At 42.1% G+C, this 115824-nt stretch overlaps 2 protein-coding genes and 1 non-coding gene across 11 annotated transcripts; all 3 read right to left on the bottom strand.

The window, feature by feature from the left end:
- Nucleotides 1-20219: 20219 nt before the first annotated feature.
- Nucleotides 20220-87165, bottom strand: LUC7L2 (LUC7 like 2, pre-mRNA splicing factor). Of its 9 annotated transcripts, XM_073009391.1 has the most exons (14): nt 83937-84190; nt 81697-81814; nt 80710-80803; nt 75154-75230; nt 72118-72188; nt 70437-70531; nt 45884-45982; nt 42097-42207; nt 38597-38740; nt 36818-36994; nt 34178-34269; nt 31285-31314; nt 25941-26132; nt 20220-21507 (listed from the first exon to the last, which is right to left on the bottom strand). In XM_073009391.1, the coding sequence occupies exons 5-14, from the start codon at nt 72173-72175 to the stop codon at nt 21330-21332; spliced, it is 1176 nt and encodes a 391-aa protein (XP_072865492.1). In that variant the 5' UTR covers nt 72176-72188; nt 75154-75230; nt 80710-80803; nt 81697-81814; nt 83937-84190; the 3' UTR covers nt 20220-21329. The 9 variants fall into 9 exon arrangements, with proteins under 9 accessions (XP_072865492.1, XP_072865493.1, XP_072865495.1 ...); XM_073009392.1 differs by lacking the exons at nt 75154-75230; nt 80710-80803; nt 81697-81814; nt 83937-84190 and adding an exon at nt 87063-87164; XM_073009394.1 differs by lacking the exons at nt 72118-72188; nt 80710-80803; nt 81697-81814 and having other exon boundaries at nt 83937-84113.
- Nucleotides 87166-100917: 13752 nt separating this feature from the next.
- FMC1 (formation of mitochondrial complex V assembly factor 1 homolog) lies at nt 100918-105420 on the bottom strand. The gene is made up of 2 exons (XM_007983111.3): nt 105180-105420; nt 100918-101212 (listed from the first exon to the last, which is right to left on the bottom strand). Exons 1-2 carry the CDS (start codon nt 105315-105317, stop codon nt 101009-101011), a joined length of 342 nt encoding a protein of 113 aa, XP_007981302.1. The 5' UTR covers nt 105318-105420; the 3' UTR covers nt 100918-101008.
- A 513-nt stretch (nt 105421-105933) lies between these two features.
- TRNAR-CCU (transfer RNA arginine (anticodon CCU)) lies at nt 105934-106006 on the bottom strand. The gene has a single exon. It is a non-coding gene; the product is annotated as a tRNA-Arg (tRNA).
- Nucleotides 106007-115824: the final 9818 nt, after the last annotated feature.

The following is a 115824-nucleotide window of genomic DNA, read 5'->3' as shown; positions in this document are numbered from 1 at the left end:
CACAGGGTCCGTTCCTGGTGAGGGCTCTCCTCTTGCCTTGCAGATGGCCACCCTCTCACTGTGTCCTCATGTGGCACAGAGAGAAAGAGCAAGCTCTTTAGTGTCTCTTATAAGGTCACTAATTCCATCATAAGGGCTCCTCTTCTTGACCTCATCTAAACCTAATTACCGGCTGGGCATGGTGGCTCACGCCTGTAATACCAGCACTTTGGGAGACTGAGATGGGTGGATCACCTGAGTTCAAAAGTTCAAAACCAGCCTGGCCAACATGGTGAAACCCCGTCTCTACTAAAAATACAAAAATTAGCCAGGCCTGGTGGTGGGCGCCTGTAATCCCAGTTACAGTTAATATTGAATGTCAACTTGATTGGATTGAAGGATGCAAAGTACTGTTCCTGGGTGTGTCTGTGAGGGTGTTGCTAAAGGAGATTAATGTTTGAGTCAGTGGACTGGGAGAGGCAGACCCACCCTCAGTATGGGTAGATACCCTCTAATCAGCCTTCCAGCATGGCTAGGATAAAAGCAGGCAGAAGAAGTTGGAAATAGCAGACTTGCTGAGGCTTCTGGCCTTCATCTTTCTCCCGTGCTGGGTGCTTCCTGCACTTGAACATCAGACTCCAAGTTCTTCAGCTTTTGGACTCTTGGACCAGTGGTTTGGTTTGCCAGAGGCTCCCAGGCTTTTGGCCACAGACTGAAGGCTGTACTGTCGGCTTCCCTACTTTTGAGGTTTTGGGACTTGGACTGAGCCACTACTGGCTTCCTTGCTCCTCTGTTTGCAGACAGCAAACAGACTTAACCTAGTGATAGTACAAGTCAATTCTCAGTAAACTCCCTCTCAGGCCGTGGCGGGCGGATCACAAGGTCAGGAGTTTGAGACCAGCCTGGCCGACATGGTGAAACCCCGCCTCTACTAAAAATACAAACATTAGCCAGGTGTGGTGGCACACACCTGTAATCCCAGCTACTTGAGAGGCTGAGGCAGGAGAATCGTTTGAACCCGGGAGGTGGAGGTTGCAGTGAGCTGAGATTATGCCACTGCACTCCAGCCTGGGTGGCAGGGCAAAACTCTGTCTCAAAAAATAAACTCCCTCTCATCTATACATACATCCTCTAAACATCTAGTTCTGTCCCTCTAGAGAACCCTGACTAATACACTGGTCATACTGTTTCATTTTTTCCTAGGGCTTGGTATATACGTTATCAGCATGTTGATCCAAGTCATTTTATTTTTAGAAAGCCCTCTTGGCGTATTTTATTTCTTTAAATATCTTCCCTGGCCGGGTGCCAGTGGCTCACTCCTGTAATCCCAACACTTTGGGAGGCCAAGGCAGGTGGATCACTTGAGATCAGGAGTTTGAGACCAGCCTGGCCGACATGGTGAAACCCTGTCTCTGCTAAAAATACAAAAATTAGCCCGGCATGGTGACATGCCTGTAATCCCAGCTACTCAGGAAGCTAAGGCAGGAGAATCCCTTGAACCTGGGAGGTGGAGGTTGCAGTGAGCCAAGATCACACCACTGCACTCCAGCCTGGCAACAGAGCAAGACTTCACCTCAAAAAAAAAAAAAAAAGGTTTTTTTCCTGTTCCATTATTTTTGTTTTTGCCTCCAGAAATATTAACTAAATGTATATAGTACTTCTTGGATCTTCATGTCTATCATTTTCTGTGTATTCATTTTAAACTTTTGTCTGTTCTTTGTTCTTTACTATTTTTCTCAATCCCAATGTATTGGTTTTTTTCTTGCTCTTTTTATGATTTCAGGATTACTTCTTTTCAGTTGTGCTGCATCCACTGTGCCTGGCTGTCTGTGATGGCTTTTGTTTTGTTTTGAGGTGGGGTCTCACTCTTGTCACCCAGACTGGAGTATAGTAGCATGATATTGACTCACTATGACTTTCGCCTCCTGGGCTCCCTCGATCCTCCCACCTCAGCCTCCTGAGTATGTAACTACAGGTGTGTGTGCCACAATGCCTGGCTAATTTTTGTATTTTTTATAGAGACAAAGTTTTGCCATGTTGCCCAGGCTGGTCTTGAACTTTGGAGCTCAACTGATCCGCCCACCATGGCCTCCCAAAGTGCTGGGATTACAGGCATGAGCCATCACGCCCAGCTAAGTTTTGTATTTTTTGTAGACATGAGGTCTCACTATGCAGCCCAGACTGGTCTTGAACTCCTGGACTCAAGCCATCCTCCCACCTCAGCCTCCCAAAGTGCTGGGATTACAGGCGTGAGCCACCGTGCCTGAGCCACCGTGCCTGGCCTATCAGTCATCTTTGAATGAGGCAGCTCTAGACCACCAGATGTCAGGAGTTGAAGGGCCTGGGCTATGCTCTAGGAGAGCCGCATCCGCATGAGTGGATAACCTTCACTCCTGTCCGCTGAGCTCATCGGATGCAGGCTCATGGTGGACAGTTGCTCCTCTCTGCCCAACCTCACCTGCAGATTTCTTCCTCCAAACAAGGCTTGTCTGTGTGACTCCACATTCAGCCTCACCTCCTGTGTTCATTCCAGCTCCCTGCCTGGGTCGGGGCAAGTCCCCACCTGAGCATCCTGTCATGCTTCGCTCCCTGGCGTGTCACTGACTTTGGAGAATTATGCTCAGCTGGCTGCCTCCAGGATGCACCCCTCTCCTTGCACCCGTTTAACATTCAGGGCAGTTGGCATCCCTTCCTCAGACTTTCGTGGCTGAGGGTTTCAGATGTCTCCCAGTTTCCTTAGTGCCAAGGTCTGGATTTCTGCTGCTTGTTCTCCTTGCTGCTTTGGGGTAGATTTGGAGAGAAGCAGCATTATTCTGACATTTTTAAACAGGAAGTCTTTTGCTGCGTGCTGCAGCCTGTCTAAACAGCCAGCCTCGGTTCAGAGTGTGGCAGCCAGAGGAGAGCCCTATTCAATAGATGAATCAAGAGATTCAATACACTCATTTTTGCTCTGTTGCCCAGGCTGGAGTGCAATGGCATGATCTTGACTCACTCCAACCTCCACCTCCCTTGGCTCAAGGGATCCTCCTGCCCCAGCCTCCCAAGTAGCTGGGACCACAGGTGTGTGCCACCATGACCAGCTTTTTTTTTTTTTTATTTTTTTTGAGATGGAGTCTCACTCTGTTGCCCAGGCTAGAGTACAGTGGCGTGGTCTTGGCTCACTGTAATCTCCGCCTCCCGGGTTTACACCATTCTCCTGCCTCAGCCTCCCAAGTAACTGGGACTACAGGCGCCCGCCACCACGCCCAGCTAATTTTTTGTATTAGTAGAGAGGTGTTTCACCATGTTTGCCAGGATGGTCTCGACCTCCTGACCTTGTGATCTGCCCGCCTCGGACTCCCAAAGTGCTGGGATTATAGGCCACTGCGCCCGGCCTTTTTTTTTTTTTAATACTTTAAGTTCTGGGGTACATGTGTACAACGTGCAGTTTTGTTACGTAGGTTTATATGTGTCATGTTGGTTTGTTGCACCCACCAACTCATTTACATTAGGTATTTCTCTTAATGCTATCCCTCCCCCAGTTCCCCACCCCCCAACAGGCCCCAGTGTGTGATGTTCCCCTCCCTGTGCCCGTGTGTTCTCATTGTTCAACTTCCACTTATGAGAACATGCGGTGTTTGGTTTTCTGTCTGTGTTTGTTTGCTGAGAATGGTGGTTTCCAACTTCATCCATGTCCCTGCAAAGGACATTAACTCATCCTTTTTTATGACTGCATAGTATTCCATGGTGTATATGTGCCACATTTTCTTTATCCAGTCTGTTACTGATGGACATTTGGGTTGGTTCCAAGTCTGCTATTGTGAATAGTCCCACAATAAACATGAGTGTGCATGTGTCTTTATAGTAGCATGATTTATAATCCTTTGTGTATATACCCAGTAATGGGATTGACGCCTAGCTATTTTTTGTATTTTTTTGGTACAGACAGTGTTTTGCCATGATGACCTTGCTGGTCTTCAACTCCTGACCTCGGGTGATCTGCCCACCTCGGCCTCCCAAAGTGCGGGGATATTACAGGCATGGGCCACCATGGCCGGCCTCAAGACACTTACAAAAGAAATATAATCTGCACAGCTAATGGTTGTCAGTTGAAGCTGGCAGACTGCTAGATGAAGGTCATATAAATAAATAATATTAAAATAGAGCCTGCTGTTATAGATTGAATTGTGTCCCCCAATACTTATGAATGTGACCTTATTTGGAAACGTGGTCTTTTAAGATGAGGTCGTGCCAGGCACTGTGGTGCATGCCTATAGTCCCAGCTACTAGGGAGGCTGGAGGGGAAGGATCACTTGAGCCCTCGGGTCTGAGACCAGCCTGGACAACATAGTGAGATCATATCTCTATTAAAAAAAATAGATGAGATCATTAGGTTGGGCCCTAATCCAATTTGACTAGTGTTTTTATAAAACACACAAATTAAGTCAGCTATAGTGGCTTACGCCTGTAATCCCAACACTTTTGGGAGGCTGAGGTGGGAGGCTCACAGGAGTTCGAGATCAACCTGGGCAACATAGGGAGATCCAGTCTCAACTAAAAATACAAAAATAGCCAGGCGTGGTGGCACATGCCTGTAATTTCAGTTACTCAGGAGGCTGAGGCACAGAATTGTTTGAACCCGGGAGACAGAGGCTGCCGTGAGCTGAGATCATGCCACTGCACTCCAGTCTGGGCGACAGAGTAAGACTCTGTCTTTAAAAAAAAAAAAAAAAAAAAAAGGCAGGAATTTGAACACAGAGGCAGACATGCCCATAGAGAGCACATCATGTAAAAAGACACAGGGAGAAGACAGCCAAGGGACGCCTGAGGCTACCAGTAGCCAGGAGACAGGCCTAGAAACAGATCCTTCATCGGCACCATCAGAGGAAGCACGGGCCCTGCTCGTGCCTTGGTTTTGGACTCTGACCTCCGGAACTGTGAGAGAATAAATTTCTGGGTTTTTGTTTTTTAAAATTATTTTTAATTATTATTTTTTAAACAAAAGCATCAGGTTGGTAAAAAGATTTCTGTTGTTTAAGCCACCCAGTCTGTGATACTTTGTTACGATAGCCCTGGGAAACCAACCCACCACCTTTATGTCCGCTATTCCCAACCAACATCCGCATCCCCTCCTGTGCCGAGGCGGGGGTCCAGGAGGTTTATGTTACCCCGCAGGCTTTAATGTTTCCAGAGTATCACGTGCCGGAAATTGGGGAGGAAGCGGGGAACTACTAAGTGTCTTGAGGGATGGCAGCTTGGGCAAAAAGAGGAAGACTGAGTCTCTGGCCCAGCCTGGAACCCCCATGAGTTCTCGGGATAACAGCCAAATCAGATCATGCGCGCAAGGCCCTTGTCGCTTGGCCTCGCCCACCTTTCAAACCTGGTATCTAACTGCACGGCCTGGTCTCTCCTTGCTCCAACTATCTGAACTGTTTCCCCTTAACAGCACCCCAGAAAGCTCCCTCAAGGCCCTTCCCCGTGCCCCCCACACCCACTCCAGAGACAAATACTGTCCTGATGTGTTCCACCGCATCCATCTTCCCTGTCGTAGAGTTCGTAGAAGTGGAGCCACAGAGCATGTGTGTTGCATGCGGCACAATGCTTCTGGAAATTCACGTTGCACTTACCAGCAGCTCATTCTGTTGCATGGATACGCAGTACCACAATGTGTTTATCCATTCACCAGTTGATAGACATTAGTCTTGTCTCCAGTCTGGGGTGGTTATGAATTAAGCCGTTATGAACATGTCAGTACAAGTACTTATATGGAAGTGTTTTCATATCTCCAGGATTCCTGGGGATTGGATCACTGGGTCATATGCTAAGTACATAGTTCGCCTTTTAAGAAATTGCCAAGCCGGGTGTGGTGGCTCACATCTGTAATCCCAGCACTTTGGGAGGCTGAGGCGGGGGGGATGGAGGGGATCATCTGAGGTCTGGAGTTTGAGACCAGCCTGACCAACGTGGAGAAACCCCGTCTCTATTAAAAATACAAAATTAGCCCGGTGTGGTGGCACATGCCTGTAATCCCAGCTATTCAGGAGGTTGAGGCAAGAGAATCACTTGAACCTGGGAGGCGGAGGGTGCAGTGGGCCGAGATCGTGCCATTGCACTCCAGCCTGGACAACAAGAGCGAGACTCCTTGTGGGGGGAAAAAAAATGGCCAAAATGTTTCCCAAAGAAGGTGTATCATGTTCTGTTTCCACCAACAATGCATGAAAGTCCAGGTGCTACATACAAGTCCTCACCAACACTTGGTGTTGTCTTTTTACTTTCAGCCCTACTGATCGGTGTATAGTGGTATCTCATTTAAAATTGCATTTCTGGTCCAGTGTAGTGGCTCACGCCTCTAATTCCAATACTTTAGGAGGCCAAGGCAGGAGGATCTCTTGGACCCAGGAGTTCTAGACCAGCCTGGGCAACAAAGCAAGACCCTGTATATACCAAAGGAAATAGGGCATGGTGGCACATGTCTGTGGCCCCAGCTACTCAGGTGGGAGGATCACTTGAGCCCAGGAGTTCAAGGCTGTAGTGAGCTACAATGACACCACTGCACTCCAGCCTGGGTGACAAAGTGAGACCCCTCCATCTCAAATAAAAATAAATAAAATTGCACTTCTGAATAATACACATTTATTTGGCTGCCTCCACCAATCTCAGCTGGGCTCCCCTACATCTTCAGGCTGGCTTGGGTGGGGCAGCCCTGTTCTGTGTATCCTTCATTGTCCTCCAGTTACTGGGATAGGGATAGTCTTGTGACAATGGCAAGAGAGCCAAAAGAAACACGCAAGGCCTTTTGAGGCCTAGGTCAGAACTGACACACCATCCTTTACCCAACAGGCCACTGGCTAGAGCCATGGAAATAGCCAAACTCAGCAGGCAGGGGTGGGGGTGGGGGGTCCAGCTGGTCCTGGAGTAGATGGAGCTGCAGGCTCAGGTGGAAAGGGCATGGATGTGGGAATAGGCAAAGAACTGGACCAGAGATGATCTCAAACACACAATCCTTCCTGCTAATGTTTCACAATTTATGCCTAATAACTTGTAGAAAAATGACTAATGATGGCCGGGTGCGGTGGCTCATGCCTGTAATCCCAGCAATTTGGGAGGCTGAAGCAGGCGGATCACCTGAGGTCAGGAGTTGGAGACCAGCATGGCCAATGTGGCAAAACCCCATCTGTACTGAAAATACAAAAAATTAGCCAGGTGTGGTGGTACATGCCTGTAATTCCAGCTACTCAGGAGGCTGAGGCCTGAGAATTGCTTGAACCTGGAAGACGGTGGTTGCAGTAAGCTGAGATCATGCCACTGCACTCCAGCCTGGGCAACAGAGCGCGACTCTGTCTCAAAAGACTAATGATGAATTTTTTTTTTTTTTTTGGGACGGAGTCTCCCTTAGCTGTCCAGGCTGGAGTGCAGTAGTGTAATCTTGGTTCACTGCAACCACCGTCTCCCAGGTTCAAGCGATTCTCCCATCTCAGCCTCCCGAGTAGCTGGGATTACAGGCACCAGCCATCATGCCTGGCTAATTTTTGTATTTTAGTAGGGATGGGTTTCACCATGTTGACCAGACTGGTCTTGAACTCCTGACCTCAGGTGATCCACCCACCTCAGCCTCCCAAAGGGCTAGGATTACAGGCGTGAGCCACTGTGTCCAACTGAATCATTCATTTCTTGAATGTAGGAAGAGTCTAGAGGCTGCGTCGGTCAGTTCTGCACAATGGTGTCTTTCTCACAGATGGCATTTCCCACTCACAGGGTCTTAAGTTGTTCCCCTGTCAAGTCAAGCTCCGGCCTTGCCTCAAACCCCTAAGGTCTTTGCACACACGGTCCTGGTGAGGCTGTGGCTATCCAAGGACACCGAGTGAAGTAAGGGCAGCAGGACCCAGTGCCTGGTCATTCTAGCTGGGATCGTCCGCCTGGCAGTGTCGTAGCCACCATCTGTGGCGACTCTGCCATGCCGCAGGTAGTGTGCGTGAGCAGTTTATGTACAGAGTGCGTGGAATTCCCACAATGACCCAGTACATTAGTGGTTAGTTTGGATTCGTTGGGCTTTTAGTGACAAAAACCCAATTCCAAGCTGCCTAAGCAAGAAAGAGAAATGATTAGAAGACTCGGGAGGGCCTCAGAGAGGCCAAGAGTAGGGATACAACTGGGCCTGGGACTGGCTGGAGCCGGGCTCCTTGCGTCTTGCCTCGACCTGTCTTCCTGTGTCTGGGTCACTCTCTTCTGTGGTGGCCAGCTTTATCTGCTCCTGGAGAACATGGCGGCACATGGCCACTAACAGCTTTCAACTTCCGCGATGTCCTCAGTTCAAGAGAACAGCCAGTCCAAGTTAGAAACTAATCCCAAGGAAGGACTGGGATTGTTTTAAACAGGCTCAGGCAGCTGCCTCTGGACCACTAAGCTGTCACTGTTACCAGTGTGGAAACGTCGACATTGACTAAAACATTCGTGTGACTGCAGAGGTGTGTGTGTGGCGGGGGGGGGGTTCCCCAGACAGTGGGGGAAGGGCAGATGGAACAACAGCAGTCTTCTTTCATGCTTGCGTTTTTATTTCCACTTAATAGATGAGACTCAAGGAAAACACGCAGATAGAGCGTGCTGGTTAAGAGTACAGACCTGGTCAGGCACAATGGCGCACGCTTGTAATCCCACCACTTTGGAAGCCTGAGGTGTGCGGATCACCTGAGGTCAGGAGTTTGAGACCAGCCTGGCCAATATGGTGAAACGCCATCTCTACTAAAAAATACAAAAATTAGTGGAGTGTGGTGGTGCGCACCTGTAATCCCAGCTACTCGGGAGGCTGAGACAGAAGAATCACTTGTACATGGGAGGTGGAGGTTGCAATGCAATAAGCCAAGATTGCGCCATTGCACTCCAGCCTGGGTGACAGAGCAAGACCCTCTCTCTCAAAAAAAAAAAAAAAAAAAAAAAGATTACAGACCTTATATAAGATCTGAATAGACACTTCACCAAAAAGATATACAAAAAGCAAATAAACACGTAATGGTAAGTGGATAAGCGGCGAGACACCCTTACAATGGATTCTACTCAACGTGAAAAGGTGGGACGTGCTGATGCACACAGCCCGGGTGAGTCTCAGCAGCATCATGTTAAGGGAAGGAAGCCGGCACGAAAGTCTGTATGTCAATAACTCCATTTATATAAAGTTCTAGAGAAGATAAAGCTCATGCTAGAGAGATCAGTGGCTGCCGGGGCCAGAGGTTTGCGGAGAGGATTGGGAGAGGCCAGGAGAGAATTTGTGGGGAGATGGAACTATTCTATATCATGATTGCACTGGTAGGATACACTTGTCAACTTACCATATGCTTAAAATTGGTGATTTTTTTTTTTGAGATGGAGTCTCGCTCTGTCACCCAGGCTGGAGTGCAGTGGTGCGATCTTGGCTCACTGCAACCTCCACCTCCAGGGTTCAAGCGATTCTCCTGCCTCAGCCTCCTGAGTAGCTAGGATTACAGGCGCCTGCTACCATGCCGGCTAATTTTTTGTATTTTTAGTAGAGATGAGGTTTCACCATGTTGTTAAGGCTGGTCTCGAACTCCTGACCTCAAGTGATCCACTCCCCTCGGCCTCCCAAAGTGCTGGGATTACAGGTGTGAGCAATTATAATTGTGCCCAGCTGAAATTGGTGAATTTTATTGTGGGAAAATTACATCTCAAAGCAGTTTTTTAAAAGGTAGCCATTATCATTTTTAGGCATCTCTTATAGGTTTTTGCCTTTGAATAAACGCAATAAAAATAAAGTAGTAGGTCTTGGGGTTAATCCAAACTGCATTCAACTCCCCCAGACCCTATCATGACACCCTAAGTACCTTTTTGACTTTTTAAGCCTCAGCAATCTCATCTGTACGTCTGGAGATGACAACTTCTAGCTCATAGATTTACTGTTGTGAAGGATGAAGAGATGATGTGGATAACTCCTCAGCGCTGGGGTTATCTAGTCTGACTTTGGTAAATGTATTACTGCTGCCCAAGGGCACACAGCTTCTAAGCGGCAGATTCAGGGCTCAAACCGAAGTCTGTTTCCAAACCCTAGCTCCTGGCCACCCGCGCTGCCTCACTAGCGCCCTCTTGTGCTAGTTCTATGCTTCCAAGCACACTTTGGATTCTTCGACTTCCCCTGTAAGAACACAGCGTGCTGATCAACAAACAAGAGCATCTGCTTCTATTTATAACTCTAACTAGAAAATTGACATTCAGCTTTTATAAATACTTTTGAACAACAGGAACAGGCTGCAAGTCTTTTGATTTGGAAACTCTGAGCAGCAAGGAGAGGGCTCAGAAGGCCACAAGGAATCCATACGGCTTAGGGAGGGAGGGAGGGCAGACTTTGGCCCCAGCGACTCATCAGGATGACCGCCGTGTAAAGACTATTGATGCCCTCAGCCAAGGAAGGAAGGTAGGTGGCCAGTGCCTCCAGCTGTAAGCAGAAGCCCGGGTGTCACTGGTTGGGAATAAGAGAAGGAGAATGAGAACAAACCATGATGATAAATTGGTTCTGAATTATGACCAGGCAAAGGGTGGGAGAACTGTGGCCACATTTGAGCTCTGATAAGAGCAAAGCTGGAATCTTAAATACTTAGATACGGAGCCTTAAAGGATATACTTGACAAGTAATAAAAATCTTAGAAACACTTTAGTGATTCTCAAGGCTTGCCGCTGATTTCAACTGCAAATCAACCTGGCAGTCTGACAACATAGTCGATTTTAACTTCCAAGCTCCTCAGCAAACATCCTGTGTCTGGGACATCAGGAGCCTTTTAGCTCCTCTCAGCCTCAGGGCCAAGTACCCAGGGCTCCCCAGGGCCAGGTGCCGGCTGGAATCGCCTGAGGTTAAAAAACGCAGGTGATGCTGGGCACAGTGGCTCACACCAAAGTGCTACCAGCACTTTGGGAGGCCGGTGGGGGGGGGCGCGGATCACCTGAGGTCAGGAGTTCGAGACCAGCCTTGCCAACATGGTTGAAACCCTGTCTCTACTAAAAATGCAAAAATTAGCCGGGTGTAGTGGCAGACACCTGTAATCCCGCTACTCAGGAGGCTGAGGCAGGAGAATCACTTGAACCCGGGAGGTGGAGGTTGCAGTGAGCCAAGATCATGCCACTCACTCCAGCCTGGGCAACAGAGCAAGACTCTGTCTCCAAAAAAAAAAAAAAAAAAAAAAAAGGGCACAGCAGCTAATGCCTGTACGCCCAGCACTTTGTGAGGCCAAGACAGGCTGATCACCTGAGGTCGGGAGTTCGAGACTAGCCTGACCAACATGGAGAAACCCCGTCTCTACTAAAAATATAAAATTAGCCAGGTGTGGTGGCGTATGCCTGTAATCCCAGCTACTTGGGAGACTGAGGCAGGAGAATTGGTTGAACTCTGGCGGTGAAGGTTGTGGTGAGCGGAGATTGCGCCATTGTATCCAGCCTGTGCAACAAGAGCAAAACCACATCTCTTAAAAAAAAAAAAAAACCCGCAGGTACCCAGACTCCTCCCAGGTGCAGGATTCAATCTGAGTAAGCCGAGGTAGTGGTAGGAGTGACCTCGGGGCCTGTAAATCTGGAACGTTTTTGCTTTAGTTGGTGAGGATGGAGACTGAGTGAAAGTCTGGTCTGCCGTTTGAGAAAGTTACTATTGTTCCAAGTTGGCAAGCCAAGAAACAGCAGTATAAACATTATTTAGAACTATGAAAACAAATACAAGAAGGAACCGCAGAAAGCACCCAAAGTTGTTCTAACCAGTGGTGTCCGAAGTTAGAATAATGATTATCTTGAGAAGCGGGGACTATTAGCTTGGAAGGAGCATCAGGGAACTTTCTAGGTGCTGGAAATGGTCTGTATCTTGATCTGGGTGGGAGTTGGGTGTTGGCCCTCCCTATCCATGGATTCTACATCGGTGAATTCAACCAACCTTGGGTTTAAAGTATTTGGGAAAAAAGCATTTAAAAAAATACAAATAATATACAATGTAACAACTGTTTACGTAGCAGTTACATAATATCAGGTGTTATAAGTAATGTAGAGGTGACTTAAAGTATACAGAGGATATGCATAGGTTATGTGCAAATACCACACCATTTTATATGAGAGACTTGTGCACCCTCAGATTTGGTGCTTGAACCCCGGCAGCAGAAGCGGAGGCTGCAGTGAACCAAGATCGCGCCGTTGCACTCAGACCTGAGGAACAGTTAGATTCCGTCTCAAAAAAATTGGGGGATCCTTCAATCAATCCCCCATAGATACCGAGGAATGACTGTACATATATAAAAACCCATCAAGCTGTACTCTCAAGATTGTGTATTTCACCTACATATAATTTAAACATGTTAAATGTCTCCCTCCAAAGAGGAATCGGTTCACAGACAGACCAGGCTGCAGGCAGACTTTTTTTTTCTCTGTTTTCAAAGACAGAGTCCCTCTCTGTTGACTGGGCTGGAGTGCAGCGGTGTGATCACAGCTCAATGCAGTCTCAACTCCTGGGTGCCAGTGATCCTCCTGCCTCAGCCTCCCAAGTAGCTGGGAGTACGGGCACAGGCCACTGTGCCTGGCTAGATTTTAAATATTTTGTAGAGACAGGATTTCCCTTTGTTGCCTGTATTGGGCTCGAATTCCTGGGCTCAAGCAATCCTCCTGCCTTAGCCTCTCAAAGTTCTGGGATTACAAGCGTGAGGCACCGTGCCTGGTCAGGATTGAATTTTTTTTTTTTTTTTTAAACATACATTTACAAACTTAAAACCATATCCACCTTTTTAAAAAAAACACCATATTCATGTCTCCTTTGATAAAAATAGAAATTAGATGTTTTAAAAGGTCCACAAGAGTCTGGTGTACAGCCTGGGTTGAGAAGTTCTGACTTCAGAACCGCTTCCTGCGATTGCTTTTTAAAAATAGCTTCTAACCCTTTCTTTCACCAAGGTAAATTCTCACGAGTTTCAACCTTACTTTAGAGCGTATCTTTTGCTTTCTACAAGCAGAAGTTTAAAGAGAAGAGCTTACACAGCAGGTTGGTCTGCATGGAATTCCTCTACTAGTCTCTTTCCACCACGCACTGCCAGCTAGTGTTTGAAACTGACACTCAACATTACCACCAGCCCCAGCTTGGGCAGTGGAGCTTCTGAGGTCGGGCTCTGACTCAGGATGGCCTAGCGGATCTCTGGCCACAGAAGAGCAGCTCTGGATATTTGGTTTTTCAGTAGCTCAGGTGTGGGATGGGGGTCCCCAAACAAGGTCTTTCCCGGTTTTCCTGGCAATTCTGATGCTGGTTGGTGGTCCAGAAGCCGTATTTTGAGCTACCCTGCCTAAAAGAGTCCATACTGCCAACAGGAAAAAAAAAAAAAAGTGTATATATTTTCAATCAGATTTACTGAGGCACAATGAAGAAAGTGTACCCATTTCAAGACTGCCTTTTGACAAATGTAGACACCCACGTAACCACTGCCAGTCAAAATATGGAAGATTTCCAGCAAGAAAGTGCCCTTGTATCCCTCTGCCGTCAATCCTTGCTCCTCCCTGAGCTCTGGCCCCAGGCAAACCTGCTTTCTGTCCCTAGAAACCAGTTTTGCCTGTTCTAGGATTTCACATAAAGAGAATTGATTGTACAGTATGTGTACTCTTTTGTGTCTCATTCCTTTAGCTCAGCTTTTGATTTATTAGCTCAGCTTGTTGTAAAGGTATTCATGTTGCTGCTTGTGTCAGTAATCCCTTCCTTTGTAGGAATATATCACAATTTATCTTTTTTTTTTTTTTTTTCGTGAGGCAGGGTCTCACTCTATCACCCAGGCTGGAGTATAATGGCGCAATCTCGGCTCACTGCTGCAACCTCCACCCCCCAGGTTCAAGCGATTCTTCTGCCTTGGTCTCCCAAGTAGCTGGGATTATAGGCACCTGCCACCATGCCTAACTAATTTTGTATTTTTAGTAGAGACGGGGTTTCACCACGTTGACCAGGCTGGTTTTGAACTCCTGACCTCAAGTTATCCACCCGCTTCAGCCTCCCAAAGTGCTGGGATTAGAGGGGTGAGCCATCACGCCTGGCCTGTTTTATCTGCTTTCTAATTGATGGATATTTCCGCTCTTACGAATGCAGCTGCTATGAATGTTCAAATACAAGTGTTTGGATGTAAGTCTTCATTTCTCTTGGGCACCAATGAGGACTGTTGGGCCATATGGTAAGGATATGCTTATTTGCAAGAAGCTGCCTGTTTTCCAAAATAGCTATACCATGTAACACGACCACTAGCAAATGTGAGTTCCAGTTGCTCCACATCTTCATTCACACTTAGTGCTGTCAGTCTTTTTACTTTTGGACATTCTAGTGGATGTATAATGGGATCTCATAGTTTTAACTTTTTTTTTTTTTTTTGAGATGGAGTTTCACTTTTGTTGTCCAGGCTGGAGTGCAACAGCGTGATCTCGGCTCACCACAACCTCCGCCTCCCGCGTTCAAGTGATTCTCCTGCCTCAGCCTCCCAAGTACCTGGGATTACAGGCATGCACCGCCACACCTGGCTAATTTTGTATTTTTAGTAAAGACAGGGTTTTTCCATGTTGATCAGGCTGGTCTCGAACTCCTGATCTCAAGTCATCTGCTCACCTCAGCCTCCCAAAGTGCTGGGATTACAGGAATTAGCCATCACACCCGGCAGTTTTAACTTTCATTTCATAATGACTGATGTTGATTCTTCTTTGATGTGCTCATTGGCCATTTGAATGTATTTTTTTTTGTGATTCTGATTCAGAATGTTTAGAGATTGTATTTTGAGGAACCCTGCCTTAAAAACACCCATATATATGGCCTCCAGAAAATAACAATGTAAAGTGATGATTTATTTACTTATTTTTTGAGACAGGGTCTTACTCTGTCACCTAGGCTGAAGTGCAGTGGCAAAATCTCAGCCCACTGCAACCTCCACTTCCAGGATTAAAGCAATTCTTGTGCCTCAGCCTCCTGAGTAGCTGCAACTACAGGTGCGCACCACCACACCTGGCTAATTTTTGTATTTTTAGTAGCAATGGGGTTTCACCATGTTGGCCCGGCTGGTCTTGAACTCCTGAGCTCAGGTGATCCACCCACCTCAGCCTGGGATTACAGGCGTGAGCCACCACGCCTGGCCTAAAGTGATTATTTAAATGGAAAATCTAAGAGTTCCTCCCCTCAACTTTGTGAAAATTTTCAAAAATACACAAAAGTTGAAAAACCAATGATCTACTTAGATCTAACAGTGAACAATTTGTTATACTTGCTCTTCATATGTGTTTAGCAAATTGTTGAACCATTTGAAAGCCATAGATATCCAGATGCTTCATCCTTAAATACTTTAGCACTTATCTCCTAAGAGTATTTTTCTGTGTAATTGCAATTCCACCATTATACCTAATAAAATTAGCAATAAATTCATATTCAATCCATATCCTAATTTCTCCAGTTATTCCAGCCTTTTAAACAAACATCCAATCAGAGTTCAAGCCCTTTTACTGATTATCATCTCTTCAGTCTCCTTTGTATTTCATTACCCAGTAGATTTTTGTATTGATTTCAAGCAATTTGTATCAAACTTTCTGAACAAAAATTTCAGGAAATCAAAGAATGTAACTGGCCAGGCAGGCCTATACCCCAGCACTTTGGGAGGCCAAGGTGGGAGGATCACTTGAGCTCAGGGGTTTGAGACCAGCCTGGGAAACATGGCGTGATCCCATCTCTGCAAAAAAAATTTAAAAATTAAAAAAAAAATTAGCTGAGTGGGAGGGTGGTGGGTGGGGCTGGGGCTATTCAGGAGGCTGAGGCAGGAGGATTACTTGCGCCCAGGAGGTCAAAACTGTAGTAAGCCATGTACACCATTGCACCCCAGCCTGGGCAACATGGTAAGACCCTGTCTAAAACAAAAAACAAAAAATGGTAACTCCTATATACCATGTTATTTGGATAACTACGGGTTTATCTGTTACAATCAGCTTGAGATACTATGAGACTAGAATAAAAGGTGCTGGAAATGGGACAGTACTTGCAGTTATCATCCTGCTTCATTCATTTCAGTCCTTTTTGTGATGGACATTTCTGTTGCTCCCTTCTTGCCGCTCCCAGCTGAGACCTACCTATCACAAAACTTTATGCCAGGAAGAGCCTTGGACTTAGAATCAAAAAGCTGTCGGCTGACTGTGTCCTATTAGTCACTCAGCGTGGCTCAGCTTCCTACTCTGGAAAACAGGCATGATGGTGATAGAATATGGTCCCTTCGAGTAACCACAGGATTGCTGTACAAATCAAATGAGATCGTGTGGGTTAACGTATGTTGGGCACAATGAGGCACTTCATTAATTCATTCCACATTTGAGCATCATCTACGTAGGTCTCTATGCCAGGGACAGATGTGAGAAGGCGGCTGCAAGAGGTCCTGGGAAAAGTTGCCCTACTTTTAAGAGACACAAGATGGAATGGTTTCTCTTCATATGGATATAGGGCTCAGGTGCTAGTCCAAGATATGGAGCTGGCATGCAACTCAATCACATGAGCTGCTAAGGTCGCTTCAGAGTTTAAGCCCATTTGAGCGTATTTTCATTTACAGGTGGCCAACAGCATCCAGAGACAGGTGTGAACAGCATTTGAGACTTGAAGAATCAGTCTCCCAAAGGATCGTCAGAGCAGATTTTGATGCTGGCACCAGCCTTTGACTTCTGCTTGGCTGGCCCCATCTCTTGGATCCTTGCTTGACTGACAGCCCAATTCTGTGAGTCTCAATGCCTTGCTTCAGCCTAAACCCTCCAATGCTGGCCATTAGCTTGTTCTGATCCCCAGATATGCCTACAGACCCCAAACCTCTAACACCCCTAATGTTTCTGCTGCTACCTGGAGAACATGTAGGTGTGCTGCCTGCTGACCCTAGAGCCTCCAAGGCCCCACTCACGCATGGCCCCAGTACTACTCTGCTGACAGAACCCTGCCTGCTCTCCCCTACTTAGCCTCTGCCTAGGGAAACCCTTGTTCTCTCAGTTCTCTAACCTTTCCTAACTCCCCTGAGGGAGAAAATGCTTTTTCAAGTAACAGGCAGTACAGAGAAAAGTACTGAGAAAGGGCAACTTTGTATTGCCTTATTTATACCCCAGGAAATTTTATCAACAGTCAAGATATAAAATCATGATGTAGGCCGAGGCAGGCAGATCACTGGGGCTCAGGAGTTGGAGATGAGCTTTGCCAACACGATGAAACCCTGTCTCTTAGACTACAACTAGCCGGGAATGGTGGTACACGCCTGTCGTCCCAGCTACTCAGGGGCCTGAGGTGAAAAGATCGCCTGAGCCCAGCATGTTGATGAGACTGTAGTGAGCCGAGCTTGCGCCACTGCACACCAGCCTGGGCAACAGAGTGAGACCCTGTCTTAAAAAAGAAAAAAGAAAAACAAAACAAACCCTACAGCATTTACTTGAAAAAAACTTAAAAGGTAGATAACCATTACCTAAAAGCCATTTTTGAAAGAAAATCAGTATTACATCAAATAGCTTCTGCTTTTTCAGATACAAAACAGACAAGAATGTGTTTGAAAATATTTAAGTCAGTATAGCATGTGGTAGTGAACTAATGCTGGAGGTTCCTGGCTGTGCTTGCTGGTCTTGCGTTGGGGGCAGGCACTCAACTAGCCCAGGGCAGCAGGTAATTTACCAGTTGAAAGGACGTTTCAATGGTTTCACAACTGGGATAGCCGTAACAGCTGAACACCCACACTAGGTATGTGTGGTTTTTTTTTAGATATGTAATATTTGCTTAGAATTTTAAAGCTAAAAAATCAATAAATGGGCTGGATGTGGTGGCTAATGCCTGTAATCTCACGACTTTGGGAGGCTGAGGTGGGAGAATTGCTTGAGCCCAGGAGTTGGAGACCAGCCTGGGCAATGAAGCAAGACTCCATCTCTACAATTTTTTTTTTTTAGATGGGAGTTTACTCTTGTCATCCAGGCTGGAGTGCAGTGGCGCCATCTCGGCTCACTGCAACCTCTGCCTCCAGGGTTCAAGTGATTCTCCTGCCTCAGTCTCTGGAGTAGCTGGGATTACAGGTATGTGCCACCATGCCCAGCTAATTTTGTTTGGTTTTTTTTTGAGACGAAGTCTCACTCTGTTGCCCAGGCTGGAGTATCTTGGCTCACTGCAGCCTCTGCCTCAGCCTCTTGGGTTCAAATGATTCTCGTGCCCTAAGCCTCCCAAATAGCTGAGACTACAGGTGTGTGCTACCACACCCGGCTACTTTTTTTTTCTTTTTTTAAAGTAGAGATGGGTTTTCACCATGTTGGCCAGGCTGGTCTTGAATTCCTGACCTCAAGTGATCCGCCTGCCTCGGCCTCCCAAAATGCTGATATTACAGACATGAATCACCATACCCGGCCTGTACAAATACTTTTCTGATTAGCTGGGCATAGTGGTACGTGCCTATAATCCCAGCACACTGGGAGGGTGAAGTGGGAAGATCATTTGTGCCCAGGATATTGAGGTTGCAGTGAGTTAAGATCATGCCACTGTGCTCTAGCTTGGTGACACAGCAAGACCTTATACTTAAAAAAACAAAACAAAAACTATAAACATTTAACAATTATAACCAGCATTTATTTGAAAAAACTTAAATGATATACATAACCATTACCTAAAAACCATTTTGAAAGAATTTACTACATCAAATGGCAAAAGGGTTTGTGGAAATTGTAATGCATACTTGGTGATGGCTCAAAAGGCCAATGTTGAAAGTTATCACTAAAAATAGATTCTTAAAATGTAACATGGAGGGGAAAGAGGGAACTTGGAAAAGATAAAGGTATATTGGTTTTAGGTCTAATAATCACAGGTAAAGTCTTTGTTTAAAAAACAAGCCTGGCAGGGGTAGGGTGGGGAGGGTTGCTCATGCCTTATACTCCCAGCACTTTGGGAGGCCGAGGTAGGCAGATCACCTGAGGCCAGGAGTTTGAGACCAGCCTGGGCAACATGGTGAAACCCTGTCTCTACTAAAAATACAAAAATTAGCCAGGCGTGGTGGTGCACGTCTGTAATCCTAGCTACTTGGGAGGCTGAGGCAGGAGAACTGCTTGAAGCCAGGAGGCAGAGGTTGCAGTGAGCTGAGATTGCACCATTGCACTCCAGCCTGGGCAACAAGAGTGAAACTCCATCTCAAAAAAAAATAAAATAAAATAAATTTAAAAACGTACCTATTAAAGGAGGCCTTTTTCCTTAGTTTTAGTTGGTGTTGATAAGCTCAGCAAAGGAGCTTTAGGGTAATACTTGATGACAGCAAAATGAAGGAAACCTTACTGAAGGTAAAAACCTAGCAAAACATTCCCCAGAGGAACAAAAGTTTTTTGCAAATACGACATACTTAGTTCTGCTTTCCACCAGTTACCAACACAGAAAGACCAAAAACTGTGTATGAGATAGTGATATTAAGATTTGAGATTTTCTTCGAATTCAGTGGCATCAATCATGTAAAGCGCCATGTAGCTGAAGTGGTCCGGTGTGGCATCAGCCCCGCAGTGATGGTGCACCTCATGCCCTGGTCGTGCTGGGGCAGCCTGTACCACCTAGAAACCACAACTGCAGTAACCACTGATACACAGACCTGTGTTACTTCTACAGGTGTTCCATTCCAACTGTATATACGCTTTAGAGTTCAAAATCTAAGTCCAGATACACTATTATAATGGGCCAGGTCCCAGACATTCTTCCTCACACCAACCAGTTAGTCCTTTTGATTTTACTCCAAACCCCAATGTATGAAATCCGAAGTGCTTGTAAGGATTTAGAACAGCACAGACTACCAGGAATAAAGCAGATACAAAACATTTCTCAGCAACCAAAAATAAAAGAAGGGAAACGGGCCACTGAGGCAGATGGGTCTCTCAGATTAAATGTCATATAAATTGCATGTGTGGAACCAAATCCAGCAGAAAACCCTCAGTTAATGAGGCATAGCTTGGTAAACTGGGAACTTGCTGAGGGTTTTTTTTTTTTTTAATCTAATCTGATATCACTTAGAATGGCCTTAGTTTCCCATTCTCTCACCACCTTCACACAGGCCCACATGCCTGTGACATCAAATCTGTCAAACTTGGGGACGAAGGACATTAACAGTTCTTGAAAGGTGACCTTACCTACAGATACTAATTTCATTACTTAAGGAATTTTTCTTCCTCAGAATTTCTAGAATCACAAGTGATACCTGCCAAGTACAGTTTGTTACTAGTAGATATACACCTCTTCAATGCAGAAACTTAGTCTCATTATGTTGGTTACATATACTGTTTTTATTTGGGTTTGCTGAATGAGAATAAAAACACCCCGGTTTCTTCTGCAGGTCCAGTCCTTCTCTCTAATGGTCATTACAAACAACCCTGAAGTGGCTGGAATATAGTCAGCAAGGGGCCCACGTGAACAGCTCATCTGGAATCTTTGCAAGTACATATTTATGTCCTTTGGTGCCTTGCACAGTAAGGCACTGTTAATGATGTAACAGAATAGAGGAAATGCCCACAGCAAATAGTTCTAGTGACAATTTACTAGACAAGTTACAGTTTAATAATGGTGGTGGTGATTGTTTCTTTCATTTTATTATTATTTTTTACAATAAGGGTGTAGCCTTTATACTCCACACACACAAAATAAAACAAGTGCTTATTACGAAAAGAGTCCCTGCCCCCACCCCCCAAGAACATCCTGAACATAGCAATTCAACAGAACAGAAAAATCAAGACAAGTTTGATTTCAAAATTTCAATAAAAAAGCAAAAGTATGTAATGCAACAGCTGTTCAACTTCCAACTCTAAATAGGCACCATTAAACAAACCCCAGTATTTTAAATTTCTCCGGCACACATTCCAGGATCAATGCTCTGAACTGTAATCAGCTAGTAATTCATAACAGGAATACAGCCTTAGAATGGAAGCTATATTGCTTCCCTGCCCCCTTTCTCTTACAATTGGAGAGTGTAGGTATTAAGGGATACAAAGTCAGAGGAAGAAGAATTAAAAAGAAAAATGCCCAAAGCTGCAGCTGTTTGGACTAGGAAGACAGCATTTTACAAACGTTCAAAAAATCCCAAGGCAAGTAACACAATTTGTTCACTATCACTCTTACTTGAAAGAATAAAGAGATCAGCATCTTATTATATAAAACTGTACTTTCAGAACTGTATTACAGGTTCACCAGAAACTATGGATGTAGTTTTAGGCATCATCAAGGAAAACAGGTTCAGTTCAGATAAAGTTAGATACTGTACATCTAGCCTAGCTGGATCTGGTGTCTGGATCTGCTCACTGTCGCCCTGAACAGCTGTGAACTAAACAATAGTACGTAACTCCATAGGAAGCTTAAGGATTGAAGAAATGTACACAGCTAGTTAGATCTCCCCTGCTTCGCGCTCTTCAGAGCTCCTCCTGTCTTCTGATCTGCCATTAGCACTCTCATAGGACCGCTTCTTATCTTTCCGATCTCTGTCACGAGGTGATCTGTCTCTTGAACTCCTGTCTCTGTCACATGATGCTAAGTCTTGGTCTCTGAATCTTTCTTTTGAGGATCTGAAAAATATTAATTTGAGGAGCAAAATATGTTGGGTAACCCAAAAACCCAAATTAAAGAATAGGATAAATATTAAGCTCTTGATAGCTGAAGATATATAGAAGAATACACCCATGACAGAGGAGTCAGTTTTCTGACCAAATACTGAGCACTACTATAGCTGATAAGGGCATTAAAACAAGACGGGTGAAAACAAATAGCTGAGGGTCAGAAGGCTAAAATAATTTCTTACAGGCTACTCTCATTATCTCAGAGACAACAGAGTTTCTCCAATTCATAAAAGGTATTTCAATATAAAAACTAATACATAGATAATAGCTTTAAAAAGTGAAAGAAAGGTATTGTCTAGATTTTAAAATGGCTTAGAATAGGGGCCAGATGGTGACTATCTGGGGTGCTGCAGGTCCATGCAATCTTTGTGGCAGTGTTCTTTTCTTTTTAGAATGTAAAAACCATCCATAGCTTGCTGGTTGTACAGGCTGCCGGCCAGATTTGGCCTATCGGCAACAGTTTGCCAACACCTGACTTAGATAAGAGAACTACTCAATTATTAATATGAATTTAAATAACCACTTTTAAAAATCAACTCATACTGAGTTAGCTTATTCAACCAACAAGGGGAAATAAAAGAAGACAAAGATGCTCACACTAATAAATCTTGATTAGCCGTAACTGTTTACTACCTTCTCCATTCCCATACCCAACTGCAATAAGAAAGGTGTAAATAATAACAATCAGAAGGAAAACCAAACATACTATGGAATCAGAATAAACATGGAATCTTCTATACTTCCAACACCTAAAATCCAACAAATTACATTTATTTGGTTCTTTACAGGTGACAGTACTTTTACATAATTACCTCACTCAACCCATATTCAAAATTAGGATCTGAGGCACTACCAAGAACCTGAATAATTAATACTTTCAGGAAAATAAAAAATATGACTGTTCAGTTTTAGAAATATAGTTGAGGGTTAAACAAAAAAAGGTTCTAAAATAATGTGAACTTTGAATATTCTACTTAATGTTTTAATAAACTTAATTTTAAAATGATATAAAAAGACTGGGCACGGTGGCTCACACCTGTAATCCCAGCACTTTGGGAGGTCAAGACGGGCTGATCACTTGAGGTAGGAGTTCGACACCAGCCTAGCCAACATAGTGAAACCCCGCCTCTACATAAAATACAAAAAATTAGCTGGGTGTGGTGGTGCGCACCTGTAGTCCCAGTTACTCGGGAGGCTGAGGCAGGAGATTCACTTGAACCTGGGAGGCGGAGGCTGCAGTGAGTGAGCACAGATCGCATCACGGCACTCCAGCCTGGGTGACAGGGCGACACTCCATCTCCAAAAAAAAAAAACAAAAACAAATCACAGTGCCAAGTCTAGTGATTCCACATCTACATTAGTCCTATCCATAGCCTTTGTTGGAATAAAATATGAAAAGAGACGGTAAAAATGATACCTAAAAAGACACTAGATGCTAAACAGTCCCAGAGATCAGTAATAATAACTGAAAAACTATGATTATCAACTACTGTGTCCCACACATAAGCAGTTTCCATATACTATTTTATTCAAACTACCAATAATCTTAAAGCAGGTATTCTTACTATCTCCACTTAGTAGATGGGGAAAGACAGGTGAGATAATTAAATTACTTAGCCAAAGCAGGACGTGGTGGCTCACGCCTGTAATCCCAGCACTTTGGGAGGCCAAGGCGGGTGGATCACCTGAGGTCGGGAGTTCGAGACCAGCCTGGCCAACATGGTAAAACCCTGTCTCTACTAAAAATACAAAAATTAGCCAGGTGTGGTGGCCTGGGCCTGTAATCCCAGCTACTTGGGAGGCCGAGGCAGGAGAATCGCATGAACCCAGGAGGCAGAGGTTGCAACGAGCCAAGATCGTGCCACTGCCCTCCAGCCTGGGTGACAGAGAGAGACTCTCGTCTCAAAAAAACAAATTACTTAGCCTAAACCAACGAACCCAAGTAATCTGACTTTGGAGTCTGCACTAAACATGTTTGAACAGAGCAAAAAGAAAGATGCAAATGGTCCTCATTTACACAGGGTACTATTGCCAGGAAGAGGTCACAAAGACAATCTACTTATATCAGAGACCAGTATTCTACAGTAGGGAAAGGAGAACAGCAAAACATAAAAGGCTTTCAATAAGAACTTTTACCTTGAAAAATTAAACCCAAATATGTAGCGATAACTTGATGTTGTATGAAATACCAAGTAAGTTTTAATAATTATCTGATAATTTTTAGTAAAAACAAAGAATGATGCTTTAGAAGAGAATAATTTCAATTCAAAGATGAGAAAGTGCTCGAGAAAAGCAAAACTTTTAATAGTTTTACAAAAATAATCCTCCTTATGAACATGCCGACATCTTAGATATGATCATGTATCATGTATGGTGGAAAAATTCCTATACAACTTCATAAACGCAGGAAGCATCAGGGACTAAAATAACACAATCTCAGATGAGGGGACTTCACACCCATCCTTCCCATACCCACCACCAATAAAGACATTTAAGAGTTCAGCAACAACAATGACAATTGGGCAGATTGACACAAGAAAATGTCTAAACCTTCCATCACCTAGCAGGATAATTCTGAAAATTCATTGTGCAGGTAAGACAGGTAACTTTTTAAAAAATGCTTATTTCTGAACACTGCACTGAGGGTGGACCCCCAAAATCAGTTTCAAGAGCATGAGATAAGAGGCCTACTCTTATATCAACATTATCTACTCTGTCCTTTACAAACTCCCTGCTCATTCTCTGCATTTGCCTAGGATATTCACTCTATATGAAGTATCTTTTTCCTAGCTGATTCTACTTGTTCAAATTTTATTGACTACCTGAAGCCATTTTTGATTACTTTGTTATTTGCCTCATCTGAACTCTCGGATCATTTACTCTATGATATGCAGTTCAGCACTTTGTAACATGTGGTAGTCTTATGCCAGTCTAATTATTGTCAAAGATGTAGATCCTGTGTTCTAACTCACATAGGAACTTTTTTTTTTTTTTTTTTTTTTTTTTTTTTTTTTTTTTTTTGAGAGACGGAGTCTCGCTCTGTCACCCAGGCTGGAGTGCAATGGTGCGATCCTGGCGCACTGCAACCTCCACCTTCAGGTTCAAGCGATTCTCATTCCTCAGCCTCCTGAGTAGCTGGGATTACAGGCATGCACCACCATGCCCAGCTAATGTCTGTATTTTAGTAAAGACGGGGTTGGTTGTCCAGGCTGGTCTTGAGCTCCTGATCTCAAGTGATACACCCATCTCGGTCTCCCAAAGTGCTGGGATTATAAACATGTGCCACCGTGCCCGGCCTCACATAGGAAACTTCTTAGAGCAACTTAAAGTTGTTCAACTATGTTATATGTCTTTCTTATGTTTTACTAAGTCTACTACGGTAAAACATATACAATTATTATTAAAATCATCTTAAGGACTACTAAAAACAAGGCCAGAATATAAGAAATAAAATATTGAGAGCCTATTAACAAACTCAGCTTGTGTGTGATTTCAGGGAATGGAAAGTTGAGTCAAAAAAAGGAAAGATTTTAACAGCTTTCTGTGGATTTTATTATAGATTTTATGTGGAGTAATCCACAGAATATGTAAGACTAGTAGGTACTAGGCACTCAAAAAATGTTTATCATACATATACTTTTGAATAGTTGTCAAGAAAAAAGCAATTTTAAACATGGCTTACATTACACAGAAATTACCTGGTTTAAGGGCCATCATGTGACCTGAGAAGTTTTGAGAGCTTGATCTATACAGACTGAATGCTAAACTCTTCTACCACATTATAATCCTTTGTCTATTCTTAATAGATATTCAAGTCCTCAAACATACCTTACCCTATGCCTGCACCTTTTGAATGTTCTCATTAAACCAAGGAAGTCTTGGAACTTCCTTAAGATTACGAGTCTGCCTTGCCAAGCTAAAGGTATGTAACAATACATATCTATAGTGCAGATAAAACAAGAATATACTAGAATGTGTCTGCTCTGAAAAAGCATCCCAGCTCAAATAAGTTTAGAAAACAATAAATCAAAGCTAAACAACTCTTTTAATGAAAGGACTTCTCAGAGCCCCTAATTTGCTGATCCATACTAAGGGCATTGGTATTTGATATTATTTACCTGTAAAGAACTTTTTTCCAAGACACACTAACCAGAGAAAAGCAATAACCTCTGCACGTATTGGTTCCAATTTCTTGCTCTGGCTCATAACTACCCATATAATCACAGAAAAATGTTGTACACCCACACACAAATGTGTACATATTACCAGATGCAAAAGTCTCAAACCAATAATCTGAACTCTAAACATAAGTAACATAAGTAAACATAAACAACTCTAAAACATTAAGGGAGCTCCATATCCTCTGATTGACACATCAATACCTCCTCTTGGATCGTTCTCTGCTCCTATCTCTAGAACTGTGCCGACTTCTCTGGTGGCTACGGCTGCGGCTACGGCTGCTGGAGCGGGACCTGTGGCGATGGCGTTTCTCCCGAGATTTGGATCGAGTTCTCCTCTTGCGTTCACGTGACATGGAGCGAGATCGATGTCTGCGATGCTCTCTGGACCTGGATCTACCAGACGAGATTAGATTCTGTTTTTATCTTTGTAATTACTACATTTCTCATTTATTAAAGGCTTTTCTTTAAAGAGAAACTTTTTTTCAGTAGTCTTAATGTCAATTATATTCCAAGTCAGTTAAATCTACACCAAATTGCTGGTGTGTTAATAACTACATACTAGAATTCAAAATAAAACTTAATAATTCTCAGCCAGGCGCCGTGGCTCACATCTGTAATCCCAACCCTTTGGGAGTCTGAGGCAGGAGGATCGCTTGAGCTCAGGATTTTAAGAGCAGCCTAGACAACATGGCAAAACTCTGTCTCTATAAGACATACAAAAATTAGCTGGGCACAGAGGCATGTGCCTGTAGTTCCAGCTACTCAGGAAGCTGAGGTGGGAGGATCACTTGAGCCAGGGAGGTCAAAGCTGCTGTAATGACCTGTGATCACACAGCTGCAGTCCAGCCTGGGCAACAGAGTGAAATTCTGTCTCAAAAACAAAAACAGGACACTGATAATTCTCAGAGATCAATCAGGAATGTATAAATTTATATCAGAAATAGTTTTTCAAGTGAAAGCAACTTTCGAACCACTACTATATGCCAGGGACTATATTATCTAGATGTGTTATGAATTTAATTGCACTTAAATATCTAGAACATTTTTTGTATTCTCTAGAAATTAAATATGTACCTGACAGACCTGGATAGAAGGGAAGAGAAGAGATGAGGAAGCATACGTCAGGATAAATTACTCTCTCTCTCAATTAGAAGGGTGAGATAACCATAGAAATACGTTTTTAATGCCCACAATATGCATGCCTAGTCACAGTGTAATCAAAACAGAGTAAGGGCCAGGGGTGGTAGCTCACGCCTTTAATCCCAGCACTTTGGGAGGCCAAGGCAGGATGATCACCCAAGCCTGGGAAGTCAAGGCTACAGTGAGCTGTGTTCACCCCACTGCATTCCAGCCTGGGCAATAGAGAGCAAGAAAAACACAGTAAGACAGTTCTCTATTCAAGGAGCAAAGAGTTTGGGAGAAAGAAAACTTGCGAAAATCATTTTTGAAAACTTGACTCAGATTGCAATAACAAAATGTATTTCTAATGAATACACAGAAATAGAGAAACAAAAAACATTCTGAAAACCCAGAAGATCTACGATCAAGGTGCTGGCAAAATAAAAACATTTTTTGAAAAGAAACCCACAAGGTAAGACACTTTTATAGCCTCCACCAGGTCACAAACTAACTTGTGGGGTCGGTGGGGGTGCGTGGGGAGGGTGGAAATGGCATGCAGAGGACATAAACATTTGACAGGAAACAAAGGCATGCAATTTTGTTAGAAGAGTCACTTTATGATGGAAATGTTCTCAACTGGATTATGGTGATAGTGCACAGCTTTAAATTTGCTAAAAAATCACTGACTTCAGAGTAAATCATTTTTAATACCTCAATAAAACAGTTAAATTTAAGTCACTTTAAGAATGTGAGGTTTGCTCATAATTTGATACAGCAAGTTCAAAATCGTATTATACATACGACATAGTTTACAAATACAGTTTATGTTCAACTGATTAACAATTCTTAAAGACATTCAGCTTATACCAACATTATAGTCAAACAAAGGTACATGACATGGATGTAGTTTTAGCCACTCTTAAAAGTAGTATTTCTGGCTGGGTACAGTAGCTTGTGTCTGTAATCCCAGCACTCTGGGAGGCCACAATGGGAGGATTGCTTAATCCTTAAATGGAAAGAGTTCAAGACCAGCCTGGACAACATAGGGAGACTCCATATCTACAATAAATTTTTAAAAATTAGCTGGACATGGTGGCACACCCCTGTGGTCCCAGCTACTCAGGACAGAGTGAGACCCTGTCTCAAAAACAAAACAAAATTAAAACAAAAACAAAACGTATTTCCACAGCTGAAATAATTCCAAAAGGAAGCAGAGGGAAAAGATATAAAACTCAATATAAGTTTTATCAAATTATATTTCGTTTAACCACTCATTTTGAGTTGTTAATGAATGCTTTTTCTTCCAATGTGTAACTTTATTCATCTTTTAAAAAATTCTAGGTAATTTTTTCATCCAAAAAATATTCACTAGGTATTTTTGCACTGTTCTAGGTACTATGGGAGGTTGAGAAGCAAAATAAAGTTCTTGAACTAAACTTAGTGCTTATACTATAGAAAGGGATCTATACAGGTTTGTAGGCAGTAAATAAAGGTATGTCAGGTGGTTAAAAAAAAAAAAAGATCTATTGCTGGACACGGTGACTCATGCCTGTAATCCCAGCACTTTGGAAGGCTGAGGCAGGTGGATCACTTGAGGTCAGGAGTTCAAGACCAGCCTGGTCAACATGGTGAAACCCCCTCTCTACTAAAAATCAAAAAAAAAAAAAAAAAAAATTAGCAGGGCATGGTGGTGCGTGCCTGTAATCCTAGCTACTAGGGAGCCTAAGGCAGGAAAATCACTTGAACCTGGGAGGTGGAGGTTGCAGTGAGCTGGCATCGTGCCACTGCACTTCAGCCGGGGTGACAGAGCAAGACTCCATCTCAAAAAGAATTAAAAGAGGTATTACGTAGGGTGGAGTAAGACAGAGAAAAGAGTGGAAATATTTATACCGAATAAGCACGGAAGGCTTTTCTGATAGGGTGGCACTGAAGCAAAGCTGAAAGAAGAAAGGCAACAAGTGAATCAGCCATCTCAGAGAGGAGTGCTTCAGGCTGAGGGAACACAGATGCAAAGTCCCTGAGGTGGGAAAAAGCTCAGCATGTCGAAGGAAAAGACCAGTGTGGCTGGAATGAAGTGAGCAAAAGGAAGTAACATCAGGGTCTTACAGGCAGGATGACCAGATACTTTATCATTCAAACCAGAAGGCTCTGAATAAGTTACTGAGTGTAACGAGAAGCTATTAATACATATTCTGAGATAAAAGACATAAACCAGAACTAGCCCAGGGCAGTTTGGGCTATGCCAAGCTTGTCCAACCTGCAGCCTCCAAGCCGCATGCTGCCCAGGATGGCTTTGAATACAGCCCAACACAAATTTGTAAACTTTCTTAAAATATTATGAGATTTCTTTGCCATTTTTTTTTTCCAGCTCATCAGTTAATCATTAGTGTATCTGATATGTGGCCCAGGGAAGCCAAAAGATTAGACACCCCAGACCACACCATCACTCTATGTAAAAGCTTTGGTAAAGATGTTAACTTCTCTTATGAATGAGATGAAAAACCTTTGGAGAGTCAGAGGGCTGACGTGATGTATTTCATTTTTTTAAAGGGCTTATCCTGGCTGATGTGTGAAAAACAGAATGAGGTGAAGAAGGGGAGTGGGCAAGCACAGAGAAGTAAGGAGCCCAGTTACAAGGCAAACGTACTATCTAGGTAACTGGACTAGAGGAGTAGAAATTAAATATCTGGCCCAAATACCTAAAGATGTTCTATGTGCAATACTTTATGTTTTCAACAAAGGGACCAGCTTATATTAATCAAACAGTAAACAAGAACAGTATCACAGTTTAATGTTTCTACTTATCATGCTAGATCAAAGAAAATCACCAATAATAGAAATTAATGGACACAACAGGTCCCACTTATTAATGTTCTTTAGTTTTTCTGTGTTTTAGGCAGAAACACCATTGAAAGATTTAGCTAACAGAACCATAAGTTTTTTTTCTTTTTTTTTTTTGAGACGGAGTCTCGCTCTGTCGCCCAGGCTGGGGTGCAGTGACCAGATCTCAGCTCATTGCAAGCTCCGCCTCCCAGGTTCACGCCATTCTCCTGCCTCAGCCTCCCGAGTAGCTGGGACTACAGGCGGCCGCCACCACGCCCAGCTAGTTTTTTGTATTTTTTTAGTAGAGGCGGGGTGTCACCGTGTTAGCCAGGATGGTCTTAATCTCCTGACCTTGTGATCCGCCCGTCTCGGCCTCCCAAAGTGCTGGGATTACAGGCTTGAGCCACCGCGCCCGGCCAAGTTTTTTTTTCTTTTCTTTTTTTGAGACAGTCTCACTGTCACCCAGGCTGGAATGCAGTGGCACAATCTCGGCTTACTGTAACCTCCACCTCCTGGGTTCAAATGATTCTCCTGCCTCAGCCTCTCAAGTAGCTGGGATTACAGGAACCTGCCACCACATCCGGCTAATTTCTGCATTTTTAGTAGAGATGGAGTTTCGCCATGTTGGCCAGGCTGGTCTCAAACTCTTCACTTCAGGTGATCAGCCTCCCAAAGTGCTGGGACTATAAGCATGAGATACTGCGCTCAGCCAGGTTTTTCCTTCATAAAAACAAATTCTCTACTTTTTAGGGAAAAGTTCTTGGGAAATTGTCTCTAGAGCTGAGAACTCAGAAGATTTCTAAAAGAAGATGTGATCTGAATAAGAGGAATGGTAGAATTTGGAAAAGACTGAGCAAGGGCATTCTAGGTGGGATTGGATCCATGAAGAAAAGCTCAACGACTGGAATGAGAGTGGCAAGTGAAGAATTGAGAAAGAATGATGAAAGTACAACACATTTCCCTGCCTTTCTCAGACAAAAAAAATGTATCACCAACTAGCAAAAATGATAAAGAAAGGTTTCAAACCCCAAATATTAATGCTGAAAGTCAAAATAAAGTATTGTCTTGCTCTTTAAGGCTGCAAATGCCTCTGAAAACTTTCTGTGATCACTGTATAAAGGAATGGGTAATAAACTCACATAAAGTCAAGACTGCAGGGTATACTAAACATTTTGGTTTTGCTTAACCTATCAATCAAAATTTTCTCCAACTATTAACCTACTTATGTTTTCAACAGCTACAACCTCTTAGAACATGTTTCCTAAATGTACCACCCAAATCGATTTTTAAAAAATTAATCATTTTACATCTCTACTCTGAGCATCTAAACGACTTAAATTTTTTTTTTTTTTTTTTTTTTTTTAAGAGTCTCGCTCTGTTGCCCAGGCTGGATTGCAGTGATGCAATCTTGGCTCACTGCAACCTCTGCCACCCGGCTTCAAGCAATTCTCCTGCCTCAGCCTCCTGAGTAGCTGGGATTACAAGCGTACATCACCGTGCTCCGGCCAAAAAAAAATTTTTTTAAAGGACCATTTAATCTACAAAAACTACCTTTGAAAAAGACAACTTCACTACTTATACCTGTCTTATGTAATACACCTACCTTTTCGGATTCTTGCTGTGTGATCGGGACCTAAAAAAAGAGTATGTATTTTTAGAACAGTGGCTATAAATAAGAAAACAGTCCAATGTTACATTATATTCTTCCTGATTTCTAATGTTTAATTTTATAAATACAAGGCATGTACCTATGCACATAAAATTTTCCAAAATACACCACAAACTCGGCAGATTTCTTCACCTTGCTGGGTTTGCTTAACTCAGAATACCTGGCTCTTAAAGAATATGCTCCTAGGAGATTAAAACAGTACAGGTTGAGTACTCTGAAACGCTAAGGATCAGAAGTATTTCGGATTTTTTCTGTATTTTAAAAATTTTTACATTTTTTGTTGCCCAGGGTGGTCTTGGAACTCCTGGATGCAAATGATCCTACCACCTTGGCCTTCCAAAGTGCTGGGATTACAGGCGGCCGATTTTTTTTCAAAATTTGAAGTGTCTGCATTATAATTCACTAGTTCAGCATCCCTAAATCCAGAAACCAAAACCTGAAATGCTCTAATAAGCACCTCCTTTAAATGCTGTCAGCACTCAAAAAGTTTCAGATTTTGAGGCTCACTGGATTTGATTTTTTGGATTTGGGATGCTCAACCTATATATCACAACTTGCTAATTTTTCAGAAACCACTTAACTGCTTGGAAAAATTATTTTATATCTGTCATTTCTTTTTTCTCTTCTGGGAAGAGTGAAATTCTATGGTCTGAGATCTATATACTCTTGGAGCTACAACCTCATAATATAATCTCTAGAACACCTAGTTCAATTTTACAACATGTTTCTTCAAATGAAATGAGATACTCTACATAAGGCACTTGTCACATTTCCTAGCACACAGTTAACACTCAATAAAATGTAAAGTGAATATTATGGTTAGTAGAACACCACAGGGATTATTTTTTTGGATGATACATAGCATTGTTGAAAGCATGGCTTTGAGATCAGCCAGATTTGAGTTTTATTTCTGGTTCTACAATTCACTGTCTGTGTGACCTGAGTAAGTTATATATCCTCTCTCAGCTTAGTCTGTCACTAGCAAAAGAGGGATACTAATATAAATTTTACCGGGGTGAAGTGGGGGTGGGGTTTATAAAGATTAGATGAATATGGATAAATTCCTTACTACAGTGCCTGGCATACAATAAGCACCCAGTAAATGACTGATTTTTTCGTTTATCCCATCTTGTATAATTTTATACTAGTTTCTAATTTCCTCATCTTCCGTACTTCCGTATTTAAGCTCACAGATTCAACAACTTATTTTAACATTTCTGAAATTTGCATTGTATAATCACTGTCAAAAGAAACTTGCCATTTGGCAAACAAAAGAGTAAGATGTGATATACTTTTTAATCATCTACAACTGTGAAAATGTAGTCCTGCAAATAAATTTTGTTCCACGTTACTGTCACCTCAATTGAATCTTAAAATGAGATTCCCAATATTACTGAAAATTCCACTTAAATATTAGAATTAGTGGGCAACATTCCCATAAGGACTAGTGTACACAAAAGAACAAGTAGATAAAAGCTCTGAGGTAAACTTTATGGTAAATGAAGAACTCTCTCTCTCTTAATAGAGGACTGACATCACTTCCCCTGAAAAGGGACCATATAGACATATAGTTTTGTTTCATTGTCATTATGGTGCAAAAAGATTACCTAATTATAAGCCATGTAACATAAATTCTGTTTAAACTTCTTGAAATATACTGAGTATAATATGCTCAAAGATTGAAGGAAGTGAGCATAACCTAATACTACAAAGGGTTTTAATTAGCTTAAGCACATCTGCTAACTCTGAAGAGAAAGTATTTAACTTTCAGACATTTAAATGTAATATGGGCCAGGCACGGTGGCTCAAGCCTGTAATGCCTGCACTTTGGGAGGCCGAGACGGGCAGATCACGAGGTCAGGAGATCGAGACCATCCTGGCTAACATGGTGAAACCCCGTCTCTACTAAAAAATACAAAAAACTAGCCGGGCGCGGTGGCAGGTGCCTGTAGTCCGGGCTACTCGGGAGGCTGAGGCAGGAGAATGGCGTAAATCCGAGAGGTGGAGCTTGCAGTGAGCTGAGATCTGGCCACTGCACTCCAGCCTGGGCGACAGAGCGAGACTCCGTCTCAAAAAAAAGAAAAAAATAAAATAAATAAAAAAATAAATGTAATATGATTCAGGGAACACTATAAATTAGGACTACAGGCAAATCCTTTGTGATATAACTGTCCATCCTAAAGCTGCTGAAAAAGTTATAAAGATGAGTTACAAAAAAATGTTGCCACCATGATGCTATGTGATTTTAGCTGCCAATGGGTAAAAGTGACTCAGAAGAATGTTTAGACATTCCAAATACTAAGAATTATAAGATTTTATCAATTAATGAATACCAATGTAAGAGGAATTATATACATTGAGGTATTACTAATAGACTTTTTAACAGGTTATGGCTCCTAGAATTGAGGAAATAACGAACCAAAGATCAATGTAAAATAAACCCTTCAATGAAACAACCACCCTTAAACCTTTTATTCACAAAATACATCATAAAAAAATAATTCTATGCTAACCTGGTGCAAATCTAGTCCAATATGAAAAATCAAAGGGCTAGAAAAGGATTTTGTTATAAATCTTACAAGATATGAAGCATTCTTTATTCACTCTTCCACACATTTTAAAGGAAACCACATTCCGTTAAATGGCCAAGAGTTATGATACTTGTATAATTAAACATTTATATAATTCGCACAGTAATATTTTTTAAAGTAAGCAGAAGTTTCCCACATCCCATAACAGATTTATCACCATCTAAAATTTAAAATCAATTGTATCTCTTTTTCAAACCAGAGATTCAACTTCAATTACTTGGCCCATTACTCCATACCTCCTCAGCTTCTCCCTTTCTTCTCTTTCTCTTTCTTCTCTTCGTTTCAGCCGTTCCTGGTTTCTTTTCTCCTGCTTCTCAGCTACGACTCTCTTAAAAATGGTAATAAATGAGGAGCATATTTACTGAGTCCATTCTTAATCAGCTTTATCCTAAACTTTACATTATCTGGTTTCTAATATAGTACAACTGCTGTCAAAATCTGTTTAATAACAATTCAATTTGAATTACTGCCAGAAATAATCATTAGGCTTACAAGTCTTCTTTCCATCATCTTTCCCCACTTTGTGGAAAATGTGTAAAATTTCACCTTTCTCCATGATTTCTATTTTTTTTTTTTTAATGAAAACAAATTATTTTAAAATAGAGACAGAATCTGGCTATGTTGCCCAGATTGGTCTACAACTCCTGGGCTCAAGTGATCCTCCGACCTCAGCCTCCCAAAGTGCTGGAATTAACAGGTGCGAGCCACTGAGACCAGCCTACGATCTTACTATTATTATTTTTTTAGAGACAGAGTCTTACTCTGTTGCCCAGACTGGAGTGCAGTAGTGCCATCTCAGCCCACTGCAACCTCTACCTGCCAGCTGCAGCTACCTGAGGAGCTGGGATTACAGGCGTGCATCACCACACCCAGCTAATTTTTGTATTAATATTTTTTAGTGGAGACGAGGTTTCACCATGTGGCCCAGGCTGGTCTCCAACTCCTGGCCTCAAGTGATCTGGCCACCTTGGCATCCCAAAGTGCTGGGATTACAGGCATGAGCCACCATACCCAGCTCCATGATTTCTTTCTTTCTTTCTTTCTTTTTTTTTTTTTTTTTTTGAGAAAGAGTCTCGCTCTGTTGCCCAGATTGGAGTGCAGGGGCACAATCCCAGCTCACTGCAACCTCCACCTCCTGGGTTCAAGCGATTCTCCTGCCTCAGCCTCCAGAGTAGCTGGGACTACAGGCACGCACCACCACACCCAGCTAATTTTTATATTTTTAGTAGAGACGGGATTTTACCATATTGGCCAGGCTGGTCTCGAACTAATGACCTTGTGATCCACCTGCCCTGGCCTCCCAAAGTGCTAGGATTACAGGCGTAAGCCACCATGCCTGGCCTTTCATGATTTCTTTTCTTTTCTTTTCTTTTTTTTTTTTTGAGACAGAGTCTCGCTTTGTCGCCCAGGCTGGAGTGCAGTGGCGCGATCTCGGCTCACTGCAAGCTCCGCCTCCCGGGTTCACGCCATTCTCCTGCCTCAGCCTCCGAGTAGCTGGGACTACAGGCGCCCGCCACCTCGCCCGGCTAATTTTTTGTATTTTTAGTAGAGACGGGGTTTCACCGTGTTAGCCAGGATGGTCTCAATCTCCCGACATCGTGATCCACCCGCCTCGGCCTCCCAAAGTGCTGGGATTACAGGCGTGAGCCACCGCGCCCGGCCCATGATTTCTTAGTGACATTTCCAAGTCACTTCTACAAGATTTTCCTCCTCTGTTTTCTAGTATTGTCTTGTATTTTTTTAAAAAAACACCAACCATTATAAATCATTACAAGTTCCCATGCCCTGTGATTTCTAATATGGAAATATTTAGGTCACTTCCAATTACCATCCTGCTGCTGCTGCTTTTAAAGATATGAGTAAAATGCTTGAGTTCTGTTGCTAGGTCTGTATGTGCAGACTCCCAAGTAGGAACCACTGGAGTTTTAACTTGGAGCCCAATAACTATTTGCTATAGTGACTCTTTTCAAAAATTTTTTTAAAATTACTTGAGATCACCCTAGCTACTCAGAATACTGAAAAGAGCCCACTGTTACCTGCGAATCTGGAGATGTACATAGGCATTTTCTGATTCTACATTATTTTAAATGCTATGGACCTTGAGTTAATTCCAGTGATAACAGTTACAAAGAAAATGACTATCCCATGTTTCCCATCTGTCAGCTAGTCCTCAATTCATAGAAAAACACTACAGTGCCACAATTCTTAAAAAGCTATCAGCATATTAAAAGGTAAATAGATTATATCCACCAACACTCATCTTTATCACTTCAGAAATACCACCAAATATGATAAAAATACCACCATGTTTATCCCCTCTAAACAAGAGTAAAAACTCTGTTGTTTTCCTCACAAAAGCCTATATATTGAATAGTGATTGTCCCTTTAAAAAAATATATAAATTTTTTCATAAGTCCTTTCTGAAGTGGAAGCAGGAGCGTAAAATAAAACTAGAGATTCTGCAAGCTTGTTATTTAGTAAAGAATTGCAAAATATTTCAAATTAATATTGGGCTCATTTTCTCAAACTTCTTATAAATATTGTATTAATATTACATTCTTATTGACCTTATTGAAAAGAACGATAACAATGAAATTTTATAGGACTCTATTAGAAACTAGTTTGAAAGATTCCTAACTCAGTGTCACATCTAATATAAAATGGTAACTCCCAAAATAACAGAATAATATTTAAGTCTGTTTCTCAGGCAGCATCCACTAAACCAACTTGAATTTCCATCTGTAATCCTACACTGTTTAGTATTCATCATTAGATTACTATATTACTGAACCATAGTCAAGAATATTGTACAAAAAGACAACTGATACAGATCAAAAGAACAAGAGGATAAAGTGAGGAATATTTTACCAATGTACCTTTAATTCTTCAAGCTTCTCTCTTATTTCAATAAATCCCAGGTGTAGTTTACCCCCAAAATGATCAGCCAGTCGTCTGTCATTATCATGAAGTCCTAAATAGGCAGAGCAGACTTCACAGACTCGAAGTTTCTGCTGTTGAAAACTGGAAGCTGGCATAGAATTCCGATAAACTTCCTAAACAAAAGTGAGAAAAACAATGACCATATAAATCTTACTAAAAGTCATCCAATTAAATACAATATACTATGCTTCTACCAAAATGTTTTCTAAAGAATACACAAAAGCAGCCGGGCATGGTGGCTCACGCCTGTAATCCCAACACTTTGGGAGGCCAAGGAGGGTGGATCACGAGGTCGGGAGTTCAAGATGAGCCTAGCCAACATGGTGAAACCTCATCTCTACTAAAGATACAAAAAATTAGCCAGGCATGGTGGTGTGTGCCTGTAATCCCAGCTACTCGGCAGGCTGAGGCAGGAGAATCGCTTGAACCTGGGGAGTGGAGGTTGCAGTAAGCCGAGATCATGCCACTGCACTCTAGCCTAGGTGACAGCACGAGACTCCAGCTCAAAAAAAAAAAAAATTACACAAAAGCATGGCTATTTTGTTATGAAAATTATAGGTTCCCTTTATCCCCATCCTCTAACCTTAGGGCCTCTCTCCACTGGAGTATAAGGAAAGAAATAATAAACATGAACAGAAATCAATGATATAGAAAACAAGAAAACAGTAAGATCAGAAGACTGGTTCTTTGAAAAACAAAATAAAACTGACCAGCTAGATCAATCAAGAAAAGAGAAGACACGAATTGCAAACATTCTACAGATATTAAAAGAGAACATTATGAACAACTTTATATCAATAAATACAACTTAGAAAGATTTTGTGAAACACAAATTTACCAAAAGTAATTCTAAAAACAACAACAAAAACCGGCCAGGTGCGGTGGCTCACACCTGTAATCCCAGCACTTTGGGAGGCTGAGGTGGACAGATCACCTGAGGTCAGGAAAGCAAGACCAACCTGGCCAACATGGTGAAAGCCTGTCTCTACTAAAAATCCAGAAGATTAGCCAGGCATGGTGGTGCACGCCTGCAGTCCCAGCTACATGGCAGGCCGAGGCAAGAGAATCGCTTGAACCCGGGAAGCAGAGGTTTCAGTGAACTGAGATCGCACCACTGCGCTCCAGCCTTAGAGAGTGAGACTGTCTTTAGGAAAAAAAAAATGGCCTAGCACGGTGGTTCACTCCTGTAATCCTAGCACTTTGGGAGGCCAAGGCAGGTGGATTACCTGAGGTTGGGAGTTCAAGACCAGCCTGACCAACATGGAGAAACCCTGTCTCTACTAAAAATACAAAAATTAGCCAGGTGTGGTAGTGTGGGCCTGTAATCCCAGCTACTTGGGAGGCTGAGGCAGAAGAATCGCTTGAACCTGGGAGGCGGGGGTTGCAATGAGCCGAGATGTGCCATTGCACTCCAGGCTGAGCAACAAGAGCGAAACTCCATCTCAAAAAAAAAAAAAAAGGCTGGACTTGAACTGAACTCAAGCGACTGCCTCAGCCTGTGGAATAGCTGGGACCAAAGGCACACACCACCCCAACCAGCTTTTTCTGTGTTTTGTTTTTGTCTTTTAGTTCAACTTCTCTTTAATAACTGTTCAATAATTTCCATTCAAATACATGTTCTTAGAGAAGTATAGATATTAAAGTTTCATCTACTACTTTTTTTTTAAAGTCTTACCAAATTAAGCAGAATTCGTCTACTACTATTAAGAATTTACCTCTGCTTCTCTTTTCTTTGCCCGTGCTTTCTCTACTTCATCCATTACTTTCTGGGATTCTTCCACATTCCCTTCAGCTCCTAGTTGTTCCACCTTGGCTAACAATTTACCAATTTCTTCATTTAACTCATGAACACGTTCTGCCTAAAAAGAAATAAAAAAAGGTCATGAATAAACAAGAGAATGAATTTTAAACTTCAAGATATTTCGGAACTGCTGAGAAGAGACTTGTTATCTAAGGCAATATGAGGTTAAAGAATGCTTTCGGAGCATATCCCAAATGAACTGAGACATCAGGATGTTCCGAGCCTGCCTGCCTTACCTCAATGAAGTCAGGGCTACTACTGAGCCCAATATAACTTTCTGTCCTCTGGCGAGGTGGTGTATTCCTAGTTTAAAATACCGTTTCTTCCATGATCTGGCCCTTTGTACTTTTCTAAACCATCTCTTACTACTCCTCTACCTCACAACATAATCTATAGTTTCCCAAACTTACCCTGTTGTTTTCTACCTCTGTGACTTTGCATATACTCTTCTTTCTGGGATGGGATCCCTTACCTTTCGTCTGCCTACTGAATGTTCACTCATTCCAACAAGATCCAACTCAAGGGTCATTTCTGTAAAGCATTCCTAACATTCATTGCATCCCACCCCCCCTTAAACACATCAGCAAACATGGCCATACTCTCTCCTTTGTGTCACCTTTGTATCTTTTTTGACAGTTCCTTTCATAAATATCATACTACTTTAAGGACAGTTAGCTGTATTCCCCATATTTGTATCTCTAGTGCTCAGCAAATAGCCTAGGCTCAAATATGAGTTAAAGAAATGAATTGGTGGATCAAGCTCAGGACTCCAACAGATCTGACTTATTGCTAAACCAATTACTATTTGTGTAATTTTGGCCACATTACTTATACCTGAATCCATTTCCTCATCTAAGAAGTACAGACAGTACCTATCCCACAAAGTTGTGAGAAATGAGAAAATACGCCTTGTATGTACATTGCATAGCACCTTACTGATTTTCAGCATACTTGCCTGGCAACTCCACTTTGAGTCCTTAGCTTTCCACTGAGATTAACTCTTGCTTTGGGAAAGAATACATTCCTCTTCCTTATTACTATTATCATCCTAGCAACTTAGTTCATTCTTACTGTTCTAATGGCACATAAAACATACATATAATCATTATCTTGGGCCACAAAGTCTTTGCTGTATGGCCAATTATAATATGTTAGCAAAGAAGGTTTTAATTTTTTGTTGTTGTTATTGTTGTTTTTGAGATGGAGTCTTGCTCTGTCCCCAGGCTGGAGTGCAGTGGCACAATTTCAGTTCACTACAACCTCTGCCTCCCGAGTTCAACCGATTCTCCTGTCTCAGCCTCCCCCATAGCTGAGATTACAGGCATGCACCACCATGCCTGCTAATTTTGCAGTTTTTGTAGAGAAAGGTTTCACCATGTAGGCCAGGCTGGTTTCAAACTCATGACCTTAAGTAGTTCACCCACCTTGGCCTCACAAAGTGCTGAGATTACAGGTGTTAGCCACTGCACCCGGCCGAAGGTTTTAGTTTGGTATGAGTTTCCTGTGTCCCAACAAACCAGTTTACTGGTTTAATTAATAATCTTTACTTCTCAAATATCCTTCAACCCAAGATATTTCTTCCCTCAGTGAGAGTCCTAATTCTATTATTACTATCCTCCCTCTCTACCAAATGGTATTTTCCTTTAAATACATTACTGAACAACTAAACTGTTGTCCAAAACTCTTTTTCCCTGTATCCATGTCCTTGACCATGTAATTGTGTACCATCGTACCCTGACTCTGAATTTGGCCATGAACTTGTTTTGGTTATTGAGATGGTAGCAAACATGACCAAAGGAGAGGCCTGTGTGATGGGGCTTGATGCTTCTGCACCTCTGCCACCACCATGAGAACACGGCCAGGCTAGCCTGGCTGGGCATGGCTCTGCATCCACCAGTGGACTGCAAGGCATGTGAGTAAGCCCAGCTGAAACAAGAATAACTACTCAGTCAAGTTCAGCCTAAATCATCGACTGCAGAGTCATGGGCTAAATAAATACTTACTGTTTTAAGTCACTGAGCTTTGAGGTGGTTTGTTATACAGCATTTCTGTAGTGATGGATAACCAATACAACCAATACAACTCAGGCTCACTTACAGATCTCTTCCAACCATGAGATACTAGATCCTTCGTACTTCAGGATGCCCATCTTTCCAGTCCCCATCTTCAGAGAACTTTTAAGAAAAGGCTGGCTAAAAGCAACACTTTTCTCAAACGATGGAATCTATTTTCATTTGCATATACATATCTGAACACCATATTTTAATACTGTCATCTAAACTCCACCTGGGTAACTCTTTTTCTCCCATTCTACATTTTCATAAAACACACTAGATCATACTGGAATATAATTATGTTGTAATAAGTCATCAACAAAATGCAATATCGAAGACCTTGTTTGGATCCAAATCGACTCTATATAAGAAAAATAAACATATACTGGATAACATTAAAAAATTACTGTTAACTTTATGTATGTATTACTGTGGTTATAATTTACAGGTGAAATATGACATTTAACATTTGCTTTTAAAAGCAAATAAAAATACTGTGGTATATCTGTACAATGGAGAAATAAAAAGGAATGAACTGATACAAACAACTTGAATGAATCTCAAGAAAGTTATACGGAATGAAAAAGGCCGAATCTCAAAAGAGTACACAGGATTTCATTTATATCAGAGACAGAGAATAGGTTAGTGATGGCCAAGGTGAGAGATGGGGGTGAAGATGGATGTACGTATCAAAGGGGTAACATGAGGCAGCCTTGTGGCAATGCTATAGTTAAGCATCCTAATTGTGGTTGCAATTACACATGTGATTAAACTACAGAGAGCTGGCCAGGCATAGTGGCTCATGCCTATAACCCCAGCACTTTGGGAGGTCAAGGTGGGCAGATCACTTGAGGCCAGAAGTTTGAGATCAGCCTGGCCAACATGGCGAAACTCTGTCTCTGCTAAAAATAAAAAAAAATAGCTAGGAATGGTGACGAACGCCTGTAATCCCACTTACTCAGGAAGCTGAGGCACGAGACTTGCTTAAGCCCAGAAGGCGGAGAATGCAGCGAGCCAAGATTACACCACTGCACTCCAGCCTGGGCAACACAGCAAAACTCTGTCTCAAACAAAAACAAAAACAAAAAAACTGCACAGAGCTATACAAACAGACATGCATATACAAATAAACGCATGCATAACTGGCAAAATCTGAATAAAATATAAGGATTAGACCAATGTCAATTTATTTGATATTGTACTACATTGTGTAACATGTTAACATTGGGGCAGGCAAGAGAGTATACAGAATTCCTCGTATATGTCTTTCCAATCTCTTGCAAATCTAATTATTTCAAAATAAAAAGTTAAAAGGAGTCGAAACAATACTTTGTACTAATGAAATGATTAAAATTCTTACCTTTGCTGCTACTTCAGCACTAATCTCTTCTTGAGTTTCTGCTAATCTTTTCTTGGCCACTTCTGTTCTACGATCACAATCTGCAATGAATGACTGCAGATGATCCATGGCCTACAAAGTTTAATTAAAGACAATTACTGTCAGAAAGTCGACTTTATTCAGAAATATCTTCATACAAAAATCACATTTTGCTTTTTAAAATGCTACCATGGTGGGGCACGGTGGCTCACATCAGTAATCCAAGCACTTTAGGAGGCTAAGGCAGGCAGATCACTTGAGGCCAGCCTGGCCAACTTGGCGAAATCCTGCCTCTACTTAGAATACAAAAATTAGCCAGGTGGGTGGTACACATCTGTAGTCTCAGCTACTCGGGAGGCTGAGGCACAAGGAACACTTGGGCCCAAAGAGGTTGAGGCTGCAGTGAGCCCTGATGATGCCATTGTACTCCAGTCTGGGTGACAGAGCGAGGTCATTTAAAAAAAAGCAGCAGCAGCTGGGCGTGGTGGGTCTTGCCTTGCACTTGGGAGGCCGAAGCAGGTAGATCACCTGAAGTCAGGAGTTTGAGACCACGCTAGCCAACATGGTGAAACCCCGTCTCTACTAAAAATACAAAAATTAGCCAGGCATGGTGGTGTGCGCCTGTAATCACAGCTACTCAGGAGGCTGAGGCAGGAGAACCACTTGCACCTGGGAGGTGGAGGTTGCAATGAGCCAAGATCGCACCCCTGTATTCTAGCCTGGGTGACAGAATGAGAGCGTGTCTCAAAAAAAAAATCACTTGAGGACATGGAGAAATGTTCAGGATTCATTTGCAAATAAAAAGCAAATTACAAACGTTATGCAGTAAGATCCCAATTTTGTAAAATACAGACAGAAAAATCTGCTGCAAGTCTAGATCTGAATGGACAAAAACATGGAAAAAATGGAAAACTATACAAAATGCTAACAATAAGCATTTCTGACATTTTTACCCTTTTTTCTTTTAATTCTCCAAACTGCTTTATAATTTTTTCTTTTTTGAGACAAGAGTCTCACACATTAGGAAAACTTATCTTTTTTCAGAGAATAAACCATTGAGAATTTTAGCAGTATCTATACTATAAAAATTCAATATTTATATAAATGACATTTGTGAGGCACATATTAATGTCTATAATTAATAGTTCATTTAAAAGTAAACTTTAAGAATTCATTCTCAAGTTTGGACTTCCAAATCTTACTGTACAGAAATATAACTAATTCAAGATACAAATGTTTAACTAAAAATACAAATTTATTCAGCACACACTGAATTCCAAAAACAGCTGGATAACCCAATAATTTCTTCAATGTGAAAAGCAATAAGGATCATTTTTTAAAAAGCTTTTATCTGTGGTAACAAAAAAATAGTTAATTAATTTGAAATTTACTTTTTAAATCACAACAGAAATCTATTCAAATTTCCTTATGTAAAGATAAAGGTGGCATCTCAAAGCACTGAGAGAAAAGATGTACTAATTAGCAAATAGTGTTGGGTGACTAAGTAGCTATGTCGCGTTGGGGGGTGACTAGATCCATATCTCAATTCCTTAAACCAGAATAAATGCGAAGTCTATAAAATGAAGCCAAAATATGCCAGAAGAAACCACGGGAGAGAATTCTTAGCACCTCAGAAAAAGAAAAGCCTTTAGAATTAATGAAATAGATTTGGTTTTTCTGTTTGTGTTTTGAGACGGAGTCTTGCTCTGTCCCCCAAGGTGGAGCACAGTGGCACATCTAGGCTCACTGCAACCTGACTCCCAGGTTCAAGTGATTCTCCTGCCTCAGCCTCCCAAGTGGCTGGGATTACAGGCACCCACCACCATGTCCAGCTAATTTTTGTATTTTTAGTAGAGATGGGGTTTCACCATGTTGGCCAGGCTGGTCTCAAACTCCTGACCTCAGGTGATCCACCCCTGCCTTGGCCTCCCAAAGTGCTGGGATTACAGGCGTAGGAGCCACCACGCCCAGCTATAGATGTGTTAAAGATTGATAAATCAGACAATATAAATATAAAAGTACTCCGCAAGGTCAAAAACCACCAAAAAAGTAGGGAAAATTTGTTGTAAATTGTATTTCCAAAAACAATTTCATTTCCATTAGCAGAAATTGCTGGATATTCAGAAGACAGGAGGACCTGTTTACTGGTTTATCTCCTAAAAACTAAATTTAAAACATCTATTATTTCACTAATAAAATATATCATAAGATTATGCACATTAGTATGTTTTATGTAACGCTGATTGTTATGCTTTATATATATATGCAAAAAAGGTTTATTTTTATGCAAACGATTTTCATGTAAAAGCAACAATATAAAGTTACATTTCAGGCTCTTTTAGATATCTAAATGGTGTCTTCCATTGCTTGGTTTTTCATTATAAACATCATCCTTGATATCCCCCAAACGGCCAGGTGCGGTGACTCACGCCTGTAATCCAGCACTTTGGGAGGCCAAGGTGGGCAGATCACGAGGTCAGGAGATCGAGACCATCCTGGCTAACAAGGTGAAACCCCATCTCTACTAAAAACACAAAAAAATTAGCCAGGAGTGGTGGTGAGCACCTGTAGTCCCAGCTACTTGGGAGGCTGAGGCAGGAGAATGGCACAAACCCGGGAGGCGGAGCCTGCAGTGAGCTAAGATCGCGCCACTGCACTCCAGCCTGGGTGACAGAGCGAGACTCTGATTCAAAAAAAAAAAAAAAAAAAATTCCCCCAAACACCTGTACACATGTCCCTCACTATCTTTTTTTTTTTTTTTTTTTTGAGACGGAGTCTGGCTCTGTTGCCCAGGCTGGAGTGCAGTGGTCGGATCTCAGCTCACTGCAAGCTCCGCCTCCCGGGTTTACGCCATTCTCCTGCCTCAGCCTCCCGAGTAGCTGGGACTACAGGCGCCCACCACCACGCCCGGCTAGTTTTTTGTATTTTTTAGTAGAGACGGGGTTTCACCGTGTTAGCCAGGATGGTCTCGATCTCCTGACCTAGTGATCCGCCCGTCTCGGCCTCCCAAAGTGCTGGGATTACAGGCTTGAGCCACCGCGCCCGGCCGTCCCTCACTATCTTGTGCGAGATTGATTCCAGGATACCCAGTGGATACCAAAATCCATGAATGTGCATTTTTTAATATAAAATGATGTAATATTTGCATATAATCTCCCATTACACAACCTCTCATATACTTTAAATTGTCTCCAGATTACTTATAATACCTAACACAATGTAAATGCTACGTAAACAGTTATACTGTAATGTTTGGGGAATAACAACAAGAACAAAATGTCTGTACATGTTCAGTACAGATGCAACAATCCCTTTCTTCTGCTAAATATTTACAATCCCCAGTTGGTTCCTTCTACAGATTCCACGACAGATATGGGGGGCCAACTATACATACATGTATATATATAAGTAGATATAAAAATAAATATGAATGTAAAAACTCAGTATATTACTAAAGATATGTCCTTATATACACTATTAATTAGTTGCTTACATTTGCTTGATATTTCCTTAATCATTACTACTATGTTGGGAAGAATATGCTTAATTTTCAAAAGAACATATGAATCATATGACTTTTACACATTTTCTTAAAATACAGTCTCACCTCATATTTTTAAGAGTTGTCAAGAAAGTACATGATCTTACTTGAGTCTTACCCTTCATATAACCACAGAGGATAAACTGCTAAGAGTTTTTCTTATTAAGAGATATTAATCCACATGTTTTACAGCAAAAGATAACAAACCATTAAAGCAAAATCACATACATCAAGTTCAAAGAAAAAATCTTGTTCTTTGGATGCAATTTCATAATCCGCTCTTAAAGCCAGGTCATGGACTTTCAGACATTCTCCAAGATCCATTCTCTGGAAGGGAAAAAAGACATAATATTGAAACAAAAAAACACGTTTTGAAAAAAAATGCATCAACAACCACAGTTCTTTTCAGAATACATATTATGTCATACAGATGCTTTTTTATGTAGGGGCTTCCAAATTACAAATTTTCATAGACAAATAAAAAACGTGGTGTTAGAAGAAAAAAATGGCACCAATTCTGTCTACCAACAGATGGGAACAGGGATCACTTGTACTTAACAATAAATGGATATGGAAAAGCTTTTCAGAATCTGAGAGAAGCTTCTAGCTTCTATATCACAACATAGTTCATTTAGCTCCACAACACAAAAAAGATAGTTAATTTTAAACCAAACTAAAAGAATATATAAACTGAATCGTTGCGATGTCAATGCGCTTTGAAGAATATCTTATTTTTCAAATAAAGATGGAGTCCTCAAAAAACAGACTGGTGGCTGGGCATGGTGGCTCATGCCTGTAATCCCAGCACTTTGGAAGGCCGAGGCAGGAGGATCGCTTGAGCCCAGGAGTTTGAGACCAGCCTGAGCAACACACTAAAACCTGTCTCAATTTTTTAAAATAAAAAATAAATTTAAAAAAACCCAAAACAAAACAGACTGGTGACTCTGATAGTCTTGTCTGGGGACAAGACTAATAAACTAGTAAAGAGATGATTTACTAATAATACCCAATATAAGTGCACAGAGAACAAGCATTTAACCCCACTTACAATAAACATGTATCAGGGAAATAAATACTCTTACTGAACCTAGGGTCCTTCTACTGGGAAACTCCAATTAGGTGTTAATTTACCAAACCAGAGGCTTTTCTCGTATCTGAGACAAAATATCTAAAAATCTATCCATTTTTATATGTATCTAGGCAACTTTCAGGAAACTTTTTTGGGGGAAAATATGAGGAGAAAAAATTGGCAAGATGCAAGATCATTACAGTTATGATTAATCAGTGATCAAAGCAAGGCAGAGATTTTCCAACTGGAGGTGTGACCACCCTTGGAATACCTCAAAATCTCTGGAGGGTTGGTAAAAAGGGAGTACAAGTCATTCTCCTTCCTTTGACTATTAAGGTCCCACTGTGGCAAGCACTATCTTAGGTGCTAGGGATATAGAGTTAAGTGACAGAGACAGTCTGACTTCATGGAGCTTACATTCTATTTGAGGGGAAACAAATAACAAGAATCATGTCTATGAACAAAGTTAGATGATGTAATAAAATAGCAATGCTCCCCATTATTATGGGGGGCTACTTGGGATGAGCTGGTCAGAGAAGACCTTTCTGAAGAGGTTACAATTAAACTGGGTCTCAAGAGGGAGAAGCAAATGAATCTTAGGAAAAGGCAAAAAGTAATGTTCCAGGTTGTACAGAAGATTTAGAAAGCAGATCTTTAAAGTATTTATTTATTTATATGCCACTGTTAATCACAGGGAAGTTCATGGTAACAGGGAACAGGAACAGAGTATGGCACACAGGTCTGAGTCTTAGCTTTGTATACAGTATCTAAAAATGAGTCTGCCTATTTAACTTGTCAACAATCTAAATATGTATAAAAAAGTATAATTTTGTAAAATATCCCAACTAAAAAGCATAGTTAATTCACGAGATCAAGATTCAAAAGTATTAACAGACCAGATAAAATTTAAAAGAAACAAATATGAAGTCCTATAGTTACATATCTAAGACAATAAATTTACAAATAAGTAGGTATGAGCAGAGAATCAGACAATTTAAAAATGTAAGTAGTCAAGAGTAACGGTTACAGTATGGCACAACTGAGAAAAACTTATATTGTCTAAAACTAACTCAAAGAGGACACAGTATAAACAAAGCAGGAATTCTCTACTGAAGGCTGGTTTTAAAAGCAAACCACTGTTCTCCAAAACACATTCTACGTACTAACACATTTCAAAAGGAGTATGAGAAAATTAGACATAAGTATCTCAAAACCAGGCTATACAAAAAAGCCAGGGAACAGAAATAAATAGAGAAGACAAAAATAAGACTGAACCAACTTCAATCAACTGAGGAATTTTTCATAAAGCAGCAGAAATAGATTTGTTTTATTACGGGGCCGAATAAACAAATATTATTATTTGTTTTATTATGAGTCAGACTTTTAACTCTCTGAATACTTGTTCTTCTTTTTTTGAGACAGAGTCTCACTTTGTCACCTAGGCTGGAGTGCAGTGGCATGATCATGGCTCACTGTAGCCTCCACCTCCCAGCTCAAGCGATCCTCCCACCTAAGCACCCCTCCCTGACAAGTACCTGGGACTACAGTCCCCGGCCACCATTTCCAGCTAATTTTTTTTTTTTTTAAATAGAGACAAAGGGTGCTATCTTGCCCAGGCTGGTCTCAAACTCCTGAGCTTGACTGATCCTCCCACTTCAGCCCCCCAATGCTAGACTACAGGCATGAGCAACTGCACCTCATCAATAAAATATTTTCAATAATCAAAGTTTTCCAAAGGTAGAACAAACAACCTCAGAGTTAGTGAGTTCCCAGATAAATGAGGTGCTCACTGTTTTGACAACTCTTTTACTAGGATATTAAAGAAAGAATTCAACCATCAGGTAGTTTTTTTCTTCCTTCGGACTCTTAGATGTTGTGACTATTAAATCAACAACAACAACAACAACAAAAAATCCAACAATGTTTCTGGCCACAGTGGCTAATGCCAGTAATTCCAGCACTTTGGGGGGCCAAGGTGGGAGGATTGCTTGAGCCTAGGAGTTCCAAACCAGCCTGGGTAACATAAGAAGACCCCAACTCTACAAAAAGTAAAAAAAAAAAAAAAAAAAATTTATCCAGGCATGGTGGCCCATGCTTATAGTCCCAGCTCCTCAGGAGACAGAGGCAGGGGGATCACTTGAGCTCTGCAGGTCAAAGCTGCAGTAAGCTGTGATCATGCCACTGCATTCCAGCCTGGGTGACAGAGCTAGACCCTGTCTCAAAAGTAAAAACAAACAGAAAATGTTTTTCTGTAAAACTATATTACCTTCGGTTCTTAATTACATAATGGAATGAATGGGAATGTATAAATTCTGCCCTCAAAGTTATCCTTTGGGAAATAATGAGGACTCACCACTGTTATAAAAGTCCTCAACATGCTTAGTGGTATTAAAGTACTATACTGTTACTGAGTATGCTGAGATTTTTCCAGGCTCCAATCCTTACCTCCAATTCATTAGTCAGGTTTAACAAGCTAAGGAGTTTTTCAGTGACAATAAACAAAAAGTAGAGCTTTCTATGGATGTGTAGAAAATCTAATTTAAAAGGTGCTCATTAAACAACAATTATTAAGAAAATGCAGAAAAACTTAAATATTCCTAAGAAATAATTCCAGAAAACATGATAGGAATGAAAGAAGCTAACGGCAGAAGGAGGTTGTCATTGTCTTTGATATGCCAGGCAGTAGGTTTCTGAAATTAACAATTTCTAAACATCAATCATGCCAACAACTTCCTTACTATTTTATTTCCACAGCTATAGCTGTTCACACGCTAAATTTTATTTCATAAAATGCAAGATGTCACAGTTGGAAAGGCTTTTTGATCCACTGTAGTTCTCAAACTAGACCGGGGGAACTTTTACATAATATTGATGGAAGCTTTTTAAAAAGTCCCAATTCCTACCTCCCAAAGACTGATTCAATTGTAAAAGCCTTCCAGGTACTTTTAACGTGCAGTGTTGAGAACCACTCACTGATCTAGTTTTATTCCCATTCTTTGCACAGAAAGAATGACTTGCTCAGGGTGCTTATCAGAAAATCTCGTTAGACTGATTCCTACTCTAATATAGCTTCCACTTTACCATGCTAGTTCCCGTTATTTCAGTACTAACTTACCTTCCAATATTTTTCAGTAAGTCATTCCCCACAACATCTAAAAAAGCTCACAGCAGAGATTCAAAGCAGCTGTCTACTTTCTTTCTTCTGTATCTCCTTTATCTTACTTTCATCAGTTCCCTGGATCAACTACATTTCCAACCCGTATTCAACAAAACCTTAAAAGTAACACATAAATTTTGCCTCACTGTTTTTAACCTAAACATCTGTCTCTATTGCAAGAATTCTAGGCTCCCTGCCTCCACATCTTTAAAGTTACATCACACAACCAACCAAAGGAAGAAAAGCAACTATGTAGACCAAGAACAAAATGAACACAAGAAAAGATACCATTTTACCACTATAGTAGAGGTGGACTTCTTGGTGAGAGTAGCCTTTTGGGGAAGGCAAGCCATGGGGAAGATTCATGAAAGGGGTAAGATTAACTCACTAAAATGTGACTTCCATAGAGCAAGAATTCTTCTGTTTTATCTACTATGTGCCTATGCTGAACAAATCAAACTGAAAAAAGGGCAAAGAACAACATTTGGCACAGGGGGGCTTATTAACAAGCCAGAGTGTTCAAGATGAATTCCAGGACAAAACTGATCTGAGTTCCTGGAGGGGAGGTTCTCCTTAGCCTCTCCTTGGATTATCTCCTTTGCTTGGACTCCTTACCTTCTTAAGTGTTTTGAGCTACTCTTCTTTTTTACTCCAAGAGGCAGGGCTTGTCATAGTCTAGCCTGCCTCACCACAAGCCCTAGGACCAAGGGCCTAATTATAACAAAGAAGGCTTTTTTATATGTGGAATATCTTCAGTGGTTATCTCTTCGGGGACCTAGTGGGACAGTAGGTATAGCCAAGGCAGATTTTCAGAATACTAGGCATCTATGTTCCTCTGTCCATACCATGATGACTACTAAGCATCTGCTCTGGCACTGTGCTACGCACATGAGGAGTATTTAAAATTTAAAACAAGGTCAGATGCAGTGGTTCACTCCTGAAACCCCAGCACTTTGGGAGGCCAAGGCAGGCAGATCACTTGAGGTCAGAAGCTCGAGACCAGCCTGGGCAACATGGTGAAACCCTGTCTCTACTAAAAACACAAAAAAATAGCTGGACGTGGTGGCAGGCACCTGTAATACCATCTACTCAGGAGGATGAGGCACAAGAATCACTTGAACCCAGAAGGCAGAGGTTTGCAGTGAGCCGAGATCGTGCCACTGCACTCCAGCCTGGGAAACAGAGTAAGACTCTGTCACAAAATATATGTGTGTGTGTGTGTGTGTGTGTGTGTATACGTATGTGTATACATATTATTTATTTTTACTTTTTTAGAGACAGGGCCTCACTCTGTCCCCCAGTCTGGAGTACAGTGGCATGATCTCAGCTCACTGCAACCCTGCCTCCCACGGTCAAGCAATCCTTCCGCTTCAGCCACTTGACACCTGAGTAGCTGGGACCAATAGGCACACTCACCATACCTGGCTAATTTTTTGGAGATGGAGTCTCACCTGGTTGCCCAAGCTGGAGTGCAGTGGCGTGATATCAGCTCACTGCAACCTCTGCCTCCCAGGTTCAAGCGATTCTCCTGCCTCAGCCTCCCTAGTAGCTGGGATTACAGGCATGCACCACCACACCCAGCTAATTTTTGTATTTTTAGTAGAGATGGTGTTTCACCATGTTGACCAGGCTGGTCAAACTCTTGACCTCAGGTGATTCAACCACCTCAGCCTCCCAAAGTGTTAGGATTACAGGCCTGAGCCACCACACCTGGTCTTAAACTGTTTTTTAATTTAACAAGCAGCTGCTGGGAGTGGTTGCTCACGCCTGTAATTCCAGCACTTTGGGAGGCCGAGGCGGGCAGATCACTTGAGATCAGGAGTTCGAGAACAGCCTGACCCAACATGGAGAACCCTCATCTCTACTAAAATAATACAAAATTAGCCGGGCGTGGTGGTGCATGCCTGTAATCCCAACTACTCGGGAGGCTGAGGCAGGAGAATTGCTTGAACCCAGGGGGCAGAGGTTGCAGTGAACCGAGACCACGCCACTGCACTCCAGCCTGGGCAACAAGAGCGAAACTCCATCTCGAAACAAAAAACAAAAAACAAAAAAATCAGGTAGCTTACTCCATAATTAAATTCCTTCCACAAGTTTATTCTTGGTTTTTAATTTTTACATCTAAATGCTTAGATTGTAGATTTTTTTTTTAAATGCTTATTTGTAATTAAGTTCAGCTCTGCATTTTGTCTTCTCCATTCTGAATCCATTACTCCATGAAATGTTGACCAAATAACTATACCTGATCCTGGTAACTTATAGCACCACAGCGTTTTATACTGTTGTTTTACCAACAAAGGTAACAAAGCCAAATTGTCAAGAATTTTTAACTTTTCTTTTGAAATTCCAAAAGTGAATGTTATTTCCCCAAATAAACTCTAAGCTTCGTTAGAAAAGCCGTCTGTTTCTCTTACTTATCCCTCCCAGGAGACCAAGTTTTGCACAAACCATGACTATTGAATAAACCTGATAATTTCACTAAGGAATTCTATTTCTAAGGAATTAATAGTGAAATAATTATAAAAAGATAAATGGAGAATAAAGTTGAACAATGTTTTTTAGAAAACAAGAAACATTTTAAGAGCCTCTCAACAGGGGTTTGGTTGATTCAGCTACGGAACAGCTATACAGTGTCTATTTAGTCTTTAAAAATGATGTTCTTGATACACCAAGTGGAGAAAAGAGAAGCTGGCAAAGAAAGATGTAATAAAATATGTATTTTGGAATTTACAAATCTGTATTACTATGAGGGTTGTTTGAACTTTCTGGTACCGGTTGAATTATAAGCAATGAGCATGTATTATTATTACAATTAGAACAATCAAAGAAGCCAGGTCAGGCGTGGTGGCTCACACCTGTAGTCCCAGCACTACGGAAGCCTGAGGCAGGCAGATCACTAGAAGTCAGGAGTTCGAGACCAGCCTGGCAAACATGGTGAAACCCCATCTCTACCAAAAATATAAAAATTAGCTGGGCATGGTGACATGCCTGCATCCCAACTACTCGGGAGGCTGAGGCAGAAGAATCACTTGAACCTGGGAGGCAGAGGTTGCAGAGAGCCAAGATCATGTCACTGCCCTCTAGCCTGGGTGACAGACTGAGACCAGACCCTGTCCCCTCCTCCAAAAAAAAGAAGCCAACTTAATTTTAGAGAAAAAAAAAATTGAGAGGCATGTGAAAACTATACATTAAAATTAATGAATAGAAATATTATGGTAGAGCAAATCAAAAGGTTGATTTATACATTTTGAGTGTACTGTTAAGTGTAAATTAATAGTAGTAATATGTTAACATATAAACGATAGAATTTGGCATAGTAATAGCTCCAAGTAATTGTAAATACACCTGCTTTGTTATGTGTTTGAACATTTGTTCAGTTCTATGAACCAGATCCTGAACAAAATTACAGAACAGCATGAGAATATAATTTCTACAATCAAGGAATTTATATTCACAATGGAAATCAAGACATTAAAGCAATAGCTACAAATGTCTACAAAGATGTACATACAAGGATTTGACTGCCACAGTGTACACCAAAAACAGAAACAAAGACTATTATTAATACTCACTGCATATAAAAAATAAGAGAACAGCCACACTACAAAATATTATTCAGGCATTTTTAAAAATGCAGACAACTGATACAGAAACTTCTCCAACACAAGTGAAAAAAAATTCAAACAATTTAACGCCATCTGTTAAAACACATAACCTTGTGTAAATGCACAGAAAGGAGAGTGAAAGATGTACAGTAAATAGTTGACAAGGTTTAGATCTGAGAAGGAGGGTGAGGTATAATTGGAAACATTCATGTTTTATGCTTTATTCTCTTGTACTTAAAAACTACATTGTCTAAGTAATAAGACATACTAGGCCAGGCGCAGTGGCTCACGTCTGTAATCCCAGCACTTTGGGAGGCCGAGGCAGGTGGATCACTTGAGGTCAGAAGCTTTGAGACCAGCCTGGCCAATATGGCGAAACCCCACCTCTACTAAAAATACAAAAATTGGCCGGGTGCGGTGGCTCAAGCCTGTAATCCCAGCACTTTGGGAGGCCGACACGGGCAGATCACGAGGTCAGGAGATCGAGACCATACTGGCTAATACGGTGAAACCCCGTCTCTACTAAAAAATACAAAAAACTAGCCGGGCGAGGTGGCGGGCGCCTATAGTCCCAGCTACTCGGGAGGCTGAGGCAGGAGAATGGCGTAAACCTGGGAGGCGGAGCTTGCAGTGAGCTGAGATCCAGCCACTGCACTCCAGCCTGGGCGACAGAGCAAGACTCTGTCTCAAAAGAAAAAAAAAAAAAAAAAAAAATTAGGCAGGTGTGGTGGCATGTGCCTGAAGTCCCAGCTGCTCAAGAGGCTGAGGCAGGAGAATCACTTGAAGCCAGGAGGCGGAGGTTGTGAGCCGAGATGGCGCCACTGCACTCCAGCCTAGGGGACACAGTGAGACCCTGGTCTCCAAAAAAAAAAAAAAAAAAAAGAAAAGAGACTGGGAACTAGACCACATCAGAACACCTCCCTTTACCTTGTATTATCCATTTGATCCTGAGAAATTCACTTAAACTCTGAACTTCCAAGCTAGAGTGCACTGGCATGACCATAGCTCACTGTGGCCTTGAACTCCTAGGCTTAAGTGATCTTCCTGCTTCAGTCTCCTCAGTAGCTAGGACGACATCTGCATGCCACACCAAGTTAATTATTTTTTTTGTTGAGATGGAATCTTGCTGTGTTGTCCAGGCTGGTAACTCCTGGCCTCAAGTGATCCTGCCTGTGCCAGCTGAACTTCTGTTTTCTCAAGTACTTCAGGATTGCTGTTCAGATCAAGTAAGATGTTTATAAAAGCACTCTGAAGGCAGGCTGTCAACCTAGTTATTTTGCATATTGATTGCAATGGGATATAAGCTCAATGAGGGAGGAACACAGCCTTTCTTGATCATTGTAACAGCCCCAATCAGATAACACTGTTCACCACATAATAGGTACTCAATATTGTGTTATATAATATGACACAATATTATATTACAGCTCAATTATTTGTTCAGTGAAGAACTTATTTCCTTGGCTCATAACTTTACATACTTCTAATGCTTCTATTTTCAAGTGAATTCACAAAAGAGGGCTATCTTTATTAAATATCAGTGTGTATGAGGAAGTTTCTAGGACAAGTGAAGATAATTTACACAGAAGACACAGAATAGAGGGAAAGAGCCAGAGCAAATGCTTCAAGGGAGAATACAATATTTCCTATCAGGAAAATAAAGAGGAACAACTTAACTGGAACGAGATGATTTCTACTAGAAGATAAAGGAAAATGATGGGGGGGAAAGAGGATGTAGGATTATACTGGCCCACAGGCCACTAGTTTACAGCCTCTGACTAGATTGTGAAAGAGTCTGAAAATGAGTCAAAAAAATGCAGAATTTATTCTGTAGGAAAAGAATACTTGACTACTTAGGCAGAAATATAACACAATAAAATCCATGTTTCAGAACAATTAACACTAGACAGATTCACTAGAAGAAAGAGACAAAGGGCAAGAGAAGATATTACAAGAATCTAGGAATAAAGCCACTGGGGTCAAATTAGAACAGAAAAGAGAAAGCAGGTGATAGAGGTATATCAGACTGCCAAAGAATTAAAAAGCAAACAAACAAACAAAAAAACTAAAAAAACCCCCCACACACACACAAACCAACAAACAACAAAACCATTTAAAAAATGTGAAGTGGGCCGGGCGCGGTGGCTCAACCCTGTAATCCCAGCACTTTGGGAGGCCAAGACGGGCGGATCACGAGGTCAGGAGATCGAGACCATCCTGGCTAACACGGTGAAACCCCGTCTCTACTAAAAATACAAAAAAAAAAAACTAGCTGGGCGAGGTGGCGGGCGCCTGTAGTCCCAGCTACTCCGGAGGCTGAGGCAGGAGAATGGCGTAAATCCGGGAGGCGGAGCTTGCAGTGAGCTGAGATCTGGCCACTGCAGTCCAGCCCGGGCTACAGAGCAAGACTCCGTCTCCAAAAAAAAAAAAAAAAAAAAAAAAAAAAAATGTGAAGTGTCTCTGGAATAATGAATCCCAACACACCTTCTTACAAATGTGGAAATCAAGACTCAGATCAACATTTGCCTAAGATCATAAGCTAATGGCAGCAGAGTAAAAATCTCAACAGGTCTTTAACATAGCTCAATATTCTTTCAGTAACACAATCACTTTCAACCTACAGGTATTAGCTAAATGGAAATTAAGTGTGGAAAGAAAGAAAAAGGAGTCTTTTCAGGGTTTTAAGCATTTCAAACATGAGAAAACAATGATGCCACCAAGAGAACTGACTAAATCAAATGGGAAAACTGTTCTATGAGGAAAAATGTCTTGCTCTGGACAAGATGATTTTGAGGAATAACAGGAAATCTAAGTGGCAGCATCTAGTATGATACAGATATATGACTACATTCACTACAGGCTTTCTTTATTCAAGTTTTCCAGGGTGAAAGTTTTACATATTCCTCCCCAGAGTTACAGCTCAAGCATTTTTCCAGAAGACCCTCTAACAAATTACACAAGAACACAGAGTCTGACCTCCATGTTAACAACTATACCTTAGACATGAGTATAGGGTGAAGAGAAATGGGGCACATTGTGCATATATAACGTTGTTGGTTTTCTACCACTCCCCAATTTCTTAACTGCCTCTTTCCACTTGTGTATGTTCCACCTCCAAACCCATTTTTCCCAGAGTAAAGATAAATCATGATATTTTTCTACTTTTTAATAACTTTTTTAAGAACGTAGGAAATATTTTTGTATCCATTTCTGATCCTAGATGTGCAAAGAAAACTAGAAAAAGTTAAAACAAGAGGTCTTGTCGCACAAAGACTATGGTGTACTACCTAACTGGAAAGAGAGAGAGACAATGAAACGATATACACAAATGAGATAAATAACACATTTTTTTTCAGTAGTACAGAAAGCAGGTGTTATACTGGGGTTGAGAGGCTAAACTGCTACAGGGTAAGGCAATCACATATAGTAAGCCAGAGAGGATTTAAATTTTTAGGGAGAAAGAATATTGCAAGCAGAGGAAAAGAGCGTAAACAAAAATGAGAAGTATGCGAGGGAAAGAAAGGAGTGAGACGACAATAAGCAAATCAGTTTGGTCAAACGAGGGAACCAGCCAGGCACGGTGGCTCACGCCTGCAATCCCAACACTCTGTGAGGCCAAGAGTTCCAGGCTCCAGTGAGCTATAATGACACTATTGCACTTCAGCCCTGCGTGACAGAGCAAGATTCTGTCTCCAAAAAAAAAAAAAAAAAAAAAAAAGGGAAAAGAAAAAACAACTTACACTATTTATTCATTCAAGGGAGAAGTATCCTGGGTAAGTATTTTAAATTTTTCAGTACAGGTATAAACAATAGAGAACTACCACAAGTTTTGCGTAGGAACAAAATGGCAAGTTGATTCCCACTCAGAAATGACTACCTTCTTCTCCACGTTCGGATCTCTTCAAATGTCACTTCATCAAAAATTTTCTCCATTAGGAAACAAGAGTTCTCATATAAAAAATAAAATAAAAATTTTCAGCCAGGCGCAGTGGCTCACACCTGTAATCCCAGCACTTTGGGAGGGGTGGGTCGCTTGAGGTCAGGAATTCAAGACCAGCCCGGACAACATGGTAAAACCGTGTCTCCACTGAAAATACAAAAATTAGCTGGATGTGGTGGCGCATATCTCTAGTCCCAGCTACTCGGGAGGCTGAGGTAGGAGATCACTTGAGCCCAGGAGGTGGAGGTTGCAGTGAGCCGAGATCGCACCGCTGTACTCCAGCCTGGGAGACAAAGTAAGACTCCATCTCAAAGAAGAAAAAATTTTATTTTATTTATTTATTTATTTTTATTTTATTTTTTTTTTGAGACAGAGTCTCGCTCTGTCGCCCAGGCTGGAGTGCAGTGGCCGGATCTCAGCTCACTGCAAGCTCTGCCACCACCCAGGTTTACGCCATTCTCCTGCCTCAGCCTCCCGAGTAGCTGGGGCTACAGGCACCCGCTACCTCGCCCGGCTAGTTTTTTTTGTATTTTTTAGTAGAGACGGAGTTTCACCGTGTTAGCCAGGATGGTCTCGATCTGTGTTAGCCAGGATGGTCTCGATCTCCTGAACTCGTGATCCGCCCGTCTCGGCCTCCCAAAGTGTTGGGATTACAGGCTTGAGTCACTGCACCCGGCCAAAAGAAAGAATTTTAAAAAGTAAATAAAAATTTTCTCCAACAACCCTGCCAGAGCAGCTCCTTGGCCTTGGCCCCCTCTCCCACCCCATTCCCACTCTGAATTACCAAACTATGCTTTTGTGTCATAACACTCATTACTACCTAAAATCACAGTATTTGTTTTCATATTTGGCTGTGTGCCTCCCACATTACAATGTAAACTCCCACCACTGGAACAGAAACCCAGGTCCACATCTGTATTCCCACCACCTACCACAGTACACATAGTAGGTACTCAAGTATTTAAGTGAGTGAATGAATGACTGCTAACTTCCTCCATCAGCAATACCCTCAGAGAGAGAAAAAAAATAACAAATTACTTCAATGAGTAATTTGAAGTAATTTGTTAATTTTTATTAGATTTTAAATGTAAAAGCTAATTTACAATTAGTCTTTATTTGTTAAAGTTACAGTCACATGGGTATTTGTTTATGATGCGACTTCAGAAATTACAAAACAAGTACCATGAATTATCTTTACTTTCTCTATTCAGACCTTATTAATCTGATCCTTCTTGCTCACCCTTTTCTATTTCTTCCTCTGCTTAATTCCAATTATCACTTAAATTTGATCACTCTAAACATTTTTGTAATAAATATAAGGAGAAAAACACAAAAACTTATCTAAACTTAGAAGTTTTACAAGTCACCAGGCACGGTGGCTCATGCCTGTAATCCTAGCATTTTGGGAGGCTGAGATGGGCGGATCACGAGGTCAGGAGATCGAGACCATCCTGGCTAACACAGTGAAACCCTGTCTCTACTAAAAATTCAAAAAAATAGCCGGGCGTGGTAGCGGACGCCTGTAGTCCCAGCTACTCAGGAGGCTGAGGAGGAGAATGGCGTGAACCTGGGAGGCAGAGCTTACAGTGAGCCGAGATCGCACCACTGCACTCCAGCCTAGGCAACAGAGCTAGACTCCGTCTCAAAAAAAAAAAAAAAAAAAAAAAAAAAAAAAAAAAAAAAAAAGGGTAAGTTTTACAAGTCATACTATCTGAGTAAAATCAACACACATCTTTATTTTTGATCCTGTAAGCCAAAAAAGTTTATGAGACCATTTATTCTCAAAATGCTTTGGCCAGGAACAGTGGCTCATGCCTGTAATTCCAGCACTTTGGGAGGCTGAGGTGGGCAGATCACCTGAGGCCAGGAGTCCAAGACCAGTCTGGCCAACATGGTGAAACCGTCTCTACTACAAATACAAAAAATTAGCCGGGCATGGTGGCACATGCCTGTAATCCAGCTACTTGGGAAGCTGAGGCAGGAAAATCGCTTGAACCCAGACGGAGGCGGTTGCAGTGAGCTAAGATTGAGCCATTGCACTCTAGCCTGGGAAACAAGAGCAAAACTCTGTCTCAAAAAAAAAAAAAACAAAAAACAAAAAAATAATCCTTTAATCCTATACAGGTTAAAGTAAAACACTAATGAGCTTTTAGAAGTTCCCTTAATGAGTAAGAATCAACTAGAAAGCATGTAGGTCCTGCCTAAAGGTAGAACTCATCACATGTTAAAAAATATTTCCAGTGACAGAGAATTTGTAATTCTTTGTAAATTTGCTTGATGTTTGTGGTTAATCGCCTATATAAACAATATTTTTAGGCTGGGCACAGTGGTTCAGGCCTGTAATCCCAGCACTTTGAGAGGTCGAGGCAGGTGGATTACTTGAGGCCAGGAGTTAAGACCAGCTTGGCCAACATGGCAAAACCCCATCTCTACTAAAAATACAAAAATTAGCCAGGTGTGGTGGTGGGTGCCTGTAAATCCCAGCTACTCAGGAGGCTGAGGCATGAGAATCACTTCAACCTGGGAGGTGGAGGCTGCAGTAAGCCAAGATTGTGCCATTGCACTCCAGCCTGGGAGACACAGCAAGACTCTGGTCTCAAAAAAAAATTTATCGGTTTCAAGTTTTCATTTCTTACTATTGTGTTCAATGAACTACATCCTCCAAATGATGCATTTATAACTCCACACTCCCTTTTTCAACAAACAGGTTCAGAGAACACGCTTGTTTCCTTAGAAGTGTTAAAATACAGTTAATAAAACTACTTATCTCTAAAAAACATCTGGAGGGTCCAGGAAATACTAAGAGAATAATTCCTGATTCTTAGCTAATAAGCATTTATTGAGACTCATCATACAAAGAAATCAACGTGACACTGAAATATATTAACCAGTACTAGACTATGAAAAACAATCGGCTTCAATGACTCCCAGACCTCCTACTTTATTTGGGAATAACTGGTCTTTACTACTCTCTTTAACTTCAAGAGTCATCCTACGGCTGAGTACAGTTGTTCACACCTGTATCCCAGCACGTTTGAGAGGCCCAAGCATGAGGATCCTTCAAGGTCAGGAGTTTGAGAAGAGCCTGGACAACATGGCAAGAGTTTGTCTCTACAAAAATTTAAAAATTAACTGGGCATGGTGGCATGAGCCTGCTGCCCTTGCTACTTGGGAGGCTGAGGCAGGAGGATCACTTGAGCCCCAGAGTTCAAGACTGCAGTGGCTACGATTATACCACTGCACTCCACCCTGGGTGCCCAAGTGAGACCGCTTCTTTAATTTAAAAAAAAAAAAAAAAGGTCGTCCTAACTGATAGTTTCAAGACTTTTGAAGATGTACTTAAAAAAAGAAAAAAAAAGCTGCAGGGGGAATATACATGATTATAAATAAAATACAGTAGTCTGTGTGTAAAATATTTCCTGAAGCCGGCTGATGGGTACATGGAAATTCATTAAATAAACATCAACACAACAGTCCGCCATACTCATATGAACATATATCTGTACTTAATCATTAATACAAGTAACACACAAAAGTGCTGACAACCCTCAACTAGAAACAAAGACTAAACCAGAACAAGGTATTACTATACATGGTTTATACATGGTTTACTACTATACACGGGTCACCATGGGGAAAAAATTACCTACCTCCATAAGCCTGAATTGTACTATTTTAAATAGTATATAAAATGAATGATCTCAGATTATTCAGAATAGAGCCAGATATGGTGGTATGCATCTACAGTAGTCCCAGCTACTTAGGAGGTTGAATTGGAAGGATCACCTGAGCCCAGGAGTTCAAGGCTGTAGGGCACCATGATTGCTCCTATAAACAGCCACTGCACCAGCCTGGACAACACAGTGAGACCCCCTAACTCTTAAAAAACTAATTATTATTCAGAATGACAGAAACAGATTATTTCCAAAGGGCGTAAGTACCCCAAGTTGAATATTTCTGAGTATTCTTGTTCCTATTTGCCAAAAATGCTTTAAACGATTAAAGCCTTGGTTTTTAAGGTTTAATAGTAAAATTTTAATTATTCACTGACAATCTTTTAAAGCACTGTTAACTTTCTGGGCACTAAATGCATTTTTTATTTAGACAGTCCCTAGAAACAGTTAAGAGAATGTATATTTTTAGGCCGGGCGCGGTGGCTCAAGCCTGTAATCCCAGCACTTTGGGAGGCCGAGATGGGCGGATCACGAGGTCAGGAGATAGAGACCATCCTGGCGAACACGGTGAAACCCCGTCTCTACTAAAAAGTACAAAAAAACTAGCCAGGCAAGGTGGCGGGCACCTGTAGTCCCGGCTACTCGGGAGGCTGAGGCAGGAGAATGGCGTGAACCCGAGAGGCGGAGCTTGCAGTGAGCTGAGATCCAGCCACTGCACTCCCGCCTGGGCGACAGAGTGAGACTCCGTCTCAAAAAAAAAAAAGAGAATGTATATTTTTGTAATAGACTGAGAACAATAAAATACAGCAAATCTGCTTAAAATAAGAATACAACACACTTCAAATCTAAATTTGGAAATTAGCTGGTCATGGTGGCACAATCCTGTAATCCCAGCTACTTGGGAGGCTAAGGCAGGAGAATCTCTTGAACCTGAGAGGCAGAGGTCGCAGTGAGCTGTGATCTCGCTACTGCACTCCAGCCTGGAGTATATATGAAATATACATCATATATATATATATATAAACTAAATATCAAGCCAATAAACATGGTTAATGCCAAGAACATCAGATCTCCACATTCAGATCTCTTCAAATTTTAATCTTAGTTAAATAATACTTAAACCTTTAAATAATAACAAGGCAGCCCAAAATAAACTATTTATGGGAAAAGATTTAAACAATTTACAGACTGATTTTTCACACTTGCACAGGTAACCACTGGTGTCATATTTTGATAAGAAATCCAGGCCGGGTCAGGTGAGGTGGCTTACGCCTGTAATCCCAGCGCTTTGGGAGGCCAAGGTGGGTGGTTCACTTGAGGTCAGGAGTTTGAAACCAGCCCGGCCAACATGGTAAAATCGTCTCTACTAAAAATACAAAAAAAAAAAAAAAAAAAAAAATAGCCAGGCATGGTAGCAGGCACCTGTGGCCCCAGCTACTTGGGAGGCTGAGGCAGGAGAATCACTTGAACCTGGGAGGCGGAGGTTGCAGTGAACTGAGATCACGCCATTGCACTCCAGCCTAGGCGATACAGCAAGACTCCGTCTCAAAAAAAAAAAAAAAAAAAAAGGAAAAAAAAAAGACATCCAGGCCAGGCGTGGTGGCTTGCATCTGTAATCCCAGCCCTTTGGAAGGCCGAGATGGGTGGATCACCTGAGGTCAGGAGTTCCAAGACCAGCCTGGCTAACATGGTGAAACCCTGTTTCTACTTAAAATACAAAAAATTAGCCAGGCATGGTGGTACGCAGCACCTGTAATCCCAGCTACTGGGGAGGCTAAGGCAGGAGAACTGCTTGAGTCTGAGAGGCCGAGGTTGAAGTGAGCCAAAATCCAGCTTGGGCAACAAGAGCAAAACTCCGTCTCAACCAAAAAAAAAAAAAAAAAGGAAATCCAATAAAACCAAGATACTCTCCAGCTCCGTATCTGTAACCCTTTGGCCATTAATGATTGTTAATTTTTGAAATTCAAAGTTAGTTTTTGAAATAATTTATGTAGCATTCTACTTTTGGGTAGACTGATCATTCATCTGATACAATAAATAGACCCTGTTCTAGATGCTTTGGATATAGCAGTAAACAATACAATGTCCCTGCCCTTATGAACTTACATTCTAGTGACTGGTTGAGAAAATTTTATGCAAGTCTACTTCTCAGCACTTATTCTGTATTTCATATTCTCATGGCTTTTGCATATGTACTATCAAAGATACTTCAGGGCCAGGAGTGGTGGATCATGCCTGTAATCTCGGCACTTTGGGAGGCCGAGGTGGGCTGATCACCTGAGGTCAGGAGTTTGAGACCAGCCTGGCCAATCAACATGGTGACACCCCATCTCTACTAAAAGTACAAAAATTAGCCAGGCATGGTGGCATGCGCCTGTAATCCCACCTACTTCGGAGAGGAAGAAGAATTGTTTATACCTAGGAGGCGGAGGTTGCAGTGAGTTGAGATCACACCAGTGCACTCCAACCTGGGCAACAAACCAACACTCCTTCTCCAAAACAAAAAAAGATACTTCAGCAGTTTTTAAAGTTTGGGTTTGTATGTACCCACGTAGCTGATTTTCAGATTAGGCTTTAAAAGAGAGTCAGGGAAGCAATAAAACAAGGAGTTTCAAATATAAAAGGTGCACCTGGGATAAAACCTGGAACCTACTGGGGCACCATAAAATTCGACTGGAATATCTGACAACCAATAATCCCATCCAATCACTTCAAATACGCAGATAAATTTTTACTTTAATAACTTTCGGCTGGGCATGGTGCCACATTCCTGTAATCTCAGCACTTTGAGAGGCCTAGGCTGGTGGATCCCTAGAGCCCAGGAGTGTGAGACCAGCCAGGACAACATGGTGAAAGTGAAACTTTGTCTCTACAAAAATAACACAAAAATAAGCCGGGTGTGGCTGGGCATAGCTGTTGTTCCAGCTACTTGGGAGACTCAGGCAGGAGAATCACTTGAACTCAGGAGGCAGAAGTTACAGTGAGCTAAGATAACACCACTGCACTCCAGCCTGGGCAACAGGGAGAGACTGTCTCAATAAATAAATAAATAAGACTGTGACAATATCAAAGTCCCCAATAAAAAATAATATTGACTGTGACAATATCAAAGTCCCTAACCCTATCTGTAAGTATTTTTCAAGATTGGTTCTTTTTAGGAGGCTGAGGCAGGCAGATCACTTGAGGTCAAGAGTTTGAGACCAGCCTGGGCAACATGGTAAAACCCAATCTCTAAATATACAAAAATTAGCCACGGGCGGTGGCTCACGCCTGTAATCCCAGCACTTTGGGAGGCCGAGGTAGGCAGATCATGAGGTCAGGAGATTGAGACCATCCTGGCCAACATGGTGAAACTCCAACTCTACTAAAATACAAAAACACAAAAAATTATCCAGGCCTGGTGGCGTGTGCCTGTAGTCCCAGCTGTTCGGGAGGCTGAGGCTGGGGAATCGCTTGAATCTGGGAGACTGAGGTTGCAGTGAGCCGAGACTGTGCCATTGTACTCCAGCCTGGTGTCAGAGCAAGACTCCACCTCGAAAAAAAAAATTAGGCCGGGCGCAGCGGCTCATGCCTGTAATCCCAGCACTCTCGGAGGGCAAGGTGGGCAGATCATCTGAGGTCAGCAGTTTGAGACCAGCCTGACCAACATGGCAAAACCCCGTTTCTACGAAAAATACAAAAGTAGGCAGGCATGGTGGCATGTGCCTGTAATCTCAGCCACTTGGGAGGCTGGGGCAGGAAAATCACTTGAACCTGGGAGTGGGAGGTTGCAGTGAGCCGAGATCATACCACTGCACTCCAGCCTGGGCAACAGAGCAAGACTCTGGCTCAAAAAAAAAAAAAGATTAGCCGAGCCTAGTGGCACACACCTGTAATCACAGCTACTCGGGAGGCTGAGGCAGGAGACTTGCTTGATCCCAGGAGGCAGAGGTTGCAGTGAGCCAAGATGGCATCACTGCATTCCAGCCTGGCAAGAGTGTGACCTTGTCTCAATAAAATAAAACAAAATATGTAAAATTCCAGTTGAAACAGAACGAACTAGCCTACTCCCAAATCCTTAGTGAATGAGATGCCTCCAAGGATGTTTCAGAAACATCTGAAAGTCACTGCCCTACGTAACTGAATTACCTAAAAAACTAACAAAAAATTGTTTTAAGTATTTCTAGATTTAAGATTCCTAAATGGTATAGAATACTGTGGTTTTTTTATTGTGAGACACTTAACAGCACAATTTCTCTAAGCCTTAGTTTTTCTCAACTGTAAAATGATGGCTTTACACTAGAAGATATGAGGGTCTACCTATGGTAAAGTTACACTATGATGAGGGCTATAATAAAATTAGTGGTGCTGATTTCTGAATTTTGAACAGGCATACTATGACAGTATACATTTTCCACGTCCTAAGATCTTAATTTCAAGTTTCTGTTAACATCTTTGCTTTATATTTAAAGCCTACTATAAATTATTTGTCATGTATCTTTTTTCGAGATGACAAGGAACTAGATGGAAATATTTTTTTAAAGCTATCAATTTCCTTATCTTTCCTCAGGGAAGATATGTACCAGAAGAAATGTGTTGGGGAAAAAAATGACAACTTGGTTTAGGTTTTTCTGTTTTGCTTAAATCTGAAAGGGCATACTGCCTACAGTGAATTTAGCAGGGAGAAAAGTGGGCCAAAATGAGGAAAAGAGAGCGACTACAATATGAAAATATTCTAGAAGAATAGAAAAGTAATCCAAGCTTTTTATTTTTTCTTTTTTTTAAACAGAGTCTCGCTCTTTTGCTCAGGCTGGAGTGCAGTGGCACAATCTCAGCTCACTGCAACCTCCACCTCCAGGGTTCGAGCGATTCTCCTGCCTCAGCCTCCAGAGTAGCTGGAATCACAGGCACCCGCCACTATGCCCGGATAATTTTTTTGTATTTTTAGTAGAGATGGGGTTTCAACATGTTAGCCAGGCTGGTCTCGAACTCCTGACCTCAGATGATTCCCCCGGGCTCGGCCTCCCAAAGTGCTGGGACTACAGGCATGAGCCACTGCACCCAGCCGCAAGCTTTTGAAGTATAGTAACTTTCTGAGATAAAGAAAATATTCATATTTCTTATAAAAATCATTAAACATATAATTATTTTGATCCTCTGTTCTGTCTTACTTCCTCTGATTAATTTATTATTTATTTATTTATTTTGAGACAGAGTCTTGCTCTGTCACCCAGGCTAGAGTGCAGTGGTGTGATCTCGGCTCTCTGCAACCTTTACCTCCAGGGTTCAAGTAATACTCCTGCCTCAGCTTCCTAAGTAGCTGGGATTACAGGTGCAGGCCACCACACCTGGCTGGTTTTTTACATTTTCAGTGGACATGGGGTTTCACCATATTGGTTGGTCAGGCTGGTGTCAAACTCCTGACCTCAAGTGATCGGCCTCCCAAACTGCTGGGATTACAGGCATGAACCACCACGCCCAGCCCTGATTAATTTATTTTAAGAATTAGTTATGCCAGACCAGGCACGGCAGCTCAGGCCCATAATCCCAGCACTTTGGGAGGCTGAGGCAGGTAGACCACCTGAGGTCAGGAGTTCAAAACCACCCTGGCGAACTGGGTGTGGTGGCACACGCCTGTAATCCCAGCTACTCAGGAGGCTGAGGCAGAAATCGCTTGAACCCAGAGGTGGAGGCTGCAGTGAGCCGAGATTGTGCCACTGCACTCCAGCCTGGCCCAACAGAGCGAGTCTCTGTCTCAAAAAAAAAAAAAAAAAAAAAAAAAAAAGCATCAGTTATACTAGAGTAATGAAAGGTAAAACGTTTTACATGCATTTTCACAAAACTCAATAGCAAAAAATCCCAAACTGTCAGTTATGAAGAGAATTTTTAGAAATCACACTCTCCATTTCTAAGTGCTTGATATAAAGTTCCAACCTCTTTACAATGAAGAAAAGGCAGGAAATGCATTTCTGGATACTTTTTTCCTTTGTGACAGTCTTACTATGTTGTCCAGGCTACATTTGAAATCCTGAGTTCAGGCAATCTTCCCCACCTTAGCCTCCAAAGTAGCTGGCGCTATAGGTATGTACCACCATGCCTGGCTTTTCTGTATTCTTTTTCTAAATAATCTAAAATACTGGTAAATCATATTCTGCTGCAAGTGACAGATCTTAGACACAAGGTCCAGAAAACTAAAGGGCAACCTTTAGTCATATGATCTTTAGGTACACAACAAAGAAAAAGCATCATAAAGTCAACAGTTAAGGCCAGGCACAGTGGCTCCTGCCTGTAATCCTAGTGCTTTGGGAGGCTGAGTTGGGAGGATTGCTTGAGTTGTAAACCTTTCAGAATTGAAGCAGAGATTTGAGGACTAGATAAAGGACATTGTAAGACTCCAAAAGTGTCATACAATGGTGTACTTAAGGACCTGAAAAACTTAACAGCTCACCATGTGTACAAATAGCTTATAATTACAGAGCTATGGCTTCGTAGCAGTCATTCCCTATAGAACAAATGCTTTTTGGGACAGAGTGTGATAGTTCATACCTCTTTATGTTCAAGATGCCTATTTCTACTCTGCTGTTCAAATGAAGAATGAAAAACACTGAATTATAACTGTTGATTCTTATTTCCTTTTTTGTTTTTTGTTTGTTTGTTTGTTTTGAGGCAGGGTCTCACTCTGTTGCCCAGGGTAGAATGTAGTGGTGTGATCATAGCTCACTTGGAAGTCTTGAATTCCTGAGCTCAAGCAACCCTCCTGTCTCAGCTTCCCAGACAGTTAGGACTTCAGGAAATACCACCATGCCAAGCTAATTTTTTTTATTATTCTTTTTGTAGAGACGGGGCTTCACTATGTTGACCAGACTAGACTCAAACTCCTGGCCTCAAGTGGTTTTGTTAATGTTGTTCTCAAAATTTATCTCAAGTGGTAATTTAGCCAGTAAATAAAAATTAAAAGTAAATGTTTAAAATAACTTTAACAGTTAAATTTTATACAATATTAAACACGGAGACCTACAGTATACTATAGACAATCATAGATTTTATGGATTTCAGATGCAGTACAGCGCAGTATAAAATAATTATGAAAATGTTAGAAAGTAGACAAGGGAGTTTATTATGGCTGGGTGCTGTGGTTCACGCCTGTAATCCCAATACTTTGGGGGGCTGAGGCAGGAGGATTACTTGAGGCCAGGAGTTGAAGACAAGCCTGGGTAAAATGGCGAGACCTAGTCTCTACAAAAAATACAAAAATTAGTTGAGCATGGTGGTGTGTGCCTGTAGCTCCAACTACTCAGGAGGTTGAGGTGGGAGAAACTCATGAGCTCAGGAAGTGGAGGCTGCAGTGGGCAGTGTTCACAGCCTGGCTGACAGAGCAAGACTCTGTCTCAAAAAAAAAAAAAAGCCAGGCGCTTTGAGGCCAAGGCGGACGGATCAAAAGGTCAGGAGTTCAAGACCAGCCTCACCAACATGGTGAAACCCCATCTCTACTAAAAATACAAATGTTAGGGCTGGGCACGGTGGCTCATGCCTGTAATCCCAGCACTTTGGAAGGCCAAGATGGGTGAATCACGAGGTCAGGAGTTCAAGACCAGCCTGGCCAATATGATGAAACTTCAGCTCTACTAAAAATACAAAAATTAGCTAGGCGTGGTGACAGGTGTCTATAATCCCAGCTACTTGGGAGGCTGAGGCAGAAGAATCGCTTGAACCCAGGAGGCAGAGGCTGCAATAAGCCAAGATCATGCCACTGCACTCCAGCTTGGGTGACAAGAGCAAGACTCCATCTCAAAAGAATAAATAAATAAATAAAAATAAAAATACAAAAATTAGCTGGGCATGGTGGCGCACGCCTGTAATCCCAGCTACACCGGAGGCTGAGGCAGGAGAATTGCCTGAAGCCAGGCGTTGGAGGTAAGAGCGAGCTGAGATCACACCACTGCACTCCAAGCCTGGGTGACAGAGCGAGACTGTATCTAAAAAAAAAAAAAAGTTTAGAGTTCATTATATTTATTATCTGCCATAGTCCTTCCAAATTCCTGTTCTCAGAAACTGGATTTCTTGCCTTGTAGTATTACACCTTTTTTTTTTTTTTTTTTTTTGAGATGGAGTCTCGCTCTGTCGCCCAGGCTGGAGTGCAGTGGCGCGATCTTGACTCACTGCAAGTTCCGCCTCCTGAGTTCACACCATTCTTCCGCCTCAGCCTCCCGAGTAGCTGGGACTACAGGTGCCCGCCACCACGCCCAGCTAATTTTTTTTTTTTTTGGTATTTTTAGTAGAGACGGGGTTTCACCGTGTTAGCCAGGATGATCTCCATATCCTGACCTCGTGATCTGCCTGCCTCAGCCTCCCAAAGTGCTAGGATTAAAGGCGCGAGCCACCGCGCCTGGCCAGTATTATACTTTAAAATAAACCTAGGCTCTTTTTTTCCCATTAACATAACACAGTTTCAACTCTCTTTCCTACTGGAAAAAGTCAAAGGTGTTTCCTGTTGCATATGCCTTGATACATATCTCTTTGGGGCATGTCCTTAATTTTAACTCTTCCTATCAAAGAAGAAACCACTCATTTGGCTAAGAAACTCATTGCTTCTGAAAAGGCAAGTCAGAAATCTTTCTTCATTTCAGTCATTTCTGGCAAATGAGAACTAAAGCCAGCTCAAGGTTTAGCCCCTACTAGCTCCCCACCAGCATCAGATGCAGCTATGAAGGGAAGCTACTTGTAATCATTTCAACCAAATCCAAAAGTCAGAGAATCAAACTCTTTGTTCCATATTTCAACAGGTCCACCATTATGCAGTTTATCTTCCAAATTAAAACAATGATACTCTAAGATCAACATTTCTGCAGACATAGAATCAAAATTGAGCTTTACATTATTAAGAGGAGCAATATTTTAAGTGATAATACTCCCAAATTAAGCTGTGTGGATATAAGTATTTACTAATATATTTCCCCACTGATTCCACAATATAAGTGTGTAAAAATCTTAACAAAAATATATACTGTACTAGATAAAAGTCTACTCTGTTTAACAGTAAAAGGAACTACTTTAAAAATAATTTTATTTCTGAACTAAAAGTACAAATGCTATATAACTACCTCTGTATTCCAAATAAAACATGCTTTTAAAAAATTGCTGTAAAGAATGGAAAATATTATAAAACAAAACATATCAACCACTTTTGTGAGGAAACCCATTACTGAAGATTTAAGTAATCATCCTGAATAAACAAACAATAAAGGATGCAAATCCCCCCTCACAAGTCAATTCTTTTGACACAGAATTAAAACTTTATCAAGTAGTTCATTACTGCAGCATATCAGTAATCAAACAATACATTTAGTAAATACATACAGTTCCAGAAAGGACATCATGAGGACAACAGTTGAGAAGGTGACTCTTGCATACTCTGTCATCACTGAATTTGATTCGTTGACGAGTAGTATCTCCTGTAATATAGAAGAGTTAATAACATTCACGGTTAGACAACTGGAAAGTATTATTCTGAGAGCCCTACTATTACTAGCTTTTTATGTGTGGCTATATACACACATTATAAATCAGCTCAAGAGGGATTAGTTTTTATATACATCCTATAGAAAAACTATTTTAGACAACATGCAGTTGCAGTAAGTGTACTGCATACATAATTCAAATAGTCAAAGTGAGAAAGCAATGCATTCTGTTAAATAGAGTACTTCAGAAAAGCATAGGATTTTAGAGCAGGAATGGACTTTAAAGATTATCGAGTCCAACTCCTTCATACTACAGATGAGAAAACTGAGGCCCCGAGAGGTTAAGCAACTTGCAGACCCACTAAGAGAGTTTATACTGGTATACAATGTTCCCTTCTTGACACTAAGTATTGATATATTTTTATTTACAGTAATTGAAAAACATAAAAAATAATCTTGCAAACATTGCATACACACTGCGAATCCCCACTGAACCCCAGACGCCATTTCTTCCACTATTTTGTTCCAGCTGAAGTGTCTCCCTTTTGCTGCTGGGAGGAGTTAGAGAGGGTAGAATAACGCGTTTAAGAGCGTACAAACCTGGAAGAAGGACTTACACACCAGTCAAACAAAGGCACATTGCCTAATGAAACGTTAACTTTAATGCGTCCAAAGGTTCCATACCTCCAAGTTTTATGTAGTCTGAGCTTTTCTATACTGCCAAACTGGGTATATTTAAATTCATTCTGTCTTCATATAACACAATACACCTACCTCCTAAGCAAAAGAAGCATCCAACCTGCTTATCAAATATGGCTATCTACTCAAAACGTTAAAGAATCTAAGAAAAAGAAAGGTAACTAGCTCCAATAACAAAATACAGACGTTAGTTACAATTTTTTTGCTTAGAATCTCTTCGGAAAGACAAAAGAAAAAACTCATAAGGATGTTTCCTTTCTATACAGAATAAGCCCTAAGAAATGTAGGTGTTTTATTTTAGCCTTAAACTGATACACTATCGATGAATGAAAACCTACTGGTGAAATACTGAAGCGAGAACTATTGGTGCCAAAAGAGATATAAATACCTCCGTACTTCACATGATATGCCTGGAGCACTCCAAAAACTTTCGTGTAGGATGTGATTCAATCATTTAGTTTCTGTATTTTCACATGTAAGTAACAAAAAAGATTAAAATTTTACCCCTTTATATGGTCATATACTAAAGAGCTTAACTTAAATTCAACTAAATACTATCATTTTTAGATGGGGTAAGATTTTGTTCAAATTGTTTTAACTTGGTTAAAGATATTTTCAAAACATTCTAATTTGCAACCAGGGTATATAAAATTTTAACAACAGTAATTTATAGTTAAAATGATGGCTTCAGAGCAGTTCAACAATAGGTTTTCTAGAAGCTCGTCTCTAGTAGGTTATTTTTGACACAATTTGGAATATTCAGTTTAGTGTTTACGCCTGCTACTATAATGAAAGTTATTTTGATGGTCCTTTTTCCTTTTAAACACAACTGCTTTTGTTCCACATTCATTAACACATCTGAAAAGTTAGCGATAACTCACGGCTTGGCGAATGCGGGGCCTTTCTGACACTCCCTTGCAGATTGAGGTAGGCAGGCATACATACATTGAACCTTTACAAATAAAACAAGGGGCCAGATTGTTCATTTTGTATAGAATAAACTCTGCCAGCAATTTCAATACAGCATCTAGAAGTACATGTTGACTGTAAAGATTCTTTTATATAAAAACAAAAGTGAACAAAATCAGGGTGTTTCATTTTTAAAATACTGACTTAACAAGCATAACCCCAGATAACTGTATGACTGACTACAGGTAAAAGTCCAAAGCTGGAGCTCTGGACAGTGTCTTTGAACCAAGTGGGGTTTTAAAAAATTATGTCTTTAAAAAGTATGTTTCATCAAGACTTTGGTGAGGACCTCAAGCTCATGTTAGAATGGTACTATGATAAGCTCATTATCAGAATGTCAATGCTATTTAATTACAGGCGTTTGGCTTCCTACCATTTAAGAAAAAAATTTCATTTTAAATCTGTACCCTAATTATATTAAGGAATTTTAAAATGATAAAATTTTAAAGTTGAAACAAAAAAACAAAACAAAACAAAAAAACCCTTATGTATCTATTAGTTTTCCTGCTAAAAGTATCTAAATGTTTTGGTAATGCAACAGCAGAATCATTTCAGTGCTCTGTTAAACTAGTGGCTCAGGCCTTAGAATAAAATCAGTATTCATGAAGTTTTACTAATCAAACATTTTATCAACTAGAGTAACTAATTTCTGCTTAACAACTTACATTCAAATATTAAGTTAATTGTGCCCTGAAGACACAGCTATCAGTTAAAATATGAACAATTCCTAATAGGAATATAGCAAACCAGCAAGTATCCCTAGTGAGTTTTTTCGCGTTTTTTAAAATTTTTATGGATACATAGTAATTGTACATATTTTCCCTGGTGAGCTTTTAAAATCAGAATCTGTTTCTATAAATGCCAAAAAGCATTTTAAAATAACTTCTCACCGCAAATGAATGGGTGCTCCATAAATATTTGATAACTGTAGCAAACACAACAAATACAGCTATCAAACAGCAGCCATTATAGAAATCTTTAAAATAATGATATAATAAAACGCTTAATAATTTGAGATACAGCAATACTCTGAGAGGGAATAGCAACTGACTGTTTATTGATATTTTTAAAGTTCTGCTTAGGGGACTTTAATAAAGGTTGACATTTTAAAACAATCTGGCTGCATAACCATGCAGTACTTAACAAATTTATTTGGGCTTATTCCATGGAAGTACAATTCAGCTAAATCAACAATGATTTTTAAAAGAAAAATGCTGGTATAATTTGGTTTCTGTCAAGATATCTGGCCCAAACCATGTTTTTCGTAAGAAACTAGGTAAAACAGCGCCTACTTTATAAAAAGAAGAAGAAAGAACTGCAAATAGGAACCAAATCACCTTATAATAAAAGAAATTATTTTCAATTTAATGTGTTTTATCTTTGGGTTTTGTGGGCATAAAGTCATATAAAAATAACCTAAATTATGGGGGGAAAAAAAGTATCCTGTCACACTGACATTGGACCCAAATCACAGAATCAAACCTATCAGTGACCACATCTGCTGTGCTAGGCAATGGAATTACAAAGGGGCATATAAGACAAGCTCTCTCCCCACAAGGAGCCAATGATTTTGCTAAAGAAATAGGACATATTAATTTTTAAAATTTTTTAAATTTTTTTGTAGAGACAGGGTCTCACTACGTTGCCCAGACTGATCTCCAACTCCTGGCCTCAAATGACCCTCCCTCCTCGGCCTCCCAACATGCTGGGATTACAGGCAGGAGCCACTGCACCCAGCCGAGGATATATTAATGGAGTAATAAGTTATAATACAAGATAACATGATCCAAGTATCAAATGTATGTTTCAATTAGGTAGTACTTCAGGAATTCTTAGCCTAAAATTACCACCAAGAATGGAGATATTGGGAAAAGCTTCATGCAGTAAGTAGCCAAAATTTGACGGAAAGACAGGACTTAGATCAAAGGAAAGTAGAAAAACAAGCACTACAACCTGGAGTAATAGCTTTGACAAAGCTTATAGAAACAAGGTTTGGGGGGACAGTCCTAAGTAAACCGTATTTGGCTTTGGCAAATGGCTTCATGTAGAAGAATTGCAGAGTTGGGATCAGAACAACACTTTTTGAGTAACATTTGATTTCTTACAATTTTCATTTTTTAATCCAAATTTTTAGTGTATAAAGTAAAAAAATAAAATAAAATAATATAATGGAAGAGAAATCAGACGAAGTTACTTCTGTCAACAACAAAAAATATCCCACCTATAAAACCATGGAGATCTCTCTGTCCTATAACCTCTACAATAGTTCATTAGGCCTTGTACATAACTACACAGCCAAGTTTTTAGAATTAGAAACTTGATTTAGAACTCTAGCAAGCATTTTTCATTTTAATAGAAACATCAACTTTTCTAATAATTCCTATTTCTACCAAATTCTCTACCAAGCAACAACTTTCTTACCTCCCTCTTTTGTTCAACCCTTTCACGAGTTTCATGAATTATAATCTTTGAGAACACCTGAGTCACAAGTACACAATAAAAATGAGGATGCATATTATTCATCTCCAGGTCTGTCACCAATGTATCAGAACCTAAGGTGGTACTGAGGCAGGCAGTTCCATTCAGGGAATATGGACAGGTCACTTTAAAAAGAGGCCTCCTCTCTAAATTTGACTCAAATACTGCTATTCTCAAAATCCCCTTCCATATGTCAGGGGGGAAAAAAATAAGCCCACTGTAATTCCCAACACTTCCATTCTATGGTCCTGCCTTTTCTGAAACTTATATTAACACTTAAATTTTATTAGTAACATTACAACCTTAGCCTAGGTAGTATCTGACATGATTTTATACGTTGCATGCTATCTTCCCAATATCCACCCCCTCCCCCCAGTACTACCCACCCTCTCCCTCCCGTACAAACAAGAAACCAAATCAACTTTCATAGATTTAGGTGCTATTTTAAAAACATCAAAATTTTACTTTACCCATTCTCTCCGATGCTCCCTGTATTTTTTTAAGCTGTGAGTGGATGACCATGCTATGTGATCAACAACTGTGAAGGCTAAGCAAAAGTGAACTGAGTTTAGTATCGTAATTTCAAAAGAACCTTAAAGTTTGTAATATTTGACATATTTAATGGTATGCAGAATCCTATTTTACTGTACATTATCAGGCATTCATGGCAAGCAATTTATAATAACAATCAGTATTTATTTTGCACAGAATTAGCTTAGAGCTTAGCTTAGGAAAAACAAAGAGGGAGGAGAAAATGCAACAGCATACAAAGCAATGGAGACACTCCCATGTCTATAAATGGGGGCAGGGGAAGGGAAGCCCTCCCATATTCTCTAGTGTGGTAACTGAAGCCCTCCCCACAGGTACACTAGTTAAGGGTCACGTGTCACAGTGGGCTTGGGACAGGACAGTTTCCTTCCCTCTGAAATAAGATCCATAACCCTTCAGTGAAAGGAAAGCTAGAGCTCAAGAGGTGTACAACCAAAAGCTTAAAGCTTGTTTTTCTGACCCCTTGAATCCCTAAATGCAGAGAAATGTTCCTCCCTCTTTTTCCCTCCAATTTCCTCCCTCCATTTCTTCCAACATAAGCTGCTGAGTTCACATAATAACGTGGGAACTGTACAAAGATCCACGGCCAATTTCTAGTCTAGCCCAGGGCAGGAAGAGATCTAAAGCAGTGCACAAGTAAAACCTTGTGTCACTGGGCACGGTGGCTCATGTCTGTAATCCCAGCACTTTGGGTGGCCAAGGCAGGCAGATCACCTGAGGTCAGGAGTTCAAGGCTAGCCTGGCTAACATGGTGAAATCCCGTTGCTACTAAAAATATAAAAATTAGCTGGGTTTAGTGGCACATGTCTGTAATATCAGCTACTCAAGAAGCTGAGGTGGGAGAATCACTTGAACCTGGGAATTGGAGGTTGCAGTGAGCTGAGAGCGCCAGTGCACTCCAGCCTGGCCCACAGAGCAAGGCTCTCTCTCTGAAAACAAGCAAACAAAAAACCCTTGTGTCTTCATGTGGAATCAGAGTAAAAGCGATGACTACTGCTGCACAGTAACTATTATACTAAGGAGCCAATCTGATCATTTTTACACCTTCCTCAAACTTTCTCACCCACTCTACCAAATTCTCCCACCTACCTTTGTTGTTCCTTTAGAATTCAGCTTAAAATCCACCTATACAAATCCTTTTGTAATTAACCTTTTAAAAAAACATTACTCCCTTACTATATGTTCCCTTGTTCATACATACACTCAGTTTAACCCACTGTATATTTAAACAGTCCAAAGTATAGGGTTCATTTTACAAAAGGACTCATCACCATGTCTTAACATAATAATACAGATGCTTTGAAAACATTTAATACATCTTGATCTATGTAAAACTTTCCAGGCATATATTTATTACATTAGGGAAGAAAGATTACTATGCCAAAGATGGCAATGGGAAAAAACAATTATGACAGTCTGCCTTCCAAATGTGACATCAAGTAATCTCTAATAAAACAAAGCAGCTTTCCTTTCCTCCAGAAAATGCAAACACAAGGGTGCCATACAGCTCAGAAAAGCTATCCTTCTTAATCTTCTGGTTCATATGGTCCCACAAGTTTATAATCAGAAATAAGTACTAGTATCACCCCCCACCATAATCCCCATGACAAGCCTAACATTTTAAAAATGCAATGCCCATTATAGAAGAAATTTCCAGAACAAGTTCATTCTTGCTGGATAAGATCAAAGATTAATAACGTTTTTAAAATGTTAAAAATCTGGCCCACTTGTCTGTGAAAATCCGTATCACAAGATTATAAAGAATGAGACTGGGAAACAGCCTTGATAGTAGAAGAAAAAGCTTGTAGGATCTTTTGAAGCTAACCAGAATAGTGATGATGAAAATGTGAGAACAGGAATACTAAAGAATCTCCATTCCAATGGCTCTACTCCATGCCCTGCACCTATCTTCTCTCACTGTATTAATATAAGCAAAAGGTCTTGGCAGCTGGCAGGGATCAATGCCATCATGTTTTGGGGGGTACTTGCTTTAGGAAATCAGCTTATTTCTCTTCTTAAATTTACAAGAGACACCAGAAAAGCCTGAATAGTTACTTTAAGTCCTAAAATGGGTTATAAAGAATTTAAGATACATGGCATAAAAAGTTGCAGCCTGCTAAATTTTTTATGTTGATACTTACTTGCAGAGCAGCAATTCTGATACAGTAACAACTGCACTCTGGATAGCTGGTGCCTTCCTATCATCCAGAACTTTCTATATACAAAATTAGAAGTAATGAAAGCTATCTTTTGGCTACCAAGCAATAGTTGAAAAGATTCAAAGAAAAAGTGACCGGCTGATTTATCTATTAAAAAAGACAAGTTCTCATGAGCTGGTGATAGTTACAGAAGCCAACTAGAGCCTCCCCAAATCTAAAAGAAAAGAAATAAAAAAGAAAAAAAAAAAAGATGAGGATATCAAAGGACAGAGGTGACAGACAACCCAATGATAAAGGAAGAAGTTAAAATGAAAAACAGATTGCCATGAAGGAGACGTGTGCCTTAAAAGTAAACACAGCAGGCCGGGCGCGGTGGCTCAAACCTGTAATCCCAGCACTTTGGGAGCCGAGATGGGCGGATCACGAGGTCAGGAGATCGAGACCATCCTGGCTAACATGGTGAAACCCCGTCTCTACTAAAAAAAAAAATACAAAAAACTAGCTGGGCGAGGTGGCGGGCGCCTGTAGTCCCAGCTACTCGGGAGGCTGAGGCAGGAGAATGGCGTAAACCCGGGAGGCGGAGCTTGCACTGAGCTGAGATGGGGCCACTGCACTCCAGCCCGGGCGACAGAGCGAGACTCCGTCTCAAAAAAAAAAAAAAAAAAAAAACAAACCTAAACACAGCAGAAATACCGCGTCACAGTGAATATACAACAAATTTACGAAAAGGGTTGCCTCTGGGGAAAGGACTGAGACTGTGAAGGGGACCACAAAAGACTTTATTTATAATGCTTTATCCACTTCTTCCTAGTTTTTGTTGTTGTTTTTTTTTTTTTTTTGAGATGGTGTCTCACTTTGTCGCCCAGGCTGGAATACACTGGCACCGTGTCGGCTCACTGCAACCTCCGTCTCCTGGGTTCAAACAATTCTCCTGCCTCAGCCTCCCAGGTGGCTGAGATTACAGGCACCCACCACCATATCCAGCTAATTTTTGTATTTTTAGTAGAGACGGGGTTTCACCACGTTGGCCAGGCCGGTCTTGAACTCCTGACCTCAGGTGATCCACCCACCTTGGCCTCCCAAAGTGCTGGGATTACAGGCGTGAGCCACAATGCCCGGCCGCTTTATCCACTTTTTAAAATTTGACAGAAATATGCAAAATAACATTTGTTCAATCATATAGATGCTTGTTTGACCTTTGTACTTTTTAAAACATTTTTTTCAAATGCAGACACCTATCACAGAACTTATTACTTAAAAATAAACATTCAAGTTTAATTATTCATTCCCAATAGATTTTCAGTCAAAAGATGACAGAAGCAAATTATGTCTATAATCTCTAAGAAAGGGAAATAAAGATATAACTAAAGCAACTCAGCAACCTGGGGATACTATGGAAAGTTAAGAATCTATTGCTATAAATAATTACTATCCCCTAAAGCACACCAACCAATACATATATAGAACACCATGTGCAGGGAAGCATTCCCTCTAACACAATGGAGTAAATTAAATTGTAACAGGACTTTTTCAAATACTCATACATGGTGTCCAGACTCAGGTGAATCGACTGCTTAGTCCTAGCAACATGCCCTGCCGCTCTGCTTCCATCCGTAATGCAGACTCACAGCCACTTCCCCTAGCATTTCTATCAGGCCTCTCTTTGATAAGCAGCTTCTCCCACAGTCAGGCACCTTTTCACATTCCCATTGTGGAACCAGTTGGTGAAATCCTGTAGAACCATTGACCCCCGAGGACCAAAGCACTAAAGGAGAGGTGAGAAATTGAGCTAAATGAGGTAATTTCACCCTGGAGGTCTAGCTGGACCTCTCTAGAGATCTCCTAGATCTGTCTCACAGGCTTGTATTTCTGTCCAGTCATTTCTGCTTACTGGCTTGGGTATATATATAGTTCAAACAGCTTTCCTTTCACATGAATACTCTCTGGAACAGTAATTTCCAAAGTATGAGATCTGCACAGAAGATGACTTTAAGAGTTACATGATTTTGCCAACATGACGTTTAAATACCACTCACTTAGAAAATTATTAATCACAAGTCAAGAAAAAAAGTTCCCATTTTGCAACAGTACTTGTTTAATAAATTTAACAACTTCTAATTTTTAGCACAGGAACCCTAAGTGACAAGAGTCTAGTTAACAAAACACAATAATTACTATACTTTAGGGTATAGTAATTATTTTTATTTCATTGTATTTATTTTTATGGTAGTATAAACTTTCATTTTAAAATTTAACTTAAAATTTTTAGAAAGTGAGTTGACATAAAGGAAAACATTAAATAAATAGAAAACAGTAAAAAATAATAAAGGCAAGGCCAGGCATGGTGGCTCACGCCTGTAATCCTAGCACTTTGGGAGGCCAAAGCAGGTATATCACTTGAGGTCAGGAGTTTGAGACCACCCTGGCCAACATGGCGAAACCTCATCTCTACCAAAAATACAAAAATTGGCAGGGCGTAACAGTGCACACCTGTAATCTCAGCTACTCGGGAAGCTAAGGTAATCGCCTGAACCCGAGAGGCGGAGGTTGCAGTGAGCCAAGATCAGGCTGTTGCAGTGAGCCAAGATCAGGCTACTGCACTTCACACCTGGGTGACAGAGACTCTGTCTCAAAAAAATAAATAAAAATAAATAATAATAATAAAGGCAATAAGTGTGACAAACATTTGGGAAACATTTATCTAGAAGAAAGTTTCTCAAACTTTTAATGTGTATCAGAATCACCTGGAAGGTTTCTAAAAACATAGATTACCGGGGCCTATTCCCAGAATTTCTGACTCAGTAGGTGGATCCAAGAATTTGCATTTCTAACAATACAAGGTGATGCTGAGGTGATGCTGAATTGCTGGTCCAAGGACCATACTTTGAGAATAACTAAACCAGAACAGTGACCAACAAGCTTTTTGTTAAAGAGTTAAATGGTAAATGTTTCAGGTTTGCAGGCCATATGACTCTGTTGCAACCATTCAACTCTGTTGTCATAAGCCAAAGCAGCCACAGATAATATGTATATGAATCGGCATGGTTGTCTTCCAATAACACTTTATTTACCAAAAGCAGGAGGCCATAGTGCCAGTCCCTGATCTAAAACATACCCTCAAGTAACTTTAACTATTAAAGTATTAAAGTTACTTTAAGAGTCTACTGTTTAAACAAATAGCAGGGCAGAATACAGAAAAGAACAGCCAGGTAATTACTATAGATACTATCCAATAATTATCAATTAACTCTTAAAAGAAAAACCTGGGGTCTGCAGAAATCTAAGGTATTAAGAAGATTAAAAACAAAAACCATTTACCATATTCAGGAGACAAGATTCAGCAAAGGCAGCTGGTTAAATTCCTTTCATGTTGAGTCAAGTAAGTCAAACATCAGTTGTACATGGTTCACAACTACATTGGAACATATGGGTCAATACTGAGTGCTTTTTGGAAAAGAAGTTTTAAAGATTCTTTTCTATGCTAATAGCAAAATATGACATTCAGTTGAATGGACTTCATGTTACTTTCTGACGGCTTTGACTTCTCAAAGTCCTAAGTTATTTAGTTCAAACAAAAACATGGAGCTGCAGATGATTTCAGAGTTTTTACAAATTACTTTTCTCTATATCCTCAATAATCTTGCAAAACTGATCTATTTTGGCCCTGCCTCCCAATATCTACTCTAGCTGCTGCTAGTGCATGAGAACCTAAACAAAAAGGAAACAGAATAGCTTTCCTGCGAGTTCTGAATTCACAAGATTCCAGTCAGAAACTTACCCTCATTTACTCCCTCATTCTTTTTCCAGCAAGATGTTCCAACTTCCTTCATCTTCTTATAGTTTCTTAGTACACTGATTAAGTTATGTCAAACTGCTTGTTTCCTCAAGAACTCTACACAGTAACAGCAGCAGGCTTTAAGGATTCAGTCTTTTTCAAGCATTTTTCTGGAATTCCATCTTTGGGGAGTACCTGCCTCCTTTAACTAGTCTTGCCCACTTACTGTCCTTTAGTTTTAAGCCTGTCTTCTCAATCCTCCTGCTTGCTGAACTCACAGCAACTTTAAGCTTCAATGCGTTGTATGAACCACCTGTTACTGAAGAGTACCTGATTCACTAAACCTGACCTTGATCCATGACACCTCATGGCCATTGAATTCCTATTGCCCATCTTGAACATGTAGAATACTACCGTCTATCCTTATATGACAACATCCAACCTAAACGAAAATAAAGAATTTACTTGCTCCTTTTAGAATTGATGCAGAAATAGACAAAATGATTTTTCTTTGTTTTGCTTATATTTACCTGAAGTAAAAGAATGTCTCAGAAGCATATGCTTACTTGAGGAGAGCTAAACAACTGTAGAGAATCCAGGAACGATGCAATGTTATATGAAGTGATACTTTTATTGTTTTCTGGGCTGCTGTGTAGATAGAAATATTATTCAGAGTTCGAAATGCAAAATGAGGAAAACTTTTCTTTTTTCATTGATTCACTATGCAGGTGCTTTCAGTGTTTTAGATATGCCTGAAACTCTGATAAAGTTAAACAGTTAACTGAAACTCAGATAAACTACTGTTTAATCCTATAGAATTCCTTATATTAAAGAATTTACAAGCTCTAGACTAAGAAATATCCTGTTGTTATTTCAAAAATGTCTGCTTATACATTAAAGGCTCCGCCTCCTTCACTTAAAATGAACAATCCAAGTGGAATAAAAGAATGGCTTATAACTCACCAAAAAATGAATATGGTTCATTATGTTAATGAGAAAAAAATTAAGAGAAAATGTTTTCAATGTTGATGAAAAGTCAAGGAACACAGATTAAAGATGATTTTATAAATAAAATCCATTAAAGAACGCACTACCTCAAACTTTGGTTCCGTAATTTTGCAGAAAGGCACAAATGTCATACTATCCTACAGATTATACGGGTATGTATTACTAATCTTACATTAGCAACAGGTAAATGGCTTTCCTAACTGTATTTTCCTGGGTATGAGATGAGTGTGAGTATCCTTTCAGTTTTATATCCCACAAACTATAACTACTGTACAATCGATCAGCAAAAATATTATGATTAATATATTAACTGAGGAAGTATATCCTACAATTTAGAAAGATTACCTACAATTTAGAAAGATTAACATTTAAAATAGTTAAAATTACTGAAAGTTTTAACTTGCCCAAAACAGTCCCTAACCGTAAGGGACAACTAATGATGCTATAAAATTCTATCTAACGTTCCTAGTCTACTTGTTGTTTTGGAGGGCAGGCTGCCACTCCTGGCCTATTTTAATCTTTCAAAGGTGGTCTCTGCTCCCATTTAAAGGTAAAAGCAATTAAGAGATACAGAACCCTCAGAATTACCTTCTGTAACTTACCTAATTCTAAGCTTAAAATGTAATCTAGGCTGGGAGTGGTGGATCACCTGAGGTCAGGAGTTCGAGACCAGCCTGGCCAACGTGGAGAAACCCCGTCTCTACTAAAAATACAAAAATTAGCCAGGCGTGGTGGCGGCCACCTGTAATCCCAGCTACTCGGGAGGCTGAGGCAGGAGAATCACTGGAACCCAGGAGGTGGAGGTTGTAGCAGTAAGCTGAGATTGTGCCACTACATTTCAGCCTGGGCGACAGAGACCCTGTCTCAAAAACAAACAAACAAACAAACAAACAAACAAAAAAATGTAATCTAAATCCACGGCCTCAATTTTATTTAATTCTTATTGCATGCATCTTCCTAGACTTTGCTGGGATCAAGACCAGAGACTTATGACCAAACCATATTCGTTGGCAAAGGGGCTTTAGCTAAGGAACATCCTTGCAATTAATCCAACTGAGCAGCCGGGCGCGGTGGCTCAAGCCTGTAATCCCAGCACTTTGGGAGGCTGAGACGGGCGGATCACGAGGTCAGGAGATCGAGACCATCCTGGCTAACTCGGTGAAACCCCGTCTCTACCAAAAAATCCAAAAAAAAAACTAGCCGGGCGAGGTGGCGGGCGCCTGTAGTCCCAGCTACTCGGGAGGCTGAGGCAGGAGAATGGCGTAAACCCGGGAGGCGGAGCTTGCAGTGAGCTGAGATCCGGCCACTGCACTCCACCCTGGGCGACAAAGCAAGACTCCGTCTCAAAAAAAAAAAAAAAATAATAATCCAACTGAGCAAAAATGATCCTAGTCTGTGTGAGGGGAATGGGTTCTTCCAACCGTCACACACACAATTCTCAAACTGTTTCTTGGATTTTCCTGTGCACCTCCTCCCTGCTTTCAAATAGAATGAATATGTTTAGGGAAAACAAATTATCCCTCTCCCCCATGCTAACACTAACAACTAAAACAGAAAGATATTTATAAAACGTAATGAAGCATAAATAAGATAAAATAAGATACCAGTAATTACTATCTACTTACAGCTCCTCTTTTCTAAAAAAACTTAAAATATATTTATTTTTTAACATTTCTGAGTATAACATAGGAAATTATTTGGTTTCCCATATAACAAATTACAGATTTAACTTGAGGCAAAAAAGGTTAAGTAAGTGACTTACCCAAGGTTACAATTAGAGGTACAGCTGGGGCTAGAAACCAGGTCTCCTGAGTCTCAGCCCAGTGCTCTTTTCCTTAGCCCATGATGCCTTATCAGAAAAATCCAAATACAGTCAGACCCCCAGTTATATGGGTATGAGTTACACTGATTCACATATACAAACTTTATATAGTGTGACCAATGTTTCAACTCACGCGGTACCCTGCTTCCATTTATGCAGTATGCCAGGCATCGGCACGATTTTCAGTGGCACACAGGCGGTTGCCACCACCAGGGCCCTAGGCAAAATTGCAAAGAAGGCAGAGTTTGTCTTTGGCCCTCCCACTTCCTTTATGCATTCCTCTCCCACCTCCTGGCAGTCCCCCTGCCCAGCCTCCCGGCACCATCATGCTGCCCTCAGATCGTCTAAAGCCCCCAACTTCCACCACTCACCCAGGAATGCCCTTTCTTGAAGTGCCCAGTGATCCAAAATTACCTCTCCAATTCCCTGCTAACAAAATTCCTACTCCTAAGGATTCCAGTGAAGTTTAGGTAATCTAAATGATTAACTGCTTTATGTAATTCAAGTTAAGGTATATTTAACTAACAGACTTAAATCTCCAATGAATTTTAAAAGGAACTAATTAAAAACTGTTGGGAAGGGGAGGAGGAAGAAACCTTGAGGGGGTGAGGAGGTAATGTTTTCCCAAAGCCCCAGGACTCTGTGCCACTTCAGATTCCTTCACACACAGGACACTAAGGGCTGAGGGGGTCACTGCCACCTTGAACCCCACTACCAAAAAAGAGAGTAGCTGCTTTATAGTCTCTGGAATTTTTTTTTAAAAAAAGGACAGAGTTGCCTTAAATACCCTCCTACCTACCTTTTCCATCTCTCTCCCACCTCCTGGATCCCCATTTCCACCTCTTAGTGCCAAAGACACCCAACAGCATTCCCATAAGCTGTTTGTGTGTCCAATACAAGGCTTCCCATTAAATGGTTTCAAATTACATGGTGTTATTCAGGGGACGTTTCCATGTTCCCCTATCCCTGGGTAACTTGAAGTTCACTGTACGCTAAAAAAGAACAATCCTAATTATTAAAAGTCCTGAATCATAATATGATATATATAAACTCATTAAATGGTAAGAAAAAAAAAGAGTTCTGATTCTTACTTTGCATATATAGGATTTTGATATCTAAAAAAAACTCCACTCAATTATTTTTCCTTGAAAGTAGAATACTTTTTACTTCTGACCCAATACAACAGTGAAAATCCAGTCATTTCAGCTAAACAATACTGTGGACTCGTAAATATGAGTTCAATCATAAATCCTCTAAGTCTGAAGGTCAAAAAAAAAAAAAAAAATCCAGTAACAGACACATAAAAAAATACACAAAGTGGATTTTAAGAAATCCATGTTTCTGCTGACTACACACACAGAAATATATATATTTAAATTTAGCTTTCAATACTAGACGGGCTGCCTAATTCAGAAACTTATCAGGAGATGGTTTACCTTCATCCAACTCCCTCCCAGTAAAACTAAGAAATCCAATCCATGAAGAAGATCCCAAAAATGGTATCCATCAAGGATTAAAAGGATCATGTAAAGCAAGTCTTAAATAATTTAATTTTATTACACAGATTATTCTGTTAGCTAGGATCCAATGAAGCCCGTTCCCAATACCCTCCCTCATGTTGGAAAAGGAGGAATGTTAAGACATGCTGCAGTGATAAAGCAACCATTCTTATTTAAACGTGAGAAATGGTAACAGTTAAAAGTTTCTCCAGTGGCATTTTTAAGTTAATGCTAACTTTCCATACAAAACTAATTTCCTTCACAATCTTTCCTCTCTACACAACAAGTAGGTTTGCCATCTATACCTATTTGTCCATATGTTCTACAAAGAAAAGTTCCCAATATGGGTTTTTATTAAAACTGAAAATGTGAACACTGAAAAGCCACTCTATGCGCTGCTGAAAGATTTGAATGCAATGAAGTTTTTAAAATCTACTCATATTTTGCTGTAAAGCACTCATGTAAATTAAAAGAGTAACTTAAAAACTAAATTTAAGATGTGCCTTTTCTCTTAAATCAATACACTTAAATAACTTGTCAAGAAAAAAAGCATTTCCTAAGTGGCTAAGAAACTATCTGCCTCAACAAACAACACATAAAAACTACCAAAGATTTTGCTGTGTTAAGAAAGTAATGAACTAGACCTTTCCTACATATTTAAATGGATTTAAGTTGAATTTGAGAGTACATTACTAATTATCATCACAAAAAAAGCAATAGCATTTCATCATTTTATTCAGATATTCTCTTTATGACAAAGGATAATCCAGCAATTAAGGGCTTTCTATACAGAATCTAAACTAAGCGCCTGAAAGGATCTTTGTTCTCCTCAATTCTACTTCACTGGGTACCAAATTTTCAAAATCGTTCTATTTGGGGCACATGCAAGATTTGTCAATATTTACTGAACAAAGCCTCTATTAAATTGTCTAACAAAATGGAGGTCTCTCGGAAAAACAGGCCATAACATGTTCCTTCTCACAAAATGGGGCCAAACACACCCACTTAAGAAACCATGGTTTGGGTCAGATTTTCCATAAAAATGGTTGTTTCTGTGGGGCTCGAGGCTGCATCTCTGGGACTGGGTTAGTAATAAAGGTTTCCTCCTGACCCAGGAAGAGGAGGAGGGGGAAGCTTCTCTCTAGGTACTCTGGAGGACGGCGGCGAGGGATGATCCCAAAGCTCTGGGTTAAGGAATCAGATCGGGGGTGGAGGCCTTAGCCGTCCGCAGGTACCTAACCAGCGACAAAACTGGCCCCCCACTACGCAAGAGAGACGCGGGCTCTCCCGTCCCAGCCAAGTCAACATTAAAAGCACAAACTCTCCTTTCTGCCTCCAGGCCCCGCCTCACCCCATTGGCAGCAGTTCCCGCCAATCCGCATGGTCACCGCCCCCCATGCCCGCCTGCCAAGCCCTGATTGGATGGGACGGGGGCCGGGGACCTCGTGTTACCAATCTGGGAGCCCCTTACTCAGCCACACGCGCGCGCCCAGGTGCGCCCTCAGAACCCCTTCCCTTCGCCGTCCCCGTCCCCTCCCCCACCCCCAGGGCCCTGGCAGAGACTTACCGTCCCGGGAGGTGCCCATCAACTGGTCCAGCATCGCGCGCATCTGGGCCTGCGCCGACATGGCGGCGGCGTAGCGGGCGGACGGGCGGGGGTGGGGCGCAGACCGGGCCCTTTTGGGCGGGGGAATAAGGGGAAGGGATGGGGGAAGGTGCGCTGCTGTCTCGGTGGCCGCCGCCGCCTCGAGGCGTGCGGAAAGGGAGCCGGAGGGGTTGCGAGAGAGTCCGGACTGCGCTCCTCACGACGACGTGTACGTGGAAGACGACAGCCCCCGACAGCGACCCTCGTGCCCTCACTCTCCGTCCGGTTCTTGGGACAGAAGCGACACGGGCCAAGCGAGCTCTCGCCTTCAACACCGCCACCCGCCAGAAGCCGTCAACCCCCCCTCCAAGCTCTGACGCTGCTCGCCGCCACCGTCGCCACGACGGGAGCGCGCACGCTCCTCGCGCTCAGTCGTTTCCCGCGGGGCCTCCACCAACTGGCATCCAGCTGTATCGCTCCGCCCGCCCCTCCCGAGTGGAGTTCCACCCTAACGGCTCTGGGCGCGTGCACGCGCGCTCCTCCCGTCCCTTTACCCTGGATCTCGCGATATTCTAGTTCCTTAACTGACTGTCCAAGCCGGATCCGCCCCGAGGCGCCAAACCTTAGGCTCCCTCCGGGCTGTAGGACTGGCAGCTAAGGCTGCGCGGCCCGCGGTGATGGCGATTCAGACCCAAATTAGCAAAATGCGCTAGAGGCTTAGCCTGGGCAGAAAGAAAGTAGAGACCATGCCCATTGCAGACCCGACTGCGGTCAGCCTCTTTGGCGTCTGAGGTGGGCGTGCTCGGGGCGAACGCCCGCCCCGAGTGGCGTGGACGCGTCCTGGTTCTCGTGTTTCTTTTCCGGCCGGGAGCAGCCCTGTCTCGCCGCCGCCGGGGCCGCGTTCCTTCCGTTGCGTGGGACTTTAAGGCTCCTCGGCTGGGAAGTGTCAGCTTCAGGAGAAAGCATCCGAAAGTAGTACCCTAAGAAACAGGCGCGCCGACCCATTCGGATTCATCGTTACCTACAAGGTCGCGGGCGGCTTAGTCTGAATGTGAAACCATCAAAACTCAGCGTATTCTGAGCTACTGGGGAGGCGATCTCGTGGAGCAGGAAGCCAGCGGCGCTTGACCGCGGGGAAGCCTGGGTTCTGAAGCCCGGCCCGTGATTGACTGGGGCCTTGGCTTTAGTTCTACCCCTCGTAGGGCTCGTGGAGGTGGTCACATGTCTCCTATGGCGTGGCTGTGAGAACAAACTGGAATAAAATATTTAGCCCAGAGCCTTTCCCTGGTGTTTCTAAAATCTGTTTTAGTGAAATATTTATTCCTTGCCGGGCGCGGTGGCTCACGCCTGTAATCCCAGCACTTTGGGAGGCCAAGGGAGGCGGATTGCCTGAGGTCAGGAGTTCAAGATCAGCCTGGCCAACGTGGTGAAACCCTGTCTCTACTAAAAATACATAAATTAGCCGGGCGTGATGGCGGGCGCCTCCCCAGTTACTCGGGAGGTTGAGGCAGGAGAATCGTTTGAACCTGGGAGACGGAGGTTGCAGTGAGCCGAGATCACGCCACTGCACTGCAGCCTGGGCGACAGAGTGAGACTTCGTCTAAAAAAAAAATTCCTTAAGTAAGACATATAGGTCTGTGTGCAGGAAGAAAAGTTGCTTAAAAAGAAATTTAAAACGGTAAGAAAAATTAATGAGTTAATAAGAAGACAGGCACTTTCTAGATACTTTGAAAGGAAATAATAGAGATTTGTGTTCCGTTAACATATATTTATCGCCTTGGAACTATTAGCAGATCAGTAAGAAACATGAATAGTAGTAATAGTCCCAAAATCCCTTTAAATGTATATTGCAGCTGGGAGCGATGGCTCATGCCTGTAATCCCAGCACTTTGGGAGGCAGAGGCGGGGGGATGACCTTGAGGTCAGGAGTTCAAGACCAGCCTGACCAACATGGTGAAATTCCATCTCGACTAAAAATACAAAAATTAGCCGGGCATGGTGGCGCGCGCCTATAATCCCAGCTACTCGGAGGCTGAGGCAGGAGAATCACTTGAACCCAGGAGGTGGAGGTTGCAGTAAGCCGAGATCATGCCACTGCACTCCAGCTTGGGGATAGAGCAAGACTCTATCTCAAAAATAAATGCATATTGGGCCAATAAAAATGTTTGAGGCCAGACGCGGTGGCTCACACCTGTAATCCCAGCACTTTGGGACACCAAGGCGGGTGAATCATGAGGTCGGGAGTTTGAGACCAGCCTGGCCAACATGGTGAAACCCTGTCTCTACTAAAAGTAGAAAAAATGAGCTGGGTGTGGTGGTGTGCGTCTGTAATCCCAGCTACACGGGAGGCTGAGGCAGGAGAACTGCTTGAACCCAGGAGGCAGAGGTTGCAGTGCGCCGAGATGGCGCCACAGCACTCCGGCCCGGGTGTTAGACTCCGTCTCAAAAAAAAAATTTTTTTTTTAATCACGTTATCTTTAGTAATAGACAAAATAGCTTCTCTCCAGTTATTCAGAGAACTCTGAATTCCAAACTCCAAATACTAGGATATCCTTTGGGAACTGATTACAATAATAGAAAAATGTGGAAATTAATATGTCTTAGAGGGATGCACTATTATGTACACAATGTGATCTGACCCTGAAAAACAATATATTTAGGGAAATACACTAAAACGAATAATTATGTTTTGGTGAAGAGATTTGAGTTCTTGTTTATATTTTAGATGTCTCTTATAAATAGCATATAATTGGGGATTAAAAATAGTCTATACAATACATAATGATCAAAACTGAGGAGTGAAATTGAGGAATGACTTAAGTGATGTTCACTCTTTGAAGCATTATTTATATTCATGTAATTACTCCTGCGTTTGGGTTTAAAACTCTTATTTTTGTCTATTTGTCTCACCTTTTTCTTATTTTTGTCTATTTATCTCACCTATTTCATGTTTTTCTCATCTTTCTTGCCTGATTTTTACTCATTCCAATTTTTTCCACTCTAGTAGTGTGGAAGTTTCATTTTATTATATTTTTGTTCTTTCGGTGATTACCCTAGAAGTTATAATGTGTATCCTTAAGGTATCAAACTCTAATTTAATCAATACTTTTATACCCCCCTCCCCCAAGAGAAGTAATACAAGAAACCTAGAACACTAACTCCATTTACTCTCATCCCAAGTTACATGCTCTAGTTACCAGGTCTTATTTTTAAGTTTTATATAATCAGTGTTCTTTATTTACCACTTATTTTGCTCTTCATTCCTTCGTAAATCTCTGCCTGTCCATCTGGGATCATTTCCTTTTTGTCTGAAGTTTATCCTTTAGCACAGGAGTCAGCAAGCTACGGTCCACAGGCCAAATGCAGCCCACGGCCTATTTTTGTGAATAAAGTTTCATTTGAATACTGCCAGGCTTATTCATTTACATATTGTTAATGGTTGCTTTTGCCCCACAGTAGAGTTGAGTGGTTTGTGAGGGATCCCGTACTGTGTGGCCTACAAGACTCAAATATTTACTATCTGACGGTTTTTTTTTTTTTTTTTTTTTAAGACGGGGTTTCACCATGTTGGCCAGGCTAGTCTCAAACTCCTGACCTTAAGTGATCCACCCGCCTCAGCCTCCCAAAGTGCTGGGATTACCAGGGTGAACCACCCTGCCCGGCCTGACTATAAAGTTTGCCTCCCTTGCTTCAGGGTTTGCTTTTGTGTTGGTCGGCTAGTTGGGAGAAAGCTCCCATTTTGTTTATCTAAAAAGATCTTTATTTTGCTTTAAATTCTAGATGGATATTTTTATCAACTAAATCCAAGGTTGGAGGTTCCTTTTTTTTTTTTTTTTTTGAGATAGGGTCTTGCTCTGTCACCCAGGCTGGAGTGCAGTGGTGAGACCTTGCCTTGGCTCACTGCAGCCTTGGCTTCCTAGGCTCAAGTGATCCTCCCACCTCAGCCTCCCAAGTAGCTGGGACTGCAGGTATGCACCACCACACTGAGCTAATTTTTAAAATTTTTCTTGTAGAGACAAGGTCTCCCTATGTTGCCCAGGTCGCTCTGGAACTCCTGGGCTCAAGCAATCTGCCCACCTCAGCCTCCTGAAGTGCTGAGATTACAGGTGTGAGCCACCACGCCCAGTGGCTATTTTCTTTAGGCACATACATTCTACGTGACCTTTTACCCTCCACTGCTCCTAAGAAGTTAGTTCTGTTTTTCACTCTTTTAAAGATAGCTGACTACTTTATCATGCTATGGACTCACTGAACAATGAGCCTTCATTCATTCATTGAGAATCCATCAACTAACATCTTTTGTCAATTTAGGAAATTCTTAGCTCTTACCTCCTCAGATATTGCCTCTCTCATCAACTTCTGGACATTTAAATACATGCATATTAGATAGTTTTCACTGTATCCTCTCTCATCTCTTTACTCTCAGTTTTGCACTTTTACCTTGGTCTTTCAAAGCTGATGCCTTTTTCTGACAAATTTTATAGTTCACTAATCTCATTATAGAGCTGTATCTAATTTGTTAAATACATCAGTTGAATTATTTTTCAGTTCTAGAATTTGTATTAGGTTCTTTATCAAACCTATAATGTCATTTTATAGTTTCTGGTTCCCTGATGAAATTTCCAAGCTTGGCTGCTGCTTTGACCTTAGTGAACAATTGTTGTGTAATCTGAGTTAGCCAATTCTAATATCTTAAGGTTTTCTGTGGTCTGTTGTTCGTGTTGGTTCTCACATGTGAAATCTTTTCTTGTGTGTCTGATTTTCTTTGTGTGCTGAACATGTATTTGTAAAAAAACCAAACAAACAAAAAAAAACAGGTATAGAAATAATATAAGCCCTAAGTATAGGATATAATCCTGTCTTCCTCCAGAGAGGATTTTTATTTTACTTTGTTAGGTAATTGAAGAGATTACTAGTCAGAAACCACCATAATACAGGTTCAAGGCCTCATTTTCTCTTGACCAACAAATGACAAAAATCTGGGCGGAAAGTCTGGCTAGGAGGCTGGGTGGGCACCATGGCTCACACCTGTAATCCCCACACTTTGGGAGATCCAGGCAGGAGAATCACTTGAGGCCAGGAGTTTGAGACCAGCCTGGGCAACATGGAGAAACCCTGTCTCTACAAAAAGTAAAAAAATAAAACAAAAATTAGCAGAGCATGTTGTGCGCCAGTAATCCCAGCTACTCAGAAGCCTGAGGCAAGAGGCTCTCTTGAGCCCCATGTGGTCAAGACTGCAATGAGTCATGACCTTACTACTGCACTCCAGCCTGGACAACAGAGCAAGACCCTGTCTCAAAATAAATAAAAAAAAGTCCAGCAAGATTTTTGTTTTGTTTTATTTACTTCCAATTCACATTTGGGATTGAATTTCAGGGTCCGAGCTTAAAGTGGGTGTGATTTATTAGAGTCCCTACCTTTGTGAGCCTAAACTGCTTTTTTTCTCTCAGTCCTACAGCCCACTCAAAGTGTAGCTCGGTTTTAATACTGAAGCTGTTTCGGCCGGGCGCGGTGGCTCAAGCCTGTAATCCCAGCACTTTGGGAGGCCGAGACGGGCGGATCACGAGGTCAGGAGATCGAGACCATCCTGGCTAACACGGTGAAACCCCGTCTCTACTAAAAAAAAAAAATACAAAAAACTAGCCAGGCGTGGTGGCGGCGCCTGTAGTCCCAGCTACTCGGGAGGCTGAGCCAGGAGAATGGCGTAAACCCGGGAGGCAGAGCTTGCAGTGAGCTGAGATCCGGCCACTGCACTCCAGCCTGGGCGACAGAGCCAGACTCCGTCTCAAAAAAAAAAATAAAAATAAAAAATAAAACAAGCTGTTTCTACTAAATTGGCAAATGCTGGCAGGGTATAGTGGCTCATACCTGTAATCCCAGCACTTTGGGAGGCCAAGGCCAGTGGAACTTGAGATCAAGAGTTCAAGACCAGCCTGGCCAACATGGTGAAACCCCATCTCTACTAAAAATAAAAAAAATTAGCCGGTTGTGGTGACGCGTGCCTGTAATCCCATCTACTCCGGAGGCTGAGACAGGGGAATCGCTTGAACCCAGGAGGCAGAGGTTGCAGTGAGCCAAGATCGTACCACTGCACTCCAGCGTGGGTGACAGAGTGAAACTCTGCTTCAAAAATAGACAAATGCCATCCAGCCAACAATGTGTCTTTGTGTGCTACACTACTTGTCTTGGTTGTCTTCTCCTATGTTCTGACCCAGCATTTCACTACTAGTTTTATTAGCTCTTTAATGATTTTAAGAATTTTAAAAAAGTTTTGACTTTTTTTTCAGTTGTCTTCAACAGAAGGGTCACTCCAAATTACCTAGACTGCCATTAACAGAATTGGAAGTTTGTTCTCCTGTTTGTACATTTTTTCAATTTTTTATTTTATTTTACTTTTTTGAGACCGAGTCTCTATCGCCCAGGCTGGAGTGCAGTGGCACGATCTCGGCTCACTGCAACCCCCGCCTCCCAGGTTCAAGTAATTCTCCTGCCTCAGCCTCCCGAGTAGCTGGGATTACAGGTGCCAGCCACCATGTCCAGCTCATTTTTTGTATTTTTAGTAGAGACGGGGTTTTACCATGTTGCCCAGGCTGGTTTCAAACTCCTGAGCTCAGGCAATCTGCCTGCCCGCCTCGACCTTTCAAAGTGCTGGGATTACAGGCGTGAGCCACTGTGCCTGGCCTTCAATTCTTTTTTTTTTTTTTTTTTGAGACAAGAGTCTTGCTCTGTCACCAGGCTGGAGTGCAGTGGCGCAATCTAGGCTCACTGCAACCTTTGCCTCCTGGGTTCAAGCAATTCTCCTGCCTCAGCCTCCTGAGTAGCTGGGACTACAGGCGCCTGCCACCATGCCTGGCTAATTTTTGTATTTTTAGTAGAGATGGGGTTTCACCATGTTGGCCAGGATGGTCTCTGACCTCGTGATCCACCCACCTCGGCCTCCCAAAGCAAAATTTTTAAATGTTGTAACTATATATTCATCTTAGCATCTGAAAAAGAAAACAAAAATCTCTGTATGTCTATGTCTACATTTTAGCGATGATAACCATTCCTCTTCCAGGAACAAGGTCTCAGAGGGAAACATCATGTAAAGTAGGGTTGAACTATAGACTTAAAACACAGAATAAGTACAAGTAACATGTTTTGCTAGCTGTCCACAACAGACAGCTCTTCAATTTATTGTAATTTATGAACTAAATATGGTAAATAAAGGCTATTTCATACAAATTAATATTGCAGTTATATTTGGGGCATCAGTACATACAATCAAATTTTATAAACATGGTGCCTATTAATTTTTGAGACAGAGTCTTGCTCTTGTGCCCAGACTGAAGTACAGTGGTGTGATCTCGGCTCACTGCAACCTCTGCCTCCCAGGTTCAAGCGATTCTCCTGCCTCAGCCTCCCGAGTAGGTGGGATTAAAAGTGCCTGTCACCAAGCCCAGCTAATTTTTGTATTTTTAGTAGAGACACGGTTTCATCATGTTGGCCAGGCCAATCTCGAACTCCTGACCTCAGGTGATCTGCCCGCCTCAGCCTCCCACAGTGCTGGGATTACAAGCGTGAGCCACCATGCCCGACTGGTGCCTATTAATGTAGATTTTAAAGTTCAAATTTTTTGAAAATTACTATCTTTTAGTCAGATTAAATTAAAATTTACTTGACAGACTGCCTTGGATTAACCTGCCTTTGGTTCAGAGCAACACATTACTTTTCCCACCACATAATCCTAGTATGTGAACATCTTGTTCTTATCACATGTTCATATTTGTATCTCTAACACTTAACCAGACAAGGAACTCAATACTTTATAGCCAGAAACATCCTTAGTTCTGGTGAAAATGTATTAATATCTGAAGCTTGTGGAGAAGAGAAATGACAAGAGCCAAACCTAAACCAAAAGAACTAGGTAATTGGTTTATTCAAGACAAGGGAATTAAAATCAGTAAGCATACAAACTATATTGCTTGAAAGAAACTTTTAAAAATAATTTATATCTTTGAGATGGGGTCTTGCTCTGTCACCCGGGTGAGTACAGTGGCACAATCGTGGCTCACTGCTGCAGTCTCAACCTCCCATCCTCAAGGGATCCTTCCACCTCAGCGTCCTGAGCAGCTAGGATTACAGGCATGCGGCACCATGCCCAGCTAATTTTTTTATTTTTATTTTTGTAGAGAAGGTGTCTACTTATGTTGCCCAGGCTGGTCACAAACTCCTGGCTCCAAGCCATCCTCCTGCCTCAGCCTCCCAAAGTGCTGGGATTAAAGGTGTGGGCCACCATGCCTGGCTTTTTTTTCTTTTGTAGAGATGGTCTTTTTCTGTCACCCAGGCTGGAGAGCAGTGGCTATGATCATAGCTCCCTGCAGCCTCTAATTCCTGGGCTCAAGTGATCTTCCTACCTCAGCCTCCTGACTATGAGGGCATGCCACCACACCTGGCTAATTTTTACATTTTTTCTAGAGACAGGGTCTCATTATGTTGCTCAGGCTGGTCTCAAACTTCTGGCCTCAAGCAATCCTCCCATCCAGGCCTACCACTGTGCTGGGATTACAAACAGGAGCCACCTCCCCACACTTTTGTTTTAAGAGTGAAAAGGTAAGGGTAGCTAAGGTAGTTTCACTCATATAGTAGGCATTCATAAATCTTTGTTGAAGGAAGAAAAGAGAGAAAGTGAAATTTAACCTGAAATCCTGAAGAATGAATAGGAAAGAGCTACTGAAGGGGAGTATGATTGGAAGAAGAACTTTCCCTGTATAAGGAACAGCAAAATGTTGAAATCAAGACGATGGCTCCTAGTAACTGAATTTCTGTATTCAGTTCTAGCTGGACTGTCAAACACAGAGAATAGAGATGAAGCTGAAGAGGTCCGGCAAAGGCTAGGCCCTGGAGGTTCTTGTTAAAGTCTTACTTTGAAGGATTCTGAGTAGAATGACAAGATCAGATCTGTGTTGCATAGGGGAAAATGGACTTGAAGAGAGCACAATTGGAGGTAAAAGGGACCAATTAGGGAGGGCAGTGGTTAAGGGAAGAGATGTAAGAGGTCTACACTAGGATAGTAGCGACAAAAATTGAAGGCCTTGTTGGGAGATAAAAATCTGATTTAGTGAATGTTTAACTGAAGATATGAAGGAGAGAAAGCAGTAAAGAATAACTTAGATTTCTGGCTTCAGGGACTGAGTGAAAGTGTCATTGAACTGATAGGGAATACCAGGAGAGACTTGTAGGGGAAGATGAGGAGGTTCCATTTTGGACACACTGAATTTGAGATATCTGAGTTACCTAAGTGGTGTCATCTGCCAGGCCGTTGGACATCCAGGTCTTCACCATGCCAGAGGAGCCTGAACTGGAGTTATCAGCATTTTGAGAATAACTGAAGTCATGGAAGTGAAGGTGATCACTCAGGGGAAACTATGTAGAGTGTGACATAAGGACCTTGGTCAGGACCCTGAGGAATACCCAACATGTAAGGGATACACAGAACATGACTGAAAAATGACTAGAGTAAGAAAAAAACAGAAGAATATGGGCCGGGCACAGTGGCTCACACCTGTAATCTCAGCACTTTGGGAGGCCAAGGCGGGCAAATCACAAGGTCAGGAGTTGGGAGACCAGCCTAGCCAACATGGTGAAACCCAATCTCTATTAAAAATACAAAAATTAGCCAGGTGTGGTGGCAGGCACCTGTAATCCCAGCTACTCAGGAGGCTGAGGCAGGAGAATCACTTGAACCCAGAAGGGGGAGGTTGCAGAGAGCCAAGATCGCACCACTGCACTCCAGCCTGGTGACAGGGCGAGACTTCATCTCAAAAAAAATAATGTGGTGGTGTCATCAAAGCCAAGGGAAAAGCAGGGAATTGCCCATAGTGTCAAATGCTCCCTAGACAACAAAGATAAAAAATAAATAGGATCCACAGGGTTTGGTGTCCTGAAGGTCATCTGTACCGCTGGGTGGCAGTTTTGATGGTAGTAGAGGGGTGGAAACCAGACTGCAGTGCATTGAGGATAAGGGGTAAAAAATGCAGAAAATGGATACAGAACAATAACATGGATTACTAACAAGATAAGGTGGCCAGGCGCGGTGGCTCACATCTGTAATCTCAGCACTTCGGGAGGCCGAGGCGGGCGGATCACAAGGCCAGGAGATTGAGACCATCCTGGCTAACACCGTGAAACCCCATCTCTACTAAAAATACAAAAAATTAGCCAAGTGTCGTGGCGGGTGCCTGTAGTCCCAGCTACTCAGAAGGTTGAGGCAGGAGAATGGTGTGAACCCGGGAGGCAGAGCTTGCAGTGAGCCGAGATCGCACCACTGCACTCCAGCCTGGCGACAGAGCAAGACTCCATCTCAAAAAAAAAAAGGTTAAGGCTCAAAATCAGTATGCTCAACAAAAGAAGCTGCCTCAAAAGAGTACATACTGTGTGGCTGCATTTGGATAAAATACTAGAACAGCCAAATCTATAGTGACAACAAGCAGGTCAGTGGTTGCTGAGACCAGGTGTGGGGAAGGGGAATTGACTGCAAAGGGGCACAAGATAACTTTTGGGGGTGATGAAAATGTTACATTGCTTTACTGGGATGTTTATGACACAGGTGTATGCATTTGTCAAAATTCATTGACCTGTACACCTAAAATGGGTATATTTATTATATGTAAATTTACCTTGATACAACTTATTTTAGAAGTTTCAAAAATATAGGCGTCTGTAGTCCCAGCCACACGGGAGGCTGAGGCAGGAGAATGGCGTGAACCCGGGAGGCGGAGCTTGCAGTGAGTGGAGATTGCGCCACCGCACTCCAGCCTGGCGACAGAGCGAGACTCCGTCTCAAAAAAAAAAAAAAAAAAAAAATATAGTAAGTGAATATAATTCATTCAAGTCTTTGAATAAATTCATCCATTTGTGAAGAGGAACAGCGGGTAGTAGCTGAAAAGGCATTTGAGGTAGAGGCAGAGTAGTTTTTAGAAGGAAAAGCATATTTAAGTACTATTAAAGGAAAATCCAGAGAAGGGGAGCAGCTGACATTAAAGGAGGTGAGCAAGAGACAACAAAGTGAAGAAATGCAGTAAAGTACTTACCACTAGTGCTTTATCACTTATCACTAGACTAGTAACCAAACCTCAGGATTCCCAGGCTGGGACCTTCCAGTATAGAAAGTTTACTGCCAATACAGTTTGTGTTCTAGAATCAATTCTAACACTGAGTTCAGCTGATTATTGATGGTGCAACTTGAATAGGAGGTACAGGTTGGTTATAATGTGAACAGAAATAGCCTGAGAAAATTATTTAAACCATAATAACATAATACGTATATACTTCTGAAGACTGGTGGCAGTAGGGCTTAGAAAAGGGTTCATGATAAAAGGAATGAGAGTAAAGTAAAAAGATGAAAACAGTAAGATTTTCTTTTTGTTGAATACTCATTATGCACCATGCAAGTGTTGGATTTTTTTGTTTGCTTGGTTTGTTTCCGAGACAGTCTTGCTTTGTCACCCAGGCTGGAGTGCAGTGGCGCCACCTCAGCTCACTGCAACCTCCGCCTCCCGGGTTCAAACAATTCTTGTGCCTCAGCCTCCAAAGTAGCTGGGATTACTTGCGTATGCTACAACATCTGGCTAGGTTTTTTTTTGGTTGTTGTTTTTTGTTTTTTTCTGAGACGGAGTCTCGCTCTGTCGCCCAGGCTGGAGTGCAGTGGCGCGATCTCGGCTCACTGCAAGCTCCGCCTCCTGGGTTCATGCCATTCTCCTGCCTCAGCCTTCCAAGTAGCTGGGACCACAGGGGCCCAGTACCACACCTGGCTAGTTTTTTTGTATTTTTAGTAGAGACGGAGTTTCACTATGTTGGCCAGGATGGTCTCAATCTCCTGACCTCAAGTGATCCACCTGCCTCAGCCTCCCAAAAGTGCTGGGATTACAAGTGTGAGCCACCAGGCTCAGCCCTAAGTGTTTTATATAAACATTATTCTCATTTATTACAACCTTTTTGGCCTTCCCATTTAATGTAAGAGGGAAAAAGCACAGGTCAACTAAACTGCCCAAGAGCATACATCTGGTAAATTATAAAAGTAGAATCACAATGTAAATATTTCTTTTTTTCTTTTTTAGAGAGAGAGTCTCACTCTGTCATCAGGCTTGAGTGCAGTGGTGCGATCTTGGCTCACTGCAACTTCTGCCTCCCGGGTTCAAGTGATTCTCCTGCCTCAGCCTGCTGAGTAGCTGGGATTACAGGCATGCACCACCACGCCCAGCTAATTCTGTGTTTTTAGTAGAGATGAGGCTTCTCCATGTTGGTCAGGCTGGTCTCGAACTCCCAACCTCAGGTGATCCACCCACTTCAGCTTCCCAAAGTCGTGGGATTACAGGCGTGAGCCACGACGCCTGGCTTGAATTGCTTTATGAATAGTTCTGCTGAGATTGTACCTCTCCGAGTGGAGCTAAGTTATGTATTCAAAAACATTTAATACACGCAATGTGTAAGTCACTGTGGAAGGTGGTTTGGAAACTGCAAAGATCACGAATGAGACATAGTCCAGGAGAAAAGAGGTTATCTATCTACCAGAAGAAACTGACATATACCATAACGGAGCCAAAGGTAAGTAAGTGTTGGCAATTCACAGAAAGAATGATTTTTGAGGAAATAAGGATATAAGAAGCAAAGGGACCCTTTAGGAGACTATTTTATTGGTTCAGCCAAAAGATTCTCAGTGCTTGAATTAGGACAGAGGCAGTGGAGACAGAGGGGGAGAAGGTTATTAGAGCTATTGCAGAAGCCGAAATTGCTGAATAATTGTGAAAAATAAGGAGAGAGGGGAATAGCAAATGAAGCCCAAGTTTCTGTCTTGGTTAGCAAGTGCATGGTGGAGCTATTTGCCCAGATAGGGAGTTCAAGAGGAGGAACAATTTGACAAGATTAGGAGACAGAAAGAGATGTCAATGTACTCATCCATCCCCCTCTGTGGATTATAGCTGAGCTGTGGCCATGTTCCTCAACCCAAGGGGCTGCACTGGTCAGGCCTGGGCAGGTGAGAACTCCCCACTAGAGTCTCTCTTAACCTATTCTGGTTCGGGCCCTGCCCAATTAAAACTAAAAGATAAAAAGACCTCTCTACTACTGAGAACCCCTAAGAGCTTCACCATCTCGACCTTAATTCACCCACACCTTTATGTATCCCTTTAACTCTCCTCAATGACCCTATTTGAGTGTGCCACCTATTTCCTGCCAGGACTGTAACACATCATATTTATGTATTTTTAAATGAGGTATGTATGTATAACTGTGTATGTACAGGAAAGATCTGGAAAGATGCACATCAAACTGTTAGTAATAGTGACCACTTGGTAATGGGGACAAAGGAGGAGGAACAAAGGAAAAGAGGGCTTCTCTTATTTTATAACATTTGAATTCCTTAAACAAAAGGCCTGTACTACTTTGTTGTTGTTGTTGCCCAGGCTGGAGTGCCATGGTGCGATCTCGGCTCACCACAACCTCCGCTTCCCAGTTTCAAGCGATTCTCCTATCCCAGCCTCCCGAGTAGCTGGGATTACAGGCATGTGCCACCAGACGGGGTTTTTCCATGTTGGTCAGGCTGATCTCGAACTCCCAACCTCAGGTGATCCACCTGCCTCGGCCCCCCAAAGTGCTGGGATTACAGGCTGAGATTACAGCCACCATGCCTGGCCAAGGCTTGTACTATTTTTTAAATTAAAAAGAAAAAAAAAATTTTTTTTAAGTAGAAAAACAACATCAGTCTACTGCAAAAAGTTCAGTAAATTCACTGAGAGTAAACATGAAACCTCCACTTAATTCCCCTAAGAACTAGTAAACAAAATTACAGAGAAAAATCTTAAACTTAAAAAAAATTTAATGGTAAATACATATTGATAGAAATTATTCAGTTCTCCTATGAATGTAGCATCCGAGGATACTCTCCATGTTCACGGCTCCCAGCCCTTCCCTCCAGGCTGATGGGGCAATGTGAGACCCACCAAGCCAGCAGACTCCTCCACTGAGCGCTCACCCTTGCCATGAAATTCCTGATGTAGGGCCACATGTTCCCGGATGCTACGCAGGAGGCAGAGATAGGTGGCAGCTTGGAAATGAAGCTCATGTTGGGCTCTGCACAACTTTTCACTGGTGACCTAGAGAAGCAGGAAGTCAGAAACTCTTAACCCAGCTACAGATACAGGTCCACAGAGACAGATTTAATAAATAAGCATTCACTAGAGTGAAAGTAAATTGCACAGAGGAAATACAGACATGTATATATATACATGTATACTTAATACATCTGTAAAGGTACTCTGTAATTATTAGTAAAGCTGACCTCTACTACATCTATAAAGGCACTCTGTAATTATTAGTAAAGCTGACCTCTACTTCGGATTTTTAAAAGGAGTTGCATTGAATGTTCCTGTATTCAGTCAGTACTGCAAGAAGTCACTAGTTTCAATTCCTTCATTTTACAGATGAGGACTAAAGCCCAGAGATCCTCAGAGGTTGGTTAATGGTAGATATGGAAATTATAATTAGGTCACTGATCATTAATGTCACCTAAATAATATAATGTAGAACTTTCTCCCTTTCAAGCAAATAAAGGACTGCTTTATTTATATTTCTGTGACTTTGATTAATGTGGCATACACCTTTCATTACAATGAAAATTGAAAACTTGGCTGGGCGTGGTGGCTCACGCCTGTAATCCCAGCACTTTGGGAGGCCGAGGCGGGCAGATCACGAGGTCAGGGGATAGAGACCATCCTGGCTAATACGGTGACACCCCGTCTCTAAAAAACAAAACAAAATTAGCTGGGCGTGGTGGCAAGTGCCTGTAGTCCCAACTACTTCAGAGGCTGAGGTGGGAGAATGATGTGAACCCAGGAGGCAGAGCTTGCAGTGAGCCAAGATCAGGCCACTGCACTCCAGTCTGGGCGACAAAGTGAGACTCCATCTCAACAACAACAACAAAAAAAAGAAAATTGAAAACTTACTTTGTCTGAAAAATGATAGCTTTGTGCTAAATAGTAAAAAATGAAGGTTTTATGTATAAAAGTAGTATGCTTATGTTCATATTACTTATTACAATTGGCCCTCCATATCCATGGATTCTGCATCTTTGGATTCATCAACTTCTGATCAAAAATACTCAGAAAAAAATAAAAGGATGATCATGTCTTACCAAACATATGTTTTATCATTATTCCCTAAACAATGTAGTATAACAACTACTTACATAGCGTTTACATTGCACAAGGTATTATAATCTAGAGATAACAAAGTATACAGGAGGATGTGCATAGGTTATATTGCAAATACTACAGCATTTTATCTCAGGGACTTGAGCACCCGTGGATTTTGGTATCCCTGAGCAGGGCTGGGGGGTGTCCTGGAACCAATCCTCAGAGTTACTGAGAAATAGTTGTTCTTGCTCTCACCATTTGCTTATCCATCTGAAAAATCTGGACTCATGACTTTAAGAAGCTAGAAATTCCATATCCATTCCAAAGTCCCCAAATGACTCTAAACCTTTTTTCTTCATCATACTTTTGAGATTCACTGCACCCTCTTTGACTAGTTCTGTATTCAAGGCTGTGAGAAAGGGGCAGGAAAAGTGAGATGGGGATGTGTACATAACTCTGAGTGACTAAAGGAGCCATGTCCAAGTGTGGATTAATCTGGGTACCACTACCTACATAATCCCCACCCCCACCTTTTTTTTTCTTGAGACAGGGTCTCACTTTGTTGCCCAGGCTAGAGTGCAATGGCGTGAACGTGGCTGTTGATCTCCCCAGCTCAAGTGATCCTCCTGCCTCAGCCCCGCAGGTAGCTGGGACTACAGATGTGTGCCACCATATCCGGCTATTTTTTATGAAAACAGGGTTTCACCATGTTGCCAGGCTGGTCTTGAACTCCTGGGCACAAGCGATCCACCCACCGCCTCTTCCCAGAGTGCCGGGATTACAGGCGTGAGCCACCGCTACTGGCCTAATCCCCTTTCTCTATTTGAATATCTAGTGTTAGAATCTGAAAACTAGAATGTGTGTGGCTTCTTGGTTTTTGAGACAGTGTCTCGCTCTGTGGCCTATGCTGGAGAGCAGTGGTATGAACATGGCTCACTGCAGCCTTGATTGACTTTCTGGGCTCAAGTGATCCTCCCACCTCAGCTTCCCAATTAGCTGGAACTAGAGGATGGGACACCACGCCTGGATAATTTTCAAATTTTTTGGAGAGGAGGTCTCACTACACTATATTGCCCATGCTGTTAGAATGTGGGTTTCAGGATCTGCAGATCATGTTGAAAGCAACATTTGTTAGCTGCTTAAAAACATTATTAATCTGCTTTAATACAAATTTAACTTTTTAGTAATTAAAACTTTATGAGAAATCAACACCAATATCAAGCATTAACAAATAATAGCATCCATTTCTATTAATATATAAGCCTAAATGTGTGGAATTTGACATGAGAATTCTAGGTTAACGTAGGATAGAATACTGCCCTTGCTTTAGTTGAGCCTGAATCATGAGGACAGAAGGGTCAGCAATAGACAGGAAACATTAAATAGATCACAAGAACATAAAAGAGATCAAATGAAATAGGACACTGCATTTTCCCTGTGAAGGGAGGTTTCTCCCTAATAGAATCCCTTCTCCAGAGGGAAAGGATAGAGAAAATGGGATGGTTGAGTTAGCTCTGAGCCTGAAGGAAATAGAAACCATTTCCCCTATGCTCAAGTGCATTCCAGAGTGTTATTTCCGGAATGTACCATGAATTTCAGAACCATTACCAAGTCTCTCTCAAGGGTAATGGTATCCCCATAAGGTACAACTATAATCATGTCACCTCCTTAAAAATCTTAGAATGGGGCCGGGTTCGGTAGCTCGCCTGTAATCACAATACTTTGGGAGGCTGAGGCAGGCGGATCACCTGAGGTCGGGAGTTCAAGACTAGCCTGACCAACATGGAGAAACCCGTCTCCAAGAAAAATAAAATTACCTGGGCATGGTGTCGCATGCCTGTACTACTTGGGAGGCTGAGGCAGGAGAATCGCTTGAACCTGGGAAGCGGAGGTTGCGCTGAGCCGAGATCGCAATCTTAGAATGGCTTCCCATTACACTTACAAAAAAGTTTAAATTCTTGTTCGGCCTACCACCTCATCTACCTCCACTTCATCCACCCCCCCCCCCGGGGCTAAACCACTCTCAATTGACAATTTTTCTCCCCTTTGGCTTTCAATTGTTTAGCTTTTAAATCTGGACCCTAACCCCAATTTACTTGCTAACTCCAAATTACCCCTCAGGTCCCCGATTAATTTCCTCCGGAAAACCTTCCCTAACTACCCCTTCTTTATACCCCAGCCCCTGTTGTCTACACCTTGAGCACTTATTTATCCTAAGTGCTTTACTGTATTGCTCCTCAGGTGGGGAGCAAGCTTCTGAAAGGACAGGACCCATGTGCATCTGATTCTTTCTATTTAGACCAGGTTCCTAGCACAGCCCCTAAGTTATCACCTTTTAAAAACTAGGTGAATTTGAGTTCTAAGATCTTACATTCTGACGTCCATGGCTCAGAAATTCGACAGTTGATCGTTCTCCCTTTCCCAACATTGCTCAAGGGCAGCAAGTTTCCTTCCCTAAAGCCCAGTTTTTCTTTTCCGTCTCAAAAAGAAATGCTTCTTGGAATAACTTTTCTAGGGGACGGACGAGGAGATTGTTGGCCAAATGCTGTGGCTTTAAATCTAGTGACAGTACACCCTTCAAGTCCATCTTCATTCTTTAACCCCCAGCATTTCCTGTATTCCACTTTCCTGACTTTACCCTCCACAAACGCAACAGACCAGCCAATGAAATCCTTCGGGACGGGTCCGCCCCTCTGCAGGACAGACTGACGTCCCCAGAGCAACTCTGCGCCCCCGCCGGTCCTTTGGTTCCCGAGTTTATGCCAGAGCATGGAGCCTAGGGCCTGGGTTGGTTTGGTCAGAACCAGGGCTCCGTGGGAGGGTTGGCCTCAGAAATGCCGGAATTAGACACCGTGCTCCCCATCCCAGCCCAGACCCGACTCTTCCTCCCTCCCCAGCACGTGGAGAACCTGGGACAGGGCTCCCGTACCCGGTGTGCACGGAAAGCCTTCACAAGGTACCGATAGGCCGCGGTGTCGCGATAGGGTCGGCCGGTGGCCGCGCTCAGGTAGCGCAACTCCCGCAGAAGTCCTCGCAAAGTGCGCGCCGGGGACCCTAAGGCCGCCATTTTCCTGTCCTTCTCCGAGCCTAGTGCCCGACGGCGTCCTACGACCCTGCAAAACCCCTCCTCCCGCCCAGGCGCCTAATGGTACGGTCGGACGACTACCGGCTCCTCCTATCGACTAACTAGCAGTGGAACCGCTCACTTGTCCGTTGTACCGAGCCTTATTAATCGAAGGCCGAGGGGCGCCCTAACAAGAAAAGCAAACGAAACCCGAGCGTTAACTGACGCTACCAGGTCCTCTAACCCAGAACAAGGATTTGGGTAAATAGGGGCCTTTCTTCACGGCGTCATTTAAGATGCCCGTTAGCCGACCAACCGCTGAGTCTCAGGAGGAGCGGGCCCAGCGCGGGGTGTGGGTGTGGATTTGATACGGAACACGCTGAGAAGACATTTTAAAATGATTTATAGAAGGGATATCAAAAGTCAACTTACTGACGTTTCCCCAAATCCCAGGGCACCTGCGGCTCAGAGAAAGGACATGGGAGTGTGCAGATTCTCGAAAATTGCAGCTAGTAAAAACACAAACACGCGCTTCCCATTTAAAAAAAAAAGTAAAGTTGGCATATTTCGCTTTGTTTAGAAAGGGAAAAAAGTATTTTAAAGGCCAAAAATTTCAGGCCACCCCAGATGGGACTCGAACCCACAATCCCTGGCTTAGGAGGCCAATGCCTTATCCATTAGGCCACTGGGGCTTCTGTGAGCGACGCGCTCAAACAACATATTCAATTATTTTCCTCTTTGGTACGTCATCGTCATTTCATTTTTGCCTTACCCTATCCCACGAAACCACACCTAGCGCCCACGTGAGGGGTGACGTATGCTGGGACTTGTAGTTAGAGAACAAAAGTCCACATTACTGCGCCAAACGCTTTACCCTCGAAACTGCACCGATGCTCCGGACGTTGAACGGGCACGCGCACGCGTTTGCGTACGCGCTTGCCTGCGCAGTAGTCCCCGCGCCTGCGCAAAAGCAGGCATACGTCGTCGCGGAGCACAGCGCGCTGGGCAAATTGGCCGGATATTCGAGACTCGCCCTCTGAACTTCAGCTCTGTTGGGTTTTTACCGGAAACAGTCTGACCTTTTCCGGTGTTGCGACTTTCCGGGTGGAGATTTGCTCCAGCGGCCGTTAGGTGGTGCCTGCCGCGGTCAGTTTCTGCTTCCGGTTGAGGCGTTGAGGCCGTTTCCGCAGTCCGAGCGCGGTTGCTTACGCCTGTAATCCCAGCATTTTGGGAGGCCGAGGCGGGCGGATCAGCCGCAGATCATCTTAGGTCGGGAGTGTGAAACCAGCCTGACCAACACGGAGAAACCCTGTCTCTGCCAAAAATACAAAATTAGCCGGGCGTGGTGGCGCATGCTTGTAATCCCAGCTACTCGGGAGGCTGAGGCAGGAGAATTGCTTGAACCCTGGAGGCGGAGGTTGCAGTGAGCCGAGATCGCGCCATTGCACTCCAGCCCGGGCAACAAGAGCGAAACTCCATCTCAAAAAAAAAAAGAAACATGTGCCCTGTCCTTTGAATTGGTGGGTCAGCGATAAACATGGGAGAGCGGGGAAGTAATAGTACATTGATTAGGAATTAATTTTTAAAATTAGCAGTTCATTTTTTGGTTCCGTCCCTAATTGTATAACTTGAACAAATCACTTCAGAGTCCCAGTAAACTTACTTATAGTATCACAGGGGCTTCCCATTGTCCCTAAGTTCAAACGACATAAATTGATCCTCGCTTATATCTTAATCTTCATCTCTCACTTCGCTTCTTGTCACCCTCTGCTCCAGGTATCTCCACTTTCATTGTCTCTTCCCCACCACACACCTTACCTGTTATTCCCTCTGCCTGAAACTTAACCATTTGTGTTAATATGCCTCTTTACCCTTTGGGCTTCAGCTTATTCCAGAAGTGTAGGTTAGACCCATCTCTAGGCCCTTAAGGTCAATACTGCAAGGTGAAAATTACTCATTTTATAGAATGAGACCACCACTTCTCCTGCTGTCTTTCCCAGCTTTTCCCCCTCTCCCCTTTTCCCTAGTTTATAAGACACAAGAAGGGGGAGAAAGCAAAAAGTTGGAAAGAAACAGAAGTAAGATAAATAACTAGACGACCTTGGCACCACCACCTGGCCCTGGTGGTTAAAATAATAATGATAATATTAACCCCTGACCAAAACTACTAGTGTTATCTGTAAATTCCAGACATTGTATGAGAAAGCACTGTAAAACTTTTTGTTCTGTTAGCTGATGCATGTAGCCCCTCGTCACGTTTTCCACACATGCTTGATTTATCATGACCCTTTTACATGGATACTTTAAAGTTGTAAGCCTTTAAAAAGGCCACGTATTTCTTCTTCAGGGAGCTCGGTTCTTAAGATGTGAGTCTGCCGATGCTCCTGGCCGAATAAAAAAACCCTCTTCCTTCTTTAATCCGGTGTCTGAGGAGTTTTGTCTGCCGCTCGTCCTGCTACAATTTCACCTCCTCTGGTCCCCTGTTGCTCCCTTTATTTACTCATCATAAATAACTCTTAATGTAGGTACATGGCCACTACTCCATGCTGTAGTTGTCAGTCTCCTCCATCAGACTGGGAAGTTGTTCAGCTCCGAAAGTCCTGTGCCTAACAGAAAAGCCTGTTTCTTCACCAGGCTTTACTCCTTGGTAGGATAGTCGTAACAGCTTAGTCTGAAGCTCCTAAAGGGATTGGCACTGTCTGGCCCCAATGGCTAGGAGACATAAGCTACTGAGCAGGAATGACAAACAAATGGAACATCAATTGTTCATTAATGAGGAAAGCTGACTTGGTTGGAAACCTGGTGAACTGGACAGCACCTAGCCCACCTGTCCAGGGGGCAGCCATTACTCACCTCCACTGATTGTTGCTATTTTAGGAAAGCAAATCCTTTTAAAAAAATTATTTTTCAGGAAACTCTGGAAATCTGTTTTAATGCTATAGCTTTCCTTCTAAATATTGGCTACTAATGAATACTTAGTACTACATGCCGCTGGGCACGGTAGCTCAGGCCTGTAATCCCAGCACTTTGGGAGGCCGAGGTGGGCGGATCACCTGAGGTCAGGAGTTCAAGACCAGCCTGGCCAACATGGAGAAACCCCATCTCTACCAAAAATAAAAAATTAGCTGGGTGTGATGGCGCATGCCTGTAATCCCAGCTGCTTGGGAGGATGAGGTAGGATAATTGCGTGAACCCAGGAGGCAGAGGTTGTGGTGAGCCAAGATCTCACCACTGCACTCCAGCCTGGGCAACAAGAGCGAAACTCTGTCTCAAAAAAAAAAAAAAAAAAAAAAGTACTGCATGCCAAACAGAACAGCCCCACAGACTTCTAATCTGTAAAGAAAGAAGGAAGAAAAAAAAGGGCAGTAGGATTCAAAGTTAAGAAAAGGTAAAAACATGTGGTGTGCCTACTTCATGGGAAAAAAAAAGCTGCTTTGATGATTCTGCCTTTTTATTTATTTATTTTTTTTGGAAAAATTTTTAAAACTTTATTGTCTTTTTAAGTTTTTAGATGATTTTCTTCTTTCCTGTTATCTTCTTAGCCTGATACCCTGCCTTATCTTTAGGAAAAAAATGCTCCTGATAATAAATACAAAATGTAGTAAACTCATTTGTATTAACATGTAAGATTCAGCTGGGCGCGGTGGCTCAAGCCTGTAATCCCAGCACTTTGGGAGGCCGAGACGGGCGGATCACGAGGTCAGGAGATCGAGACCATCCCAACATGGGCTAACGTGGTGAAACCCCGTCTCCACTAAAAAATACACAAAACTAGCTGGGCGAGGTGGCGGGCGCCCGTAGTCCCAGCTACTCGGGAGGCTGAGGCAGGAGAATGGCATAAACCCGGGAGGCGGAGCTTGCAGTGAGCTGAGATCCAGCCACTGCACTCCAGCCTGGGCGACAGACGAGACTCCGTCTCAAAAAAAAAAAAAAAAAAAAATCTCAAAAAAAAAACCATGTAAGATTCTGTTCAAAACCCAGTCTCATTATAGGTCACTCTTCAGCACCCTCAGCTGATTACCACACTGGCTAAATTAAGGAACTTTAACATCTTAAACAGCTTTCTCAAGGTTACCATTTTAAATGTTCCCCACTTTTGGCTGGGTGCTGTGGCTCATGCCTGTAATCCCAGCCCTTTGGGAAGCCAAGGTAGGCAGATCACTTGAGGCCAGGAGTTCAAGAGCAGCCTGACCAACATGACAAAAACACATTCTCCACTAAAATTACAAGAATTAGCTGGGCGTGGTGGTGTGTGCTTGTAGTCCCAGCTGCTCTGGAAGCTGAGGCAGGAGAATTGCTTGAACCCGGGAGGCAGAGGTTGCAGTCCAGCCTAGGTGACACAGCGAGCACGAACCTGTCTAAAAAAAAAAAAAAGTTCCCCGCTCTTACTTATTTTCAGACTCAGGGTTTTCGGATAGTACTTTTTGGCTAGACACACCAACTGATTATTTAACTGAGTGTACAGTGATAGCCAGCAGCCTGGGCAACAAAGCAAGACCCCATCTTAACAAAAAATAGATTGCCGTATAGATGGTGGTGCGTGACTGTAGTTCTAGCTACACAGTAGTTTGAGGATCACTTGAGCCCAGAAGTTCCAGGCTGCACTGAGCTATTATCTCTCCACTGCATGGCACGCTAGATGACAGCGAAACCTTATCTCTAAAGTAATAATAATTGTTATTATTATTATAACAATAATCCCAGCACTTTGGGAGGCTGTAATCCCAGCCTGTAATCCCAGCATTTTGGGAGGCTGAGGCAGACAGATTGCTTGAGCTCAGAAGTTTGAGACCAGCCTGGGCAACAGCGAAAACCCACTTCTACAAAAAAAAATTTAAACTTAGCCAGGTGTGGTGGTGTGTGCCTGTATTCCCAGCTACTTGGGAGGCTGAGGTGAGAGAATCGCTTGAGCCTGTGGTGAGCCTTGATCACACCACTACACTCCAGCGTGGGTATCAGAGTGGGACCCTGTCTCAAAAAAAATTCTTTTTTCTTTTTGTGAAGATTTTTCTGTTTTGTTTTGTTTTGTTTTGTTTTGTTTTGTTTTGTTTGAGATACAGTCTCACTCTGTCGCCCAGGCTAGAGTGCAGTGGCACAATCTCAGCTCACTGCAACCTCCACCTCCCGGGTTCAAGTGATTCTCCTGCCTTAGCCTCCTGAGTAGCTGGGACTATAGGCACATGCCATCATGCCCAGATAATTTTGTTTTGTTTTGTTTTTTGAGACAGAGTCTCGCTGTGTCGCCCAGGCTGGCATGCAGTTGTACAATCTCGGCTCACTGCAAGCTCTGCCTCCCAGGTTCATGCCATTCTCCTGCCTCAGCCTCCTGAGTAGCTGGGACTACAGGCGCCCCGCCACCAAGCCCGGCTAATTTTTTGTGTTTTTAGTAGAGACGGGGTTTCACCTTGTTAGCCAGGATGGTAATTTTGTGTTTTTAATAGGGATGGGGTTTCACTATGTTGGTTTCACTCCTGACCTCAAGTGATACACCCGCCTTGGCCTCCCAAAGTGCTAGGATTACAGGCGTGAGCCATCACACCAGACATTTTGTTTTTTCTTTTTGAAGTGGTTTATTTTATTTATTTATTTATTTTTGAGACGGAATCTCTCTCTGTCACCCAGGTTGGAGTGCAGCGGTGCAATCTTAACTCACTGCAATATCCGCCTCCCAGGTTCAGGTGATTCTCCTGCCTCAGCCTCCGGAGTAGCTGGGATTACAGGCGTGCACCACCACACGCGACAACTTTTTGTATTTTTAGTAAAGATGGGGTTTCACCATGTTGGCCAGGCTGGTCTCAAACTCTTGACCTTAAGTAATCTGCTCGCCTTGGCTTCCCAAAGTGCTGGGATCACAGGCATGAGCCACTGTGCCCAGCCAGGTTTTAAAAGAGTAAAAACATTAAAACATAATAAAATAATAATTAAAACGAATGAATTAAATTAAAGCTATCACCCAGAGAGTTTGGTACCTACCTGGGTCATGATGATGATGTAATATAGCTCCCATGCGGAGCTATGTTCTTTGGGGCTGGCCCTGGAATAGCTGATCTCCACGAGAGAACCTGCAAAGTGCTGTTAGCTTTGTTTGGAGATGGTCCACCATTATGGAATATGTCGTACCTGAGTGATGATATCTTGAGACAGCTCTCTCAGTTGCCATCATTTTTCCAGTAATTGTCAAATAGAGATGGCATAGAACCTCCAGGGGGACAGTTTTCCTGAGACTCTTAGAAATGCTGGGCGCAGTGGCTCACGCCTGTAATCCCAGCACTTTGGGAGGCCAAGGCGGGCGGATCACCTGAGGTCGGGAGTTCAGGACTAGCCTGACCGACTGACATGGAGAAACCCTGCCTCTATGAAAAAAATACAAAATTAGCCGGGCGTGGTGGTGCGTGACTGTAATCCAGCTATTCGGGAGGCTGAGGCAGGAGAATCACTTGAACCCAGGGGCGGAGGTAGTGGTGAGCCGAGGTCGCGCCATTGCACTCCGGCCTGGGCAACAAGAGCGAAACTCCGTCTCAAAAAAAAAAAAAAAAAAAGAAAAGAAAAGAAAAAGAAACCTAAACAGTTTACTTCTTTAGTTCCTATTTGCTATGCTGTTTGTAATAAGAAGACTTGAGGGAAAGTATATGATTTACTGAGGTGAAACCTGACTATCAGGTTGAATGCACCTAGCATGATGAATTTAATGACAATCATTTGGTACAGTCACAATTCTGAATTGATTCAAATGACGTAGAAGTGACCTTGGAATTCATTTAGGTGCTACTTTTATTTTACGTGAGAAATCTTAAGCTCAGTGAATTACACAAATTCATCCTGCTAGTCATTTTTTAGTGCATTTTTGTTGTTATGGCATGTGACTTAAGATATCATTATGGAAGCCAGGTGCAGTGGCTCATGCCTGTAATCCCTGCACTTTGGGAGGCTGAGGTGGGTGGATCACCTGAGATCAAGAGTTCGAAACCAGTCTGGCCAACATGATGAAACCCCATCTCTGCTAAAAATACAAAAAAATTAGCTGGACGTGGTGGCGGGCACCTGTAATCCCAGCTACTCAGGAGTCTGAGGCAGCAGAATCACTTGAACCCGGGAGGTGGAGGTTGCAGTGAGCTGAGATAGTGCCACTGCACTCTGGTCTGGGCAATAAGAGCAAAACTCCATCTCAAAAAAAAAAAGATGTCATTATGGTATAAGATGAGTGTAGGAATGGTCTACCACGGCATCCTGGCAACCATGCATGTCTCCGTGTAGGCCACATATATTGCAGTTAGGCACCCCCAAAATCTACTTCCCCACTTTTCAGTAGAAAGCCCTGTGATTGCTCCTGATGCAAAAAGGGGATATGCCTGGTAAGGAGCTACTGTAAGGCAGTTTCTCATCCCTATTTTTTGGGAGACTGCTACAGGGCCATTTCTCATCAACTTCTCTGATGTCAGTTGAGCACAGAACTTTCCACGTTATTCTAACTTATGGTACAGCTGTAGACTTCTGCATAAGTTTATAAAACGCCTTGGCTGCAGTTGGATTTGGCTCCATGGCAGAGCAATCCAGCACTTAAGCTATCATTTGCTTTCTGTGATTCATCATCATCCTGCTGGACTGGGGACATGGGAGCAGACACCATCTTGCTTTTGCTGTCTGTGTAAATAATAAACTATCTGAACCCATTGGACTCATTGTCTCCTTCTTGACTGGGTCTGTGGAAGTTTAGCAAGTCAGTCTAGAAACTGCTGCAGTGTTAGGCACTGAGCTGTTGCTTAGCGACTGCTTGACCACTTGAAAATGAGGTTGAATATAAAAGGAATGACATCACATTTGGAGTCATACTTGATATGTGAATAATAGACTCATTAAAATGTCCATTAACAGGGATGAATAAATAAAATGTAGCATATCTGCAGTGGAATACTACTCAGCAATAAAAAGGGACAAATTACTGATGCATAACACGGATGAATCTAAAGTCATTATCCTGAGCAAAACCAGACACGAAGCCTACATACTATATGATCCATTTATATAAAATGCAAATCAATCTATAGTGACAGAAATCTCATTTGGGGTAGTGGTTTCAGTTATATCAAAAACCATTAAATTGTATACTTTAGCCGGACATGGTGGCTCACGCCTGTAATCCCAGCACTTTGGAAGGCCAAAGCAGGCGGATCACTTGAGGTCAGGAGTTTGAAACCAGCCTGGCCAACGTGACAAAACCCCGTCTCTACTAAAAATACAAAAACTAGCCGGGCTTGCTGGCGCATACCTGTGATCCCAGCTACTTGGGAGTCTGAGGTACAAAAATCGCTTGAACCCAGGAGGCGGAGGTTGCAATGAGCTAAGATTGCACCATTGCACTCCAGCCTGGGTGACACAGCAAGACTCTGTCTCAAAAAGAAAAGAAAAGAAAAAAGGCCAGGAGCAGTGGCTCACGCCTATGATCCTAGCACTTTGGGAGGCCGAGGCGGGTGGATCTGGAGTTCGAGACCAGGCTGGCCAACATTGTGAAACCTCGTCTCTACTAAAAACACAAAACTTTGCCGGGCGTGGTGGTAGACACCTGTAATCCCAGCTACTCAGGAGGCTGAGGCAGGAGAATCGCTTGAACTGGGAGCCAGAGGTTGCAGTGAGCCAAGATTGCACCATTGCATTCTAGCCTGGGCGAGAAGAGCAAAACTCCATCTCAAAAATAAATAAATAAATAAAAATTGTATACTTTAAGCAGATGAAGTCAGGTCAGAAAACTCTGTATATATCAGTTGTCTTCTCTTTCTGAACTAATTTCCTATATGTATTAATTAAAGGCTAAACTGCTGTAACAAAGAGACCTCAAACACAGTAGCTTAAGTTAGAAATTAAATAAAAAATATTTATGTTGCATAATAGTCTAGAAGTGGTCATTCCAGGTTAGTAGGGCAGCTCTGCTCTAAAAGGTCATCTAGGGACTGAGCTTCCTTTTGTAGCCGTGGGACAAGCTCAAGCTGATTAACCATTGCTTAAGTTGTGACAGGTGACACGGAGCCAAAATTGTCCAGGCATGTGCAATAGAAAGGGCTGTAACCTCCTAATTGTTACCACCACTAGCCCGGCAGACCAGCTGCATTGGCACCCCCTCGGACTAGATGGCCAGGCCATAAAGGCTGGACCCACCCGCAGACTGGAGAGACAAGTTTGGCTGCTGCCTCCCTCCTATCTCCTTGCCAGTTGACTTGTGATAATAAAGTTTTTTTTTCCCCTCAGAAACCAGTGCCATAATATTGGCTTCTATGCAGCATTCCCCAGCACATTATGGGCTTCTTCAAACCATTGTAGTTTCACTCTGTGCCGATTCAGTAGTTCCCCCTTATCCGAGGGCTGTACGTTCCAAGACCCTCAGTGGATGCCTGAAACTGCAGATAGTACTGAATCCTATATAGACTGTTTTTTCCTACACACACATACCTATGACAAGGTTTAATTTATAAATTAGGTACAGTAAGAGACCAATGACTAATAAAATGTAACAATTATAACAGTATACTATAATAAAGTTTATGTGAATGTGGTCTCTCAAAACATCTAACTGTACTGTACTCACCCATTTTCAGACATCGGTTGATAGCAGTAACAAGCTGGAAGGTGAAACCTCAGTGAAGGAAAAACTATTCCATTAGATCTACTTTTCTTTTCTTTTTTTTTTTTTTTTTTTCTCTTTTTTTTGAGACAGAGTCTCACTCTGCTGCCTAGGCGGGAGTGCTGTGGCACCATCTTGGCTCACTGCAACCTCTGCCTCCCGCGTTCAAGAAGCAATCCTCCTGCCTCAGCCTCCCGAGTAGCTGGGATTACAGGCACATGCCACTGCACCCAGGTAAATTTTGTATTTTTCGGTAGAGATGGGATTTCGCCATGTTGGCCAGTGAGGTCTCAAACTCCTAACCTCAAGTGATCCACCCACCTTGGCCTCCCAAAGTGCTGTGTTTACAGTCATGAGCCACCATGTCCAGCAGATCCACTTTTATTTATTTATTTATTTATTTGTTTGTTTGTTTATTTTTGAGATGGTTGCTCTGTCGCCCAGGCTGGAGGGCAGTGGCGCCATCTCCGCTCACTGCAAGCTCCGCTTCCTGGGTTCATGCCATTCTCCTGCCTCAGCCTCCTGAGTAGCTGGGACTACAGGGGCCCGCCACCACGCCCGGCTAGTTTTTTTGTATTTTTAGTAGTGACAGAATTTCACCGTATTAGCCAGGATGGTCTCGATCTCCTGACCTCGTGATCCGCCCGCCTCGGCCTCCCAAAGTGCTGGGATTACAGGCGTGAGCCACCACGCCCGGCCCAGATCCACTTTTCAACAGAGTGGCTAGCTCACTCACAAAAAACCCTCTCATCCTTTCTCCACAACCCTCCTAATTGCCTGCCCTGGTTTCAGTGGAGGGGAAATACTTTCTCTTCCTGAAAGCCATGCCTCTGTTGGGAGAGGAGAGAGGTTATAGATTGAGTCCATCAGCAATGGCCAATGGTCGAATCAGTCAGG

This window comes from Chlorocebus sabaeus, chromosome 21 (genome assembly GCF_047675955.1).
Source record: "Chlorocebus sabaeus isolate Y175 chromosome 21, mChlSab1.0.hap1, whole genome shotgun sequence".
Taxonomy (NCBI): Eukaryota; Metazoa; Chordata; class Mammalia; order Primates; family Cercopithecidae; genus Chlorocebus; species Chlorocebus sabaeus.
The sequence above is the reverse complement of the archived record's forward strand: the minus strand, read 5'-3'. Positions and strand labels throughout refer to the sequence as shown.

Bases quoted from the DNA above. Each gene is read 5' to 3' on its own strand.
- LUC7L2 (XM_073009389.1), bottom strand. From the start codon at position 87,123: ATGTCGGCGCAGGCCCAGATGCGCGCGATGCTGGACCAGTTGATGGGC. The intron at 34,270-36,817 runs GTACATTGGTAA...ACCATTTTTAAG, and splicing joins AGAAGCTTGAAGAATTAAAG to AGAGTCGTAGCTGAGAAGCA. The intron at 21,508-25,940 runs GTATTGATGTGT...AATATTTTTCAG, and splicing joins AGAGAACGATCCAAGAGGAG to ATCCTCAAAAGAAAGATTCA.
- FMC1 (XM_007983111.3), bottom strand. From the start codon at position 105,317: ATGGCGGCCTTAGGGTCCCCGGCGCGCACTTTGCGAGGACTTCTGCGG. The intron at 101,213-105,179 runs GTACGGGAGCCC...CTGCTTCTCTAG, and splicing joins AGGCTTTCCGTGCACACCGG to GTCACCAGTGAAAAGTTGTG.